A 144,179-nucleotide genomic window follows, 5' to 3' on the forward strand; every position below is an offset into this window, starting at 1 on the left:
AACCGATGACATGTGTTAACCTAGTCAGCGAGACTGACCACCCAATCCCGTTAGTCGTCTCTTACGACAAGCATGCAACTATATATATGAGCTGTCAGTCAAACACATGCAGGTGTTGTACAGTGCACACCCTTTATGTAGTTTATGTCACAATACACCCGTTGTCCAGTAGATCTGATTCGATGTCCTGACCACGACATCATCAAAGACGTTAAAATATGGTACCCAAAGCAGCTGTCAGTAGTATGTGTACAAACAAGATACGTGGATATCATCGTTTGATAACTGGGAAATGACACATAGGTACTACTGTTTGCTGTCAGTTTTCGCTTTAAGAAGACACGACATGGTGCTGAGACAAGTAATATTGACGTGAAGCTTATTTAATAGAATCAAAATACAGGTCCATTAGTTGTAATTTCAGGATGTGCTCAAAACGAAATTTCAAAATTCATCCTTTCGCATGGCAGAAACAGATAACCGTGGACTCGAATCCAAGATTTGTCATCATAATGCTGAATATGTGGTCAGCACCACAACCAAAGTAATACTCGTCTTAGACCTAGAACACTTGGGGCTTTTCTTTAGGGCGGTAGGGTAACATGGTGATTAAAGCGTTGGGCCGTAACACTGAAGACCCGGGTTCTATTCTCCACATGGGCACAATGTGTCAAGCTCATTTCAAGTGTCTCCCGCCGTGAGATTGCTGGAATATTGCTAAAACAGGCCAAAAACCTCCCTGACTCACTTTGGGCTTTCTTCCAATATCAAGTCCGAATGGTCACTGAATTGCCGTTAAAAGGTGCGTCGAACCGTACTCACTTGCTGTGATACAATATGAACCGGTCATTCGTTTGGGCAATGAAGGGAACACAGCCTGGGATATAACGACATGACAAGGGAATGGAGTAAAACGCCACAAGTAGATACTGAATGCATGTTTATTCAGGCCAAAACCAGATGGAGGCCAAGTACCTTGAGAATCAGTACTTTTGATATCCAGTCAAGGTTTATGCCATTTGACAAGAGACAACTTTCGCAATATGCATACACATAGGAGCGTTCATTAAAGATTTCCCCTGACCCGCTCGCAGTGAACCTAGTGAAACGAAACTTTTCAGTCCTTCTCTACATAGCATCCACCAAGAGTTACACACTTCTCCCTTCGTCTTATGCAACTAGCATCATGGGCCAACTAACAAACAGTAAAATCCACATGACGGACAGTGCCTTACCAATGGATAAATGAGGTCGACAAGGAATAGGAACATTGTCCACAGATTTCGACCACATTTAAACTGGTAATGCCAGAGTTTAACTATGTCATACTATGGGGCATAAGTTGCATAAGTTGCTTTCGTTTCATCAAATGTCTGTTCTGGAGTGCGACTTTTCAAGTACAAAAACTTGATCACTGCTCGTTACTCAACTGTCTCCTTTGTCCCACCTTACTTCTATATAACGCTTGTCAAACAAAACGCTTTCATAGTTCAATGCTGAACATTACCTCATGACCCACAGACATATGCGTCATTACTCCCACGAAGTTTCAGCCACATGTGAAAATCAAAAGTGAGTCGGGGAAATAATTAATGAAGGCCCCTCGTATGTCCACAGTTGTGTGGATCGATGCTCATGCTGTTGATTACTGGATTGTCTATCCCAGACACGATCATTTACAGGCCGTTTGCTGAGAGCGGCGTAAAACCTAATTCACTCACTCTTCATCCACATTTCATCTTCATCTAGGATTGACTATATTCAACAGGGATTGATTTAAGACCATACTTACCCTACTTATACACTGTGTATTTTGAGCTTACCAGTTCCTCTTATCCCCCAGTATACAGGCATGGTAGCGGAATACTATGGAATCTCAGATGGGACATTTTCGTATTGTCCTCCTTTCAAAAACAAGCCAAACGTGGCAAAATTAGCCGAAACCGAAGTGCAACAATTTGACAATGCGACAATGCCAATTCTAGGATTTCACATAGTACTATCTTTTGAAGTCATTGCAAGAACACGTCGTGGGTGTTCGCTACGGCGGGTGCCACGTCTCTCTTGAAGTTCCCAAGTTGAAAGGAGTATGCGAACCCAGAATTCGTATTGATTCTACCTGTGAAATATGGGAAATAAGGACCATACAAGATCAATTGGGAAATCTACAAATTTTATTAAGAGAAGTAGTGCTTATTACACTAATCAACTTTGTACATTACATTACATTTTGAAGCAGTTTCAGATTTGTTTGAGTTGTACAGTTGATTTACGTGTCTGCCACTATTAGCTGCATATTTTCTGAAAACAGAGTCGGGGGTAATGGCATCATGGCAGTTAATATGTTACTGGTTACTGCCGCTGTGTTATCACAAAGGCCTTATCCAGAAACACGAACACACGGGGACCCGTGAAGGTCCCGGAGTGGAATAGACCTTCAGCAACCCATGTTTGCCATAAAAGGCGACTGTGCGACGACTGTCGGGATCGGGTGGTCAGACTCGCCGACTTGGCTGACACATGTCTAGGCGCCAGCTTGGTTACTGCCACTGTGATATCAAAGGTCTTATCCAGAGACACCAACACACAGGCACCGTCAAGGATCGAATAATGCCAGGGCAGCTCAAGGAGACCATTCTAGCAGATCATGATATGACCCGTACCGTGAGGCGTGAAGCCTTTGCCACGACCAATTGTTTGAAACACCTCTGGGTGCCCAACAGCCGTTTTTCAAAGAAGACCGTACGTAATCTTCTCAAGGATCTTGCTCTGAAGTTCCAAAAGGTCATCAGACTATGACTCAGGAACATCAAAAACAACGTCTGAAAGGATGTTCTGGAACCTTCATCCTATTGTGGAGCATGACATCAAGGCAAATGGCGGATACACGATATTCTGATGTCAAACCCTCAATAGTTTTCATAGGGCCTATAGCGCCCAGGACATCCGACATCTCATCACCTGTCGTTCCAAGACAGGTCTGCTTTTCAGGAAAGTCAACAGCGTTGACATTTCTTACGTACAGGACCTACAAAATAACACTTTACCTACATTTTGCACGTTTTTGTCAATTATTCAATTTTCCACCAAACAATAAAACATTACTGACTAACAAACACGACAAATCACTATCCTAAAACAAAGAGTGCTTAATTAGGTTGCATAATATAAAGTTTTCCACTCACATGAAACAGGAAACAGGATTCTTTGTATTCAGTATGTGTAAGAGTTACTACAAGGTAACAAATGGCTGAAATGTATCACAAGTTTATTTACAAATGGGACTGGGGCAGTTTGTACATCAGTTAGAGTGACAAGACAAAACGACTGCAGGTTGTAGGAGAAAGCAAACTGTTATCCCTGTAGCGTGTACTCTAACATCTGGAACATCTTTATTACATAGTGTATCTTCAGGTCAAACGACCTTTCCGACAGTCTCGACAACAGATCCATTGGTCTCCAATACCCACGGTGTTCTGTTATGATATTCTTTTGAAAAAATATGCAAGAAACGGTTACAGCTATGTTTTGCTTATGTACATTCAGTGTACTGAGACAATTTAGATAACATAATCTGCATCCTCGTATACTAAGTTAGTATGTTTCTGCGTTCCTATGACTCATATTCGAGCAATATCACATGCACGAAATGGGCATCAGACAGTGTTCCCATGAGTGGAATCGAACCCAGATCTTCAACGTAGCGAGCCCTCAGATACCGTACCTGTGGCATAACATATAACTTTTCTCCAAAGGAGTCTAACTTCCCGTCGGAAATACACATTACAAAAGCCGTATATGATCGGATTGGCGACACTGTTGATGAAATACGACCTCAAGAACAAACTGTACAGCATCCGCCCAACTCCTTGAATGCCTGCAAATGTTTCCTTAGAGGCATGTCTGGCCGCCATTAAACTCAGGTGAGGAAGAAAGCTGAGTACAAATACAAGGGTGATCAGAAACATCATAAACAGTGTCTTTTGTGACAGCTTGCTTCCTGACGAAGGATTTGTAATTGGCGTGCTAGCAGCATGTGTATCTGCTGGTGGGATCAAGACGGTAGAGGTGACTTTCGGGGAACTCATTTCTTCATCTGTTTCACAACCTCCTAGACCATGGCTACTCTGTTTGTCGGTTGATGGCCTCGTTTCTGATTCAGATGTTACACACGTGTTTTCAACATCATCAGACTGGACACTAAAAGACACAACAGGTTTGTGTATCTGCTGCTCTGGGTTCTGCCTGGCTCTGTTCTTGTTGAGGAATGTCTTACGTCTATCAACCTGCCTCCATATTAGACTATAGAGGACAACTAGGCACACCATTACAGCCACGAAAAGAAAGAACTGAGCACCAGTATAGATGCTAACATATGGCGTCCCTCTGTAGTCGTCTGCTATCGAACAATCTGAACCGTTGATGTTGATGTTGTCTGTTGCCACTGTCATTTCACCAAAGATAACGGCTGCCGGTAAGGCGACAATCAAGGACATGACTGAACACATAGTGATTGTGACTTTAGCATCTAACCATGTTGGCTGTCTTTGAAAAGGTCGACAAAGTTTCCTGTACCTGTCCACTGCTACAGCTAGGAGAATGGACCCAGAAGCATACGTTGTAAATGCCATGATTACTCGCATGACTTTGCACAGGCCGTAGCGTGCTAGTGTGTATTTATGTCTCATGTCAGCTATTTCATGAGGTATGCATATACCACAGTTGATAAGGTCAAATATTGCCAGGGCTATTATATATCTATTGGTGGTCCTTGGTTTGAACTTGGCACTGTACACATAACAGACAAGAGAATTCCCCAAGGAACCTAACAACATCAGAACAGCAAGAAACAAGATGGCGGGCAGAACCTGGAGGGCGTAACGATCATCATAATCATGAAGGAAAGTCTCAGTGTCGTTCTGGAAACTGATGTTCTCCATCATGTGCAGAGGCAGCTGGAACATCTAAATGATGGATGGGGAAACCGCTCTTCTCGACCTGAAAGTAAAGACTGTGCATGCATGAGTGTGTCACTATTTTGCTTTTAGATCTGAGTCAGGATTTACTTGGGATCCAAACGGAATACAGGAGACATTACCACTGAAACTCACAACCCTTTCTGTGAACTGAATGATGGCAGTTGAGACAGAAGTGTTACGACTACACACACCTGTTGCGACACAATACAGTTAACTCTGAAAATAATCCATACAGTCCACACAAAAAGAGAGAAGGCAAAAACAAAACAATAGTGTTCACAAAACCACTTGGTATGTCCTCATTTCAGAGAAACATAATGTATGTCTGAAAACGTCACCCCAAGCCCTTCCACTACGTTCAACATACAAGACATATACAACATTAATATTATGTTTTGCGGGCCCATTGACTTCTACTAGTGGAGCAGTCTGGTTCACCTGTAGAGGGGTGTACCCAAACCAGCGTAACCACATTTTCTCGTGTAATAAAATATGAGGCTCTGTTGTAACTGATACTGAAATCCCGCATTGACATTCTGGTGGCGTTTCAAATAAAATTGGGTTTTTGACCGCTAGGTATAATATATGGATTCATGGATTAGTTTGCCTGTGATTTAGATGGGTGTATCTGTTGTAACTACATTTGGGGATATCATGTACGTGATTTTGTCATGACAAAGCAGCGGAAGTTCAAATTACCAGATTTTACATCCTGCTCGCCACTGACTCATATCCTTTGCCCTTCCTGTAGTACCTCTCCGGAACGTTTTCTCTCAGGGTTCACTTTAGTTCTGTGACAGCTTTCACATATTATCCTTCTTAAAGAATTGTTTCAACATCTCGAGACAGAGTCAATGGATATCATTTGACGCCCCTTTTAGCAGCAACGTCATGGCGGGGGACACCACAAATGCGCATGTGCTCCATACATTGTACCAATGTTGGGAATCGAACCCGGACATTCAGCGTGAAGACCACTGTAACCATTAGGCTACATGATAAAGATAGTCTTTGTTTCATCTTCATTTAGCTAGGATGGCTTGAGAACGCAAAGGTCACTCATGGATTCATGAGCATTGATACTACCGTCCATTTACCTCTCTATCTGCTGGACATGATTCATTGCGAATGTGCTTCGTTTGTAGATTGCATGTGCAACAAGATATCTCTGGAAGATATCCTGTCTATGTTGATAGATACAAACAACATGTGTTTACTGTGTGTCCATTTCACACCCAGACTTCACATTTGCGAATTACTGTTCCTTCGCCACTTCTTCTAACTGACTTGGAGCACTGGAGCATTTTCAAAAGACAGAACTCGCTCGAGAACCACTTTAATTTTTGCATTGAGTGCAGGCACTCCAAGTCACTTCATATTTGTTTTTATATTTGTTGCTGGCTACATCTTTGTACATCCAGGGGGTTAAACACATTTCTGACATCGACTTGTTTGCTGACCTTGGGACTGGATTATTCTTGCTCATTTCTTTACGAGATATGAAGCGATCGACAATGAAAGTTGCTTGGACCAAGCTCTTTCATAGTCTTTGTTGATCAGGGGCGTTGATGGCCTCCCTTGTACTTTTCAGCGCAGTGAACAAAGTAGATCAGTTGGTGCTGGCATGAAGATTGGGTTGAATAGCACAGTTCAGCTGCTGTATTGCGTTACTTCCTTGCTAAAGGGGTCATTTACAATTATACCTTAAAAGTAAACGATGATGACACCATTTGATATTTCCGACCGACATTGAAATATTTAGGGTTTCGTAAAATATGGATGCTTTATCTTCATTTTACCCGTAGGGACAGGGGGTTGTTTGCTAAAAGATACATGCTTAGCAAACAATTTCAACTACAACTGACTTACAAAAGTAGTCAGTTGAAAGTTGTCATAAAATGTGATGGTATTTCAGTGAGTCTATACTTGTTCTAACTGGAGCCTCACAAATATCAGGGGTGTATATTGTTTCATTTTGTGTTAAGCAGATACCCCAAGCATGGGTTGCTGAAGGCCTTTTCTATCCCGAGACCTTCACGGGTGATATCATTTGAAGGGGCACAAACAGTGTTTTATATATTTGGATAAGTTGACGATGAGTGGTTATTAATCACTTTTTATGGGGAAAAGAAAATAAGAGATTGGGGTATTCACCCAGAAATATTTTGATAAAATAAATTTACTTTGTTCAACAAGTGATGGACATAGCAAAAAAAAATGGAATTCGGCATTTCAAACAGATTAAAAGTTCGGTTTTCTTTCAAAGTTAGCTAGCGCATTGTTTCTCATAGTAGGCTATGATTTGTTGTTCTAAATTTGGGTAGCGAGATTCTACTGTGAAAGGATACTCAGATAAGCTTCAGGAAGAAGTGCATTCTTATACGTTGAATACTAGATTCCTTCTGATGGATGGTTAATACTTGAATTCCAAACTTGTACAAAGTGGTCTAAAAGGATTCTTGAAGAGAGTAATGTTATTAGAATACTGAAAGGTCCATACACAAGTCATTCCATTTTCATCTAAATTAGTTTTAACATTATTTAACTAGAATTGTTGCTACTAAGTGTCAGATTCTACATAAGGTTGTAGATGATATGGAATAACCTCTGACTAAGTTGTACAAATTTATCCGAATAAGAAATCAAATTAACTAACTAATATTAATGAAGAGGGGAAAAGGCCCTGTATGCCAAGAACACGGTGAAAGGAGAAAGTGTGTATTGGTCTGCTTGGTCTGATATGAGAGTAAGGTATATAAATTATTGTTTTAAATAATAGTCACAAGCAAACATAGGTTGATGTACAAAAATATATGTTTATGAAATACAGTTAATATCTAGAGTTGTCTTTTTCTTTATGTGGCCACATATCATTATTATCACGGGTACAGCTTAATTAAGATTATGCACCCAACCGTAAAATGTGTTGATTTAAGGGGTTTGTCTTTTAGGAGGTCTGTCCTATGGGATGATACCGCTGGTTTGGGTGTCTCCGAACTAAGCCACTTAAAAGGCTTATGCTCCTCTAATATATAGTATCATGTATACTAAAGTAATATGTGTTTGTTAACAAAATCATTACTGCAGCTGCCGCGTCTAGTGCTTCCATGCCAAATTTAATATGTTTAAATCAAAACAGGAATGAAAATGAATGAAAACACTTCACATTTACCAGATTATATTTACTGGCTTAATGCTGAATGAGGAAGGTTCATATTTCCCAGACTATACTTACTGGCGTAATCCTATATGAGGAAGATTCATATTTACCAGACTATATTCGTTATATTTATTGACTTATTGGTGAATCAGGAAAGTTCATATTTACCAGATTATATCCAACGTCTCATTGCTGAATGAGGAAGGTTCGTGTTTACCAGAATACATTTAATTTTTTAGCGATTTATTGGTGAATGAGAAAAGTTCATATTTACCGTTAGATGACTTTGCAGGGTATCAGTTTAGTCCATATTTACAGCTGTGCACACAGTCGCTCTTCATTTAACCCAGAATATTCCGTCGTTAAAAGAAGGTGCAGGATACTTTCCTTAACTACTTTCAACCAATAGAGCCGTTTGTCTATATTAGATTGTAGATCATGACGGCTTTAACACCGTTGCTTGAGGATTGCGATCACTCCGTCAAGTGACTATACGTATTCAAGAGTGATTGGAAGGAATGGACTACAAACTGGGAAGTACTGACAAGTAAATGGGTTATGAACTTATATCATATCACCATGAACAGAAACTGGGTGTGCTTCCTTCTCTGCTGATCCGCTTCCTCATGTAAACGAGTCAGTGTTTATGAATATCGTTTTTTCAACCATGGTGTTCCTCATACGGAAATGTCTACAATAGCAGTGAAAGCGGCACAAAACCTTGTTCTAGATCTAAGATGTTTTGCAATGGAAACATTAATACATTAATTTCCCTACTTCCATGTGTGATACTTGACTCGATTTTAGAAAGTAATTGAGTGAGTGAGTGAGTTTAGTTTTACGCCGCTTTTTAGCAATATTCCAGCAATATCACGGCGGGGGACACCAGAAAATGGCCCTCACACATTGTACCCATGTGGGGAATCGAACCCGGGTCTTCGGCGTGACAAGCGAATGCTATAACCATTAGGCTACCCCACCGCCCCCTTTACAAAGTAAAGTATTCATACTGTAACTGGTTTTGACGAATGCGAGGGGAACTTTATTCATAGATCCTATGAGCATTTGCCACTACAGTGGCTATAGTTATGATAATGTGAGACTATTCAAGAACTGTAAACGATATGTAAGCAAGTGAAATCAGATATCGCCGTAACCTTGAACGACCTATGTGATATGGTGTACTTCCTCACAGATAGCGTTTTAAGGAAACTTGAATACAGTCTCGATAACAATTATGTGGCCCGATATTACAACAGTCCCACATTTGTGTCCATGTTTCAGAATTTGTAGGTCCAATCTGGGTTTCAAACATTAATCGAATAGTTATATTTCAAAACGTTTTTGGGTAGACTTGTGAGATATATTTACATACATTTACCTCTTCAACCGACAGCCTTGAACATCTGGTTTACAGTCTTCAGTAAACCATGTTTGGCGTAAAAGGGCGACTAAAGGGACTGGGTGGTCGGCTCTCTGAATTGCTTGACACATGTAACCGTACGGCGGGTGCCACGTCTCTCATGAAGCTGGCATGTCAACTCAGAATTCGATACGTATTGAACCTATTTGTGAAATATGTGAAATATGTGAAATATGTGAAATAAGGACCATAGAAGATCAGTTGGGAAATCTACAAATTTTATTTAGAGAAGTAGTACTTATTACACAAATCAACGTTCTAACCCACAGTATTCGAAATACGCAACCTCCCGCTGACGCAAGACAGGTACATTACATTTCGAAGCAGTGTCAAACTATCTTTCTCTTTAGTTGCATATTTGTTGAAAACAGAGGAAGAGTTTTAGTCAGGTCTAATGACAACGTGGCAGTTAATGTGTTTTAACAAAAACATGGGAAACTTTGGACACTTTAATTTATGCGTTTTAAAACCTAATTACGAGCTTCTACAACTACGTCTAATGTCTCAAATATAATAGACAATTCATGTATTTTTAATTTAATGCATGGACAAGACTTGACCCGGGTTAAAATTTGTCTTGAGCAGTAGCATAGATCGATGTTCATGCCGTTGATCACTAGATTGTCTGGTTCAGACTTGATTATTTACGTACTACTGCTATGTAGCTGGAATGGTGCTGAGGGCGACACTGAAACAAACAAAACATTGGGAATGAAAGGGCCAGATAGTGGTTAGATAGCTGCATGTCATTCAAGATCACTGGGCGTGAACTTTGTTACTGCCACTGTGTTATCAAAGGTCTTATCCAGAGACACCAACACACAGGCACCGTCTAGGATCGAACAAGTCCAGGGCAGCTCATGAAGACCACTCCAGCCGAAAATCATGACATGACCCGTACTCTGTGGCGTGAACCCATTGCCACGAGCAGTCGTTTGAAGCAACTCTGGGTGCTTAACAGCTGTTTCTCATTGACCGAGAGTAATCTTCTCAAGGTTTTTGTGGTTCCAAAGGGTCATCAGACGATGACTCAGGAACATCAAAAGCTACGCCTGAAAGGATATTCTGCTCGACACCGATGCAATCTTCGGATCTGGAGACGAAGTCACGGATCGGGGAAAGAAAGTTCCTGCTTCATGTTACGGATGGTTGTTGGAGAGCATTACCATGTGCTGAGGAACATTCATCCTATTGTGGAGCATGACATCCAGGAAAATGGCGGATACACGATATTCTGATGTCAAATACTTCAATAGATTTGAAACGGCCCATACCGCCCAAGACATCCGACACTATCTCATCATGTGTCGTACCAAGACAGTTTGTACTCAATGATCAGCTCTTCAACAAAATCAGCTGCGTTGACATTTGTTAAGTACAGGGTCTACAAAGTAACATATTACCTACATTGTGCACGTTTTTGTCAATTATCCAATTTTCCACCAAACAATAAAGTATTACTGACCAAGAATCGCTACAAATCGCTGTCCTAAAACAGGGAGGGCTTCCAAATACAAGGCAAATACAACAATAATATTATGTTATGCGGGTCCCTTGACTTCTACAAGTGGAGTACCCTGGTTCACCTGTAGAGGGGTGTACCCAAACCAGCGTAACCACATTTTCTGATACTGATACTGAATACACGCATTGACATTCTGATGGCGTTTTGAATAACAGGGTTTTCACCGCTAGGTATTTAGGACTTGTTTGCTGACCTCGGGATTGGATCATATTTGCTCTTTTCTTTACGAGATATGAAGCGATTGGTTATGAAAGTTGCTATGGTGGCACTGTTTCATGAGAAATTGCAAGTGGTAGCTCCGATTGTCTGAAATGTGAGTGTCAAACTGTTAGTACTTCTCTCACATTGGAATACCTTGTCTATTTGATTTTTCAAAACCCACCACGACAGCATTCAACTTAAGGCGAGATGAGTTTGCAAGTCCTCATTTTCAAATGCAGCCACCAGCTCTGGAGGGAGTCCCGTCATCAGCATCACCATAACTAGCTGTAGCTGGAGTAGGTCCAACGGTTGCACACGGAAGGGTCATTATGCTGGCTTCTATAGTTTGGCTCTCATGCCTAAGTGTGTTCTGGTTGGGGTCTGGAAGAGGTTCAATGGAAACATTATGTCCAACTGCTGATAAGAATGGTATCTATGGATGCCTCTCGCCTTCAACTGGTATGACTCTATGTACGTCATCTGGCTTGGACCAAGCTCTTTCATACGTCTTGTAAGTTGTCCAGTGTGAAAGAACATTAGGACGTATTACTGGGGGGTTGAACTCCTCCCTTGTTCTTTTCAGCGAAGTGAACAAAGTTGATCAGTTGGTACTACCATGAAAATTGGGTTGAATTGTACAGTTCAACTGCTGTATTGTGTTGCTTGCTTGCTAAAGGGGCCATTTCAACTGTATCTTAAAGGTAAATGATGATGACACCATTTGATATTTCTGACCGGAGCATTAAAATATTTGGTGTTTCGTAAAATATGGATGCTTTATCTTCATTTTTAGGCGTAGGGACAGGGGGTTGTTTGCTTACAAAAGTAGTCAGTTGAAAGTTGTCATAAAGCGTTGTGATGATATTTCACTGAGTCTATACTTGTTCGAATTGGAGCCTTACAAATATCTGGGATGTATTTTGTGTTAAGCAGATATCATTTTAAAACGCATAACTTATCTAAAATAATATTTTTTTACTGTTTGCCCTACGGAGTCTAGATATGCTCAGTTTGTCAGAATTAGAACGCGTTTCAGCAAAACTATACAAGAGTTTAGGATACAATAATGTACAAAATCAGTGGATCCTTTTTGCTCTTCGAAACTCACAGGGTGTATTCACATCTACCTCTGCTTGATGTGGGTAATGAATTACCCATGTATTACAGTCTGACGATACAAAAAATGCAGCCCGATCATTTCGTGTTGGAACACATAGAGAAAGGCGTAACCTGCTACTGGAGTAAGGGTGAAAAATTAACATTTTCTCCAAGACGCCATCGCATTGATACATTTACCGTGTGTTTTCCTTAACAGTAGTGGTAGGTCATCAATTCTGATCATGTAACTGCAGACGGTTACGCTAGCTTGGCTCAACCCCCAAAGCCGGACCTCCCTATAGACATAATAGATAAAATATACACACGATATCATTTGAGTGAGTGAGTTTAGTTTTATGCCACACTCTGCAGTATTCCTGCTATATGGTAACGGTCTGTAGACAATCGAGTCTTGACCACGTAATCCAGTGGTCAACAGCATGAACATCGATCTGCCCAAAAAATTGGGAACCAATGACATATGTCAACCAACTCAGCGAGCCTAACCACTCGATCCCGTTAGTTGCTTCTTACGACAAACATAGTCGCCTTTTATGGCAAGCATGGGTTGCTGAAGGCCTTTTCTGTCCCGAGACCTACACGGGTGATATCATTTGAAGGGGCACAGATAGTGTTTTATATATTTGGATAATTTGAGGATGGGTAGTTATTAATCACATTTCATGAGGAAAAGGAATGAACAGATTGGGGTACTCACCCAGAACTATTTTGATACAAATATTCTCGTTGTTCAACAAGTGATGGACATATTAGGAAAAATATGGAATTCGACACATTAAAAAGATTACTAAGTCGGTTTTCTTTCAAAGTATTTAGCCAACGACTTTTTCTCAATGTTGGCTATGATTTGTTGCTCTAAATTTTGTTATCGAAAGGGTACTCAGATTTATGAACTGAATACTAGATTGCTTCTGATGACTGAGTAATGCTTAATACTTTCAATTGGGCTTTTGTAAAAGAAACAAGAACCCTATAGAGAGGCCTATATAGTCATTCCATTTTCATCTAAATTAGCTTGAACATTATTTAACTAGAATTGTTGCTATATAAACACCCCTGTTTGCCAAGAACATGGTGAAAGGAGAAAGTGTGTATTAGAGATCTGCTTGATCTGATATGAGACCAAGGTATATACATTATTGTTTTAGATAATATTCACTAGAAAATATATGCTGATGTACATACAGTCTTAATTTACAAATCTTTATTCAATAAATGAATTAATGAAACCACAGTTAATACCTAATGTTGTCTTTTTTTATCTGGCAACATACCATTATTATCACGGGTACAGCTTAATTAAGCCTTATGCACCCAACCGTAAAATGTCTTGATTTAAGCGGTCTGTCTTTTAGGAGGTCTGTCTTATGGGATGATACCGCTGGTTTGGGTGTCTCCGAACTAAGCCACCTTAAAAGGCTTCTGCTGCTCCACTAAACAGTATCAAGTATACTAAAGTAATATGTGTTTGTTAATAAAACCATTACTGCAGCTGCCGCGTCTAGTGTTCCCATGCCTAATTTAATGTGTTTACATTACAACAGGAATGAAAATGAATGAAAACACTTCACATTTACCAGATTATATTGACTGGCCTATTGCTCCACTATACAGTATCAAGTATACTAAAGTAATGTGTTTGTTTCTTACTGCAGCTGCTGCGTCTAGTTTTTCCATGCCTAATTAATATGTTTACACTGAGTGTTCTTACTAGAGGAATTAGGACTGCATTTGTTATGGTTATTGGGATTTTCGCTGAATGAGAAAAGTTCACATTTACCAGATTATATTTACTGGCTTAACCCTGAAAGAGGAAAGTTCATATTTACCGTTTGATGACGGGGTATCAGTTTAGTCCATATGTATAGCTGTGCACACAAACTCTCTTCATTTTGCCCAGAATATTCAGCCGTTATGAGAAGGAGTAGGATACTTTCCTTAACTACTTTCAACGTGTGGCTGTATGTCACTGTAGAACATTACTTTTGGTTGAAAATGATATCATATCATCTTTAAAACACAATGGGTGTGCTTCCTTCCATGTTGATCGACTCTCATGCATTGATATGAATCGGGATTTATGAATATTGTATTCTCAAACTTGTTGTTGACCATGATGAAATGCCTTAATTTCCCCACTTCTTTGTGAGAATATGTGAAAAATCAAATCAGATATGTCCCGAACTTTAAGCAAACAAGGGGTATGATGTACTTTCTTACAGATAACATATGACTGAAAATAGAAGTCGGGTCGTACGCGTCTTCCTCGTAGTCATTTCCTCTGATCAGTTTCCTAGACGTGTGGCTTTAATCATGTGTTGATTATCGCTGATAAAACTCATCACCAGGGTGACTTCAAATTTCAGCAGTGTTTTCGTATTAGCATGGGCTCATATTTTTCAGAGCAAGATTACATGTTTGACAGATCAAACATCGGTGGTGAGTATAGAAATGAATATTGTGGGATAATGTATATTTCAATTTGTGATGCACTAGAGCATCGCTAGATACAGAGGTGACATAATGTAAACCCTTAATCAGTTGAGTTATGGGCATACGAAACTGGGCCCCATCCGTGCCCTGCTGTTATCATCAACTTGCTTCTACCGTGAAGACGATTTGTTGGCTGCATCAAGCTGCTCTGGTCTGCCGTGAAAATGTCTTTCTGATTGCATCAAGCTTCCCTAGTTTACTATGAAAATGTCTTTCTGATTGTATCAAGCCTCTTTGGTTTACTATAAAGATGTCTTTCTGATTGCATCAAGCTTCTCTAGCTATAGGCTGCCATGAAAATGTCTTTCTGATTGCATCAAGCGTCTCTGGTTTACTATGAAAATGTCTTTCTGACTGCATCAAGGTCGGATGTGAAAACTCCCATACTCATAAATATGGCATAGATGCACTTCAGGTTGATGCTTCCATATTTCGTCCACCGCCACCACCACTAAGTTCATTAAGTCTCTTGGAATGCTTGAAGTTCGAAAGCTCACCTTCTCCTTGTTGATTTAATGTATTGCTTGTAGTATGAATTTATGGACTACTTGTATGTCAGTGAGTTCTAGTGCCAAAGGTTGCTTATATTTGTACTTCAATCTTATGGAATACATGTATGTCAATATGACGACTCGTGTTGCTGCTTGGTCAATTCTGTGCTGACGAATGTGCCGAACACTCTGACAAGTCGAACTTGGTTTAGACGAATTCGACACAGTTTGACTGTACTAAGGGTATGTCACTATGATAGTATGCCTTAGTTGACTGTAGTATGAGTATGTCCCTGTGATAGGATCCCTTGGTTGACTGTAGTACGAGTATGTCACTGTGATAGGATCCCTTGGTTGACTGTAGTACGAGTATGTCACTGTGATAGGATCCCTTGGTTGACTGCAGTACGAGTATGTCACTGTGATAGGATCCCTTGGTTGACTATAATACGGGTATGTCACTGTGATAGGATCCCTTGGCTGACTGTAGTACGAGTATGTCACTGTGATCTTGGTTGACTGTACTACGGGTATGTCAATGTGAACTTTGTATTACGCTATTGTTATTGTGAGTGCACGGTGTTATCGAACACATAATATAATCGTAACTCCCATACTAAGGTAGACAAAAACGTTGTTGCCACACACGAAAATGTTGATTACCGCTCCCTGATACACGACTTTCAACAGCTGACTTTCCGAATCGCTAATTGCAGTTAAGTCGTTCGGCTTTAAAATATTGTTCCTATATGATTATATCTTAGCAATCTGACCTTGATCCCCCGTTGACATGAGTGAGTGAGTGAGTTTAGGTTTATGCCGCACTCTGCAATATTCCAGCTATATGGCGGCGGTCTGTAAATAATCGAGTCTGGACCAGACAATCTAGCAATTGGGAACCAATGACATATGTCAACCATGTCAACGAGCCTGACCGCCCGTTCCCGTTAGTCGCCTCTTACGACAAGCATAGTCGCCTTTTATGGCAAGCATGGGTTCCTGAGGGCCTATTCTACCCCGGGACCTTCACGGGTCCCCGCTGACATGAAACTTACATATATGAGTTGTCAGTCAAACAGTGCACACCTTTTATGTTGTTTATGTCACAACACATCCGTTGTCCAGTAGATCTGACTGCCCACAGGTCAGAAAGAGCAAGGATCCGATGTCCTGTCCACGGCATCATCAAAGACGTTATAATATGGTAGATCTACCATTTGTTTTGCGGGAGTTTTTAAGACGTCATTTCTACCCATGTCTAGTGGCCAAAAACGCAAATGTTGTGTTCACCGTAATAGTAATTGGTGTAGAACTATTCGAAATATGGCCACATAATACATATGCATAAGAATATCTGAATATTCAGTACTATCTGAAGCTTGCATTTGTGGCCTGAAAACAATCAGCTGCAATCCTTACCTGACCTAAAGCAGCTATCAGTAATATGTGTACAAACAGACTGAGTAGCCCAGTCATCGCTTGATACCTGGGAAATGACACATAGGCACTACTGTGTGCTGTCAGTTTAGGCAATAAGAAGCCACGACATGGTGCTGAGACAAGTAATATTGACCTGAGGCTTAATTAATGGCACCAAAAATTCACTAATCAGGTCCATCAGTTGTAATTTCAGGATGTACCCAAAATGAAATTTCAGATTCATTCTTTCGCATGCCAGAAACAGATAAACGTGGACTCAAATCCCAGGTTTCTCATCATAATGTTTAATATGTGGTCAGCACCACAAACAAAGGAATACTCTTCTTAGACCTAGAACACTTGGGGCTTTTCTTTAGGGCGGTAGGGTAACATGGTGATTAAAGCGTTGGTCGCAACAGTGAAGACCATGGCCCTCGCCGTGATATTGCTGGAATATTGCTAAAAGAGGCCTAAAACCTCTCTGACTCACTTTGAGCTTTTTTCCAATATCAAGTCCGAATGGTCACTGAATTGCCGTTTAAAGGTGCGTCGAACCATACTCTTGCTGTGATACAATATGAACCAGTCATTCGTTATGGCAGTTAAAGGAACACAGCCTAGGATATAACGACATGACAAGGGAATGTAGTAAAACGCCACAAGTAGATATTGAATGCATTTTTATTCAGGCCAAAATCAGATGGAGGCCAAATACCTGGAGAATCACTGTTTTTGATATCCAGTCAAAGGCTGATGTCATTTGACAAGAGACAACTTGCATTATGCATACACACCGATATTTTCTGTTCCACTGTAATATAGAAGAATACATACGCATAAGATAATGACGGCCGGTGGAAAAGCGTGATATATTGGTGACCTATTAATGTTACATGGCCACTTCTTTATACATAGGAGCGTTCATTAAAGATTTCCCCTGACCTGCTCGTAGTGGACTGAGTGAAACGAAACTTTTTAGTCCTTCTCTACATAGCATCCACCAAGAGTTACACACTTCTCCCTTCGTCTTATGCAACTAGCATCATGGGCCAACTAACAAACAGTAAAATCCACATGACGGACAGTGCCTTACCAATGGCTGAATGAGGTCGACAAGGAATAGGAACATTTTCCACAGATTTTCGATCACATTTAAACTGGTAATGCCAGAGTTTAACTAGGTCATACTATGGGGCATAAGTTGCATAAGTTGCTTTCATTTCATCAAATGTCTGTTTTGGTGTGCGACCTTTCCACAGTGAGATAGACATGATAAACTTGTGACCTATTCATGTTACATTTGTCCACAGTGAGATGGACATGAAATACTAGTGACCTATTCATGTTACATTTGTCCACAGTGAGATAGACATGACATACTAGTGACCTATTTATGTTACATTTGTCCACAGTGAGACAGACATGATAAACCTGTGACCGATTCATGTTACGTTTGTCCAATGTAAGATAGACATGATATACTAGTGACCTATTCATGTTACATTTGTCCACAGTGAGATAGACATGATATACTTGTGACCTATTCATGTTACATTTGTCCACAGTGAGACAGACATGATAAACTTGTGAACGATTCATGTTACGTTTGTCAAATATAAGATAGACATGATAAACTAGTGACCTATTCATGTTACATTTGTCCACAGTGAGATAGACATGATATACTAGTGACCTATTCATGCTATATTTGTCCACAGTGAGACAGACATAATAAACTTGTGAACGATTCATGTTACGTTTGTCCAATGTAAGATAGACATGATATACTAGTGACCTATTCATGTTACATTTGTCCACAGTGAGATAGACATGATATACTAGTGACCTATTCGTGTTCCATTTGTCCAGAGTGAGATAGACATGATATACTTGTGACCTATTCATGTTACATTTGTCCACAGTGAGATACACATGATATACTAGTGACCTATTCATGTTACATTTGTCCACAGTGAGATACACATGATATACTAGTGACCTATTCCAGCTTTATTAAAGTCATTGAAAACCTAACAGTTACAGAAGACAGTGTTAGCGTTTTCCGAGCTAGCAGCTGTGTGTCATTCTGAACTTTGTAATGGGTGGAGTTTCCTTCTCAAATCCAGAAGAGGAATGCTCTTTCAGTGTGTTTGATGCAATCTGCATGTTTCTGACTTCTAGCCACATCGATATGATGCACACATTACTTTTAGAATGGTTCCTGTTTGCTTGACGTTACCTAAATAAGCTTGAGTAAAACATATCAGGATCCTATCACATGAAGGCATAATGTTGTCGTTTTATCAGTACATCCGTGTCATTTCTAAGATTCAATATTGTTACATACATTCTAGTATTTTTGTTACTTTCATTATTGTATCGTGATTTTCAGTTTTTCCATTTCAGTATATTTTTAAAAAATTGTAACCTGCAAATTGTATTATCTACTTGAACTAATGACAAAATAACCGAATTATCAAGGAGCGTTCTAGAAAGTAGCTAAATTTGTCACAAAAGTAGTCACAAAAATATGTGACGAGAAAATAATCTAAAATTTCAAGTTTTTTTCTCAAGAAAGTTTACAAACAAGAATATATTCGAATAGTAAGATCAAAATTTTGAAAAATACATTAGAAAGTGAGAAAATAAAGGAAAGAAAACTCATAGAACCCAAATTCAAAATTTCGAGTTTTTGAACAAACAAAAACTACCCATCCACTCTCACCTTCACCGGGACTTCAGAAACGGGAGAACAGCACTATGTTTCAAGCATTACCTAATTAGGAGGTTCAAAGAAGGTGGTGATCTTCACTTCCTTGTTGGCATTTTGCCAGGTCTGGGTGAACCTTCGAAGTCCGTTCACCCACATGGATGCATCTGGAGACATCCGGGGATTCTTTATCACGAAAGTCATCACCAGCTGGGTGGAGTTCTGGTAGTTGGCGCCTGAAGGATCACGTGAAATAAGATCTGATAATGGGAAATTATCAGTTTATTCATAGTGGCACTTGGATTCGCTGTCCGTTGGCAAAGCGATTGTTCAAGGGTCATTGGTTCGAGTTTAATATCAGTTCTAGCTATGATCCTTGTTTTTTTGTGACAGTCACATGATATTTGGAATTTGGTAAACGTCAATGGCCAGCGTGTCTTTAGGCTTTGTTGCAACATCCGGTGCTGACGAAAACTTTCGCACACATTGAACATTGTAAGAGCAGGTGTTCAGTCAGGAGTATTTATATATTACTGGGCTATGGTTATTGTCTACATACTGCATATATTATGGGTACAGGCGCATCTGTGGGCATTAGGACATTTAACTGGGACAACTCACGTTTGCATAAAAGTTACATTACTTCATGTTTTCATATAGCCTGGTAAACATTAGAAATTGGGTGTTTTTTACCGATATAAATAGGTAAGTTGTGATGTGGGGACTGGAAGGTTGTGGATAGTGAAACACTGTCTGAACATTACAGCGTTACTGAAATGACAATCAAGAGTTATGGATTAGTATGGGCCATAACAACTATCAGCCCACTCACCCACCTTCCGTCCAAGAAATGCGAGATTTCAAGACACACGGCTTCACTGTAGATTATCCCGTGGATAATGTTCATTCTATATGCATAAGATGTACGATCCTGTATGGTTTTGAATCCACCAAACTACCTATCTGATTCCTGACCAGTCAAAACGTGTGCATAGATCCAAAAGACACAAAGGATACAGTGCTTCTCCACCTACCGTCATATCCACAGAATACCTGGAACGGTTGTACCACACCACCGTACTCCGATACACAGGACATGTTCAGGGGAGGGTCAAAGGATGTCTGGGGTCTCCTGGAGCAATATACGGGTGACTTAGAGTTAGTATAGTAAACTTACGCATCTTTCTTCATGAACTAATACCATGGCACTCTACCCATGAATGGGTGGATGGATGGATGAATAAATGAACTGATCGATGGATGAATTGATGGATGCAGGAATTGATGGATGGATGAATGAATTGATGGATGGATGACATACAATCATTATGACGCCCACGCCCGACCCCTACCCCCTACACCCACACAACCACCCCACCCCACTCCCTTCAACACCCCTCACACACTCGCACACTTACCAAACCAAGCAATCAATCAATTCAGTTCAGTCATTTCTGATACTGACCTGAAGCACTGGAGGAGATGATCCAGGTAGTCAGCCATTACGAAAAATCCAGATCGGTCCATCACTTTCTTGTCAACGTTTCGTTTGCTGTTTTGAAAGTACTGAAGGACACTAGCAATAGTGCAGTGTTTGGAGACGCTGTCGTGCAGACAAATGTTGTCCAGGGTAACACTGGTGGAGGACATGGTGAAGCTCAAACTTTGTATCTTACTCTGCAAATCGAGTATCTGCAAAATGGACAGGACCGTGACACAACAAGCACTGACTATCATAATGGGCATGGCAAAAGTTGATCTTGAGTATTCATCTGACCTGGTGCAAGAAGGTTTTCTCGAAGACCGATTGGAACATGATGCTCTGCAGACTCGGGGGAGGGTAGAGATGCTTTATCCTTGAGTGGTTGCCCAGCCTCTGGATCAACAGGTGCAGACTCACATACCCCGGACTGCAGTTATAAGGGCAAAAAGTCAAAACGTTTACGATTATGGGATTTGAAATGATTGGCTGGATGAACACATCGATTCTCGAGAAACGTTACAAGCAGAGCAGGACTTAAGGTGCTTCACTGTAGTTGCGGCTGAATATAGCTTGTCCTTACGTCTCCGTTGCCATACATATTATCCATTTTTCTCAAACCCTCTATACATGCCCTCGTGTCTTATGCCTCTCCGTATCCCCTCTTGCCTTCCCCTCTTTCCCTACCCCTATGCACGACCAATGTTGTCCTCATCCCCTTAATCTCCATGTCCAGTCTTGCCCTACCCTTCACCCCGTTTAGTTTTGTCCTACCCCTCTCCCCGTCCAGTCCTGTCTTACCCATCTCCACGTCCACCCATGCCCTACCCCTCTCCTCGTCTAGTCTTCTCTTTCCCATCACCCCGTCCAGTCCTACCCTACCCCTTTCCCGGTCCACTCTTGCCCTTCGCCTCTCCCCATCCAGTATCTTCCCTCCCCTCTCAACGTCCAGTCTAGTCCTTCCCATCTCCCCGTCCAATCGTATTCTTCCCCGCTCCCCGTTCCCTGTCCCTCAACGCTTCATCCATCCTGTCTTGCCTTGTACTTCTCATGTCGTCTGTCGTCCTATGCCTCCCCCTCCTCGCTTGCACCCCCGCTCGATCCGTCCCCCGTTGTGCTACGCCTTTCCGCGTTACGTCTTTTTTACCCCTCTCCACGTACCCTCTAGTCCTACAACCTTCTGGACCATCTCCCGATCCCTCTTGCCCAAACCCTTTTTTTCCTACCTCTCTCCTCATCTCCTCTTGCACAACCCCTCACCCATCCGGTCTTGCCCTACCCATCTCCACATCCTTTATAATGGTATTTGATCTTTATCGACGAAACGTACACATTTTGAATACCATTTGTTTGGCTGTTTGTACAGGGGTTAGCTGGAATCGGGGTTGTGGGGGGACATGGAACAGCCCCGCAGTCACGACAGGAGCATCTGCTTTTGTTGCCGACAGGGGAGGAACATGGAATAGTTGTTGCGTTCATAGGGTACAGGGTTTCTCCACTCGGCAACGCCTCCGGAGAGTCAGTCACACTGAACTTGATCGAGAAAGCTGATTGACCATTTCGTATGTTGCCGAGATTATGAAGTAGCCTTTTAGGGGAGCATTCATCTGCGGGCCAACCACACAAAATACTAATAGCATTATCACCGGAAGATGGCATAGTGACGTCCTTGCACGAGTCGTACATGCCGTCGGCGAAAGTCGTAGTGACGTCGTATTTTATGGCCGTGACAGACTGAGAGGAAGTACCTGTGACGGCGATAAAGTCACTCTGTTTGGGACTACACACCATGTTGCAGAAGACGTTCCTGAAATTGTACTGGCATGCTGGACAGGGCCCCAATATCTGATCCGGCACTGCCAGCAAGGCCTGGAGCCACGACAGCTGATGAGAGTCACAGCATGTGTTTGTTTCTGGAATACAGGAAAGAGTATTTGACATATACATCACAAGAACACAGTTGCTGATCGAGGTACAGGAAAGCAAAGAGTGTTTGGCAGATTATTACTGCAACTCAACTTTTGGTCGAGGTAGTGCACGAGGGGATGGGGAGACGGGTAGGAAAAAAAGGGTTTGGGTGATGGGTTGTGCTAAAAGGGATGGGGAGAGGGGACGCGGAGAGGCTTAGGCCCAGAGGGGACGTGGAGTGGGGTAGGAAAACACGTAGGACAGCAGGGAACGAAGTATGAGGGAAGGGGAGAGTCTTAGGGCGAGAGGGGACGTGAGAGGTATAGGACAAGAGATGATGGATGAGGCGTTGAGAGACAGGGGGGCGAAGAGGCTGGACAAGACTGGACGGGGAGACGGAAAGGACAAGACTGGACGTGAGAGAGGAGGGACAAGACCTGACGTGGGGGCAGGTAAGGACAAGAGTTGACGGGGATAGGGGAGGGACAAGACTGTATGTGGAGACGGGAGGGACAAGATTGGATCAAATTACAGGAAATCAAAAGTGTTTGACAAATATATCACTGCAAGTCAACTGTTGGTCGACATACAGGAAAGCATGGGTTATTTGACAGATACAACAACATCGCGTCGGGGGACTCCAGAGCCTCAAGAACGGTTTCCATGTGGGGAATCGAACCTAATCCTTCAGCGTGACGGGCAGACGCATTACCATTAGGCTACCCACTAACCACGTCTTAGATTTGTTGAGTGAGTGAGTTTAGCTTTACGTCGCACTCAGCAATGCCCCTGCTATATGACAGGGGTCTGTAAATAATCGAGTCTGGACCTTACAATCCAGTGGTGAACAGTATGAGCATCGATCCAACCAAATGGGAACCGTAGACAGGCCAGCGACCCTTACCACCCGATCCTGTTACGCTCCTTATGCCAATCTAACCCGGATCTTCACGGGACTCGGAAAAGGGGTGAAAACCAGAATAACATATACACATGACGTAAAACTAGAATATATACAAGATGAATACAGTAACATGTGTTATATTTGGGGCTGCACTTTCTAGTACAGATTCTAGTACTTATACTGGATTGAGTCCCATGCGAGTCAATCACCGTGAGTACTGACCATGAGAAAAGTCCGGACACCATTCTTCCAAAACGCGCCTTGCAGTGGGGTCAGTGAGTGGTTTGGGGGGACCTGTGTATGTACAGGGCACGCGCTTTCCATTAATTGGGTTCACCCCACACATCCCATACATCACACACTGGCCATGTCCGGGTGTTGCCTGAGAAAATAGAACAGGAAAGAGTGAATTGTTTAGGTTTAACATCGCTTCAGCACAATACCAGCAATACTGCATCGAGGATACAGAACAGTAACTCGCCAGTTATATCAGTGTGGAGGCTAGATTCGGAACCCGGATTTCAGGCGTTACGAGCGAAATCTTTATCCACGTATTTACCAGGTTTCTATCTAATGCCATTGCCTTACGTCAGAGAGATCCCCTCCATGCAGTTTCAAAATTCCCATTTTCCCTTTTCTTAGCAAGGACATTACTTGCCATTCCCGTCTAATGACATCACTTACGGGTGTGAAACAAATATGCCCTGCCCATTCCAGGACAACTTTAAAGCAAACGTAAAAGACGACTGCCAACTTAGTCACCGTTTATGTCCACCACCGGTTGCAGCTAACGGTTTACAAAACAAACAAAACAAACAAAACAACTTGCATGTCCCATCCTAAGAATTCTATGAACCAGGTTCCTGTTTCTTGTTATCATGACCACTGCATACTTCCTCGACATCCACTATCACGTAAACGCCGCTGTTTTTTTTTAAATAAGCGTACTTCACAAAGCCTATGTATGGTAAATAAGACACTACAGTAGAAGCTGTCCTAACCGGCGTCTGTTGTATCAGGAAAGCTGTCAACACCGGCATAAGATATGAGTCCTGTTTGTGGCTTGTATATTTATCAAGAGCTCTACAATCAGACGTGTGCGTGCGTGCGTGCGTGCGTGCGTGCGTGCGTGCGTGCGTGCGTGCGTGCGTGCGTGCGTGCGTGCGTGCGTGCGTGCGTGCGTGCGTGCGTGCGTGCGTGCGTGCGTGCGTGCGTGCGTGCGTGTGAAGTTTCACTCGGTTCATTTCACCAGTAATTTTTCATCCCAATTCCAATCTAGGTCAGCTCATCCCATATTAGGGGTTGTTTCACCCTTAACCAAGAGTTGTTTCCTCCAACTAATTGAGTGTAAAATGCAAATATTATGGATGTGCAGGGTGCGCAGTGCACATAAACATGGACACCAACTTTTATGAGATTTCAGTTTCTCGAAACGTGCGTCTTTTGCTATTCAGTAAAATATAAAACGCTTACATCGAACAATGTACAAGGGTGTTTTATATATGTTAGAGATTTCGGACATATTTATCATTTTAGATTAGCTTTGACAAACATATCTGCAGACATTATTTAAATCATTACTACTCTTTGAATTCATTAGCTGTCTACATTTGTGAATATTAACACTGTGGCGATATATACATTGTAGATAATGCTGTCTTAAATTCCTATAGTAGTTACCTATAAGAATAAAATGCTGCTCAATGATACCCCAGTGTTATACAGTATACAATTGACATAATACATTTCCTACGGTAACTTTTAATTTCAAAATGCCATATCTAGGCATTACCATTATATTTCGTTGTTTTTATTTGTTAATAGAGTGAAATACTATTCTGGTTCTAGTAGGCTTTTATTGCCGACACAAATTATATGGAGATTAGGTGCCTGACTCCGGGGGTGCGGGTTCGAATCCCGGATGGGACTCAACCAAAACAGTACTAGAATTTGTATTTTACTAAGAAAGTGAAATCTCAAATATGATATATGTTGAGAATTTTGTTGTAGAATATCACCAGATGACTGCAAACACATACTAACTGCAACAAGACAGTAATGATACCATGTGTCCGCGAGACATATTAGCAAGACAGATCACGAGTGGCGCCCTTGGGGATGCATCGTTTCTGCTGCAAAATGTCTTATGCCAAAATGTTACATAGAGGTTGCCAGTGAGGAAGCTCGGGATTATTTACTGGTTAAGCCTCGGTTGGCCTTAGTTTTGTTATTGACAATCTAGGAGAACGTCTAAAAACATGTTAACGTGTCTATCGTCACTACGTTTTGTATCACAAAAAAACGTGTGTCTATGAATTAGTTTTCTTGGCGTTTGTCATGTGGGATTAGTAGGGTATAAAGATGAAAAATCATTTTTGACAGATTTGAAACCGTTCTGTTGTGTTCTTGTATAAACGTCAAGCACTGGTCTTTGAGAATCCACATGGGAACAATTCCACTTCAAGTCTTTGAATGTCATTTAGAAGTGAAAATACATCACCTGATGAAGGAGTAAGCATTAACTCCGAAACGTTGTGTTCTCTCATAAAGAAGTTGATATCCATAAAAATCTTCATTCTTATACAATTCCACTTGTCTTCATATTTTTTAGACAGGAATGTGGAGCTTTTGAATCCAGCACAAACGGCGAGCTGACACATCTTCAAATTAAAGTGAAGCCAAAGGTTTATAGTACGGGTCTTTTACTTTCTAGTATGTGATAGTACGACATATATTCTTTGATACATACAGTTAATTTATGTGATGGTAAGATACATATGAAATTATGACAGGGACATTGTCGCGTTGTCGTGTTGACGCTCTCACAAAACAACACCCCTCAAAAAAGGAAAGCAATAAACACAAGCAAAATAAAAAATATAAAAAATAAAATAATAATAATAAATAAATAAATAAAAAATAAACAAGGGGAAGGAGTTATTGAGCATCTTGTGGAAGATCAGGCATACACCTATCTTGGATTGCAAGTTCAAGACAAGCTCCAGAATGCCCAGATTCAAGAAAAACTTCGGGCCGAGTATAAATCTCGTTTAAAGAAAATCTGGAGTTCAGAGTTAAATGCTCGAAACAAAGTCAAAGCCACCAATACTTTTGCTGTGCCAGTCCTCTCCTATTCCTTTGGAGTAGTTGATTGGACAAAACAAGACATCCAGAGTCTTGACCGCCTGACCAGAAGGATCATGTCTGATAACAGAGCACACCACCCTCGTTCTTCTCTTAATCGTTTATATATGCCAATCAATTCAGGAGGACGGGGTTTGATTAATGTGGAAGCTCTTCATGATAGCATTCTATTGTGCACATATATATTTATCGGATGATCCTCTGGAGATGCACGTCAAGACTCATGATGAAAGCAAGGAATTCCACAGCTACTTTAAGCGTGCCAAGGTTATTGGACACAATTTGAAATTTGCCGTTGATTTTGTTCATGGCGATGTACTGCTGGACGGTACAGAGATGGGAGTAAACCAGGTGAAGTCTTTCACCAAGTCTGCCCAGAGTCGGTCCTTTGTGGAGAAGCTGTCTGAGAAGCCACTGCATCGTGTGTATATGCAGTGTGTGGAACAGAACAGCAATCCAACCGACTCCTTCGCCTGGATGAAGTCGGCTGGTCTCAAATGTGAAACTGAGGGCTTCCTTTTTGCTGCTCAGGACCAGTCACTTCCCACTCGCAATCGCCAGAATGTGATTCTTAAAGAAAATATCAATATGAAATGTCGTCTTTGCAATGAATTCACAGAGACTGTCCAACACCTTGTCAGTGGATGCCCTTCCTTGGCACAAACAGCATATCTTAAAAGACATGATGGCATGGCTCGCTGCTTTTATTATCGTCTCCGCCATGCCTGTGGCTTTGACCCCGAGGTCCATCCATGGTACGACCCTGAACATGTCCAGGGCGTCCTGGAAAATGATGCTTTTAAGCTTCTTTTGAATAGGCCAATATACAGCCTGAGACGAATTCCAGCCAACAAACCTGATCTTGTCCTTTTTGATAAAACCAATGAAATTATTTATATCATTGAATTGTCTGTCCCTTTTGACAGCAATGTGATTGGCAAGATTCAGGAAAAGCATGATAAATATGCGGACCTCGCCTTTGAAATGTCTCGCTTGCATCCCAAGTACACTGTCGTCAGGCTCTCCATTGTTCTCGGTGCCCTTGGTTTGGTACCTCCTGATCTCTTGGCGCAGATCAGGAGAGTGCCCGGGTTCTCCACCGGGAGCACAGTCCTTCTGACAATCTGGGTAATGCAGAAGGCTGCAGTGTTGGGGAGCCTTCATATTCTCCGGAAAGTTCTTGGTGGGTTCGACTAGGCAGTGTTTCCTGGGAGAAGTCCCATTCGCTGTCTGGGCTGCGTGTAGAGGGGGCGAGGGCCCTGAGCTGATGATGAGCTTGACCAGCCTGACTGTGCCAGGATCACCCGAACCCTCTCTGCTGCATTTCAATTTTTAATCTGTATATATAAACCAACCAACCAACCAAACAACAAGCAAATAGTGTCAAAATAATCCAAAGGGTGAAAGTGTGACAGTGCGACAAAGCGACACCTTGGTCATGTGTCGCTGTGTTGCTATGTGACTTTTAATATTATTTATATTCTCCCAAAGTGCGGTATAGCCACATTATATGTTGTTCACTGGTCGCGGGGTGAACATTATACGTTGTTCACTGGTCACGAGGTGAACATTATAAGTTGTTCACTGGTCACGAGATGAACGTTGTAAGTTGTTCACTGGTCACGAGGAGCCCACAGGTTGACGTTCCCTCGATGTTTGTTTATGTTCCCTAACCAACACGGAAGTCAGATCTTTGATCTTCTTCCTGGTTGATTTAGACTGTTGTTCACGTGGCTCGGATACTCCCTGTTATCCCCTCTTCGGACAGTATTGTGATAATTCTAATCTAATTTTTGAACTTGGGTTTGTGGATCACACTAGAAGTGCAGGACCTCCATTAGGCTTGGCAGAATAAACAGCTGATAACTCACCTCCCAAATCCCGTCCCACCCCACACCACGCAAATGACTATGCGAAGATCGTTGACAATCTTCCAAGTGAACATGCATCAAACCGGGTGGACAAGTACATGTCCATCATGGTGAGGTATGGTCACTCTTCCCCATCAGAGATGGACGTCCTTCAATTAATACTCTATGCCAGCGAGCCGGATGACCTGGTTTGTAGACTGGTGAATTATAATGGCGAAGTTATGCTCAAATCGGATCTCTATTTTAAGCAACATCTACCAGTGTTGATGAAATAGTAACTCTGTGGAGTATAGTCCATCAAGAAATGCCATACTGGCGTCAGTTCCTACCTGTCGGTGATCTTTGCAGACAGATTCTGTAACATACAGCAGCAGAAAACAAAAGACGCAGCGAGTAGCCAAACAGTTAAAATCGGCAGTCATTTTGGCTAAACACTTGACAGTCACATCGTGTCGCCTGTGAGCATTCTTTAACCCTTTGGCTCAAATTTAAATTACACGTGTACATTCCTTAACCGCATAGCAGTCACACTGTAATCACCTGTGCGATTGCTTCAAGATCTGGCTACCGTCTCTAAATAATTCTGTTCTGGCTTCAGCGTAATGTTAATGTGTACGTCTCGTCAAGGTGTGAACAATATACAGTGAGTGTATACATTGTTTTAACGTTGGCAGCCGATGGGTTAATTGCAGCTAAGGAGACTTTAACAGATGTTGTAGATTATCCCTGTTACAGTTTTCTACATCTCGTGATCAGAGATAAGAAATCAGGTTAGCTTTCACTACACCATGGCATTGTCAACGGACTGCTGAGGTGTAGGGTCAGACACTGGAATCAGGCACTTTAGTGCAAGGACTGGATGTATAGACTAGCCACAAAGAAACTAGGCAATGTTAAAGTTCCTTCTTAGTTTGAAATATTATAATCAAAGTTTCATAAATTATGTGTAACCATTAATAGGAGTATGGTGACATCAAAAGAACACACTATCTTTACACTGACGTTATGAGTCCAAATGCGGGTCAGGGGTCAGGGGTCAGGAATCAAATTTACACACTTAGTAATTATCGGATGTGCGCTTACGTGTGATATGGCGTACTATTGTTTGTGATGTTAGTGAAACGTCCAGCTGGCAGACGTTATACGTACGTACGTACGTACTACTGTAGGTGGAGTTGGTGTGACGTACTATGCATGTGGAGTTGATGTTGGGTGCGCACTACTGCATGTGGAGTTGATGGGGGGTGCGCACTACTGCATGTGGAGATGATGCGGGATACGTACTTCTGCATGTGGAGTTGATGCGGGATACGTACTACTGCATGTGGAGTTGATGCGGGATACGTACTACTACTGCATGTGGAGATGATGCGGGATACGTACTACTGCATGTGGAGATGATGCGGGATACGTACTACTACTGCGTGTGGAGTTGATGCGGGACACGTACTACTGCATGTGGAGTTGATGCGGGATACGTACTGCTGCACGTGGAGTTGATGCAGGATACGTACTTCTGCATGTGGAGTTGATGCGGAATACGTACTACTGAATGTGGAGTTGATGCGGGATACGTACTATATGTGGAGTTGAAACGGGATACGTACTATTGCATGTGGAGTTGATGCGGGATACGTACTTCTGCATGTGGAGTTGATGCGGAATACGTACTATTGCATCTGGAGTTGATGCGGGATACGTACTACTGCATGTGGAGTTGATGCGGGTTACGTACTACTACTGCATGTGGAGATGATGCGGGATACGTACTGCTGCATGTGGAGTTGATGCGGGATACGTACTGCTGCATGTAGAGTTGATGCGGGATACGTACTACTGCATGTGGAGTTGATGTGGAATACGTACTACTGCATGTGGATTTGAAACGGGATACATACTACTGCATGTAGAGTTGATGCGGGATACGTACTACTGCATGTGGAGTTGATGCGGAATACGTACTACTGCATGTGGAGTTGATGCGGGATACGTACTACTGCATGTGGATTTGAAACGGGATACATACTACTGCATGTGGAGTTGATGCGGGATACGTACTACTGCATGTGGAGTTGATGCGGGATACGTACTACTGCATGTGGAGTTGATGCGGGATACGTACTGCTGCATGTGGAGTTGATGCGGGATACGTACTACTGCATGTGGAGTTGATGCGGGATACGTACTACTACTGCATGTGGAGATGATGCGGGATACGTACTACTGTATGTGGAGTTGATGCGGGATACGTACTATTGCATGTGGAGTTGATGTGGAATACGTACTACTGCATGTGGAGTTGATGCGGGATACGTACTACTGCATGTGGAGAAGATGCGGGGTACGTACTACTACTGCGTGTGGAGTTGATGCGGGATACGTACTACTGCATGTGGAGTTGATGCGGGATACGTACTACTGCATGTGGAGTTGATGCGGGATACGCTCTACTGCATGTGGAGAAGATGCGGGATACGTACTACTACTGCGTGTGGAGTTGATGTGGGATACGTACTACTGCATGTGGAGTTGATGCGGGATACGTACTATTGCATGTGGAGTTGATGCGGGATACGTACTATTGCATGTGGAGTTGATGCGGAATACGTACTACTACTGCATGTGGAGATGATGCGGGATACGTACTACTACTGCATGTGGAGATGATGCGGGATACGTACTACTACTGCGTGTAGAGATGATGCGGGGTACGTACTACTACTGCGTGTGGAGTTGATGCGGGATACGTACTGCTGCATGTGGAGATGATGCGGGATACGTACTACTGCATGTGGAGTTGATGCGGGATACGTACTATTGCATGTGGAGTTGATGCGGGATACGTACTACTACTGCATGTGGAGATGATGCGGGATACGTACTACTGCATGTGGAGTTGATGCGGGATACGTACTTCTGCATGTTGAGTTGATGCGGGATACGCTGTACTGCATGTGGAGATGATGCGGGGTACGTACTACTACTGCGTGTGGAGTTGATGCGGGATACGTACTACTGCATGTGGAGTTGATGCGGGATACGTACTGCTGCATGTGGAGTTGATGCGGGATACGTACTTCTGCATGTGGAGTTGATGCGGAATACGTACTACTGCATGTGGAGTTGATGCGGGATACGTACTACTGCATGTGGAGTTGAAACGGGATACGTACTACTGCATGTGGAGTTGATGCAGGATACGTACTACTGCACGTGGAGATGATGCGGGATACGTACTACTGCATGTTGAGTTGATGCGGGATACGTACTACTACTGCATGTGGAGATGATGCGGGATACGTACTACTGCATGTGGAGTTGATGCGGGATACGTACTATTGCGTGTGGAGTTGATGTGGGATACGTACTACTGCATGTGGAGTTGATGCGGGATACGTACTACTGCATGTGGAGTTGATGCGGGATACGTACTACTACTGCGTGTGGAGTTGATGCGGGACACGTACTACTGCATGTGGAGTTGATGCGGGATACGTACTGCTGCACGTGGAGTTGATGCGGGATACGTACTTCTGCATGTGGAGTTGATGCGGGGTACGTACTGCTGCATGTGGAGTTTGCGTGACGCCCAACGTTCGAAATAACCACTAGTCCGGTAGTCCGATGCTAGGTAAAACTTTCCCGAGCTAATAAAAAAAGAGTGACGAAAGCCCGGTTTGCTACAGTACCAGGGGTACGTGCTACTGCATGTCGAGTTTGTGTGACGTGCGTGCTACTTCTTGTGGTGTTAGTGTGACGTGTTACTGCATGTCGAGTTTGTGTGACGTACGTGCTATTTCTTGTGGTGTTAGTGTGACTGTGTTACTGCATGTCGAGTTTGTGTGACGTACGTGCTACTTCTCGTGGTGTTAGTGTGACGTGTTACTGCATGTCGAGTTTGTGTGACGTACGTGCTATTTCTTGTGGTGTTAGTGTGACTGTGTTACTGCATGTCGAGTTTGTGTGACGTAAGTGCTACTTCTTGTGGTGTTAGTGTGACGTGTTGCTGCATGTCGAGTTTGTGTGACGTACGTGCTATTTCTTGTGGTGTTAGTGTGACTGTGTTACTGCATGTCGAGTTTGTGTGACGTACGTGCTACTTCTCGAGGTGTTAGTGTGACGTGTTACTGCATGTCGAGTTTGTGTGACGTACGTGCTATTTCTTGTGGTGTTAGTGTGACTGTGTTACTGCATGTCGGGTTTGTGTGACGTAAGTGCTACTTCTTGTTGTGTTAGTGTGACGTGTTACTGCATGTCGAGTATGTATGACGTACGTGCTACTTCTTGTGGTGTTAGTGTGACGTGTTGCTGCATGTCGAGTTTGTGTGACGTACGTGCTATTTCTTGTGGTGTTAGTGTGACGTGTTACTGCATGTGGAGTTTGTGTGACGTACGTGCTACGTCTTGTGGTGTTAGTGTGACGTGTTACTGCATGTCGAGTTTGTGTGACGTACGTGCTACTTCTCGTGGTGTTAGTGTGACGTGTTACTGCATGTCGAGTTTGTGTGACGTACGTGCTATTTCTGGTGGTGTTAGTGTGACTGTGTTACTGCACGTCGAGTTAGTTTTCCTGTGAGTGGATAACTTACGATAAATGTTGTTTTGTGGTGTATTTCTGCATGTAGTGTCCTGTGTGACGTATTACTGAGTGATGTCTTATGTATTCCGTTTTGTAGTGTGGATCGATGACCTGCATGCAGTGTTGACATGACGTGTTGCTGTGGCGTAGAGTAGCATAGCATGTTGTGTTGGTACGACGTACTTCTCTGTGTAGTACGGTACTTCAACAAAGGTGTTTGTGAGATATATTTCCGCTAGTAACCACTCCATGACGTAATATGAGATCCCCACAATGTATCTTTACATGCGGTGTTGGTGTGAGATTTTTCTGCATGCCGTGTAGGGTAACGTAATCTCGACATGATGTAGCATGTATTACTGCATGCGGTGTTGGTGTAAGGATGTATTTCTGAATGCAGTGTTAGAGATAGGTACTTCTACAGCATCGAAGATGTGCTGATATCGGAAACCAACATTCTTGATAGAATTCCTAGGTATTCCGTTTAGACCTTTCCAGTTCCTTTAAGAAATACAACGTTTTAAAAAATCTCGGATGTCGACAATATAGTTTACAGATTGGAACTTTGCAGGCTATGTTGTATTAATCACAATGTGGTAGAAAGGAAAACTGAATCCCGAGTTGGGAGATTGTGTCCCATGTGCATCATTCCAGCACACGAAACAGACTGTGATTTTTGCCTTGAATGTTCTTTCTTTAGTGATTTGAGGAGTCAATAGTACCGAAATTCTTCACGTTTTCCTTCTTATTATTATGGTAAATTAATGACTAGCTCTAGTCCAAATGTAAATTAAGGCACAGCCAAGTTTGTGTTTGGGGCATTAAAGAAAAGGCACGAATTCCTGTGAATTAAATATTGTACCATGTCAGTTCATATATTCCACTCTGAACTGAGTTGAACATTGTACATCTTTTGTGACCAAAACAGAAATTATCCTTAATATCATCATCTAAAATAGTAATGTATTACAGCGGAATCTGTCATATCCGGACTCTATGTTATCCGTTTTCTTTTTAATCTGGGCTACTCTGTGGGTCCCCGCAAGATTGTTCTTAATTTATCCTTAGAGTGTGCTTTATAATCCCGACTCTCTCAGTTACGGATTAAAGACTAAAATCAACTTGTTCCGAGAACAATGCTTTCTAATCCGGTTGAAGCTGACTAAAATAACAACCCGTTGAATAAACCTTCTCTGTTACTTCTGCTCACAATGGTTAATGACGGAAAAAAATGTATTTCATGGAAAGTTACAGAGGCACAAGAAATTAGTGTTAACAGACGTTTTCCAGTGAAATTATAAATAATATACAGTTTATAAGTAAAAAACAAAAACAAACAAACAAAAAAAAACAGGAAAGAGCGACTCGAGTTGTTGGGTGTCCTTAACAAAGGGAGGTAAGTCATGGGGGCAGTGAACACAGTAATGGATAAAAGATTTATAATCTGGACTGCTTTCCAGTCCGGACAAATGAGTCGGTCACAGGCCAATAATAGACAGATGCTACTGTATTATATTAGGTTTATGGTCCACTGAATGTTAACTTTGTATCATAAGACAACGTGGAGGACTCTGCCTGATGTACATTCTGTTCATGATATGACACTCCATTGCTGTGATTGATGTCGTTATGTAAATGTGAAGTGTATAATGTATAATGAGTCGGTGGACCCTTTACGGAGTAAAAAATACAATTAACACCAAACATGGAATACGGTACAAATATTTAATAGTTGGTGGAAGTAAAATTGTACACAGAGAAACAAAGAGTTGAGTACAAAAATAGAGGTTTGGCGTATGTAACACAACTAAAACGACAACCGAAACGTCAATATTAACTGTATACTTAACTGAGATCATGGAACTATACCTGGATTCTTGAGGGAAATCGTTATCATCTATAAACGCTGTTATCACTTTAAGCTTACATAAACGTCTAGCTCTTACAATGTGCAAAAAAGTGGATGATATTCTATTTTGGGAGCTTACCACCAGTCAGTGTCAATTAATATGACAAAAGGTGATATATATGCATTCATTTCCAAAGTAATGGAATAACTTGTCACATTTCCTCTTAATTTCTTTTCACCACCTGTTTCCTCCTTGGCTTTATCAATAGCATGTTATCAAGTTTATAAATCCAACATACCCTACTTCTTTGAATGGTATAATAAAAACTCTTTTCACACATTTCTATATGTACAAGCCTTTCAACGTCAACAGAGACGAAATTCTACTTCAATGTGTCCGAAAATGAGCGCATCTGAGCAATATGAAGTGATCGGTTCCAGTTCCTTCCTATGCCGTTGATGTTAAACTTACACCTGGCATTAAGGGCAGAAATACAGATTCGTGCCACTTATATTCACTTGACGTAATTTCCATAGACTCACGTGTTATTTCAGGGCAGCATATATAATTTTCATGGAGTGAGTTCAGGATGGATCTCTGTAAAATATGACATGCAAATGTGAAATCATCTCTGGTCTGTGCACACAATTTCGATTTTCAGACCACTGTTTAATAAATGACATCACATTTATCAACTCACAATGCACATTACCATGGGCCGCCATTTTAATACGTTCACGGCACTCTACACGTGTTATGTACGTACATAATGTGATTAAATATTACTGTCATTCGATTATTAAGCAACGGAATATCAAACAGAAATGATACCATCGTTGGTATGTCGATTCCTCACAAACGTGCATATTTTGACTTGCATCTTAAGAAAATTAAATTTAAGAAATGTATTTATGTTACACTGGATTAACACATGCGTCTATGAAAATATCGTCAGGTGTAAGATAATAACTGGCACGGGTCTGTCAGTGCGTTTGGCATCACACGGAGAGTAACATGCAAGTTAGCGATGAGATTATTTGTAAAGATTACGTAACTTACGAATGACGCCATGCAGGTAAAGTAACGAGGCTACGAAACATGTCACCAAGAGCTAAATAACAAGTAGGATGTACACCAATACAATAGTGTCCTAGTTGAAAAATAGCGGTTGCAAATGTGTTCAGATGTTCACAAGTTTTCAATTTCTCAACCTATTCACATTGCAAGAATTCCTGGAGTCCAAAACATAACATTGGAATAACATTGTTTTATACATGTAAACAGCAAAGTAGTATCAAAGAACAGCAAAGCAGTATATCAAAGAGACATGTTTTCCGCTTCTTTCCCCTCAGTCAAGTACACGGGAGATAACTCTGTGAAGCATACTTGCTTCTACACAACCTCATTACCACGGCGTCAAGAAGAGACAAAAGTCTCGCTTGTAACAATTGATGTAATACCAAAAGAATCAATCCTATAAATAGAAAAAAAATCATGTGTACGTTTTACATGTGACAGTATTCATACACAGTATTTACAACTATGTGCACTATTGGAGTTGTGCAAGGAATTGCTCTCTATATGTACATGAACGACTTATATACACTATACACAACAACGGGAAGTGATGGAAGGACCGTGTGCAAAAGTCAAGTATATAGATGTCCGTCTTCGATTTATGTTGATCTTTGGGGACAGCTTCGCACCAAGACAAATTGGCACATCATGGGATGACTAGCATATATATAATAACTATATATACTCTACAGCTGAAGCAAAAAATAATCATGCAAACTTGACGCCACAGCTGAGTGTTAATAAGAAAGCTCGACCAGGTCGTCATTACATCATATCAGAGACCTGATCGTGTACGTTCATGATACTGAATTGTTTACAGTCTACAGTCCGTCCTAACGACTACAGTGACAAGGAAACTAGGTATGCAACGATAGAATATACACTAACCACGTTTGAGATTAATTTGGACATTAATCTGATTTAATAAACTGCTAACAAGTATAATTATTTACTATATAAGTGTAACAGTTGAGCGGTATATGAGTAAAGGTTCATAAAATAACTGCCTAACTGTGTATCGTGGCGCCTTTCCTACATCATGTTGAACATATAACATGGTGGATATGTGAGTTATCACGGTGACTTAATGACGGTCCCACTAACTGACGTGGGAGATTCCTACTAACTGACGTGGAAGATTCACTGAGCGCTTCCAGCGGATCCTGAGGCAGGGCTCTGTCCTTTCCCAAATTCATTGGCTCCACATGAAAACATTTTTCAAAACAAATGCTTGGCAGACAAGTGATAGATAAATATTAGATACAAAATGGAAAGGGACGTGAGTGAGTTTAATTTTACGCCGCACTCAGCAATATTCCAGCTATAAAGCGGCGGAAATGGAAAGGGAATTTACAACCAACGCCTTGCATGGGAGATAAATTTTCGAGAATACCGTTACTTCATCAGGTGATCTCTTTCCTCTATTTAAGCTCCTCATAGAAGCTGATTAGCTGTATCTATTTTTATAATCATTATTGGATATTTATATAGTGCACATATCTACGCACTTGCGCATGCTCAGAGCGGTATTTACACATACAGTGAGTTTAGGTTTCTGAAAGCTTTTAGCAATATTCCAACAATATGCCGTCGAGTGACACGAGAAACGAACTTCTACACAGTGTACCCATTTGGGGGTCCTGTCTTCGTCCTGACGAGCGAACGCTTTAACCACTAGACTACCGCCTTATTTGTCTATATTAAAGACAACGGTGATTACTGTGTACAAAATGAGCAAGATGGAAGAATAATGTTGGCGGATAAATAAAATCTCACGCTCATATCACATTAGTGTGAGAACGCTCTTCTATAGAAGTCCATGGTTACAGTGACTGGTTTTGACGTCTATGTACTTGACATCAAAATACTCCAATGACATCCTCTGTGTATCAGTGGAGATACTTATACAGGCATACGATGATTGAACAAATGTACGACTGGTTGAGGTTGCTTAAAAACCTCATTATAGTCATAACTGACAGAGTAAATCGGCCACTGGGCATCGTATCATATTCGGCGACGGACAGTGTTGCGGTTGAATGGTGGACATCGACTAAACGGAATGGTGAAACCGGAGGGAGATTAAACAATTTGTACATGTGAGTGAATGAGAGCAGTTGTACGCCGCGTTCAGTATTCAGCTGGCAATATCAGGGTGGTGGACACTAGAAATGGGGAACACACACTGTACCTGAGTCGGGAACCCAACCCGTGTAACGAGCGGACGATGTAACCACTTTCTGTGGAGAGAGGGACGTTCTAAGTTAGTTCCATAAGCGAGTGAGAGGGTTTTAAAGCCTGTTTGTATTTCTCTCATACGATGTGTGAGTGTGTGAGTATGGCTTTACGATGCTTTCAGCACTGTTCCATCAAGGCATGGCTGCCGACACCAGATATGGGCTTCGCACATTGTACTCATGGGAGTCGAACTCGGGTCATGGAAGTAACAAGCGAACGTTCTAACCACTAGGCTATCCCATGACTACCTGAGGTATTAATAAACCAGTAAGAGCTGTATACTAACGTCAGAATGGGTAGAGAAATGCCGCCACGGCGATTGGCTACAAATCCCGAAGCAATCGAATCAATTTCAACTTACCAGTCAGGTCAGGGGAATAAGGCAAGCAGCGTTTACCCGTGGGGTGTAGTATCGCGTCTTTAATTTGATTTTACTCAGAGGAAACTGAAATATTCATTTCGCTGCTGATCATTACAGAGGACAACGTGTCTGGTACCGCTTGGACATTCTGTTTGAACTTGATTCCTTGGGAAGTAAAACTTTCACTTTTGTCTCCAGTGGCTGCTCAGATGTGTACGTCTACGATCACAGAGCAAAGACTGCGGCTTCACAAGGAGTACTTGGTGGAATTTTCACCGACAACTGAAACTCGGTCGCTCACTCTAACTGGATTACAGTTTTGTGAGGCATGCGATTCCAATTGAAAGATTCTGAATGCATTTTTTTCAATTTTGGTATCGTTTGAACTTTGAACTGTAGAATTTCAATGAGAACAATGAGACTGAGGTGTAGGAAGTAAGGATAAATCACCACATCTATTGCAGTTTAGGTATAACGAAAGAGTGAGAGTGTTTAGTTTCATGCCGCGCAGTTAAATGGTGCAAGACAGGGCGTTTTTTTGTTATTTGCAAAAGAAACAAATCTGGTCTACTGGAGCTCACTAGTCGTAATTACACGTGAAGATATTACAAAAATTATGTCAAATATTAGAAAATGTGATCATTATGACAGAACCGATGTCCTGTTTTCCGCCTTGGGTTCAATGTTTGGCTTCAGCAGGACAAGTAATGCAAACCCGCCATCTTGAAAGGGTCCATCGTCAGATATGATCTAAACTACCGTATACTTCTCCAGACACATCACTGATCACATTTGACTGCCTTCTTGTTTAGTGTAAGGTATCTCCATAGTCCTAAAACTCCAAGGAGTTGCTTAGTCTTTACTGTTGGGAGTAGGAACAGTCACGAGATTCTCACAGACGTGGTGCTTCATGGTATTAAAACAAGTCATGGATTTCATGAAATGAACACATTTATCCGATGAATTCATCCATAGCCCTAGCTCCTTGGAATTATAGATGCTATAGACTGGTCCACACTGTGTTACATCCTGTCCCAACTTAACACCTGTGCAAGGTCCACTTTGTGAATGTTTCGAGACACATACACTTTGGGTTTTAGGAGACACTTAACATGAACCCTCCATGGATTTCACGATGACGTCAGAAAGGTTTCATCACAAACGTCATGTCCGACTGGGAAATCTGTAAGAAGGGGGAATAATCACGTCTTGTGTATTGACTCTTCGGTACTGGAGGTATTCCCTGCGGATCTGCTTCCGGTACAAGCAGACGACCACAAGCGACGCAATGAGCATGATGAAGAGTACCCCCATTATGAGCACGTACAGTTTTAATATTAACGTGTAGGCGAAGCTGTCTGATTTGTGCTCTGAAACAACAAACACACAAAAATCAGAAAATGTTAATAGTACTATTAGTTCACAGGTGATGCAATGACCCCATAACTACACTAGGTCGCAACTATAGATTGTAGTTAGTATTCCAGTGTAAGTTACTGCATATTTCAGTGACTGAGTATGGTTTTAGGCCGCTTTCAGCATTATCGCGGAAGGGGATGTCTGTCGAACTACACTTACTGTCATCCCTTAAGAGCATTAAATAAACAAACACATAAATAAATAAATAAATAAATAAATAAATAAATAAATAAATAAATAAATAAATAAATAAATAAATAAATAAATAAATAAATAAATAAATAGTTGCCGCATTGAAAACGGGTTCATTCTCAGGAAGAAAACAATTCCGTACTGCCCATAATCCATCTGTAAATCCAGTCTCGCTTTTAACATTTTTAACAGATAACTGAGGCTGTATTTTAAGGACCACAAAAATAGTGTTCTCTTGATATAATAAGATCAATTATTTTGTTCAAATAAAGAATGAATACAGAGGTGAGAATACTGGTGCTCTTATTGCCATTCAGCAATTTTACACAGTGGCCTGCAAAACTTTGCCAATAAACCCTTGGCTGGGCGCCCCATTGCTAATATCGCAGGTACGTGGGTCAATCGCAGTTATTTAGCACCATGGGTCTGTTTCCCATCTGGATCGTAGGACTACGAATGTCGCAACAATTATTTGACACAGGTATTCGGCATTCCTAGAGCTACAATCGTTCAGTGAGACGGGACCTAGATCTATGCTGAACTATGTTCTCATGACCAACAAGAGGAAGGGGAACCCAGCCCATCTTACTGGATACTGTTCATGATTATATGTCATACATACAACTAAACGTTTGCTAACCAAGCGCATCACTTTTCAGCAAATGTCTAGTTCAGTGCAACAGCTACATAAATTTCTCTAAACATTAATACTTCATTATAATACGAATAGAACATTACCAATGCAGTTAGGCATTGTCTCTGTGATGTCCCAGTGGCACCCGTATTCATGTCCATCACAATGCCTGAGGATGAGGTTAACCACATGGCTATTCTTGACATCATCATTGAGTAAAACATTGGTTCTCGATGTCATCAGATACTTCTTGGTCAGCACATTTTTCAGCTTATACTTCGATGAATAGTTGGCCACCGAGGGCTCAATGGTAAACGTTTGCGTGTTTCTGTCCTGGGGTCTCAGGGCATGGCTACACAACAGCACCTCGTCGTCTTCGGCTCCAGCAGCATTGCGGTCGTCCAACTCGTCCTGGATATATTTTAGGAAAGACCTATCAAAACCTACATAACACTCATTTTTCCCGCGGATGAAATAACCAAGTTTTCCAAAGGGAAGAGCTGATTCAAACGTCCACGTGGCAAGATTATCATCAACGTCCTTCCTTCTGGCACACTTCACTGCGGTGCCCTTCACTTCAGCTGATGCCAGATCCACTGTCCCTTGTGGGCTGGATAACGTTTGTGACTCAATATTGTACAATATTTCATTTGTCAGTGGTTTCGACATGTACAGATCTTTGGCAACCTTTTTATGGAACAAAGCTGTCATCAACATCGGGGAACACATCTTCAGGTGATTGTTCTGAGCAAGAAGATCCCGTTCCATTATGACAATCCTTTGTCTGCACCGTATGTCCTCTGTGGCACACGTCATGTCGTACAGAAGAGCGCCTCGGACCTGAAGCTTCATCAATTGGCTCAAAAACGACACAGAGTCATTCACTGCTTGATTCAGACTAATAGGACTTTCTGAAGTTGACGTCATGTCCGCAAGTTTCTTTGTTACATACTTTCTCAAGAGACTGTCATCCTCGGGGTCGTCTGTACCTCGAATTTGGGAATCGATAAGAACAAACAAGGCTGGTAGGTTCTTGTGAGCACTATCGAACAGAGATTTCATTTGTCCTGCTGCAGATTTTCTCATTTTCTCAATAGGCAGGGTTCCATTGACGCTAGTGTCATACACTTTTTGAAGTATATACAGTATTGCCTTCCATCTGTCTAAATATTCATCCATGTCATAAACAGTTTTCAAAACTTTCGAGGCATTGGCGCCTAACTCCTGGAAATGTTGTATAAGACTACTTGAATCAGCGTTCAGTTTTTCAAACTCCTCCTCAATATGGCGAAAGGCATCGGGATTCCTATTGCCGACAAAGGCATCAACGCTCAGCTTGTTGTTAAGCGATGGGTACTCTTTGCCATATTTGGACACATACGACTTCCAGTCACCCTCGTCATCCTCGAAGGCGTTGCCTTGGCAGTGTCCACATGGCAACAACACACCTGCAAGTAAATAGAAAACAGCTTTACATATCTGATTGCTGTATGTCGTCTAGGTGGACACGGATACTCTGACCAGGAACGTTGATACGAAGCAAGTTAACATGAAGGACAAGCTTTGACATGGCATTCAGTACGCACAAATGAAGAGAACGGACGCAGCAGACCTAAAATACTGCGTATAGAGAGACGAATAAAAAACAACCGAGTGGGCACTAAGGGTTGTCTTTGGTATTTCAACCATAAGTTATGACTACCGTCTACATGACCACTGGTTCATTCCAAGTTCTAAAGTATTTAACTGAATATACACTACACCATTTCAATAATTTTCAGGACACTCATATTATCTACATGGACAAGTACAATATTCGTAAGGGTTCAATGAACCCATACTTTAACACTTCAAGGTAAAACCACGTGAAAGATTCATCCAAGCTTAATCCTCTCTGTCCCAAGTACACAGTGTGTGTTCCAAAGATGTCTACAGAAATGGACCACAATATATGCAAGATCTACATTATGAACATCAGTGTTAAGCACCCCTATGTAACCCACTGTAAATGCTTCCTAGGTTAGGTTGGGCCAAACTCGTGTACCCTATTTAGGTCTTGATCACCCCAAACCACACACGTCCTCTTTGTCTTTACTTTCCATCACAATCGAAGACCGGCTGTACCGTAAGATCCCAAATACATGCCATTAACCCCGCCATCCCGAAATACTGTACAACACAATAGCTAATCACAACGACAGCCCATATAATACACAGTTTGGTTAACGAATGCATATGCTTCATCAAACGTCTCTAAACACATATAATAAAACACTTGAGCAAAGCATCAGTATCTGTGTCGGATCTAAGCTCAGAACTTGATTTACCAGTTAGCAGTATATAATGAATCTGGTCCCTTGATACCCGCGTGTGCTCTTTAAATTGCCGTAGTTAGTCTGGAGCGTATTCCTATGGGATTCAGTGATAATGCATTTATATCGCTTGGACTGCTATCATAGTAGTTGAGTCAATTATCTGAATAACTGTTCCAGCATTGATATTGCTAATTTATCTCCTTCGTCCACACCAAGCGTCCAGGCAAGAAATGAACATTAAATTGACCAGCAATAATGCTAATGACGGACAGATAATTCTGCTGTAAATCTTGTAATAGATGGCGTGTAGATTGTTATATATGCTGATAACAGCAGAATTGAGACCAGCCTTAGAAATATAGCTCTTGAGCGCCCATTTGATCGATATCTGGAAGCTCGGTTTCTTCAAGCAAGGTTATGGCTCACGTCTATTGCATCAGCGTCGATGCCCTGAGATTAAGTTATGTTATCATGATGAGGAACAGCATGAAAGAGGATGTCAACACTGCCGAGTCTTCCACATTAATGTCTTTTTAAAATGGCCATCATATGTTTGTCTCTCTTATCTTCCATTTTTAATGGTGTTTTATTATATATATATTGTTGTTTTTGTTTGTTTGCCTGTTGTTTTTTTTTTGTTGTTTTTTTTGTTGTTTTTTTGTTTTTTGGTGTGTTTTTTTTTGTTTTGTTTTTTGTTTTGTTTTGTTTGTTTTTTTTGGGGGGGGGGGGTCATCTTCTCACTAGCGCACACGAACAAGTCTGAATCAGCAAGCATCAGCTGTATTTTTGTATAACCTTATGAACTACTATCAAGAGGAGATTATCTATCTGGCTATGTCGACCCATCCTTAAAAAGCGTCCTTGCTCCATAGTCTTCCATTATTTCCTGGACAAAGTGGTGATGTGTGATCCTGTGCATGAGCCCAGGTCATTAATCAGTTGACGTTTCAACAAAACTGGACGCTGAGAGTTCTTGAGTCGGTGATCATGTTTGGGAGGTTTATTTCATGCATTTTAACGAAGAATGTAAGACACGTGATCTCATCTTGGGCAAGTGACACTGTTCTGAATAACAAGTTGAACGGTGAATGGGTAACTATTGGGATGCGCTGTTCATATGAAGGTCAACTTTCTCGTGGTTCACAGGCAAGTTGGGTCATAGTGCACACTCATCCATTGAACTGGGGTAATAATGTAACCACATCAAGCCTAAACTGTGTGTATGGACGTTAACGTAATATAAATACACATTTTTAGAGTAAATCGCTAATATCCCCGATGGCAAAGCCGACTATCAGTCTACAGCGTATAGGCTCTGAACAGAAGTCAAGGTAAGTCATCCACTGATCGTACCGTTATGTATGTCAGGTGTTCGTCTTCGAATATTGCTGAATGCGGCGTAAAACTAAACTCACTCATTCTTCGCCATTTGATTCGCAAAGAGCCGTACAACAACCCGGATCGCCACCATAACCTCAAACAGGGCTGATTGTTATTACACAAGGCTTGTGCAGTTAGCATCTGTATGAGTTCAGTTCACCAGTACTTCTTTCATTAAAACTTTTTGTTTCAGTGAGGATGTGATTGATATTTGCACATCGTTTACACGCACAGGCGGATGCATTAGAGATCGTACTTAGCGGTCAGTATTCAAATCAGGAGCGTTACGTTTGAACGTTCTCGCTGGTCTGCAATATCCACTTATGTCCTCAAAGAGTACTCATTTTCCGTCACTGTCTAGACACTGACGTAAGTGTCAAACGCAGTTCTGAGACAGACTTGATAAATACAGTCCTCGTGAAGAGAGTAGATTTAAAAGATTATACATTTGTCCTGGTGTTACGTGACACCAAGAATTCCGTATGTCGAGTCTAACACAATTCTCACAAACGCCTGCATGAATCTGTAAATTTAAGGTTAATTGTATGCAGAGGTCTGTTTATATTATGAGATCCTTGGAATCTATCAATCGATGTTAACCAAGACTGTGATCGCACTAAATCACACCTCAAAAGTTGTCAGAAAGTCTTATGAAACCTCCAGATGGATAAATGGAGCAAAGTGTTACCAACGTTACCGTTTATTGAACGTAGATACAAAACACAAAATGTTCATAGAACAGCCCAAACACTGAAATGGCGTATCAAAACTACTCTTAAGGGCATTTTTCAGTCCAAGCGTACATAGAGATACTTAAGGCGCCAAGGGCTGCGATGAAATGAATCGTCAAAAGCGTTTGGCTGTGAAAACATCATCGATAGCGAATTTCCACACTCCAATCAATACATCAAGGCAATTTCAAAGGACGGGAGTTATGTAATGTCTCGTCGAAAGACAATTTACAACGCCACTTCGTATGTTCACGGAAGCATGCTTAAGTCAAAATCCGTGTCAAAGGCATTTGGGTTTCCATTTGAATACAAACAGAAATTGAAAAATGACTGAAGCCAGTATAGGTACGTCCCAATGGACATAGATCACGCTCCACATCAATTGTGTACCAGTGGCATATTTCCTGTACACGCGTTCCTGGATTTCGTTCCATCATCATGATCACTATGCTATATTTAGTATTGGTTGGTCTGTAATTCAATTGTCGACGACAGCAACGGCCCGTGTTCATGTCAGGCTTACTAAAAGGATTACGCCCAGGCGCTTTTCAACTTCAGTACCCAAAACTGATTCTGCAAATCTGTGGGTTCCATTGATTTACCCACGCTCTCAAATCAGTTCGTTTCATCTAAGATGGAAGGAGGGAAGTCATTGAAGCAACCCAAAGCAAATACCATATCTATGATTGGTGTTCACCGAATTTGAAGAATGGGGACTAAACTGCTTCATGGGCGTTCTCGAGTGCTGTTCACGGCAACCGATGGTCTCGACATGATACAACATTCGCACTATCAAGACAGAATCACCCAACAGGGCCTCGGAGTCGATTTGGCATCCCGTGAGTGGAATTAAAGACTAGATGCGTGTGTTGTTTCCTTAGAGGACCTGGAAACCATGCCAGTAGCGATATCGACCTTGACGATCGAATCGTTCGCCTGGTGGTCATCTTGAGGGTCAGTCTGGAGTACAGCTTGGCCTATATTGATGCTGCAAGCAAATACAGCATTTGGGAACCCAGCCAACTTCAGAATGTGATATACTGCAGCTAAGTCAAGAATTCATTGCCTCTTGGCCAGAGGGGAGCAATACTTCAGCATCATTTCGATATTCTGGGATCAATGTCTCTCTCTCTACGTCAGCAGGGTAATGAGAAATATTTTGTACATTTCGCGTTATTAACACACTGAGTTGTAAATAACGACTGGGTCTTTGAGGAATCAATAATCACGAACGTATTTTTGGTTTTATAACAAAACGCGTCCCATATGTCTATTCAATTTCACAGTCTGAGAAACCTTAATTCAAAACCATTGGTCACACCGTAGAAAGGCCGTAACATATTGGATTGGTTGTTATCATACAGAGTCGCAACTGAATCCATTCCTTTAGGGGTACATAACCTAGAATTAAGTGCATAGCAAGCTAAATCTTACATTCCTTGCCTGCACTGAGATACTAAGAGGGCATAGTTACAGGGGAAAAACCTTATCAACGGGCCTACTTTACGCCAAAGGCTATGTTTGTTGGGATTGGACACACGTGTGAAGCGTATTGATTTGACAAGAACCTGGTCTTAAGTCTGAGCTCTGTACATGAGATCACTAAATAGCCGAGGATAAGACGTAATTAAATCGACGCAACGCACAGCATATGTTGAGAGCTGGTCTATGACGACACAACCTGCAGTGTTCTCCTGTCGGGCAGTGTATTGACACAGGCTCTGTTCCTGAGAAAGCGCTGTTGTCGGATTCGTCTAGAACACATGCTGTATAAACATAATACATGTCGAATGTTTTTGTGTTGGCGGAGCACTGCAAATAGTTCCCGATCACATTGACAACGGCCATTACAGCAATGGAAACGAGCTGAAACGAGTGTCTAAGACAATGCATGTGTGGCAACCAGCTGAATTTATCTAAGCCAAATCGACTAACCTGCTTGGGAATGGTTTAATGGATATTTGGCTACCGAACGTAACATCAGATGTACCTGAGAGTAAACAATGTACGTCAACCAGTACAGATATAGGACGGGCACCTGCAACAGTATGCTGCTGACTCCCTCCATTGATGACTATGTCTGCTCTGTACTCCAGACTGACCAGACTCAGTAGTGTAATACCATTTCACAAACAATTCATCAGACAACGAATTAATTTTGAACACATACGTTTAGCTCTTAAACGCCGCTTTGAACAAAGTTGCAGTTATTTTAGGGTGTCAATTTGACAAAACTGTTGTGAAGCAACTCACGGAAACTGGTTTTGTTCTGATCATGATCTCATATCCAAGCCAGAGATCAGCAAATTCTGTATTGGTCATAATAATAAATTCAATCTTAATCCAAACCCGCGATCGGGAGATCATGGCACAGCTAGAGTTATAACTACATAGTGAGGCATATATCAATATTCTTCAGGCATTTCAATAAATTTATCCCGTTAAACAAGGGCATTTTAAACGCTTTTTATGCAACAGCGGCAATATCCGTGCAATGGCGTTTTGTACACAGTGTGCGAAATAGGTTCCAAATTTTAGTCGGGCTCGCTATGCCTCAAAGTTACTAGCCCGTAATCTGAATGAAGACACGAATTTTATCAATAAATTGCTAAAATGATAAACATTTTAACCCGGCCAAAATCGTGCATGATTTAAAAGTGCACTGTAACCTAAGAAGCCGGAGAGAGTGATATATTTACAAAATGACTCCATGACAATTCACCAGCCTGTCGGACCAGTAACGGTGGAGATTTACTGGCCGTACTGGATTTTACTAGCCGCACACCATAATACATGATCGAGTATGGACGAGTCAAGCCAGAGTTTACCACTGAATGACACTGACTCCATAAGGTCACCGATTCTGATCACCCGATCCAAAATCGTCACTTCTTACGATCAGCATTTCGATCTGGGGGCCGGTTCCTAATTTCCTACATGAAACACTTGTGTAGGTGGACTATTCATCAGAATTAGCCAAAAAATAGCCTTCCATATATATAAAAAAACTAAGAAACGCAACGTGGGCTAAATGTACAGTTAAAAAGCACCTAATTGCTCAATACATTATTCATAATTATACAGCAACAGCGACGCAACTCTGGCTTTTTGTCAAGTTTTTAAAAAGAAGACATAAACTGGAACGCCTACTTTTTAAGAGTTTTTTTTTTTCGAAAGTAGAGTTTCTTTTGCTGCTCAGTATATTATGTAGGACCGAACAACACACATGCCTTTTAGAACGCGTCATCGGTAACTTCAGCTACAGACTGGATTCTAATTAGGCTTCTTTTCAAAACGCTTCATCGGTAACTTCAGCTACAGACTGGGTTGTAATTAGCCTTCATTCAATAAAACCCGTAAGAACTTTCTCGTTATTTCATGCAATACGTACAGTTAGTCCGTTGTAGCCGGTCGATGGGAACTATGAGTTAATTTGGATCTGTCAGGCGATTCAAGTCGCCTACAGCAGGAGCAACACTGGCGACATTACAGACAATGTCATAAACTCCGTCATCCAAACAGCACGTAATGGCCATGTCAGCAGAAATGACAGGCTTTGGGGCAGTTTTCCAGTACATGTAATTAAGTTTCTTCAACGAAAGACCAGGCATGTTTAGAATGTGTTTTGTTGTCACAAGGTGACATTCCCGTCCCGATGTAGGGGGGCTGGTAGGCCACAGGCGTGGGTGACGGTTCATTTTACTTATGACACACATACCACACATGCCCCGCCCTACCCTTACGCAATCAACGAGAGATTTTCGACAGTCTCGTAATGTCATGCGAGAAAAATGCCCAACAAGTTATCAGTCATACTTCACACAGTGTGTGCTCATTTTCCACTGAAACTATAAATCGACATTTACAGCCTACTTCAATATTTGAAGCATTCATCTACAATGTCACCAACTGGGCATCAGCAGTCTCGAGACCTCTGGGGACACGGTGATATCATACTGGTATCCCTCACATAGTTACCCTATGCCTTCAAAGGAAAACTAACAACTATACATAAACTACCTTTCGATTGAATATGCATGCCTCCGTTACAATAAGGTTTGAGCTGTGGATTCAAAGACTATTACGGTTACTGCTGACAAGGTCTTATCTTGACCTACATAAGCAAGATAACTTAAGGACATCTAAGTACAAAGTACCGTGATAAGCATTATATCAGTTGTTGACATTCTACCTTGTACACATACGGTCCTACATACTTATGACGACAAGGTAAAGCCACAGTTTGTCCCTCCTATCAACAGCGATTAGCATTACCTCGCGGAGAGAACAACAAGGCATCATACCGGGTTCTAAATATTGCACAGTTGTATTGAGTGTTTGGGGCTTGGAGTGGGGACAGGATACCATATTATTTTGAGTCACAGTTTTTTCACCGTTAAACACTTCATCCTGTATCCCCCATGCCGTGATACGAGTAAGTATGGTCTAACGTCGCTTTTAGCAGTATTCCAGCAATACCACGGCGGTTGGACACCACAAATAGTCTTCACACAGAGCGTCCACATTGGGAACTGGTCACTGGATATGACGAGCCGACACTTTAACCACTAGGCTACCCATCGCGGATCGCCCCTACATGACTGATTCAACTGAAAATCAAAATATGAAATTCGAACAATCGGCTCTCTGTGGCTGTGGGGCCTATCATTTGAAGGCAAATATTTATTAATACTAAAATCCTTTCCGATTACAATACATTCAATAAACCAGGAGTTCCGGTTTGCAATATGAGTTAACTGTCAATAAAAACAGACATTCATGACGTTGAACATATGACGAAATCTGCCCCAAACCTCCGGTGTCCCAATCCATAAAACGCGATCACAATCGGTTCCAGTCCTAATAATGATTTACCATGCAAACACGGCACACAAATGATAGCACGCCAAGCATGTGCCGACTGTAGTTGCTGCTCCCCTTTGCTATGTTTTTCTATAGCTCCTGCAATAACCCGCGTTTAACAACTATCTGTCGCGGTTCATCACAAAACGTGGTAATACTGAAGATAATTTCAGGACAGTCACCATCACAGCAGTCACCAACCTGATCCGACCCGCCGTTTATGTCCGGCCTATCGCGTGAGACTTATGTAACCTGGACGATTTCAATGACATTATGTTCCTTATCTTTGGAGATAAATGTTAGCAGCTGCCTCAGCTGTGCACCAAGAACGGGGTGGAGGTGGGTGTTCGATGGCAGTGGTGGTGTCATTCTAATTCTAAACAAACTGTCATGAATCAATACTGTCTCGAATATTATAACATAATGACGCCATGTGAAATGGCTGATTAAATTAAAACGGGGGTAGGCACTGTCCTGTATTGCAGATTAAGTCACACCAGCGTTATTGGAGGGCAGTGGAATGTTTTAATGCCACGAACAAGTTATCCTTACTAATAGCCAGTTTGTGACATGTTTTATGCCGCACTCCGCAACATTCCAGCTATATGGCGGTGGTGGGTAATAATGTCTGGACTACACAATCCAGAGATCAATATCATGAGCATCGCTATACGCATCTGGGACGCAATCTATATTACTAGTGGTACCTGCTTTACAAGGAATGATAAGTACATGACTTTGTACATTATCTGCATTTCATATTTACCAGAGTTCTCAATATATGGGGTTTTGTTTGTTTGTTAAATATGACGACGGTCATAATTGAGGCGTAATCAAGATATCCGATATCTAGAGAGACCACCACTGCTAAATACTTTTGCTAAAAATTAACTCTGGTTCATTAATTCAAAATATGAATGTCCAGGTTAGAATTGATCTTCACTAACCCATGGTTGTCGTAAGGGGCGACTAATGCGATCGGGTGATCAGGCTCGCTGACTTGGTTACCAAGACAACATGTCATCGTATCCTATTTGTGTAGATCGATGCTCACATTGTTGATCACTGGATTGTCTGGTCTAGACTCGATTATTTACAGATGGCTTTGATATTGTGGAGTGCAACGCCATAGACTATCAAACTTAACTCACTCACTCACTCACTCCCTCACAAAGATAACAGAAAGCTTCCGCTTTTCTGAAATAGTCCTCTGTGTTGAAAAGAATGCACGAAAGCTTGCAAATGTCGTGCTAATGTCGTTCAGTTCAGACTCTCTACTTAACCAACGTTCCGTGGCCACGCAGTCAGTTACGAAATGACCTCAACTCTATTTTTTTCCTTTTGAACAAAGCGTTGACAACACGTATGTCTGCTATACAAAGATAACTACACTACCCAGTCTACAGGTAAACGTTGCTCCAGTTGTCACGCAGAGGGTTACAGCTCTATACACATGGGGCTGCCACACCTTGCCATACACTACTGCAACCACACGCAACCGAACCTGCTTTTACTTGTTTAATCCCTACAACGCCTTGTGCCACACACAGTCACAATTAGTCAGGCCTGTGGGCACATTGTTGCAATGATAATAATAAAAAAAACCCACGAGGCTAAAATTGTACAGTGATCCAGTCTGTTGTGTTTACTTCACTCAGCCAAGGTTATGAAATCAATTTAAGAAATATTAAGCCCCTACCTATAGAATATACTTAAGATTTACTTATATATGACGCATAAGGTATTTTGATATTTCAAAGCTTATGGAAATGTGCTCTCATGCAGGTTAAAAAGAGAAATGCTACATTTAAAACTACATGTATTAAGAGCAGTTATGCACTGAAACAATAGGCTCACACTACGAATAACAGCTTACGTTGATCATTTATGCGTAGATGACTACAGTTCATGAACGTATTTGCAGATGAATGTAAATTAACGCGGTTGTGTAAAAAAGCATACTTTCTTATACTTATGGTGCTGACTGACCCCTTGCCCACACATATGTACAGGTGAAGGTTTCGTGGTTTGAGATGCATACAGATGTACAATGTGAAACTCAAATACCACGAGTTCAGTTACAAGGGGGGGGGGGGGGGGAAATGTTGTCTCGAAGTCAAACCTTAATTGTTTTATCAATCTTTTAAATCCAAGATCCCCTAACTTTCCACTGTGTATAAATAACAGGGCATCAAGTATTTTTATTGGTCATGGAACGCCGACAATTCTTGAAGTCGATCCCTTTCGTGAATGTTTGTGTTTACACACATTACAGAACAGTCCTAAGATTATCACTGATATCAATTCATATCGGCCATTTCATGCAAAAACAATACGGTGAGATCAAATAAAATGTATTCTGTGGACGCGAGCAGCTGTCGTAATGTAAAACATCAGAAACTGCTTATTCAAACATTACAGAAAAAATGAAGCACAGGTAAGATCTAAATGTACATGATCTTCGAGTTCGTAAAGCTTAATTCACAACAACAAAGCCTTGCAAATGGACGATAACATCTCAAGCTCGGATCAAGGACACATGAGACAGCTTTCCGATGTCCGCTCTAGATTACACGTCTGGCAGTCAGTGTACATTTACATGTCTGCGTGTGGTATTTTGCAGGATATACGAGTTGTATACTGTCTGGCTTGTGCGGCAATGAGGTGCGTTAGGCTAATGGACAAATCATGGCCTTGTCATGTACAGGCAATCGTATTATGGCCGGGTTCGATTTAAGATAAATGCCTCTGACACAAGGTACAAGGAAACGCAATAATTTATCACCATGAGTGTTGGGCGAGCTCGAGCTGTTCCGTCGTACAGTGTAGGCAAGACTTACACTGTAATACTATACAACAGAGTAGGAGTATCATGAGCAACAACAGCAATGTCTCAGTACCTAGACACGGTGAGCTTAAGGGTAGCTAACCACTAGAATACATGTAAATAGTACAACGACTTGCCCTCATTTGGTCTTACAGTGGTGCAGCTAGTGTTGTGGTACTGCGAAAGTATGACAGCTAAAATTAACAATTATTTCGGCTCTACATGCCGACTCTAATGAGTCCATTGGTATTTTAATCAGAAAAGAACAAGACTGACAAACAAAGGCTAAATGGGTTAATTACTGCCGCTCCATAATCTGGTATAGGCGTCCAATATTTACTATGCGCATCAGGTTATTTAGGAATGTATCTGCATATATTCCGATATAGATTACGTTCACGGTTTCTGAATGCTTATTTAAGTGCACTTGGGGCAAACTGAGTGAGTACGTACTTGAATGGGTGACTATGGCTTCACGCTGCTTTTAGCAATATTCAATCGGTACCAGGGTGGGGAACACCAGAAAATGAATGGGCTTCGCGAATGACTTAACCACTAGGCTACCACACAGTCCACTACGTATTTGAAGTAACGAACCTCTAACGAAAGTAGCAATATGAACTTACTTCGTCTACCCGATCAACATACACAAGCAATGGATTGATGGATTCCATCACCTGTCAAGCCCCTGAAGTACACTGTCAATCATTTTATATTTGTGCAGGGGCCTTGGATTAAAATTAAACCCCAATAAATGTTGGACAAAATACTAAACAAAACTCCATTGGTTTGGCAAAACCATTCTTGTCCATTTGACTGTCTAGCTCCAGTTTCGTCTGTCTACAAGAGAATTACATGCTTCGATCAACGGCTATACCTACTCTCAACTCGACCATTTACAGTTTCTGAGGACAAACACAAATTTCCGCTCGATGAGAAGACGGCTGTTGGTTTGTAGTTTGCCTAAAATAAGGAAATATAGATTCAGAGACGTTTCGAAATATTTTGGTCACACACATTCCGTTTCACAAGTGTTTCCGGGGCCGCCATTTCTATTTATTCTTATCTCCTAAGGGTCGTATGTAACAGTGAAGATCTTATTTGATGGACTGTATAGCCTGGAGCGTTGATTTCCAACGATGACTGCAAGGACCAAAGGCACTATCTAGGTACAAAAGGTACAAAATAATTACAGGATACTACTAGATCGTATGAAGCCTAGGCAGGACAAAGTTGGAGAACACAATACGCGGTCTGACCGAAGTAATCACAATAATAAATCACAAATAGGTCGCCTTCCTTATCTCGAGATCAGTGGGCCGTGGCTCTGCATTAGTGGCAAAAACGTCCATGAAAGAAGCAGTTCGTATTTTGAAAATGCCATTTGTGCACGAGTGAACGCAATATTGTACGGGTGACCGACCGTTTGATCTGATAGTGAATTCAGGTACAGCTTATTTCAGCTGATGTTTCGTCCTGACAGGCCATAGTACGTTTTGATGTCTCGATAAACGGAACAAACACATGTATAAGAATGTGCCACTGCCCGGCGTATGGTTAAATCTAAACACGTATAACACTTTATGTTTTTCTGTTTAGAACATTATCCAGCGTAACGAATGAGTTCAATTAACTGTCAGACAAGTGTGAAATAAACTATGTAGTTCAAAGGCCTCTTTGTACAAAACAACCCACGGTGACACAAACAGGTTGCTTGTTATCTGGTAACAAGAAAGGTTATTTACTATATTAAGCTTTTGTGGTGTTGGAAAATGGTATATGTCATCAAATTAGCTGATGTAGGAATCAACATTACCTCATCAGCATTGCCCTACTATGTTCCAAGAGATGTTCAGTGTACGCTGAACGTGTGTATATCTTTTTTTCCCATATTTCCTTGTTGTACAAAGTAGATATTCTTTCAAGACACGTGGATTGATTATTATTATTAATAATATTGCACGCTTTCTCGACACTCAAAAGGGATTTTACGTGGCACACAAACATTGCAGTAAACAGGACTTTAACCTCTGGCTTATCTTCCTAAATCGGTGGTTCGTTCGATTCAGAGTTTTAATAAGGAACACAAAATACTTCTATCTTTTGGGTGGAACTGCCGCACATGCAGCCTCCTTTCACTGACGATGTGGCAGATTCATCAGATAATGGTATGTTCTTGTCGAATTGTAAAACACAGTTAGCACTGGGTCATACAGACAGTGTATTAATTACCCATCTAGAGGATGAAATGAAGTATCCATACCATTGAACATAATGAACATACTACTACGAGTGTTACGCAAGATTAACATACTGGACAGCAACAGAAAAGCAAGTTTCGAGACAATGAAATCTCATAGAAGTAACCGTTCAGGTTTATGTCTTCTTTTTAAAAACTTGAAAACAAAAACTGAGTTGCGTTTCTTTTGCTGTTCAGTATACTTCACATCTAGAAAATAGTTACCAAAAGACCTAGAAGAAAGGCAATAAGACATTTTATCTAAACAGCACGACATGGCTACGGAAAGGGCACGAACCGTGACTCAAGTCTGGTTATTGATTACATCTATAGAGACATGAAGACTTCAAGCATGTGCCAAGGTCCAATACTTTGTGTAACCTGTGTTGGGCTGAATCACATCTGTGTCCAAGTACACAATCGAACTTTGACATATGAATAGAACCAAGGCTTAAGACAACCTGCACACATAAACGACTATTTGAGATGTCAATACAATGGGGAAATGTAAGCTAATTACTAGACGAGCCTAGCTTGCAAAGCATTGCAGGAATCGGTTAGTGCAAAAGATTTCATCGTATCTATGAATATACTATCATGTCATTTTCATCATAAGTACATACTTGGACCGAAAACGTTTTTCTGTCAATCCTCCCATCGTCCGTGTGCTAAATTTACGCTGGCCCTCAGGTCCCTGACTCATAAAGATTCACCAGGACCACTCAGCTATATGTTAGCAGTGGTCCTGGTGGCTAGGGAATGTTTTCCCAGTCTGAACAATGTGAACTGTCTTTTAATTAAACAGTGAGGTCGCATGTTTTTTCGAGGATTGAAATAAAGTATTTTCCAAGTTGGAGCGCATGGGAAAACAGGAACCACTTTTACATTCGCAGTCACTCCAGTGGACCAGTGAAGAGACAGAACTTAGTCTACTAATTGTGGTCCACTCACTGGTACTGTGGTCTAGTTCGACATTTTGAAAGGTATTTTAACACTGGACACCCCGTTCGAATCTCTACTTGCAACTATTGTAATGATCGACAATGCATTTATTCGATTTTCTCAAGGTAGAGACGGTAACCATCGCCTTTATCGTGTCATAATTACTGCTGCAGGTAGGTCAATATATTGCTGTCAAATAAGCACGTGTATCTAGTTCTCTCTTACCACACCTGTACAATATAATCAATTAAAAGGACGCGAACCCCACAAAAGAATTAGAAGGCTGCCTTGATTCATTGCGAGATATGACAGCTCTTGACCCGCAGTGCTTGCAGATCAAGTGTCCTGTGAAACAATAACCTTCTACGGTCAATACAGTTCCATTGTCCATTCAAAGCTGACCTGTCAATAACGTCTTATTAATCAGTGATAAGTACCAGGTGCGTCGAATACATGTGCCTTGTGGAATATAATTCCCAGGACAAAATACCCCAAGGCAATTGTCTCACCTTGAAACTATCGGTGTTCTTATCACAATGTTACGATTGTGGATTAAGGTGATCTGGGATTAGAGTCAATGAAGGGCTATCTTGACAATCTTACCAACTTATAGACTTCATTTGTTGGGGACGTTTTGTTTGGAATCACAGAGCGAATCTAACGGCGGAATTGACACGAATGCTTTGATGAAATCTGAAGAGGTGAGTTTCGTAGACGCCGTTATTACTGACATATATCACATTTGCCAATAATAGTATTAACGGTGATTAATTAGGTGTTTATGGCAGTTTATGACTGCCCATATACAGGAACACAGCGAACAAGAAACCACAATACATGCGTTCATTACTGGATTGTGAAATCCTGACTGTATGTTATTCGGTTTTCCCCATAATCCGGACTACACTCTGAGTCCAGGCAAAATTAATCTTGATTTATTACTAAAGCGTGCTTTACAATCAAGACTCAATTACGGATAACAGACTAAAATAACAGTCCCCATAATGAACTTGCTGTAGGAACAATGCTTTGTAATCCGGTCGCAGCTGACTAAAATAACAGTCCCGACAATCAACTAGCTCTGAGAACAATGTTCCGTAATCCGGACGTAGCTGACTGTTCAGAATGTCAGAATTGTCAAACACTGAAAACACCGTATTACGCTGGCATTTTCAGACAGAGGTAATTCATGTTCACGGACTTTTTACAATGGCTTTATAAACATTTATTGTCCTTAACAAAGGGAACACGTTAACGGGCAAAGGTTGTCTATAATTCGGACTGCTGTTCAATCTTGACAAAGGCCAATCCGTAATAGACAGATTCCACTGTATATGATATACCATCATATATGATATGCCCTATTTCGCGAGCATAAATCTGAACACATTAGGAAGCTGAACACATTTAGAAGCTGATCACAGGAGTCAGTGAGAGAGGAAGTATGGCTTTACACTGTCTTTAGCACCCGTATCACTGGAAATATGTTTCACACACTGAACCCATATGGGGAATCGAAACAAGATCGTCGGCGTGACGAGCGAACGTTTGAACTACTAGGCTAACCCACCCTCTCTTACCCACAAAGCCATGTTGAATAAAAGTTACATATGAGATTTAGAAAGTATACTAATGCGCGTGAAAGGGCATGCCACAAGATTGAAAGCCGGCTATGGATGACATCTTGTGACATAAAAGGTTGAAGCATCTTGCAAGGATCAATACATCGTGCAACCTGCGATAAGATGAATCACACCTGTGCCCTCGTTTGTGTGCAATTTGTTTAAAATAGTTCGACTGTTCAGACAAATAAAACCCACACAAGACAACCAGAACATACAAATGACATTTTGATATGTAAAAATCCCGAAAAAATCGATGATTTATATTTACTGGACATGTTGAAATAGTGTGCATGAACCATCACTAACCAACATTGTATTGTATATACACTGGAATTGAATGCCTCATAACTAAGCCATTAACTGATTCGTCACCTGTCAGCGTCCTAGCATAGAAAAAAAATGGGAAGAGTTATTGAGAACGGTCAACAATGACATAAACTCGTGTTATTGACAAGGTGAGTGACAGCCCCGCAGCAAACTGCCCTGACCTGTCAAGCTGACATAAAGCACGAACAGTCTGGCCAGGTACTAATGAAATTGATTCATCAATACGAGACATGATGAACCAACAGCTGTCGGGTAATGTACATTTCACGAACCAATTCCTACTGGACCAGCCGACATTGTTTCCAGCATAAAATATTTCATGACCGTGACGACAAGACACGCTCTGCTGCACTGTGACGTTTAATAAAGAAACTGAATATTGCGAATACAGTCAATGATTATGGGAATAATGTATATACACAAGGTCTAGAGCGGCAGCTGTGACATAGGTATGTATGCGGAGTATGCCCTTGTGTTGTGTGTGAGAGGGAGGGAGGGACAGAGGGAAAAGAGAATAAAGGAGAGAAATAGAGTGTCAAACAGTAAGTTATAGGCAATGAGAGAGTAGTGTTGCAATGCGGATCGCTATTGTCCAGCGACACATTGCCTGGTTTGCTTGTTGCTTAACGCCGCACCTGGCAATATTCAAGCGGCTTGTAAATATACGACTCTGGACAAAACAATCCAGTGAGCAATATCACGAACATCCATGTACGCAACTGGGATACGATGACACGGTCAACCAAGCCAATGGGTCTGACCACCCGATCCCGTTAGTTGCCCTGTAGGACTAGACCATTTCTAACGTGGATCTTGGCGGCTTCTCAAGTCAAGTTAGAATGGGTAATAGATCTGCCTAATCACCCCAGTCTCGTACGATTGTGTCCATTTTGAGAGGGGCGGTGGGGTAGCTTTGTGGTGAATGCGTTTGCTCGTCCCGCCGAAGACCCGGGTTTTAATCCTGGATACAATGTGTGAAACGCAGAGACGAACCAGGGACCCAGAGTCGTAGTAGTAACCACTGGTTTATTCTAAAACACAAAAAGCTGACGGGCTATGCACGCGTTATGCTGAGAGAAGGTTACATCTTACCAGCTGTGCTAAAGGTTCATTGTTTCATGGAGTGGGGTACCTATAGGTGTCAAATTAGCTGGTTTCACCAAAATGGCCATTTAGTTCGAACTGCAACACCCCTCCATCACCCACTAAGACGCTGTGACGCGATCAACATAAACGTTACATTCATATTCAGACATGACTATCTCAAAACACAAAATCGAAATAGAGCTAGTTTTACTGTTCACTTGCTGTCGGAAAACTGATTTCAACACCCACACTCAAATGCAAAATATATATTCCCTCATAAATAACGCAAACTGCCTTCCTCACGCACACACAATGGAAATGCTACACAGAGTACTATATCAACATATATGCATTATTCACGCAAGTACGCGCGACCTACTCAGACTACACGTGATTGGAAATCGTCATGCATTCACGTCCAATCTCCACGCACACTCATTTTCTGGCATCAAAGGTCCGCAGTGTAAGTTACTGTCCATTGTATGTATATACGCGCATGCTTCAGAGAATAACATGGTCGCTCAGTTCTGCTGTATATACAGAAATCAGTACTAACCAATCCGGTCGTGGGTTCAAAATTGGTTAGAAATATTCACAGACTGCGAGGGTTACGTGTAATCCGGTCACACACATGGTAGGGGGCACACAAAAGCACCGGAATGAAATTTGAGCAAAATGGCAGTCGGCATGCGAAGTGTTATTGAATCTGACTCCAGCGGAAATAGATTCAGTCCTAAAGAACTTCAGCCATTTTGAGGCACGTTAATAGAGCACATGTGATTTGATCAAATCATAACTTCAATCACTCTTTTTCGAATGTTATTTTTTCTCACTTTTTGTGAAAAGGCTTTCCCTTTAGTAAAGCACAGCCGGTAGAGAAAAATCTGTATGACCTGAAGTAAAAGTGCTAAATGTATTGAAAATAGCCAGGAACAAACGGGTTAGGCAGTCCTCGTGCAATAAAAGGAACGGAGAATAAAAAAATACCTGCAGAGTGCAGCTGATGATTGCTAATCACCACCACTTTTCACATAGCGCAGTAACTTCCCAACACCGGATGCAGATGTGAGATATCACTTCCGTTTCCGGAATTTCATCAACTCTGATGGAGAAGAATGACCAAAAAAGTACAGTTATATACTGATGTCATGATTTCAATTAATAATGTAGATGCATAAGCGGAACAAATAGAAACATCAGAAAAAGATGAACCAAAGGATGTAACTATGACAAAGGTCAGACGAAGGGGTCTAATTTACAGTACTCTCGTATCTTGAGAATGTGGGTGACAGTTGTGTAAGGCTACGTCATGAACAGCGCTGTAACGGCGGAATGGACTGCACATGCAGCATCTAACTACAGCAGAAACACTGGTATACACCAGACTAGCGTACCAACTGCTCATCTTGCAAACCACTGATGTAGGCTAAGAATTGTTAAGATTGTTGCCTTTGCATTCAGTCATATTCGACCCGTGAAGGTCCCGGGGTAGAATAGGCCTTCAGGAACTCATGTTTGCCATAAAAGGCGACTCTGTTGGTCGTACGTGGTCAGGCTTGCTGACTTGGGTGACACATGTCATCGGTTCCCAATTGCGCAGATCGATGCTTATGTTGTTGGTCACTGGATTGTCTGGTCCAGTCTCGATTATTTACAGACCGCCGCCATATAACTGGAATATTGCTGAATGCGGCGTAAAACTAAACTCACGCACTCAGCCATATTGCAGCTGTATGGCTATAAATAACTGAGTCTGGACCAGATATCCCAGTGATCAACACCATGAGCATCATACTACGCAATTGGGATATGATGACATGTGTCAACTAAGCAAGCAAGCCTGACCACCCGATCCCGTTAGTCTCTTCTCACGACAAGTGTGGGATACTGAAAACCAAATCTAAACCGGACCTTCTTGAGTACAAACGTAGAAAAAGGCAGAAGTGCCAGTGACATTCACTTTGTGTGCGATTATTAAAAAGAGTTCCCATGAGTTTTCATATCTGTATTTATTATTAAGACTTGCAACGTTGGGTGTCAGGCGCGAGGACTGCGGAATTACCTTTCACGTTCATAGGTCTTCATGAAAGTACCCTTCAAAGGAAACAAGAAGCTTGTAAGTAACCATCATACAGAATAGACTCATATCCGAGTCAACATTGATACAAATAAATCATTGTTCTCTTAATAACCCGAGCCGATGAACGACATGGACATATTTAGGATCATCACAATGACATGCCAGGGGACACACTACCGACTGTGAATGCCGGATACAAAAGTACTGCCCACTAATCAAACAAGTCTCATGGCTTATTCGAGCCCGTATTACAATGGATCATATTGAAATAACTAGAACATCTGAGTGCATCAAGCCTGCGGGCACATCGACTCAACACGCTGACACAGGCACACACACAGACACGCGGACACACAGACACGTGCGTCTTTCCTCCAGGCACGATACTACCTTATGACAAATACCAAGCATACATATTTTCATTGACAGAATATAGAATTTACCGTTAGAACTCGATAGCCAATGTTGAACATACTATAATAGTCACTGGTTGATCGTGATGCTAGTAATTTGCACTTAGAGCTTGTGTTTACAATGAGACGTGTGTGGACACAGGGGATGTCAGCAAACCAAGATGTTGGGTACACAATAGGTGACATCGAACTGCATTATATATATATGTGTGTGTGTGTGTGTGTGTGTGTGTGGACACAGGGGATGTCAGCAAACCAAGATGTTGGGTACACAATAGGTAACATCGAACTGCATTAAGGGTATATATGTGTGTGTATATGTGTGTGTGTGTGTGTGTGTGTGTGTGTGTGTGTGTGTGTGTGTGTGTGTATGGCAGACAATTGAAATAATGCGCAGTTGTTGAAAAACTGATAAGCAGTTTACCCATATCACGTGACGGACAATGCGTTGTCTGTCCCTACCAAACGCGCGAAGATACTCATCGCTTCAACGTTACGCAAAACAGCTGATTATCTCTTAACAGTTGTTGCCACTGCAACTCACGCATGCGAAATAAAATGTTCAACCAGGAAAGGTATATAATGTTTCCTTCGACATTATGTAAAATGTACAGACAGCTGCGCAGCGATTGCATACTATGTGTCTGGTAGAGATAGAGTTTAACCCCGTTTGTCTGGAAAACCCCTCCCCGGGGGACGTTGTGGTAGACGTGAGGTTCTACGACATATCCTGCTGTTTTCACTCCAAAAATTGCTAAGAAAACTCACGATCAATGTTTATTGCCCGTAATGATTTCCTTGCAGTCGCCTACACCCTTTGTCCGCATATTAACAGGGATAACGCAACGTAGTTCGACCCTATATAATGTATGTCAAATTAATTTTGCGACTTTTGTTAGAGTTCTGTACTATTGTCTTTAAAGCATATAATACAGGGACATTACTCTCAACACATACTTTACATTATGAATCGTCCGGATTAATGTTGTTTTTCTGTATAAACACACACGTCCCTTGTCTGAAGTGACGGTGTTGTTGCATAAGTAACGATTACGCAACCGTCTCCAGGTCGTGTCAGTTGGCTGCATTTCTACTGCTATCATTACAATGATCGACTCGCCTTCCTGTAACACGCACAGTCATTAAATGTTTCTTTGTGTGAAATTGTCGATGGAACGACGCCTTTGAATTGTGACGTCACACTCCACGAGGATGGTAAGAGTAAACATTGCAGGCGACATTTTCAGATAATTAATTATTTGAAAAATATCGCAACCGCGGAATACTTAAGCGTGTTATTGTATTCCTCACGTAGGTAAGAAAATGTTAGATAATCGTTTAATAAAAAAATAAAAAAGGCTATTCATATATTCGTGATTGCTTGCCCTCAGAGATATAGACTAACACATATATTTTTAATCATCCTAAAACCCATTTTGCCCGTTCATCAGAGTGATAATTCCATTCAACGAATACTCTTAAATGTGTCAACACCGAATATAGAATTTATCCGATATAGTTTAGCGTTCCGGCCATGTTCACGTTAGTATCTCAATGGTTTTTGTAAATGAATGTATGTAATTTTTCATGAATGGGCTAGATCGAGTTTCCAATACGAAGAGCAATGGCAGATGTGGTGATTCATAATCATGAGTGCTATAAAAAGTAGGATAGTATCACATTTAGTCATCTTATTAGTGGGAGACTGCCGATATGTGCGGCATTTCGACGAGGCATATCATGGACAGTAAACTACTTAACAGCCATATCGAATGCCTACGTTTTGTTTAAGAGACTGCCTATCCATCAACGTTCCTGTGTCGATATTGATGTTGAAATACATTGTTATTAGCACAGACACATGGAGGCATAATCATTAGTCATAGGGGCATGACACCCCACAACTTCGCACAGAAGTCGAATTGTTTTAGCCTGCGTGGGTTTTACAGGAGGGGTCTGTCGAAAGCGAAAGCGTTATAGCGAGGTCAGGGACCACGAATTACCTTCCCTGAATTTACGAGCATAAAATCAATAAATGAGGATCGCCGGGGAGAAGTGTAGGGTCAATGAAAAGTATTTCTCCTAAATAGGAGTAGACATAAGAAAACAGACACTCACACGCTTTCAGCAATCAGGTTTTAAACCCCTTGACGTCACAGATGTTCAGCTTCAATTGCGTGTAATCAAATCAATGCCCATTGACCCACTCATATACTTGCCAGACATCGGAGAGCCAAACTGTCTTTGAAACCATGTAAACCCATTCTGGTTCCAAATGTTCACATATTTCTTCCTAAAAGGAATTATATTGTACAATTTAGTCCTACATTGACATCCTTAGGTCTCGGGCCTAAAACATGCTGCGTGGGCATATTATTGAGTATTTGGCAAATCAATTAACCTCTCATTTTCAATGCAATACTACTTACTAGTCCTCCTGAAACTTATTAACATGTCCTACACTTTGCAAAAGCCGACTTGGGTATACCGGAGAGTATTCAACGAGGCACAGTTTCCCCGAACGATGATTACTCCGCGTTATAACGCCACTGCTCCACACCAACGTAACTTACTTGCGATATATATGAAAATCCAGAATAACTGGCGGTAAAATGGGTCCTTTAGGTCCATCATGGCGTCTTTCTCCCTCTGTATCCCTGATCCCTGTTGTGGACAAACATGCGGCCTGACACTGGCTTTAGAAGATGTCTTCTATTGCAGCCGAACAGGTGTGCTGTACCGGGGCTTTGTCAACACGCCTTGCACGTTTATTGAGCTGACTCTCCCAGCAAAAAGCAAACTCCGCTTACTGAAGGGTACTATAATCATATCCAACACAAGAACATTATCTTCGTGTGTATATCGAACTGAACAGATTCCTTCAAACACACATGCGGTGTCCCCGTCGTGCTCTCGCCTCTTCCAATTGTTTACTATGGGGCTGTGCAGTGTCGTCTGTCTTCTGTCGCGTGGATAGGTTCATCGCTATTTTTAGAACACCGACATCGGCAAAATGGGATTAGCCCAAACTCGTAATGTCAACGATTGTTTGGTCTATGAAACCAAACCGTAAATATTTATGAGCGTTCGGTCTAAATGTGCATAATGTAATATCGGGGGTTACTTTGTCGAGCAGTTCTCTAACTATCATAAATTATTCGAAACAGAAAGGGCTGGAGAAGTAACCGGGTCGAGCCAGTGACATTTCCTTGTTCGCCGGGGGCTATCATTGCTGATACACTGCACTCATTGGCGTAAAACATATTGGCTTATCATCCTAAGTTTTTGCTCATCATCACGCTCAGAGGACTCGTGCCTTCAAGGGCAAATCCTGGGACATTTTTATCGATGACTTTTTATTCGCGAAGAAAAGTCGTGGATGAAAGCGCAGCCATAACCTAATTCTTAATGTAGTTCCCTATAGGACAATTAGGTCATATCGTGCACTTAATTCACGTGCGTAACTGAAGACTGGCTCGGTGTCCCAGTTATCTCACGAGCTGAGCTGTACGCTTTGCACAGCTGCATCTTTCAGACTTGCCAGGTCATTCGCATGACCGAGGGGTCGAATCCAAGACTTACCATGATCGCGATCCCTCCTCTGTCAACCCTACTCGTATTGTTGTGAATGTTTTATCAAATTATCTCAGGACCTATGTTATGTCATTTAGATACACCACTCTTTGACAATGCACCACCAACTCGATATATATGATGTATGGGTTTCTGATGGCGACATGTTTATCGGACGACGTGGATGCGTGTGCATGTGTGGCTACTTGTACTAGCACAGACTTCAGCTGGTTTTAGAATCCTAGCTCCCTGAGACACCATGCCGCAGTTAAGCGTGGATGCCCCTCTCAGACACATTATACTGACTCCGAGCTGATCAGTCCTTGTAATGACGAGTGCCAGGCAGGGACAACAAGTACCATATGTTTTGGTCAGACGGTCCGGGGATCGAACCGGCCTTTCGGGCGGACGCTTTAACCACTGCACCACGGAGGCGGTTTTCGCCATGCTGTCGGCCCTTTTCACATGTATACTTATGCTTGTATGTGTATCGGAAAACCTGAACGAATTATGTACAGACCCATGTTGTATCATGTCTATTTCGTCAATCAGTGTTTACCGGTATTTGGAGACATTCCCATTCTTACTGCATGGGTGCTATGCAATTCTTGGAAGAAGACTGACACTGTTGGCGAGACTCCCAAATCTCCCGATTTTGTAACCGATGCTGGATTCAACCGTAAGTTTTTGATGGTATGGACTATCGCCCCCAAACATCAAATAAACAGACAAAAATTATGATCTGATAGAGTTTAAATGATTTCCGTTAAAACTAGATGGATTGACGTTTCTGGAGTATAAAATAATTCAAAGTGTCGATAAAACACGACAGCAGTATAATTTAGCAGCCTTCAGGTTTGTGAGGCAGCTTTTAAGATCTTTTTCAAAATCATTCCAAAAAGTCCTTCGCAAGAAGCCCCCGGCCAAAGCAAATAGCTGATTGATGTTCTGATAAAAGGGTTACTGACGCGTTAGCGTTCGTTTCTGTAGCGTCGATAGTATTTGCCGATACTTTATTGATCTGACGGTAATATTCAGGTTTGCACTTTGGTTAATTTAATTTTGGTTTACGGACATCAGTACGTCAGTCTCATACAGAATATCGTATATCTTGTGGTATATTCAGTTATTTACCTCACGTGCCACATCAATCTAGATGCCAGGAGCATCGTCTCGTAACACTTTGATGTTTACGAAGGTCTGGCGAACTGGTCTGAATCTATCATAGTCCACATCATCCTGCCAATTTCTTTCAATTCAATTTCATCTGAAATAAAGACCTATTAAACTATGTTTTAAATGGGATGGATATCCACGTCCAGCAATAGACTGTGATTGGACACACCATTCCAGAGCTGGAGTACGATAACTCCCGTTGGCTTCAGCCTATTACCAACACAGAATGCTGTAATTTTGGGTAATTGCATTTCAGGTTCAAAATAGTCTGCCTCGCAGACCCAAGAGAGTAAATTAAAAAGGAGTCCAAGCCAAGTCTAGAATGATTGGGCGAGTCCATATTGCCACAGCTTCTGACATTAACGACTTTTTGCCATTTTATTATACTTTGATGTGTCCCCTTGAATGAAACAACTAAATATCTTGTCTAAATGTCACTCTGTACCCAACATATACAATTTGATGAGAGCTGTAAAAAGAAATGGGAAAACATCATCTTGTGCAAGCGAAGACATTTTTCACACCCACATAACTCACATCCAGATGACACATTAGCTTGAAATCAATAGGCGTGAATACCAGCAATTGTTGTTGATTGTACAGATCTGCATACAGACGCGATTGTAGTACTGACGGTGTCGCCGGTATAGCTATAGGTGTTCCAGAAGCAACGTCTACTGGAATAACACAGGTATATATCGTATATAAGTTGGTGTGATTGATGTAGTGATAGGATTCCGTCAGCTTTGTCAGCTTCCCATTCTTGTAAATCTATAAATTATATGATTCTGTGGTTGCTTGAAAAATGGATAAAATAATGGTTTGGGTTTTGGAGTTTTGTGTGTGTTTGTTTAGGGGAGAAAGGGGGAAGAGATGGAAGGAGCGTGGATCGTGCACAGAACTCAAAGATATAGAAGAGCAAATGATGGTAGATAGTGCAATAGGGTAAATATACCTTCACGTATTGTGAACTCCGCATGCTAGCGCCATGTCTGTATGTTTTAGGTGTAAGTTAGCTAGGAGATAAACATCATGTGTTGGCCAATTTCCGGGTGCTATTGAGTATTTGAAGCACGGGAATGCATTTGGAACCGACGGCGACAATTGTTTACGAGTAAATACGCAGTGAATAGTCTTGCAGTTTCCGGGAATCTAATACCATTTGATCATGTTTTTCAACCAATCAGATTACAGAACACAGTGACTTTTGGTTTACAATTTAGTTTAATGTCGCTTTTAGAAATAATCCCGCATTATCACGGCGGTTGACAATAGGAATGTGCTTCACATAATGTACCCATATAATGAACGGGAACCAGTCTTCGGCTTGAAGGGCAAACGTTTTAACCACTATCCTGTCCCATCGCCCCTTGTAGACCTTTCATTGCAGTAGGTATATATTGCAGGTGACGCCATGCAATGCCCGTGTGTAGCTGCACAGTGAAGGAAGTTTGCTGCGCATGTGTACGTGTGGTGCCCCGGGGTTTTGACTGACGGTAACGGAACCCCGTGAATGAATCTTTCAACAGTTGACATCATGGAGTTATGTACAGATCACAACGCACCTGCCCACTGTCCGATCATCGCACACAAACCACGACAAATATGGCTTTGACCTACACTGGGCTGGACAAATAGGACGTTATTGTCGTGACTGAATATGATTTTGCACTACTTTTAGCAATATTCCAGCAGTATAACGACAGGGGACACCAGAAATGGGCTTCGCACATTGCAACCATGTGGAGAATCGAACCCGGGTCATCGGCGAAACAAGCAGACGTTTTAATCACTAGGCTACCCAACGGCCTTGATTTTGTATCAGTGAGTTAGATGTACATCTTTGATCTGTATTTTCAAGAAACCGAATCATGGACTGGAAGAATGGTAGACAAGTATTTGATGACAATTCCCATGTATTTAATTTGATGTATTTAACTGATGGTATGTGCTGACCAGGAAAATATGTGATATGCTGACCAAATGTCTTCACCGTCCTGGAATGAGTGAGTCTCATGGGCTTCACAAATCGTACCCACTTTGGGAGTCGAACCCGAGTCTTCGGCGTGATGAGGGAATGATTGAACAACCGGGCTGCCCCACCGCTCTCACCACCCTGAAAGAGATGACAGTACTGGCCCATGTAGACTGAAATTTAAACCTATAAATAAGGTGATATAATTTTATATACTGAGGGAAACAAATAAGGGAAAGCCACTTCATGGCAGTGTTCCTTTTTATTTTCGGAATTCCTTCCGCAGCACAGTTCAAAGCTGTTGATGAAAAGCAGAGAATATTAAAGGAACGCTTAAAATTTCCCGTGTTCCCTTATTTGGTCCTCACACAAACACACGCACGCACGCACACGCACGCGCGCACACACACATACACACACGCACACACTCAAAAATTAATATCAAAATGGTGCCAAAACAACCCTTAATTTCACGATTAGAACTGTCAGAATCTAGACTGACAAAATCATTCCAGACTTGAGTTGGGGTTCTATTTGACTTATACTCTAGGGTTTGGGAGACAGACTGTTATTTGTGAAAACATGTTAGTTGTGTTGATCTACTTGTTACGAGTGTGTTGTCCCAGGCCAAGGCATGGGTCATGCGCTGACATTACGTGCAGTCTGTATTCCTGTTGCAGTTAGTAACACACCGGACATGCACCGAACTATACAGTGCTATTGTTTCATGGCGTGCTGGCATTTCCGTGCCATACACAGCCGTCACGAGGAAGTTGGGATCAGTTGCTGCCATCACTTTTGCTACAGATTATATGCTTTGAGGTTACACACAGCGCCCCCACCCCACCCTCAAATCCCCTCACCTTAATGTTCCCATACATTAGAAACATGATGGTTTTGAGACACGCCCCATCAAACGCCGACGATCATTCAAAATTGATTAAAACATTAAGCGTGCGTCTTGATGCAGTTTGAGGTATTGATTTCTGCGCACATTCCGAGTGTCTTGTTTTGAAACGTGAAAAATACACACAAACACAAAAAAACGAATTGAGCATGGTCCATTGAAGCATAGCAAATGTAGATGTCATAGTGTAGAGGCTGAATCCGGTGTGGTGAAAATGTCTTTGAGTGCCAAATACAATATAGATCTTGCTTCTGTATATGCATGTATGTATGCTGGATATGATGTCTTGTGTACTATAAACAACATTGCTTTCAAGTTGTTGAGCTAGATACAGCTCTTGCACACTTATTGCACGCTGAATACAGCTCTTGTATCTGCCTTGTGTGCTAAATACAGCTTTTGCATAATTTGTGCATTGTATTTTACAGCTCTTATATGTGCATTTTATACTAGATGCAGCTCTTGTGAGTGCCTTGTGTACTGCATACTGCTCTCGTAGTATTTCTTGCTTGAGTGCCAAATACAATATACACCTTGCTTCTTTACACACCTGTATGCATGCTGGATATGTATGTCTTGTGTATTGTAAACACCATTACTTTCATGTCGTTGTTCTTGATACAACTCTTGCACGCGTATTGTACGCTACAGTTTTTGTATGACTTATAGTCTCCGGTTCTTATATGTGCATTGTGTACTAGATGCATCTTTTGCCTTGGAAACTAAATACAGTTCTTGTATGTGTATGGTGTACTAAATACAGCTCGTGTATGTGTTCTATACTTAATGCAGCTCTTGTATGTAGTTGTTTTGTATACAGCTGTTGTAAGTGTATTGCATGCTAAATACAGCTCTTTTATGCGTATTGTATACTAAATACAGCTCTTGTATGTGTTATAAGGTTTAAATACGACTCTTGTATGTGTAATTATACCAAATACAGCTCTTGTATATGCATTGCCACATATATAATCTATAAGAATGATCTAGACTATCTGTAAATACGACTTTTGTATGATTAGTGTATACTAAAGATAGCTCCTGTATGTGTATTTTGTCCTAAATACAGCTCGTGTATGCGTATTGTACACTGACCATAGCTTGTGTATAAATCTTATAATGGTATGCTGACTACAGCTCTTTTATAAGCCTTGTATGCTTTATACAAACATTTTCAAATAGTGATTCTTATTTTTATTGTATGCCCTATACCGCTTTAGGGTAAATGTTCGTAGTGTATTCTGCATGTTGCATTATATGTTTTGTATATTCTTTATATGTCCTCGTATGGTATACAAACTCTCGTGGATGTATGAAACATGTCTATATTGGCTTTTTCCTCTTCAACTATCCAGCAAAAGAAATATACACAGTCATCCATTTTTGACATTGGCTATATATGAACAAATACTGGCATGGTTATTCATTGGCGATGCATTTGATAAGAGACTCAGTACAATAGTCGATACTAATCCTTACTTTGGGAGTGTGCAGGCAGTGTCTCTTTGAGTCTGGCAACGTCTGATAATGTTTTAACTTTTCGGGTCAAATTCAATTTTCAAGATTACTTGTTTCTTTTCCCCCAGTACTTTATGATTGATAATCAATACATGTATACATTTTACAAGGTTTGTTTTTTATGCTTGCTCGTTTCAGAGAGGCGGCTTGCATTCAGAGTGGCATAACAGCAACTGTATGTTAATATATCGTGTGGTGGTCAGAATATTTGAAAGAAGCCATTTTGTTTGCGACCGTAAATCACATTTGTGTCTTTCTGAATTCATGCACGATTGTAAGGCTACTATTGAAGCAACAGCTGGCGTCTTTGATCAGTCAACCTTGGTCCTTCACTGATAAATCTCACGGTATCACTTGCCCAAATAAATAGACTTTTTAATGAATAGGAGCTTTGCAGGTTAAATACTATTCCTGGGAAATGCTACGTGTCTCTTTAAAAATCAAATTCATATATCTGTGTTATTTTCGGAAGAAGGACAGTAGAAATGATCCTGAAATATCCACGACAGACAACAGCATTGAAGTAATCAATATTCTGCAATAACGGTGAAATGAAAACAAGCGAGATGGACTCAGCAGTTGATGTCATAAGAAACCAGTAACGCATTAAGTGCCATAAGAAGTGATTTCTTATTTACTTACGCCGCCTGTAGCGTTGTTCTAACAAGAATTCGATGGGATTTTAACGCAAAACATCAAGCATGTAGCATCAAGGGTAGACTAATGTAACTCTTAGCATCTGAATTATGTATAATCCTGGTAGTACAATTCATCAAATTGATAACAAGCCCAGTGCGATGGGAAATTCAGAACCTGAGGAAATCTAAACTAGCTTCATTTAGGGCTTCAGCATTGCAGGGAGGACTAGGCAGTATGGAAAATTATGTGATTCGGGGACTGTGAGACAGGCTACATTGCAGGGAGGGCTAGACAGTTGAGAAAATTATGTGGTTCAGGGACCTACATCTAGGTATATGCACCCTGTGTACTTATGGACTTTTTGCGGTATTTTGGGCATTACGGTGAATGAATTTACTTTTGCGCTACACCCAGTGATATTCCATGGCGGAATTAAGTGGCGGTGGTCTGTAAATGAATCAGACATTCCAGTGATCAACAGCATGAACATCGATTTATCAAAATTGGATACGATGACATAGGTCAACCAAGTGAGTGAGTCTGACCACCCTATTCCGTTAGTCGCCTCGCACGACAAGCATGGGTTGCTGAAGACCAAATGTGGCCCGGAACTACAACCAACCCTTGTGACGTGGTACAGCTATAGGTAGTAATTCACTGAACCTTGCTTTACATTATGTTAAACGAGGTTTTCCCCTAGTGTTTGGATAGCGTTCTTTATGTCATATTAACCATATGATCCACATTTTAGTCGCCCACAACTACGGATTTGGGGGCTGTACATTTCCCCGACTATGTCTGCATAATGGTTGATCTCACATCGCCGACGCTTCACCCACACGTTACGCCTGAAAGGTCACGAGGACCTCCTGTGACGTGGGTCAGGTTGGTCTTATCACGACATCAGCCACTGGACCGTGTCACGTGGCACCTTTTATCATACACCCATCCCTTTAGGTCCCGTGTATGCTTCACATCCGCCCACCTGAATGAAGACGTTCCCGCGTGTTGTTGAGCAATTACTCGTCACAATCCACTCTTTATATGTGACAGGTGAAGTCTTTGCGTTACGTTATATCTGCCCCGACGGGTTTTGGGAGGAACGCGCAATCAGCAGTATTTATCTACCGTAACATTGCAAGAGCTGATGCATTTTTAAAGAGTTAAATAGATATGGGTTGCGCGTTCCATGATAAAAAAAGACAACAGAGCAAACAAGTAGGACAGTCTTACGAGGGTTCGTTGATACGTTCTAAGCTCAAGTGTGTTCTGAAGAGATACTCAGGTGAAATTAAGTAACCAGAATGAGTTTATACCAGATATACATACGCCTTAAGAAAGCAGACTGAAGGTGTGGAAAAGCTCCCATATTAAGAACATCTGGACATACCAGCTGTGTTTTAATTCAGAATTGTTTCATATGATTCTACTTTTAAACATTCTATTTTATTTTTTTAAATGTGCGACTCCGTAAAAAATCCCGTCATTCCGAAAATGAAGGCGATGTCAGTTTTGGTTTTATTATATCGAAGATGATAAACATTATTTTATGATGTCCATTTTATTATGGCCTCCGTGTAGCTGAATGACAAAATACTTTGAAATTGGTTTAATGAGCATTGAACGGTTCTCTCGTGGTAACTGGCTGACAGTCTGAGGATTTGTATATCACACGTAACATTTCAAGATTTGACTCATTGTGACATATTGGTACATACCTGTGTAAAGGTATATCACAGTGTTTGGCTTTGAAGCTGAAATCTAATTGTATCCGTGACAGTACATTAAACAAAACATCATCCATTGCTTGTATTCATTTACCTCGGTGCTGGGATACAACAGATAGTTGGTCTGGATTTAGGTGGATGCGTTTTTCAACAAAGATATTATATCTTGTGCCGTTTTATCATGCGTCTGCACGTAGGATCTGTATGTAAATTATATGTTAATATTTTCTTAAACTCAATGAAAAGACATCAAACGAAGGGCTTGAATTGAGAATCAAGTTACTTCACTTGTCATGTTGGATCCCCGACTTCCGGGGCTCTTTTTTAGCCTCGTATTTATCTTTTAATTTTTATATCGGTTATGGTATTGACACAGCGTTATCGCGTTCAGTTCAGGACATGACGAGGAAATTTCAGGAAAGTAATACAGTCATAAAACCAACTCGATATTCAAACATTAATCATATTCAAATAAACCTCGTTGTCAGTTTAATGCACTTCAGTTTTTTCATTGCATGTAAGGTAACTGACCCAAAGGCATTACATGGTACCAAAACATATATTATTTTATTTTGGGCATCAATTCTTTTTTCAACAAAATGATTGATATATAGGAAGGGCTTGTCGGTGTCGTTTCGAAGGTTCCTTGCAGGAGAGCCGGGAAGATCCGGGGTAGGACTGGTCTTCAACAACCAATGTTTGACAAACGGGATCAGATGACTGGATTGTTGCGTTCAACAACGAACAAGCCAAAATCCTTACAGAACAGTGAGAAAGAGAGTATTCTGACTCTGACACGAGATAGGGCCAATGTGGAAAATACTTGTTTCATTGCTTGTCGAACATATATCAACTAAAGATAAAATGAAATAATTATTCATTTTCTATATCGCCAGAGTCTTCATGCTTTTTTCACCATAGATAAATATTTCCTTCCATAATCTAAAAATATACATATCGTATCTGATAGCCTGTCTTTAAAAACAGAGGCATTCGGAGTAACGGATTCTCTGTTAGGATGTTTCTATACACGTACATTTAAGATTAAACTAACATATCTATAACCAATCCTTTCACACTAAAAATTGGGAACATCCAATGTGGAAATCCACGTGACATGAACTCACTCACCCGTCAGTAGTTTGCTAATAGTATGCAACAAGGCCCATAGTCTAGTGGTTAAAGCGTTCGTTCGTCACGCCAAAGATAGGGGTTCGATTTCCCACATGGGTACATTGTGTGAAGCCATTTTCGGGTGTCCCTCGGCGTGATAACGGTGGAATATTAGTAAAAGTAACACTAAACTCATTCTCTCTCACTCACTCACTCCTATACAACAATGGGGTCTACGGTTATCCGGACATCTGAGACGATATTATTCGCAATAACTAGAGTTGCGCCCACGGTCGTATTTCTCATTTCCAATTCGCACTGATTACCTTGCGAGCGTATAAGCTGTGAAATTAATAAAGTACCGATCAAAAAGAAATATGTTTTACATCCAACCCCAGGCCCGGACCTAGACAGCAGATGACCGAGTTAGTAATCTACACTTGGCATAATGGATGATGGAATGTAAAAAAATCATGTTTGCTTAATTGCAGACATCATGAAAACATTGCTTGCAATCTAGGTTCGACCGCACCAAGTCCTCTTAGATAGGAATGTCAGTGCTGAGATCGAACCTTTCAAACTTTGACATAGCCAACTATAGTCTTGGATCTTGGTTCAAAGGAGCCTTAAAATGTCGTTCGAAACCTGGCGTATCCAGACAAAGTTAATTAATTTTCATTTCACCAGTTAGATGGGGCAAGGTAAATGAATTCCCATGATGTACAGAAATGGTTAATTCTTTCCATTTTTCATGACAAAATGTGAAATGATGGCAATAAACCTAACATCAGTAAAACAATCGGAAAGCCAGCAACATTGTTATGCTGTTATGTTAAAATGCTTATGTCGAAGTCGAACTAGGATATACTGTATTACCACCTACACGTATGTTTCCTTGTGGACAGCTGAAAACATATACGAACACACACACACACACACACACACACACACACACACACACACACACACACACACACACACACACACACACACACACACACACACACACACACACACGTGCGCGTGCGTGCGTGCGTGCGTGCGTGCGTGCGTGTGTGTGTGTGTGTGTGTGTGAGCTTGACATTTTAGCGATCTAAACTAACTGCAGAATACGGTCACAATTACATTGAAATGTTGAGCACTTTTCCTGGCTGCAGAAAAAATATCATATTCACTACACCGATAAATGCATGTGAATACAACCTAGCAAACGCCCATTGCCGTTAGTGTTCCCGACAACCAGTTCATCCGACCTTTCTACTGCAGATAAAACATTCATTCACACTACATGTACTAGCATAATACTTTCAGTTCCACGTCAGTTGTATTCTCGAAAAATCTGCCTCACTCCCGAGGATTATTGCGAATAAAAGCTCACCAGACATGGCGTGGATTTTGTTGTGCATGCTGATACCTTTGGGACACATGTCGTAAATATTTTACGTGGGTAGCTGTTAAAACTGACATTGTTAAAATATCACTGTGAAATCTTGCATGTCAGGTAGACTACGATCACAACGACCTGGCAGATATAACGAGTTGATCTGTTTTAGTGCCTGACGGACTGCTCTATATTTAGTTTACGGAACTGCTGTTATGCCGAAGTGACGGATATAACGACCTGATTTGTTTTAGTGCCTGACGGACTGCTTTATATTTAGTTTACGGAACTGCTGTTATGCCGAAGTGACGGATATAACGACCTGATTTGTTTTAGTGCCTGACGGACTGCTCTATATTTAGTTTACGGAACTGCTGTTATGCCGAAGTGACGGATATAACGACCTGATTTGTTTTAGTGCCTGACGGACTGCTCTATATTTAGTTTACGGAACTGCTGTTATGCCGAAGTGACGGATATAACGACCTGATTTGTTTTAGTGCCTGACGGACTGCTCTATATTTAGTTTACGGAACTGCTGTTATGCTGAAGTGACGGTTATAACGACCTTATTTGCTTTAGTGTCTAACCGATTGCTGTATGTTTAGTTTATGGAACTGCAGTTATGCCGACCTAGAATTACTTGAGTTCGGCATAACCGTAGTTTATGCATTTGTGTCGAAGTCAAGATAGACATGCAAGCCGTGAATGAGTAATACTATGTCCACTTTCTAATCATCCTGAATCCAACCCAATACACAATTAAACCGGTTGTAAGCAGACACGTGAGCTGGGATTATTCCAGAACAACCTTCCTTTTGGGATGAGTGAGTGAGTTTAGCAATGTTACTCCAGCAATTTCAGGACGCTGGACACCAGAAATGAGCCAAAAATCACTGTATCCATGCGGGGAATCGAACCCTGATTTTCGGCGGCGGGCGAACGCTTTAACCACCAAGCAACCCCACTGCCCCTCGGTCCTTCCTTTTGAATAAAATATCATGCTATCAACCTGTGATTTGTTTGGAGCGTCCCGTCCCACATGCTGATAGACGTCAGGTCATGACCACAGCCATGTTTGAATGTGTCCACATATGAGCAAACACAAAGTGGTTACTCCATCACGATGTATTGTTCATGGTTGTGTTTCGGCGAGTGTTTTCAGCCAAGCAACGTCCTGATAACGAGGGTTCTTTGGTCACATTGAATTTTAAGCGTATGCTTTGTTTTCACCGTCATTATAGTAGTTTATCGCCGCTGAGATGAGCACGTCATGACAAACTGCTTCTCATTTATAAACTATCAGGAAACCGGGGTGTTTACGAAACCGACAAACCTAGTGGGTACAATTTCCTTGTTTGACACTGTTAACTGAACATGTCACAATGATCTACAACCAAACACGCTCCGTCGCCATTCGTTATGTGAATCTAATTTGAAGGCTGAGACGTTTAATCGATAGGGATGAGGATGCCCCAGCTCAAGGCCTTTAAACCTTCGTCAACGTTTACGACGACCACAGGAGGGCAAGCAGCCTTTCTCCAAGGCCGTACTGAGTGCTGAGGCCATAGATGTATTGAAATCCTAACATTATAGAGACGACTCTAGATAAGCGAACAGTAAAGTCTAAGGAGAATGTGTTCTCTTTATTGATGTTTTGTAGAAATCATCATTTAAACTGTTATTTAATGCTTTATAGACTTGTGCAAGTCTACGACTGGAAGGCCTGGCGCATTTTTTACATGTGGATAAACCCTTCTAGCAAGTCGCGGGCATCATGCTTGCAATATTCAGACATCGTAGTCGCCAGGTTGTAACATCATAGCATCAGGGTTCTGATAGGAAATGCAAATATGATTGATTATAACAACCTTCTAGTTCTCATTCCTCGTACATTTACGTGCGGTTGAACAACAATCGATACTACACGACATGTGAAATAAAAACTAAACGATAAATGAAACGGCTGTGGTTAAAATACGGTCGCTTGATATGTATGCTTTCAATCTCCAGCCGGATGTAAATAGAGGTGCAATTTCAAAGCATCTAAATACGTACGAGGAAATTGAAAACATTCAGCATCCCCATTTTCCGTATAAAACATTGCATAAACAAGAAAACGACAATGCGTTGGTTATCGATAAGTTTCGGCTAACGTTTCGTTTAAATATTGATTTCATCCGCTGTAAAAAGCATATCTCGTTGAGGTGCGTTTAACGTCTCATGGGGGGATTACCTCTACAAAATGGAAAACGAAATCATTAGTTGTCTCTAAATGGACGTTAGTTGTTCACACTTGTACAAACATGCTCTTGGGGCGTCTGGTTTTACAATTCTCCTCTCATCGTTTGAGTAGTTGGTCGTACGATGACATAACATAGTGGTATTTACTTTAGATATCGTTATTACTGTGTGTCATGTACTCTCAGTGTTCCCATGATATTATATTCGATCCCATGGTATCAACATTAACTGCACTATTATCATTCCAAGTACCAACATCGGCATTGCTCAAACTAACTCTTCCCCAACCCCCACCCCATACCACCCCACTCAAACAACTTCACTCCTCTCAACAGCTACCATCCCAATGCCACCACCACCAACCCAACCCAAAACTCATAACCCGCCACGCGCACATGACAATGTGCACGCACGCACGCACGCACGCACGCACGCACCACAACGCGACGTTCAGTGCCACCAGCTCATCATCATTAAAACCACTTCCATTAAAATACCACTATTGTACTACCACTCTTTAAACTACGACAACCGCCACCAACTACTACTGCCACAAGGGGCGGTGGGGTAGCCTAATGGTTAAAGCGTCCGCCCCTCACTTTGAAGACCCGGGTTCGATTCCCCACATGAGAACAATGTGTGAAGCCTATTTCTGGTGCCCTCGCCGTGATATTGCTGGAACATTCCTAAAAACGTCTTTAAACCATACTCACTCACAAGCTACTGCCACAACCAACCCTCTTCCCCACTTATTCCAAAGAAAACCCACACACGGACACACACTCTCGAACACGCAAACACACACACGCAAACACACACACGCAAACACACACACACACCACACACACACACACACACACACACCACACCACACACACACATACACACACACACTCTCTCTCTCACACACACACACATATACATACATATATGTGTGTGTTTGCGTGCGTGCGTGCGTGCGTGCGTGCGTGCGTGCGTGCGTGTGTGTGTGTGTGTGTGTGTGTGTGTGTGAGAGAGAGCTTGACATTTTAGCGATCTAAACTAACTGCAGAATACGGTCACAATTACATTGAAATGTTGAGCACTTTTCCTGGCTGCAGAAAAAATATCATATTCACTACACCGATAAATGCATGTGAATACAACCTAGCAAACGCCCATTGCCGTTAGTGTTCCCGACAACCAGTTCATCCGACCTTTCTACTGCAGATAAAACATTCATTCACACTACATGTACTAGCATAATACCTTCAGTTCCACGTCAGTTGTATTCTCGAAAAATCTGCCTCACTCCCGAGGATTATTGCGAATAAAAGCTCACCAGACATGGCGTGGATTTTGTTGTGCATGCTGATACCTTTGGGACACATGTCGTAAATATTTTACGTGGGTAGCTGTTAAAACTGACATTGTTAAAATATCACTGTGAAATCTTGCATGTCAGGTAGACTACGATCACAACGACCTGGCAGATATAACGAGTTGATCTGTTTTAGTGCCTGACGGACTGCTCTATATTTAGTTTACGGAACTGCTGTTATGCCGAAGTGACGGATATAACGACCTGATTTGTTTTAGTGCCTGACGGACTGCTCTATATTTAGTTTACGGAACTGCTGTTATGCCGAAGTATAGGAGAAAAAACGCCTCCTCAGTTTTGGTAGAGAATGTAAACCTGAGGGGTAGGGAAATCCCGAGGGGCGTAGCCCCGAGGGATTTCCCGACCCCCGAAGGTTTACATTCTCTACCAAAACTGAGGAGAAGTTTTTTCTCTTGCTTATAAACCGTCATTTTAAATATTGCGTTATAAGGAATTAGGACCTCACTATACCGCGAACATTCGGAATGACAGCAATGTCGCAACTCTAATGCACAAGTTAGAAAACGCACGGGATTTTCACGCAGTGCACGTGTTTTTTGTGAGTGAGTCAGTTATATACCACGTGGTTACTTGAATCCGCTCATTGCTAACCATGGCAAACCAGAGCGAAGACGAAATGTTTTTAACACAGTCGCAGTTTAAGAAAGATGATGACAATGCTGCTGCTGCTGCTGCTGCTGCTGATGATGATGATGATTTTCTGTTCCGTTTCGCGGCACCTTTGACTGAGGAAGATATTGAAAGGAAATTATCTCGATGTGTTCCAAGAACGACAAGGTACAAAAATGATTGGGCGAAAGGAGTATTCAGGCGATGGCAAGAAGAGCGTCGGACGAGGTCAATGGATGCAAACATCGCGCTGTCGTCGTCCGTCTTGACTGAAGACTTGCTGGATATGACTGCTAAAGATATAAATACAGCCCTAAAGTATTTCCTATTCGAGGCGAGGAAAGTGGACGGGACTTGCTACCCAGCTGTTACTGTGTATGGGCTATTCACGGCAATAGCGTCACACTTGAAAGCTAACAAATCTCCTTACAATCTGATGGAAGGCGAAGAGTTCCAGGACAGCAGACAGGCACTGGACGCATGCATGCGTGAGAGGTCCACAGCTGGTCTTGGAGCAGACGTGAGAAAACCTACAGAGGTGATAACTCGAGACGAGGAGAACACTCTGTGGGAGAAGGGGGCTCTTGGAGAAGGCACGCCGCAAAAACTCCTGGACACAGTCCTCTACTTAACTGGTGAGTTGCATTTTGCATTTGATTTCCCTGTCGAAAAGTCGGATATTAGCAATTTTGGCATTTACAATCAAACCTTCACATCGAAAATAAATGTGATTAACTGGAACAAAATGCCCGACTTCACTTTGAGGCAAACCAAACCAAACAAAGTTTGGATGGATATTTTGAATCCCGTGTTAAGACCAAAATAGATAAACATTATATAATTGTGTACGGAATTTTATTTTCCAGGACTTAACTTCGCCTTGAGAGGTGGAAAGGAACATCGGAGTTTAAGACTACACCAACAACCTCAGATTACAGGCCCACATACAGACCAGAACGGCCGCAGGTACCTGCAGTATGTGGAAGACGTCTCTAAGACAAATGCCGGGGGAGTGAAAGACAGGAAACTGCAGAAGAAAAAGGTGCGAGCGTATGAAAATACCAAGAACCCGGAACGATGTTATGTGCGCCTTTTCATGAAGTACAAGTCACTTTGGTATGTATTAGATGTTTTCTGATACATTTCTGATACATGTTATACATTCTTTAGATATACCACTCATTTAATCACATCATGCGGGTGACTTGACCCATACTGCATGTAAATTGTCTTATAATTTTACTCCCTGATGATGATTGCACGCATTGGTTTAGGGGCATATAAATGACAAATGCAAACATTTCATACTTAATTGATTCTATGTCAACACAATTTAACTTTCCAGCCTACCATCTTCAACTCGAGCAAATGCGTTTTACTTCACCCCGATGAAGAAACCTAAGGATGGAAAATGGTACCTAGAGTCGCCCATGGGCCACAACACAATCCAGACAACGGTGAAGAGAATATGTGCTGAAGCCGGAATTGAAGGAAGGAAAACGAACCACTCGCTCAGATGCACTGCTGCTACCCGTCTCTACGAGGCAAACATAAGCGAGCAACAGATTTGTGAACAAACTGGTATGTAACTCAATGAATATCTGCAAAACACGAATGAAACTTGAAGTGACTGGGCCAAATTGCAATTTGGCGATTTTAAATGCTAGAACTTGTGATGTCAACATGTGTTATGGTTAACATGCCAAGATCCGGGTTCGAATCCCAATGATGGCCCCAAGCAAAGCGATTACAATATCATATAAATTGCTTTTCAAACGGTTATGTACAATTTGAAATGACTTATCAAGATGAATTCATTTATTGTAGGTCACAAAAGCGAGGCAGTGAGGGTTTACAAGAGAACCAGTGATCAACAACAAGCAATGGCGTCAGATGTTCTCTCATGTTCAGCTCCAAAGAAAACTCAGACGTCTGCGACAGTGTCGGTTCCTACTTCAGAGGGAGATTCCGGTACAACACAAACTGTCGCTCACGGAAGTGTTACAATGACGTTCAATTTCAATTAAAACACTGTTGTCAGAGTTTTTGTTTTTCCTTTCCTGTGAATGCAGATTTCGGTGGCTGATCGCTCCAAACCGGTACTTTCGGGACGAGGGTTTACTCCTAGTAAAACCTGGGAATAGGTTTTACTTAAATCTAGTTAAACCTATTCCCAGGTTTTACATTGGGAGTAAAACCTCTTACCGGGTATTGGTGCAAGTAGAAAGGATAATGACCATTAAAGGCAGTGATCAGAATTAGGTTTATAAGTGACGGATATAACGACCTGATTTGTTTTAGTGCCTGACGGACTGCTCTATATTTAGTTTACGGAACTGCTGTTATGCCGAAGTGACGGATATAACGACCTGATTTGTTTTAGTGCCTGACGGACTGCTCTATATTTAGTTTACGGAACTGCTGTTATGCCGAAGTGACGGATATAACGACCTGATTTGTTTTAGTGCCTGACGGACTGCTCTATATTTAGTTTACGGAACTGCTGTTATGCTGAAGTGACGGTTATAACGACCTTATTTGCTTTAGTGTCTAACCGATTGCTGTATGTTTAGTTTATGGAACTGCAGTTATGCCGACCTAGAATTACTTGAGTTCGGCATAACCGTAGTTTATGCATTTGTGTCGAAGTCAAGATAGACATGCAAGCCGTGAATGAGTAATACTATGTCCACTTTCTAATCATCCTGAATCCAACCCAATACACAATTAAACCGGTTGTAAGCAGACACGTGAGCTGGGATTATTCCAGAACAACCTTCCTTTTGGGATGAGTGAGTGAGTTTAGCAATGTTACTCCAGCAATTTCAGGACGCTGGACACCAGAAATGAGCCAAAAATCACTGTATCCATGCGGGGAATCGAACCCTGATTTTCGGCGGCGGGCGAACGCTTTAACCACCAAGCAACCCCACTGCCCCTCGGTCCTTCCTTTTGAATAAAATATGCTATCAACCTGTGATTTGTTTGGAGCGTCCCGTCCCACATGCTGATAGACGTCAGGTCATGACCACAGCCATGTTTGAATGTGTCCACATATGAGCAAACACAAAGTGGTTACTCCATCACGATGTATTGTTCATGGTTGTGTTTCGGCGAGTGTTTTCAGCCAAGCAACGTCCTGATAACGAGGGTTCTTTGGTCACATTGAATTTTAAGCGTATGCTTTGTTTTCACCGTCATTATAGTAGTTTATCGCCGCTGAGATGAGCACGTCATGACAAACTGCTTCTCATTTATAAACTATCAGGAAACCGGGGTGTTTACGAAACCGACAAACCTAGTGGGTACAATTTCCTTGTTTGACACTGTTAACTGAACATGTCAAAGTGATCTACAACCAAACACGCTCCGTCGCCATTCGTTATGTGAATCTAATTTGAAGGCTGAGACGTTTAATCGATAGGGATGAGGATGCCCCAGCTCAAGGCCTTTAAACCTTCGTCAACGTTTACGACGACCACAGGAGGGCAAGCAGCCTTTCTCCAAGGCCGTACTGAGTGCTGAGGCCATAGATGTATTGAAATCCTAACATTATAGAGACGACTCTAGATAAGCGAACAGTAAAGTCTAAGGAGAATGTGTTCTCTTTATTGATGTTTTGTAGAAATCATCATTTAAACTGTTATTTAATGCTTTATAGACTTGTGCAAGTCTACGACTGGAAGGCCTGGCGCATTTTTTACATGTGGATAAACCCTTCTAGCAAGTCGCGGGCATCATGCTTGCAATATTCAGACATCGTAGTCGCCAGGTTGTAACATCATAGCATCAGGGTTCTGATAGGAAATGCAAATATGATTGATTATAACAACCTTCTAGTTCTCATTCCTCGTACATTTACGTGCGGTTGAACAACAATCGATACTACACGACATGTGAAATAAAAACTAAACGATAAATGAAACGGCTGTGGTTAAAATACGGTCGCTTGATATGTATGCTTTCAATCTCCAGCCGGATGTAAATAGAGGTGCAATTTCAAAGCATCTAAATACGTACGAGGAAATTGAAAACATTCAGCATCCCCATTTTCCGTATAAAACATTGCATAAACAAGAAAACGACAATGCGTTGGTTATCGATAAGTTTCGGCTAACGTTTCGTTTAAATATTGATTTCATCCGCTGTAAAAAGCATATCTCGTTGAGGTGCGTTTAACGTCTCATGGGGGGATTACCTCTACAAAATGGAAAACGAAATCATTAGTTGTCTCTAAATGGACGTTAGTTGTTCACACTTGTACAAACATGCTCTTGGGGCGTCTGGTTTTACAATTCTCCTCTCATCGTTTGAGTAGTTGGTCGTACGATGACATAACATAGTGGTATTTACTTTAGATATCGTTATTACTGTGTGTCATGTACTCTCAGTGTTCCCATGATATTATATTCGATCCCATGGTATCAACATTAACTGCACTATTATCATTCCAAGTACCAACATCGGCATTGCTCAAACTAACTCTTCCCCAACCCCCACCCCATACCACCCCACTCAAACAACTTCACTCCTCTCAACAGCTACCATCCCAATGCCACCACCACCAACCCAACCCAAAACTCATAACCCGCCACGCGCACATGACAATGTGCACGCACGCACGCACGCACGCACCACAACGCGACGTACAGTGCCACCAGCTCATCATCATTAAAACCACTTCCATTAAAATACCACTATTGTACTACCACTCTTTAAACTACGACAACCGCCACCAACTACTACTGCCACAAGGGGCGGTGGGGTAGCCTAATGGTTAAAGCGTCCGCCCCTCACTTTGAAGACCCGGGTTCGATTCCCCACATGAGAACAATGTGTGAAGCCTATTTCTGGTGCCCTCGCCGTGATATTGCTGGAACATTCCTAAAAACGTCTTTAAACCATACTCACTCACAAGCTACTGCCACAACCAACCCTCTTCCCCACTTATTCCAAAGAAAACCCACACACGGACACACACTCTCGAACACGCAAACACACACACGCAAACACACACACGCAAACACACACACACACCACACACACACACACACACACACCACACCACACACACACATACACACACACACTCTCTCTCTCACACACACACACACATATACATACATATATGTGTGTGTTTGCGTGCGTGCGTGCGTGCGTGCGTGCGTGCGTGTGTGTGTGTGTGTGTGTGTGTGTGAGAGAGCTTGACATTTTAGCGATCTAAACTAACTGCAGAATACGGTCACAATTACATTGAAATGTTGAGCACTTTTCCTGGCTGCAGAAAAAATATCATATTCACTACACCGATAAATGCATGTGAATACAACCTAGCAAACGCCCATTGCCGTTAGTGTTCCCGACAACCAGTTCATCCGACCTTTCTACTGCAGATAAAACATTCATTCACACTACATGTACTAGCATAATACCTTCAGTTCCACGTCAGTTGTATTCTCGAAAAATCTGCCTCACTCCCGAGGATTATTGCGAATAAAAGCTCACCAGACATGGCGTGGATTTTGTTGTGCATGCTGATACCTTTGGGACACATGTCGTAAATATTTTACGTGGGTAGCTGTTAAAACTGACAGTGTTAAAATATCACTGTGAAATCTTGCATGTCAGGTAGACTACGATCACAACGACCTGGCAGATATAACGAGCTGATCTGTTTTAGTGCCTGACGGACTGCTCTATATTTAGTTTACGGAACTGCTGTTATGCCGAAGTGACGGTTATAACGACCTTATTTGCTTTAGTGTCTAACCGATTGCTGTATGTTTAGTTTACGGAACTGCAGTTATGCCGACCTAGAATTACTTGAGTTCGGCATAACCGTAGTTTATGCATTTGTGTCGAAGTCAAGATAGACATGCAAGCCGTGAATGAGTAATACTATGTCCACTTTCTAATCATCCTGAATCCAACCCAATACACAATTAAACCGGTTGTAAGCAGACACGTGAGCTGGGATTATTCCAGAATAAGCTTGAACAACCTTCCTTTTGGGATGAGTGAGTGAGTTTAGCAATGTTACTCCAGCAATTTCAGGACGCTGGACACCAGAAATGAGCCAAAAATCACCGTATCCATGCGGGGAATCGAACCCTGATTTTCGGCGTCGGGCGAACGCTTTAACCACCAAGCAACCCCACTGCCCCTCGGTCCTTCCTTTTGAATAAAATATCATGCTATCAACCTGTGATTTGTTTGGAGCGTCCCGTCCCACATGCTGATAGACGTCAGGTCATGACCATAGCCATGTTTGAATGTGTCCACATATGAGCAAACACAAAGTGGTTACTCCATCACGATGTATTGTTCATGGTTGTGTTTCGGCGAGTGTTTTCAGCCAAGCAACGTTCTGATAACGAAGGTTCTTTGGTCACATTGAATTTTAAGCGTATGCTTTGTTTTCACCGTCATTATAGTAGTTTATCGCCGCTGAGATGAGCACGTCATGACAAACTGCTTCTCATTTGTAAACTATTAGGAAACCGGGGTGTTTACGAAACCGACAAACCTAGTGGGTACAATTTCCTTGTTTGACACTGTTAACTGAACATGTCAAAGTGATCTACAACCAAACACGCTCCGTCGCCATTCGTTATGTGAATCTAATTTGAAGGCTGAGACGTTTAATCGATAGGGATGAGGATGCCCCAGCTCAAGGCCTTTAAACCTTCGTCAACGTTTACGACGACCACAGGAGGGCAAGCAGCCTTTCTCCAAGGCCGTACTGAGTGCTGAGGCCATAGATGTATTGAAATCCTAACATTATAGAGACGACTCTAGATAAGCGAACAGTAAAGTCTAAGGAGAATGTGTTCTCTTTATTGATGTTTTGTAGAAATCATCATTTAAACTGTTATTTAATGCTTTATAGACTTGTGCAAGTCTACGACTGGAAGGCCTGGCGCATTTTTTACATGTGGATAAACCCTTCTAGCAAGTCGCGGGCATCATGCTTGCAATATTCAGACATCGTAGTCGCCAGGTTGTAACATCATAGCATCAGGGTTCTGATAGGAAATGCAAATATGATTGATTATAACAACCTTCTAGTTCTCATTCCTCGTACATTTACGTGCGGTTGAACAACAATCGATACTACACGACATGTGAAATAAAAACTAAACGATAAATGAAACGGCTGTGGTTAAAATACGGTCGCTTGATATGTATGCTTTCAGTCTCCAGCCGGATGTAAATAGAGGTGCAATTTCAAAGCATCTAAATACGTACGAGGAAATTGAAAACATTCAGCATCCCCATTTTCCGTATAAAACATTGCATAAACAAGAAAACGACAATGCGTTGGTTATCGATAGGTTTCGGCTAACATTTCGTTTAAATATTGATTTCATCCGCTGTAAAAAGCATATCTCGTTGAGGTGCGTTTAACGTCTCATGGGGGGATTACCTCTACAAAATGGAAAACGAAATCATTTGTTGTCTCTAAATGGACGTTAGTTGTTCACACTTGTACAAACATGCTCTTGGGGCGTCTGGTTTTACAATTCTCCTCTCATCGTTTGAGTAGTTGGTCGTACGATGACATAACATAGTGGTATTTACTTTAGATATCGTTATTACTGTGTGTCATGTACTCTCAGTTTTCCCATGACATTATATTCGATCCCATGGTATCAACATTAACTGCACTATCGTCATTCCAAGTACCAACCTCAGTATTGCTCAAACTAGCTCTTCCCCAACCCCCACCCCACACCACCCCACTCAAACAACTTCACTCCTCTCAACAACTACCATCCCAATGCCACCACCACCAACCCCAAACCCATAACCCGCCACGCGCACATGACAATGTGCACGCACGCACGCACACACCACAACGCGACGTTCAGTGCCACCAGCTCATCATAATTAAAACCACTTCCATTAAAATACCACTACTGTACTACCACACTTTAAACTACGACAACCGCCACCAACTACTACTGCCACAAGGGGCGGGGGGTAGCCTAATGGTTAAAGCGTCCGCCCCTCACTTTGAAGACCCGGGTTCGATTCCCTACATGAGAACAATGTGTGCCCTCGCCGTGATATTGCTGGAATATTCCTAAAAACGTCTTTAAACCATACTCACTCACAAGCTACTGCCACAACCAGCCCTCTTCCCCACTTATTCCAAAGAAAACCCACACACGGACACACACTCTCGAACACGCAAACACACACACGCAAACACACACACGCAAACACACACACACACCACACACACCACACACACCACACACACACACACACACACGCACACACACACACACACACACACACACACACACACACACACACTCACGCCACCACTACTACTACTGCCAGCACCGCAACCGCTAGCACCACTTGATCCCCACTAGAACCACCGTTACTACCACCACCACTAATAATACCACCTATATACACCCTATTGTTCTGGTAGATAGAAAGTAACCCATCATAGGTTACCATAACACCGATTATATTTGAAAAAGTAGACACTGATATATTGTTTACCAAACACAACAAAGGCCTATTCTGTGAGCCCGACGTTGACATTCCTGCCTCGGGGGTTTCTGAATATTTCATGACGAGAGGGCTGAGTGACAGCTGATGTCTGTGAGGGACATGAAATCTACACCACAGGCCCTGTATTGAGTGAGTGTTGTCGGTTTCCATCCGCCTGTGTTGTGATAGGGATTTCAATATAACTACAATAAACATAATCAACCACACAGTGTTATCATTGTGTTGGATATTGTAATTGGGCACCATTCGTGATTGATTCTGGCCCACTTGTAGGAAAACATTTATTTTTATTATATCGAACTTAAGAGTTATTGTAAATTACACACTTACAAAATATAATTCGAATTCCATTCTCAACTATAAACTGTCACATTTTAAGCAATATAATAATTATCTACCGTCAACAAGTGTACGTCCGTTGATATTTTCAGGATATTAACGCAAAACATTTCAGTAGTCATATTACCCCAAAAACGCATTTGAAACTGGTCACGTGCGATTTCATCGTAAACGTCATGTTAACAAAGCATATTGAAAAGACCGAGATCTGAAAATACTATTCATGCTTGACACTTCAATAGCATTGACTGAATTAACCGGACATGTCGGTCAGTGCAACCTGGCGTAACCTTATTGACTGCAAGACCCGAATCACCTGCATTAAACCCCCCATGAAAATGCCTCGACAAAGTCCACATTTAACTCGTCCATTGGCACCTGCCTACCGTTAGGCTCATAGACAATAATTGGGCAATTTTAAGTGAAGTCGAAAGTTCAAGCGAACAAAAGTCCCCCGTAATGCGATACAGTCTCATTGTAAAACGTAGTTTAATTTCAGTCACACGAAGCCCTATTGTAAACCGCCATCTATCAGGTGGGAGATGGGTTGCCATGGTAAATAGGATTTGATACTGCGGATAAAACAGGTCAGACACTCTTGTATCTTTTCATTACCTTCAACAGTGTCAAGACACAACAAACCTGGTTTGTTTACACTGACAGGGATTCAACAGTATACCCACATGTTCACTGTGCCACCTTTCCTGAGCAAATTTGGCGAGTGGTCTTTGCCACCGGCAGCGCAGGACATGCTTATCTTTTAATGAGTGAGTGAGTGGGTTTAGTTTTAGCCATTTTTAGCAATATCCCAGCAATATCACGATGGACTCAAGAAACAGGCTTCATACATTGTTCCCGTTTGGGAAATCGAACCCGGTTCTCAGAGTCAACAGCGAACGCTTAACCACTGGGAACGAACACCAGGTGTTCGGGTATATATTCATATAACTGCCACAGCTATTTTCGCTTAGCAGCAAAGGAGTAATTCTTTTTGAGGATAATCTTGGTATTCCTATACATTGACGTTATATGCTTATGGGGAACCAGTCTATAACGCGTGATATTTTTTTCATATATTCGGCGGTGGGGTAGTTGAAGAACCGGGTTCAGTTAACCAAATGGGTTGTGTGTGAAGCCCATTTTTGGTGTCCCCCACCTTCACTTTGCTGGAATATTGCTAAAAGCGGTCTAAATCCACACTCAGTCTCTTTTCACATATGCATCATGGACAAACTCACAACGCTCCATGTTCAGATGAATGTTCGCGCTGCTTCCATGAAATCGCCCTGTCCATGGGCCAGTGTGCATTTTAATATTAACCTCATTCTCAGCTCTTCGGGAGTGTCTCATCCCATCGGGTACCCATTCACGTTTAGATCAAGAGATTTATTCATCGGCCAAGATCAGTTGCCAAAGGCGACACTGCATCTGACATCTGACACATCACTGTGAGACAGGAACGAAGTACCGGAGCCAAAAGGCCGAACACCCACCCATCCAACTACCCCCCGCCACCAGTCTCTCCCCACCTCATCTGCTGTTGTTCTTAATTTACATGGGGTCACACGCCGCCACATGTTACAGCTTCCTGATATATATTATCATAACACATTACAAATGTATGTTTCTGTTTGCTCCCCTGATCCAGTATGATACATATAATTTCATTTTCAGTGGTCTCATTCACGATAATCTCGACGCGTTTCCTTACTCACTAAACCCGAATGCTGTTTGCACGCACAGGAGTAGATAGTCGACAGTATGTAAAACATACCTGCTTTCCTTGTCCACACATTCTATTTATCGTATTAGAAAACTAACCAATGTAACTGCTTGCGAGTAAAACATTCAGAAATTATTATTGATAATTATACAACTGGCCCGTGATGATGATTGTTAGAAGTGCCCCTGGGCTATCCACGCTTGTTGATAAAGACGACTAACGGGTGGTCGGGCTCTCTGACTTGACTGACACATGTTATCGTAGCTTAGCTGCGTAGATTGATGTACATGCTGTTGATCACTGGTTTGTCTCGTCTAGAAGCGACTATTTACCCATAACTGGATTATTTGTGCGTGCGGCGTCAATCGCCTAAAAGGGAATTTAAGGAATTTGGCATTTAGAAAAACAATGATTCAATTGATTTGAAAGCCTCTTTATTATTTGAACAGCACGGACACAGGTTAGATGCACACCGGGTTTGCATTATAATTTATGCACACATTGATATTCTGCGCAGGTATATGTTTGAAACTAGGAAACTATGTCGCAAAATCTACAAACTATAAAAACGTCGACGCTTTGTCAACAGTCGCGGCAAGAATGTCGACAATTTTCTACATATTATTAATAATACATTAATAATACCGTGCAATTCTTTATGGATCACTTCTTTGTTATATGATGCGACGTTTCGATATGGATTCCTATACCGTTGTCAAGATTCTTAAACCGTTGTCAAGATTCTTATACCGTTGTCAAGATTCTTACACCGTTGTCTAGATTCTTAAACCGTTGTCAAGCCAGTCAAACAGATACTATTAATTCACCATGGCCGCTATAACACGACGTTAACAACGTCATTTCGATCATGATAGCGCTTTTAACTTGATCAACCTTTTCCCATAAGCGTAATAAATTCGGACCCTGTTGATCTGCAACAATTAGGGACATTGTACGAGCGCTTCTTTTACCTCGTCCTCTGTAAGTTCTGTGTGTTTCCAGTGTGAAATCAAGACACCAAGTATCTCAAATAGCTCATGCTATTAAAAGGTGCAGACAACAATTACTCCTTCGTGGAATAGAACGAGATTTCTTATATGTTTTAATGTGTTTCTCAGCTCAACCTTGAAGCGAGAGGGCGCGCTGAAAAATATAGAAAAAAGCATATGAGTTAAAGAATATTTTTTTCTCGAATTATGAGTGAGTTTAGTTTTACGCCGCACTCAGCAATATTCCAGCTGTATGGCGGCGGTCTGTAAATAATCGAGTCTGGACTAGACAATCCAGTGATCAACAACATGAGCATCGATTTGCGCAATTGGGAATCGATGACATGTGCAAACCAAGTCAGCGAGTCTGACCACCCAATCCCGTTAGTCGCCTCTTACGACAAGCATAATTGCCTTTTTTGGCAAGCATGGGTTGCTGAAGGCCTATTCTACCCCGGACCTTCACGGGTCAATCCAGTAGTACCACTGCAGGGGGACACCAGTATGGTGGAGATAGAAGGCTGGCATCACTTACTTTAATACAACGGAGTTCATGTTACTGTTACTGTCTTCATTTAGTATTGTTATGCGTCAAGTTTTACCCTGAAAGTCAGCTTGTAAATGACCAATGATCTCAAAATAGCCAGCCAGGCCAAGACTGACCAAGACTGGCCCAGTTGTGATGATATCTCTCTAATAGGGGCGGTGGGGTAGCCTAGTGGGTAAAGCGTTCGCACGTTACCCCGGGGACCCGGAATCGATTCTTCATATGGTTACAATGTGTGAGGCTCACTTCTGGTCAAGCTATGAAACTGGTGTCTTAATGCACCCAACGATGACATACCTGACTGCAAGTCACCTCACCATGACTGCAAACAAGAAGAAGTTTATTCTCATAAATTATATGTATACAGATTATTTACAGTGTGAAGAGTCTGAATTTATACAAGAGGACAATTAGAAAAAACACATTTACAAGTATGCATATGATAAACCTTCCTTGGTGTATTTGGCTAATTTCACAGTGAGCGGTTTATAATTGAATTTCATAACTGAGATGAATTTATCAATCGAAGGATTATTACAAAAACACTTAGCCAGATATTCATCGCCCTCGGCAACATTACGTAGAGTACATACGATTTGCCTTTTGTAATCGCAGAGATAAGATATTGATAAGAGACTGACGAAGCGTAAATGTATAGCAAGCGGTGTCTATTGAGGCCAGTTACTGTGTTGACATGACCTCTGTTAATCCACCAGTTAATGGACACCCAACTGGGGGGATGGTGGCTTTAACAGAAAGCTTTAACAGAAAGTAAGATACTTATCAGAAAGCTGAGATTTTATTCGACTTAAACAGGTGGGTAACCAGATGGTTAAACCGTTCGCTCGCTCATGCCGAAGATCCGGGTTCGATTCCCCTCATGGGTACAATGTGTGAAGCTCATTTCTGGTGTCCCCCGCCGTGATATCACTGGAATATTGCTAAAAGCGCCGAAACGCACAACTCCTTCACTCACTCGAGTTAAAACAGTTATTTATTTGTTTTGTTTATTCAAACAAATGCTTAAAGGCCATTATCATGCTGCAAGACAAAGGTAATATGAATGAGCAATAGGGTAATATGAATGACTACTCTCTCAAAAATCATACGCATTTCTACTAACTTTACAGTGAGATAACACGTAACACTGGATCAGCAGCAGTCAAATTTCACAGTATAAAAAATCAAACGTCTGGTACCATGAATAGCTTCCATATACAAAGCTGAATAATTGAAAGCGCCAGTTCCCAATTGGCCATTGTCTTCAACATATGTTGTAGCCATCATGCACACCCCAAACCGTCTCAGAATGGACTGAATAAATATTTGGATTCGACTTTGTGGAGTTCTGGTTCCGTCCTCTTGGCCTAACGCATGGGGTGCCGGTTGACGTACATAAATCCACTGAGGTTCTCCGACAATGCTCGATGGGGTTGAAGTCGGGCGATTTGGAAGGCAGTGGGAACACTGCAATGTACTCATTCTGAACATACTGAATATAGTGGCATGTGCTCTCTTGCAAACGTGAAGTCTGGTATTATGTTGCTGGAACAACTCCGCCATAGTGGTCAGTGATCGGAACCACGTGAATGCTAAAGAGTTCGTCTGTGCATCTAATAGCAGTTTTGTGTTTACGACATGGACCCCCACATCATGACACTGTCTATTCGCAACCTGGTCGACACTTTCGAACGTAAACGTGCATTAAAGTTTCAGAAGATGCGCTTTTGAACTGTGCATTCGTTCCATGTACACAAACCAGTATTTTTTAAAAAAATAGCATTATACCGGAGAAATCATAACAGTTAAAAACTAATTTTGAAAAATATTTGAAATTGTATATACCAATACGCGTTTCTTTTGTTTGGAGAGTATATTATTATTCCCATTTCAGTATTGAACCGAATAGATTTAAATTGAATTGACTTTCAACATCGATATGCTTTAAATATAGACAGTTTTCGCACCCTGTCTTTATCCAACTTCGGTTAACTCGACGTCATGCATATGGTTCCGATGGTTTCTAATAAAGAATCCTTTAACTGTAAATGTGTAACTTTAAATAGGTCAGTTTCAAAATGAAATGGTAGTTGAAACTACCGTAAGACGTCCATGATATCATTTTGCAAAAGGCAAAGTAAAAACAGCTTTGTTCATGAAAGTGAGCATACATCAATTTTTTTATATTTAATATGTTTAGTATCTATGCATGTTGTTTGTATTACACAAAATGTCACCAGTGACAACAGTCATGGTTCTTGCACACTGACTAAACAGTCATGTCTTGACGATTACTGTATGCACGGCTAGGCGTGCGTTAATTATGCACGTGTCGACATGAGGTACGCGGTAAAATGTATGCATTGCTATGAGTCGGAATATGAATTACCTCGATATACAACAGGGATTTATTCGGTCGGGCAGGTTGTCGCTTACTATACAAAATGTGAGTAACTTAAATTCACAGATTTGTGTCAAGGTATGTGTTATACAGTTGATACCATGTCGTTATTCAAGTCATATCTCAACTTTGTAGCTTAATATGTAGACACCAAAGTGATTGCTACATTGATTCATTGGTTGCACTGACTGCATTGATTATGCAGCATACACGGGTGGTCTGACTGTATAATTTGCTGAGGTCACATTGACCCCATTGACATAAAGCAGTGATCACCGATACAATGAACGCACTGGTTACTCACTTTACGTTGGTTGTTCTCTTTAAACTGGTTGCTCAGTTTACACTGGCTGTTCAATCTACACAGGTGGTTTAGTTTCATCTCTTTCATCTGAATGCTATGCTTATGCAGTTGCCACTGACTGCACTGGTGGTGTAGTCTACACTGGTTGCACTGACTGCATGGTGGTGTAGTCCACACTGGTTGCACTGACTGCTCTGGTGGTGTAGTCTACACTGGTTGCACTGACTGCTCTGGTGGTGTAGTCTACACTGGTTGCACCGACTGCTCTGGTGGTGTAATCTACACTGGTTGCACTGACTGCTCTGGTGGTGTAGTCCACACTGGTTGCACCGACTGCTCTGGTGGTGTAGTCCACACTGGTTGCACTGACTGCTCTGGTTGTGTAGTCTACACTGGTTGCCACTGACTGCTCTGGTGGTGTAGTCTACACTGGTTGCACTGACTGCTCTGGTGGTGTAGTCTACACTTGTTGAACTGACTGCTCTGGTGGTGTAGTCTACACTGGTTGCACTGACTGCTCTGGTGGTGTAGTCTACACTTGTTGAACTGACTGCTCTGGTGGTGTAGTCTACACTGGTTGCACCGACTGCTCTGGTGGTGTAGTCTACACTTGTTGAACTGACTGCTCTGGTGGTGTAGTCTACACTGGTTGCACCGACTGCTCTGGTGGTGTAGTCTACACTGGTTGCACCGACTGCTCTGGTGGTGTAGTCTACACTTGTTGAACTGAATCCCCTGGTTGTGTAGCCGACACTGGTTGAACTGAATGCTCTGATTGTGTAGCCGACACTTGTTGCACTGAACGTTCTGGTTGTGTAGGTGACACTGGTTGCACTGACTGTCTGGTTGTTTGCACTAGATGTACTTGACGGAGAGTAACAATGTTTTGAGATGTGTCCCACCTGGACTGTGGGTTCATGTGTGTTGCCTGGAGTAGGTCATTTTATAGGGCGGTATCCGAAAGCGCCCAAACATTTCCACGCGTCCTGTGAGGAAAACGTGAGTAGATTACCTCTCACAGTTGTAGCTGCACGCCGATTAAAGCATTATTTTTATAAATATGGCTTCAATACACATGCGTGCGCAGGGGCGAATACAGCTATTTGTGAAAGGGGGAGTGTGTGTGTGTGTGTGTGTGTGTGTGTGCGCGCAATGGTCATTCCACCACCCGGTGGAGGGGTTCTGAAGTACGAAGTCAGTATTCATCGAATTCGCTGACGTAGCAAAGGGTTAGGGGCAAACTATGTGTTTTCTGATAGGGATGGGGATGCGGTGGGGATGCGGGTTGGGGTGGGGTTGAGTTTAGCGAAGTATAGGGTGATATGTATGTCGGGGTGAGGGTGGGGGCGGGGGTGGGTGATAGAGCAGGCTGCGCTGTGGCGAGTGATGTGTTTTATGGAGACAAGACATTTTATCATCTTTAAGTGCGAAACAGAATACGTAATAGACACAAATGTGTTAAAGTCATCCTGCAGGAATATATTAGGATCCAAAAATATTTTTACCACCAGTGCTTCCAATATATACGTAATTACATATTTTATCATTATTTACCACGCTGCCTATTCACCTCGCTTTACACAGCCTTCAATAAAGCATCACATTGTATGAGCTGAATATAAATAATAGCAATTATAAACCCATAGTCATTTATATGCGTATACCACTGTATACTATAGAATGTATCACATTTCTCCACAGAAGAACAGCTGTTGATCAGTAACCGGGTTTCTCTCAAATCAGGATTAGCTGTTACAGCGGACGAGAACGAAGACCTACGTGGTATTCTTCCCATGAGGTAAACCTAGCCAGTCAGCTGATCCATTTAGGTTTGGCTTGTGCTTATTCTGTAATGTTTCATAAGTAATTAAGCACAGTTTTTGAACCCAGACGATTTCCTGAAGGGGATGCCCTTCACGTTCATGAGGTAATCGGACAGGAGTTTCTAGTCTACAACACATGTCAAATGGGTGTGCAATATGGTTGTCAAGTATTACCGGTTCATCCGAGTTTTTTCGCAAGATTTGGCTCATGAGGACGGACGTTCTGACCTCTAGCCCTGTGTTTGAAGTGTCTTTGACAGCTGGACAGCGCCAGTCATTCCCGTGTTTTCGTGTGATGAGTCTCCCGTGCAACGGGCCGGGATATCACGTGGACAGGATGATGCAGTGTTATGGATTTGGAGTTACATGTGTGACGGGGCAACAGTAACCGTTAACCGCAGTGAACCGTTATAACCACCAACAGGCACAAGAGTGAACGTTATATCCGCCAACAGATACAACACTTAAAACCAGTCATAAGGATTATCATCGCCAACAGCAAAACGTTATAACCGCCAACAGGCACAAAAGTAAACGTTATATCCGCCAACAGATACAACACTTATAACCAGTTATGAGGATTATCAACGAATCCGGCTAAAGACACGGCAGTGAAGCGCTATATGGTTAACAGATACAACAGAGAACAGTTATAGCTGTCAACAGATACAAAGAGCAGGGGACCGTTATTACGTCAACAGATATAACAAGGACAGTTATAACATTGAACGTTCATTACAAAGTACATGTCATAGTGACAGTGTCGGTTATAAAAATTTGATAGTTGTACGAATGATCGGTCATTTTCCGTCTTTTCTATCACTCCGAAAAGCTTACACAGGAAATGTCCTTTTATGTGAATAAATATAACAAGGAAAAGCTATTACGGCGAACAACTACAGATAACAACCAGTATCCTCAGCTGTTACAACAGCAAAGATATAAAATAATGGGTGACTAATGCAGAGAGCTATTACAGCAGTTAATAGCAATCAGAATCAACTGCCATGACAGTAAATAACAAACAGCTACTAGGGTGAAGAACTACTATGTAAACACTGAACAACCACCACGGTGAAGACCTACTATGTAACCACTGAACACCCACTACTGTGAAGACCTACTATGTAAACACTGCACAACCACCACGGTGAAGACCTACTATGTAAACACTGAACAACCACCACGGTGAAGACCTACTATGTAAACACTGCACAACCACCACGGTGAAGACCTACTATGTAAACACTGAACAACCACCACGGTGAAGGTCTACTGCATAAACACTGAACATCCACTACGCTGAACGCCTACTGCATAAACACTGAACACCCACCACGGTGAAGGTCTACTATGTAACCACTGAACATCCACTACGCTGAACGCCTACTGCATAAACACTGAACACCCACCACGGTGAAGGTCTACTGCATAACCACTGAACACCCACTACGCTGAACGCCTACTGCATAAACACTGAACACCCACCACGGTGAAGGTCTACTGCATAACCACTGAACACCCACTACGCGGAACGCCTACTGCATAAACACTGAACACCCACCACGGTGAAGGTCTACTATGTAACCACTGAACATCCACTACGCTGAACGCCTACTGCATAAACACTGAACACCCACCACGGTGAAGGCCTACTGCATAACCACTGAACACCCACTACGCTGAACGCCTACTGCATAAACACTGAACACCCACCACGGTGAAGACCTACTAAGCAAACGCTAAACACCCACCACGGTGAAGAGCTACTGCGCGTACGCTAAACAGCCACTAGGGTGAAGAGCTACTACGTATTTGCTGAACAAGCACGACGACGAGGAGCTACGAGCCTGAACAGTCACTTTGGTAAAGTACTATACGAGCTACTAATTTGAACAGCCACTACGGAGAGGAGCTACTACATATACGCTGAACAGATACCACGGTGAAGAGCTAAACCGTGCACGCTGAAAAAAACAGCGCGGTTAACAGGATGTACGCTGAACAGCCACTACGGTGAAGAACTACTTCGCTAAACAGCCAATACGGAAAGGAGCTACTACGGTGGAAACCAATACAGTGAAGAGCTACTACGGTGGAAGCCAATACGGTGAAGAGCTACTATGGTGGAGGCCAATACGGTGAAGAGCTACGACGGTGGAAGCCAATACGGTGAAGAGCTACTACGGTGAAAAGTTACTACGCTGAACAGACACTACGGTGAGGAGCTACTAGAGAGAGCGATCATATCGTCGTCAGCAGCTGTAACAGTGAACAGCGATTACACCGAAAAAGTGTTACTGTTCACAAGTGAACAGGTATCATGTTTTAAGACTTCACTAGCGTTTATCTGTGAAGATGTATTCGCACTGAGGTATGTGTCCAGCATATGTTTCCATCTATCCGAGCTGTCTCCTTATGTACTAATATATGAATAATTACTCCACTTCCATTTGCACAAGAGGGCGGTGGGGTAGCCGCGTGGATAAAGAGTTCACTCGTCACACCGAAGGCCGGGGTTCGATTCCCCATATAGGCACAATGTGTGAAAGTCATTTCTGATGTACCCCGTCCTGATATTGCTGGAATATTGCTTAAAGCGGCGTGAAACGAAACTCACTTCTAAAATGACCGTGGCGATGTCTTAAATAATGTCCATTACAGTCACCATATTGAATACACTGAATCAAATTTTCCCGAGTGTGTTTAAATGAGGACTTATTTGCATTTATGACAATGCATAACATTCTCCGTCTATTTCACCAGGGGTAACTGGAAAGGCTGTGAGGCAGAATGGATTTTGACATGTTTTCGGGGGCGCTGTTTCCTGGGTTCTTTCCAGTCACGTCATCGACAAATCTAAACTTTCAAGGTACAGTACTCAGATTGTCCGCCTTTCAGATGTACCCAACATTACCGTTGGAATAAATACGGTAATATACACTGACGACAGACACATGTAATATTAATTATTAGCTTTTTATAGTGTATCCGATCGTAAATAGACACACAAATATATAATGAGTCTATGACAATTGAACACTCGCTATTGTTAATTCGCGGATATTAAATTTTCTTCAAAATTGTATTTTTAATGTTCAATTTCAAGCAAACAGCTACATGAATATAGTATTCGAGGATGTTCGTTACATTTTTCAATCCAGTGGTCATACATGGTGTGTTTATGTAAATTAACTCCCCGAAGTAACTTCAAAGTTTTGAAAACTCAAGTGGGCTGCCCATTTATATTATAGTGTCTCTTGAACCACCAACAAACATGAAACTAGATTTGCTTAGAGCCATGGTTACGGAATTAAGTACAGTGCAGAAAGAAAACAAGATCCTGAGAGGGAACATTGGCGTCTTTATCGTGATGCCAACTTTATCAGATTGCTTTGCGGCTTTGACAACGTTAGAAATTCTGCTAAACTGAAGTATGTGATATAGGGATGTCTGGGTCGTGTTCTTTAAGCGACTTTAGAGTGCGTGCTTGTTGGGCTGCTACTAGTTACCAGTCTGGGCCACGTTCCTCAAAGCGATCGTAGACTATTTTAACTTGTCATGGGTTACGAAAGTCGCAGCGCTAACTTCGCTTTGTTGTACATGACCCTGTACTGTACCTTAAACATCCGGAGTGAGTGGGTGAATATTTTTACGCCGCTTTGAGCAATATTCCAGCAATATCACCGCGGGGAACACCAGAGATGGGTTTGACACCAAACATACGGAACAATGAATGGACAGGACATACTATTCTATGAAAACGATGCCATGTTATGCCTTTGGCTGCAGGTCACATCGACGCACATGTGATATATGTGGTCTCACCTTGGCAAGTGAATTTGCTGTTCACCCTACAGAAAATGGGTGCCCGGTGGGATAAGTCAATAGTTGTAATCTTCTAGAGCCTCACCCGGTTATCCGGGCAATAATGAAGAGGCTGCGCTTGATGTTGGTGTGGATGTGCTGCAATATACATGGACTAATTATTATAAATATCAGGATAATAAATTCATAAATGAAGTATTTCATAGTTAATTACACCTGTCGCAATACAACTTTAAATGACCGCGGCTTGACATAAAAATTGGTCATCTTACGTCTTAAAGGTCCGGTAAGTTTGATGTTTTCTCGAAGTGTGAGTTAATATGAACTATTCAAGTTAACATGATGGTATTCCTGAAAGATACTTTCTATCGTACAAAAACGAAAACTGAAAACCAAAGACAACGTGACCATATCCAAAGTAAGACTCCGTACTATCCCCCAGCAGGCATGTACAAAGACAACTGTGCACAACCACGCCATTGACCCAGAAATGACATAGCGACGAAACGTAATTGAGACATTGTCTGTCTTTCAGTGAGGACGGCAACGATATCTCACCACCCCCGTCGACGTCTCCCACTGATCCTGTTTGTCCTTGCATTTGGCGTTGTCTGTCTATTCTGTGAGATACTCAGGGCCTATATTATTTCCCAGGCACTTCCCATAGAACAACACTTCAATACCCATCTCATCGTCTTTGAGGACATTGGCTATCTTACTACCATATTGTTTATTGGAGTCTATGGTTGCGCTGGAATTTCAAATATTCCACGTTTCATAGGAACAAGTGTTGTCATGTACGCTAGCTTTGGGTCATTTTTCGGTGTGTTTTACTTATTCCTCCCTGTTATTGGCGACGACGTCGGCCACGACACGACATTTCACAATGCGAGCATATGTTTGCCTGACCAGCCTAACAACACAACGTGTAATCAAGATGGCCGCCTGCCCGGAACCGGAAGTAGTGTGTGGGTCATTGTCGTCTTCGCCGTGATGATGATGGTACAGGGTGCATTTCAGCCGGTTAGGTATATTCTCGGTTGCCCTTTCATTGAAAATGATGTACCAAACAAGATCCACGGCAATCTCTATAACGGTAAGGACCGTCACAGCATACGTATTGTGACTGTATTAATCGTTGTTTACCAGCACACACCCAACATTATTCATCGCTTCTTGTATATAGAACCGTCATAGCATATACATGTATATATAATCCCTTAATGACGAAGTTAATATTGGGTTTTGACAATCGCGTCTAGTTGAACCTTGTTGATAATGCACAATATTCGTAATAAAAGACGCCGTGTAACAGCTTGTAATCTAATTTATGATTTGGTGCAATGGCATGGAATGTTTGCCAATTAATTTTTTTTTCCAAGTGTTGGAATTTGACGATTTAAAATGAAATTGTAGCATGACCTTTCGCTTACTCTCTGTAATAGATGTATACTTGACAAAAATAGTCAGGGATATATGTAAATTTTGAAATCATTAATAGTGATATATTTATTTATTGATACACTGAGAGGATATCAATCATAAAAATACCAATATCCCTGACTTATTTTGTCCAGTATATTCCTGTACAGGCAGGTAACCGTTATTGTTCGTGTGTGGGAGTATTCTCAACATTAATTGTCCTTTGTAGGGCTAATACTTATGGTGAATTTCTTTGGGCGTCCATTGGCCTATGTCTGTGCAGTACTCTACAGCACTGCGTCGATGGACAACGCAGGTACGCATAGAGAATGTTGAGCCAATTAGAACTAGGAATTATCTATACCTCATATGACCTAGATCAGTAGGTTAACTCCAACATGATAATTACTGATGAACTTTCGGGCATTGGGTAGCATTGTTGAAACAATTCCGCTTCGTATCTTACCACTTCGATTTTTACCACAGCGCGTAACTCAAATACTTCAAGAATACACCGTCTCCTTTTCCCTGTCGATGTTGCGAGTCTCAGAAACATTAGGATGCTTAAATGTCGATACTGACAGTCAATCGGAACTTCATCTCATTTTCGATATTGATAGCGCCGTACAATCGGAACTTCATTTCATTTTCGATATTGATAGCACCGTACATTCGGAACTTCATTTCATTTTCGAGATACAGAAATGAGGTATGCATATTTCCTCGCGGCTGAGTAGCTTTTAGAATATTCATCTCATACAATCTTCAGTGGAGGTGCCCACCAATCTACTCAGAGAGACGTCATGTGTCAGAATAATTGGTTTCATTTTAATGAGATTCGGGGCTTGAATACCACAATGAAAAACAAACATATCTGTGAAACGTTTTTCTGCATTTATTAGCAGCAGAATCGCTCCCGTTTCCAATTGCACATGTGTTTTGTCATTTTACCATAACAGGTAAAAGCACTATCGTTTCACTGGGTTGTCTGGTCCATCGATGAGTCGGTTAGTTTTCATGTCGTCGACATATGGCAGGACAGTTGTTATTTTACGTAAGGTCAAGAATAATTACTTTTTTTATACAACCTAAGTGAGTGAGTGATAGCAGAATGGGCTTCGCACGTAGTACCGATATATGGATCTTCGGCGTGACGAGCGAACGTTTTAACCTCTCGGCTACCCCACAAACTGTAAGAATGTCTGGTGCTAATGATAGTGGTTAGCATGCTTACCAACGAGCACAACTTGTGGCATCAGTTACTTTGATATTTCTTCTGATATTCAGATTATGAAATCGACCTGATGACTTGTTATTTTCTTGCATTGGCGTTTCTGTTTACGATAAATGCTCATATATCAGTTTCTGATATAAAATATTTGTCATATTTCATTTTCACAGCCCACAAGTCAACCCAAACGAACGTTTAAACTATCGTGACTCTCATATATGTTTCTTTGATGTTCCGCCGTTTTTCCTGCAGAGGAACCCAAACGTCTTGCCGACCCGTCGTGGGTAGGAGCATGGTGGATTGGGACACTAACGGTAGCATCAGCCGCACCCCTTTGCATCAGCACCTGGGGCAGGAAGCCGCTGCCGGGGCACCCCTGTACGGCAGGACTGACACTTTGGGAAAAGCTCAAAGGTGAGGGAATTACAGAGATCTATTGGAGATACCATAGATCCTGGAAGGGACCTTTTGCCCTAGGTGATGAAGTCAAACGAAAACCAATCGCGACTATTGTACAAATGATCACAAAGTTGCATTACTGCAGTTGTAAGGTGAGTAAATTTTGGCACTTATCTGCGTGTATGTGGGACATGTCCATCCCAGGATGCCATTGAAAATAGATGAAAACAAAATTTGTATCATTTTAGTAAGCAGGTTATGAATTATTGTAAAATGAAAGGAATTGTGTCCTATAAAACGAATACATTTGCCCCATTAGTCGGTTTTCCCATGCCCCTAAACCCCAGTTTATATCTGTCCCCTGTACTCACTGCCTATCTATGACTCTTCTCTACCCCTGGCTATTGATCTCCGCATCTTCCATGCACTCTCTACCTACCCCTGACTCTACTCTACCCCTGGCTATTGATCTCTGTATCTTCCTTGTACTCTCTACCTATCTATGACTCTTCTTTACCCCTGCCTATTGATCTCTGTGTTTTCCTTGTACTCTCTACCAACCTCTGACTCTTCTCTAACCCTGCCTATTGATCTCCGTATCTTCCTTGTACTCTCTACCTAACTCTGACTCTTCTCTACCCCTGCCTATTGATCTCTGCATCTACCTTGTACTCTCTACCTACCACTGTCTCTGGACGTAAGCAGTGTGATAGGGTTCTTTCGGTTGACAGATCTCCCCAGATGCGTCTGTCTGTTGCTAAGCAACTGTGTCTTTGTGACCATGCTTATTGGCATCAGTTGTGGTGCCATGTTCCTGATGCGGTCTATGGACTATGAAGCTCAGTACATTGATGCCCAGTTTCATGTGTCGGCACGCCCGGCCTATCTCATCACAGGTGAGCACCACATTTAGTTTATAGCTTTCTTCTGAAAAGTGAAGAGGCGTCTTGGAATCTTCTTGAGAGTTCGAATCCCAGATGCCCGGTGCCATTCTCGATCTATGTGCTATGTTATTTTGTTGATATGTTTATATAAGTTCCTTGTCTTTATTATACATTCAGTGCAACCTAGAAAACTGGATGTTCTTCTGTTCAGATATGCTCTGCCAAAAAGTGGAAATGCAAAAGTGTAATTTTCAGATGCATGCTTCATGTATCATAATGAACTGTTCAATTAGGCACAAATCATTATCATTGTCATTGATCTGGGGTTAGCTTGGCGCAAATGAAACAATCGAATGTCCAAGTGAAGATCATCTGCCCTCAATATCTTGTATGGCCTTCATGAAATTCAGAACTGCTCGTTATCTTCGCCTCATGAAACCAATCATAATACGAATTGTGGTCTGGGGAATGTTCACCCACTCCTCTTTTTGTGCTTGGAACCGTCGGAGGTTCTGTGGCTGTCGCTGACGTAAAATATTCGATTGAGGCTGCCATGGCAGTACATAGGTGTCGTGGTCCCTCAAAAGACTGCTGTAGGCCACGTGTTAGGGTGAGCCTTACGTTGAAAAAGACGGTATGGGAGAATACAGACCACATCATTACGCTTTCAACCACAAATCCATCCTCTTCTTGTATGCAGCTTACGTGCAGTCGCAACTTCCTGTGTGCGACTAACGGGATCGTGTGGTCAGACTCGCTGACTTAGTTAATGCAGTGTAGCCCAGTTTCCTAAATCGATGCTCATGCTATAAATCACAGGGTTGTCTGGTCCAGACCAGATTATTAACAAATAATATATAGCTTGAACATATAGCTCAGTGTAGCGTTAGGTTGGTTGGTTGTTCAACGCAGCACTCATCAATATTCCAGCTATGTGAGATCGTTTTGTAAATAATCGGGTCAGAGTCGGCAATCCAGTGATCAACAACATGAGCGTCGATCTATACAACTGGGCATCATTAGACAACAAACACAGGTATACATTCCAACTGACTAGGTTGTTGAACTTAAGGTGAATCATTTTAATTCCCTTTCCAGCGGTCAAGTTCCTGTTTGTATTGATAGTGGGTGCAATAGGCGGCGCTGTAATCCCAGCATATCTCAGACTGAACAACAAGGGCTGTCTGAAGTTTGCAACTGTCGCTATGACAACAGCACTGTTAACATTCGCGCTTCAGCTATTACTTAGATGCAACAACCCGGATATCGGGGGACTTGGTGAGCCGAGGTAACGATCCCAAAATACATTTAGACGCGACAATGAATTTATTATGGACTTGTCAACGTACTTCATTTACGTTGAGATCTGTCAAACAACACACGACAGAATGTCACTGCTACGTGTACTCTGTAAGGTCATAAAACAGCCTGTTACGAATCGCACATATGTGAGAGAGATATTTTCAGACCAATTTTCAAATTGAATAAACGTTACGGCTGTTCTGTAACACTGGACAATCTTCTGGTATGAAAATGTTTCCAGTAATTCTACTTTGATGCAGCCATGGTTAAGATGGTAGCTCCTGTCTGTGTAGGGCCATCTTACTAGATGAGATGTTACTTATTAATACAACGGACCAACACAGCAGAAATTGATGAAATCTCGAACGAGTTACACACCCAGATTCGAATTGCTCTTCAGCAGCCCAGCGACTAAAGGGAGCGGAAGGCCAGGCTTGTTGACTTCTTTGACGCGTAATCTCAGTTGCGTTGATCAAAGCTCATGCTGTTGATCATTGGGTTATCTGCCCAGACGCGATTGTTTACAGACCGCCGCCATATAGCTGTAATACTGCTAGGGCTGCATTAATCAACAACCAACACAATCAGTCACTAAATAAAATCATAGTCGGTTGACTAAAAGCTTAAATCATTCTTTGATAATATTGAGTGTGTGATCCAATAGCCTATCTCTGTGCAACACGATAACTTAAAGCCCCTTCGGATATTTTGTAGTTGTTGATGATTTGTATCATCATAGGCTCCGAAGCTCTTCCGCCGATTGTACGTGTGACGTCACTGAATATTCTCCCCTGTGTGGCGAGGATGGTCAAAGCTACATCTCCCCTTGTTATGCAGGCTGCACCGATCAAACAGGCACAGTATGTACATATGTTCATGTACTGTTATCTCCTGCTCGTTGTATATACGGTCTGACAGTACACTTTCATTTTCAACATTAGCCAGGCTGTTAATTATACCTGCAGTTACCATGATTGGACACACACACACAATCACGCACGCACGCACGCACACAAAAGCTTAATGTCTGTCATCACCTACCGACTAGGGTGTAGTTGTACAAAGCGGTTTTAGACCTAAGGAGATAGTAACATCCATACCTTAACATGGACTTAGTGCTAAGGTTGTTTATGCACCCTGCGTTTGTTTCTCTTTAATGGGAGAATTGTATGGAAACTCATCAGTGCCACAATCAAAAACATATCACGATGATACTAACATTTGCATTGCTTATACTTTCGACTATCATACATGCAAATGAAAAGTTACTTTTGTGAATGTTCATATAGTACCTCAATAAATCAAGGATGAAAGTTAAATCAGGGGCCATTATTTATTAAACCAGAGGAAATGTGAAACAGAAGTATCAGATTATGTTTTCTACTTCGAAGATCATAACATCATAAACATAACCTTAATTTTGAGATCTTTGTTATTTTGGTGACAGTATCTCCTGTATGCATGTAAATAGAAGATGAAATTAATTCTTTTTACTGTGGCACTGATATAGTTCCATAGAATTTTATAATCAGTCGTTATGACATCAGTATATTATCTGTCTATCTATCTATCTATCTATCTATCTATCCACTTACCTCCCTCCCTCCCTCCCTCCCTCCCTCCCTCCCTCCCTACCTACCTACCTACCTACCTACCTACCTCCCTACCTACCTACCTACCTACCTACCTTCCTATCATTCAGGTGATGATACACGTACATTATATTTTTCTAAAGACTTACAGGAAGGACGTTTTGTTTTGTTGACAATTTTATCAGTAACGCAAGTTTTGATTAATTTCAACACTGTCTTCCACTTGCCATTCTGTTTGTCTTGTCGGGTTTGAGATATTAAATTTTAATATATCAGTTTAGTGACATGTATTCTCTTCTCAGGCGTACACTGGATGTGTTGGTATCCCTGGGGGTGAAGGCGTGGCTGGTCTCTGCCCCAGAGAGTGTCCCTACCTGTGGCACTATATAGCAGCGGATATCGTGTCCGGCCTTTGTGCAATGGCGTCCTGTGTTGCAGTCGTACTGACGATAATAAGGTGAGAGAAAGTCAATAAAGCAAATAAAAAACAAAACAAAGTAGAAGATGCACATATTTTCATAGAAAGGTGAGAAATTGTTAACTTGTTTGGGGTTTTGTTTTGAAATATCTCAGACATACCAGATAATTCGAAAATATTCGAGTCAAACCAAAGTTTGATGTCATTAGCATCGTTAGTACGCTGACCTGGAAGTTACGAACACCTGGTGCATGCGCTGGATACCTTAAACATACAGAGAAATGAAGAATACCGAAAATATGGCACTGTGAATCATTTGAAACTTGCATTCATCACCGAGAGTGAACACTCGACCAATCTTGCATGGCGATCAGAAACATTAACAACGACAAAGTACTGACCTGGAATTTAGACGCGTGACACAAATTTTTCACCCTTTACTTGCCATATGTATATTGAAGGTGCGTGACAAACTGTCCTTGTCCCTTTTGTTTCCATCCTACAATACTAAATGCGGCGTTAAACTAAACCCACTCACTCACTCAATCCGTACATTTCAGGAGTGTGACTGCAACAAGGAGAACAATGGCCCTAGCTCTAACGGGCTTTTCTTGTGGGCTAGGCGGTAGGTTCTTGGTGATGCAATTTATTTGACTTCACTTTAAAAAGCTGACATCACTGAACAGAAATACATTTATCATTCTTATAAGGTATTTTGCAAATACGAACGTGACGAAGTAAGGAATAATATTCTCGTCATCATTTATCAATTAGCTGAATTTTATGTATATGTATATTTTTACATATTTTGTATGTATTCATACCTTTCTTTTCAAATTCCAGCATGGCTTTCATCTGCAGTCGCTTACAGATCAGTGGTTGACAGCTCCTGTAGAATCAGGAGTAGAGATCGGTCATGCGGTCAAACTGGCGCATGCGCATTGTATGACCTGCCCTCACTAAGGACCAGTGAAAAAGGATTAGGCCTCTGTATGCAAGGCTGCACCCTGTTCATGTTTACCATCGCCTTTCTGCTGCACAGGTCAGCTGCTGACCATAGTCCAGAAAAAGACCCAAGGGATGAGGACCCGAATGTTGAACCAGTTGACCTTTGAAGTCTATCATATGACGTTCATCGCGCATGCTTGATACACTTTAATGTGACCATAAAGATGATTGGCTGAAGCGGCCATGACCTAATGTGACTGATCTTCTGTGTGTACCATGACTCCTTCGGCGTTTGGAAATACGCAAAGTGTTGTCATATGGATACTTTGGACGAAATGTAATTTGAACGTACACGCTTGTGGGTGTATCTGACTACCAGGGACACAGTATTTGCTATGGTTGAAAGACCAACTTTTGCGATTATCGATGTTAATTTAACCCACGTTGGTTGGTTTTGCATATTGCGACTATATCGAAACGATATTTACTGTTACCCAACGTATCCTCCACCTCAACAACAACAATCCCACACACATTAGTTTTTACACATCACATATACACCAGAGTGCTATAACTATGTTTGAGTGCCACATGAATGAGCTTGCAAAATATCTATTTAAATGTTTAAAGAGTAGACATATTTGCCTGAACGATCCTCCTTCTTTCCACTTGCCTTTATTTGTCAGTGCGCTTCTTTATGTTACATTTCACTCGCGTTGTTTATATATATATTTTACGGGCTCTTTGGTCATCGAGCGACAAGAGTTATGCCCCTTTGACTGACTGGGAAGCATATTTTTACCTGTTGCCATTTCATGTTCCCGTTACGTGAAACGAAATTGTTTTTATGTTATTGTTGTATGTTAGGTTATTACTTTGTTATATGCAGGAGGCGTTCTACTACCCTACTACATTATTCATATTCAAATTATCCAGATTCTTAAGATTATTATTCCGGGTTAATCATATATGCAGAAGACTGTACGTGTCATTCATGTCCACATACTGAAGGAATAAAGAATATATGTACAGTAGCAATGTGTCACACTGACCCACATCCCACTCCTTGTTGTCATCGCTGCTTGAGAAGTAGTATATATATATATATATATATAATATATATATATATATAATATATATATATATTGTAGTTCCCCAAATTAATGTTCGAGTGACACAAAGAAACCACCCTTAGACTAACAGCTAGTCTCTGAAATGAACATATTTTACTGAAAAAATGTTCATAGTGAAAATAAATAATATAATGAAATGGAGCCCTGAGACTTTCTTCATTTTCAGCCTGAAGCTATGGAAATCTAGACTTGCCACATTTTCTAGACTTGCGTGGGCTTTCCTGGATATATATACTTCAGGGTCTGTACGATATACTAGATCACCCTAACAGTTAAGTGGAACGGGCCTCTCACGGTTAACAGACGCCATGTCAACACCAGGACCGTAGAGTTTGGGTCTGTAAAATACAAAAAGTTAATTACAACGATGCATGTTTGCAGACTGATCTGTAGTTATGGTCGTCTTGGGGTGAGTGAGTGAATATTGTTTTACATCGCTTTTGGCAATATTCCAACAAAAACACTGCGGGGGATATCAGAAATGGGCTTCGCACATTGTACCCACGTGGAGATTCGGACTCGAGCGAACGCTTTAACCACTAGGGAGCCATGTGGTAGCTTTAGCGGTTAAAGCGTTTGCTCTTCACGCCGCAGACCCAGGTTCGATTCCCCACATTGGTGCAATGTGTGAAGCCCATTTCTGATATCCCCCTTAGTGATATTGCGGGAATACTGCCAAGAGCCTGCGTAAAAACATACTCACTCATTCATGCGCATTCTGTTTTATTGCCACAATCTGGAATGACATCAAACGCCATCGCACCAGACCATCACCTTCATTTCATCATCAACAGCATGGGACTCGGGTTCTCGCCGTCAATACAAGTGTGTGGTGGAAAATCAAATTTCAAATAATTTATCTTGAGTGTCACTGCGAAAAAAACCCCAGCATTATTCAGCAGGATAGTCCAAATATCAAACACAATACATACTCCTGGAAACAATTAGGGGAATACATGAAAGTACCAGAGGGTTCCTGTATTTATTCCCACATTTCTTAATAAGGTATGCATTGCACTGTGGTGAAAGGTTGGAAATGAATAGAGAAACGCCACTTATATATTTTTATTTTGTGATACCTTCTGAAAGGTTTTGCCTTATAGTTACATGACCTGGCAGTGTTGGCAGCTTTACCTGACATTTGCAGCTCAAATTACGAAATTCGAAAATCTACTGTGAGGGGAAAATATATCTACAGTGGCAACCGTACACTTTGGAGACTGTACTGACTCCGATCATCTGTCACTGGAACTGACCTGTAAATTACCAAACATAAACAACCAAATGATAGGCCAACATTTAGTCGTTTTAAAGAAAAAACAAACGGTTTAGAATTTTATCCCTTTGTGATTTAGGCTGGTGTTTTCAAATCAGCAAATATTGAGTAAGCTGAGGTTTAACACTGATGGGGCTTTAAGTGATTTCACCCGGGTTATCCTAGATTCTGTCGATTACATGAAGAAAAGAACTACATGTATACTTAATCATCATACTAAAGCGTCACTAAGTGACGAATGTGAGGTGGCTAGACGAGACACTCGCAAGGCGCTGAGAACAGTCAGACGTCGTCGTACGGGCTCTGATATCATCAATCTGCTGAACAAGGAGAAATCAGTTTTATACAAATCCCCTTGTCGGTAATATATATCTGACAGATGCAAAATTTTGCTAAATCTCTTAACGCTGCTATTCATTCTTTCTCTGATATTCGACATGTTTTCTCCTCGTGTTGTGCTGACCCTGGCGAACATACTCTGAAAACACTCACATCCCAAGATGAAATTCTGGACTACATGATGCACGTAAAAGGTGGAAAAGTCAGACCATACCTTAACATTATTTGCAATAATACAAAATTCCTATCACGTCGTAAACGCAAAGTGTATGTAGCGTTTTTCGATTTAGCTAAGAAAATAACTTTCACTCCGTTGATCGCTGTAATCTATGGCAGTGTTTAAGGACTGTTAATCTAGAGGGGGAAATGTACTCTATGTCGAAGCAATGTACTCAGATATTATATAGTGTGAACGTTGTAGTGATGATGTAACCGATTTCCTTGACTGCCCAGTTGGCTAAGGCAAGGGTGTTTCCTATACCCAGTATTTTCTTCTGTATAATGGTATTATGGAAGTATGGCTAACGGTAAACATGGTGTTATTATGTTCCCAGATGTAAAAATCTTGATGCTCCTTTTTCGCTTTTCGTGGTGTGATCTTACTATCAGATTCTGTCGCTGGACAGAAACAAAGAATATATTACATTACATCCTGGTGTACTTTTTACCAGTAGAACGTAAAAAAGTGCGTCGTAATTAACGTCCCATGGAAAAAACCCTCAATTTATCCACCAAAAGGTGGAAGCTTTCACATCAAATATATTGTCATAAATGTTTGACGCCTAAATGCAACCAATCCTGCTATATGTATCAGAAGTATGGGGATTTGAAGATGTCTGAAAGGTAATCTCTTAGCGTGTGAAACATTCCTAACCCCTGGTCCATCAACACCCAACTGCATGGTCTATATCGGATTTGGCCTAAACCCATTATATATATCAGCTCCCAAATTAGACGCTTGAAATACTGATCAAACATTATGGGAATGTATCATCGCCTAATAACCAAACTTGTTTAAATTACTATATAACATTGGTAAAGTTACATGGGCATCTTGGTTTTCTAATGGATTCGGCTTTGCATGGTTAAATCAAACAGTCGGCGCTGTTTAACGCTTTTTGAAACAATTTCGTGCGCGATCTACAAATATGTTTTGTCAAGAATAGCATTCCATTCTAGAAAATACTGTTAATGTTTGTCAATATTTACATGAAAATCCATTTCAACAGTTTACCCTTGGAATGCTAGATCTCATGATAAATGAAGGAACAGATATCCACTAAAGGATTGAAGAGTTTAGGCCCATTATGTCACCCTACAGTCGACGCCTGTAGGTACATGGAGTTGGGTAAGGTAGAACTGGGTATAGCCACGAGTGGTGGAAGGAGAAGACTTCTATCTTTACTGTCGCCATCAATCCCGGGTGTGTGTGCGGTGTGTGTATGTGTGTGTGTCTGTGGGGGGTGGGGGTGGGGGTGTTGGGGAGGTGTTGTACAGGGTGGGGCTAGATTCCTTTCTAAAGTTGTTGTAGCAACCGAGGTTAGCATAACAGTTCGGGTGGATGGCTAGAGGTGAATTTTTATGAGATTTAGTCACTTGAATGCCTTCCACGAGTGTATTTCAACATTAAACCAGCACCAATAGCGTCTGTCGTAGCGTAATGCTAATGAAAAAGGGATAGTAAAGGAGAATTCGACATAACGGTCCGGCGTGACCTAGTCGAGCCCCGGCAACCAGGAGAGTTCTCAAGGAGGTCATGACACCTCGCTTCCGTATTCTGACAATATCTAACGTATGATAGTGATATATGAACTGTAAGAGACAGGGATTACACAGAGAAGGTGTGACAATCCTTTGTCAACATCATCGTCCATGCCAGGTGAGACAGGAACACTCGTGCGTTGTCGTCTATCCCAGAAGGATCCAGGGGTTTCAGAGGAGATCGTACATTCGGATGTGTTTTTACTTATATATTATTTCACTGAATGAAAGGAAATGTTCAAGATATTTACTATATACAGATTGAGATTTGGAACAAATGGGCTTTATAAACATGTGCACAGAAAAGGTTTGTACTGTATAATACGTCAGCGCCTTTTTAGTTTTAGGTTTTCTGCGGGTAGAGGGTGTCGTGAAGGACGAAACTGAACAACTTCAAGGTGGTTCGTTCAATGGCGTGAGGTGGGGTGGCGTGAGGTGAGGTGAGGTGAGACGGCGGTATTTGAGGACGGAACTGAATAACTTCAGGGTGAGGGTGAGGTTCGACGGTGGTATTTGATGACGGAGTTGAACAACTTTAAGGTGAGGTGAGGTGAGGTGAGGTGAGGTGAGGTGAGGTGAGGTGAGGTGAGGTGAAATTAAATTCTAGGTCAGAACTGAGAGAGAACTGAACAACCCACGGTGGTAGGGTGTTACGAGATGGGGGTGAGGTGAGGTGTGATAAGGTGAGGTGAAATTGGATTCGACGTCGATATCTTAGGTAGGGGAACTGAATAACTGAGGGTGGTCGGATGAAGTGGGTTGAGGGTGAGGACGAGGTGAAATGAGTTTCCATCGAAGTCGTGTTTAACATGACTACACTTACATAATGTCATCAATGCACGTGTTTGTGTGAATGAGTGCATAAGGCAGGACCAAACGGAACTCCCCCAACCTGTTGAAAAATACTGTGCAGGGAGTAGAGGTGTTTGTGACAATAGTGACAATACTAATGGCTCAGTTGACGAACTCCCTGAAGTGTCCAAACCAAAGATAACCCCAAACCAAGGGCACTAGGGATTTATTTATTTTATCTATTTATTTATTTATTTATTTATTTATTTATTTATTTATTTATTTATTTATTTATTTATTTATTTATTTATTTATTTATTTATTTATTTATTTATTTATTTATTTATTTATTTATTTATTTATTTATCTATCTATTTCCAGAATTTTATTTACAGTGCATGTATGGTCTCCTGACGACGACTATTTTAAGAAACGCTTGCTTCCTAAACCATCCTGTCTCTGGCAGTTATGTTTCCTACTATGATCATCATAACATTGATAATTTATTTATTTATTTGTTTGTTTGTTTGTTTGTTTGTTTGTTTGTTTGCTTGCTTGCTTGTTTGTTTGTTTGTTTGTTTGTTTGTTTGTTTGTTTGTTTGTTTGTTTATTTATTTATTTATTTCCAGAATTTTATTTACAGTGCAATACATTCCTTTTAAAGAAACCTGGAAAAGAGTAAAGGAATACTTGTACTTTCATTTGTCCCTTCCTTCGTTTCCATGAGTTTATACTGTAACTGGATAAAGTGTGAGTGTGTAGCTTCTCTGGCTGTTTGTCACTGTCACTGGCTACGAATATGAAGAGGAGATGAAAATATCATCATGGTTTGAGAGAAACACGTTTTGGACTTTCAAGCATTTGTCCACATATCAACCGTATTCCCACAATCAATCTCACTACCTGTTTTGTAAATATACTGAGAAGGAAAAGAAAGTATACATTTCCCCTAATTTGATTGAATGCTTGATGCTCTTATGTTAGCGAGCTTGTAATGTAGCGATATTTATGTCCAGATTATGAACTAGTGATCGATTAGCCAGAACTATATACTAGAACGCCCATGCAAGGGCGTTTCTGGTAAAGTATAACGTTATTGAGAACTTTTGATTGAAAAAAGGAAAGCGCATGATACACAACGGCTGGTGAGTATCTTGGAATGTTATCTGTAGAAATCCTCAGAGGAGACGTTTACTTTCAAATATATCGGCGGTCACGGGTCAGCAAATTCATTTTGATCAAAAGATTTCGAAGATATTCCCCAACAGCATATCACAGCACTCATTTACATGAATATAAACAATGTATATTCCAACCTAAGACTCGTATTTTAGGAATCCTAGAAAAGACATTGTCACGTTTTCTCCCTGAAGCGATAATGCGTCACAATGATCCAAAATTGGACAATATAACAATGTCCCTTCTGGGATTCCATACGTGTTATTGTACCTTTTATTTACGATTCAACATGTTTGAGAACACCACAAAGAATATACCACCAGACAACATCAACCAATCGATGAATTATTCACAGTCATGTATATTTGTATCTCCTTTAGTTAAAATATATCCCAAGAAATCAAACACCTTCGTGATAGGTCTACGACAAGAGACAAATGCACTGGATATCACCATTCACCCATCATAAATATTAACCATGCGCCCCCTGGCGTGCGGGATATGAACTGCAGGTTTACTTGAACCATTGGTCAACACAGCTTAAAATGGCGGCTAATCTCGGGCCATCTTGACGGGGATTTATGGCATTATTTAAGGCCGAGTGCTCCCCATAATATCAAGTCGAAATGCTCTCGTGTATTGGGTTAATCTACTGCTGACCATGCTAGTGCCCTGTTTGTGGATGTCACGCCTGGGCTTTCAGCGCTCTGAACAATGCGTTCAATCGAATTCTCCACATACCTAGTTGAGCCTGTCGATTTATTTTGTCGAATGTTTTAGAATGCCGCCATGCGAAGACTACGATACTCGAATATGGTGTACTTAAAGTGCGATATCTCTAAAATGTGGATTGTGTGGTCATTTTGTTGAGGCAACTAGACAGTTTGCGGTATCACACACCGAAAGTCCCTGAAATGGGTATCAGGCAGTCGTATTGTGTCTGAATGCTTCTTGAATGGTCATTTGGCAATGATGTCGATCACTGGATTGTCTGGCTCAGACTCGATCATTTACAGACCGTTGCTATGTAGCTGGAGTATTGCTGAGTGCGGCGTAAAGTATCAACGGACAAAGCAACGACAAAAATGGTCAAAAATGATGCATCTATCACACGCTTCCCTTTCTCTGAAAGGGTGGAGAGGTATTCTTGTGTTGTTCAAGCGGGCACTCGTCACGCCCGGGTTCGATTCCTTAAATGGGTTCAATGTGTGAAGCCCATGTCTGGTGTCGTGCCGTGTTATTGCTGGAATATTATTTAAAGAGTCGTAAAACTCACACACTCATGCCTCTGAAATGGGAGTAGGGTAGAACTCCGGCTTTACATGACTATTTCTTGGATGACTGACAGCACGAAAAGGCTACGAAACACATGATCCATCTATCACACACTTTCACGTCACTGTCAGCGTCATGTGACTATTACAAGGGATGATCATCTCTAAGGTGTAACCTGTTACATTCCTAGCGGTCAAAACATGCTACAAGCCTGTAATCCAGGCTGTAATGAGTGCAACGCGATGTACCTGTAAACAGCGGCGCTAAACACCATTCCCTCAAGGTGATGCAGACAAGGTGGAGAGTGTGGAGGATGATATTGCGCAAGATTTGTGATGCTTGGCAGACTCGGAGCTCTGATACATGATAGTTACGTTACATAACGGGACATGATAAGTAATTGCTGCCATCGCGACGTAGCGAGGTTGTACTAGGGTGGCCCGTGCATAGGTAAGAGTGCAATGAGATGCCAACAGTTGTAGTGAAGACTTGGTGCTGTAGGACGGGATAGGTGTTGTAGGAACTTCATAGAGCTGTAGAACATTGCTAAATGCTGTAGAACATGTAAGGTGATGTGGGCACGTGCTTTACTTAGTTTTATTGAAAATCTTGGGAAAAGTCTTATACAAGAAATGCTTAAGTTGTTGGAATGTCTGGTGTTGCAAGATGTACTAATTGTTGCAAGTGGTTTACATAACAATAAAATCCTGACCTTGTAGGAAATGTGTGTTTTGTCAGGGAAATACAGAGTGTTGAGACAAGTGCTGTTAGTTTTTTAGTGGTACTGAAGGAAATATCAGGCATATATAGATATATAGAACGTTTAGTTTTAGTTTCAAGAACTGTTAAGTGAAGACCGATATGCAGAAAATATATATTAGAACATTTAGTGTTACAGGAACTGCTCGCTTTTGTGGGAATGCCTATTTTGTAAATGCATGGTGTTGAAGGAACTGTTATAGGAATGTCTGCTGTTTGGAAACTGATTAGTGTTGTAGGAACTGTGGTATTGTATGAATGTCTGCTGTTTGGAAACTGATTAGTGTTGTAGGAGCAGATTGGTGTTATAGGAATCTGCTATTATATAAATGCATGGTGTAGGAACTGGTCTGGTGTTATAGGAATGTCTGCTATTTGGAAAATGTTTAGTGATGTACAAATTACTAAATGGGTGACATACTTTTGTTACAGGAATTGTTCATTATTTTGTGAAATGTGAATCACTATTGTCGCAGCAGCTGGTGATGTAGAAAGTTTTTAACGTTGTAGCACATGTTGGAGATGTAGAAAGTCTTTAACGTTATAGCATATACTGGTGATGTAGAAAGCCCTTAGCGTTGTAGCACATGCTGGTGATGTAGAAAGTTCTTAACGTTGTAGCACATGCTTGTGATGTAGAAAGTTCTTAACATTGTAGCACATGCTGGTGATGTAGAACGTTCTTAACGTTGTAGCACATGTTGGTGATGTAGAACGTCTTTAACGTTGTAGCACATGCAGGTGATGTAGAACGTTCTTAACATTGTAGCACATACTGGTGATGTAGAACGTTCTTTACATTGTAGCACATGCAGGTGATGTAGAACGTCTTTAACGTTGTAGCACATGCAGGTGATGTAGAAAGTTCTTAACATTGTAGCACATGCTGGTGATGTAGAACGTTCTTTACATTGTAGCACATGTTGGTGATGTAGAACGTCTTTAACGTTGTAGCACATGTTGGTGATGTAGAACGTCTTTAACGTTGTAGCACATGCAGGTGATGTAGAACGTTCTTAACATTGTAGCACATGCTGGTGATGTAGAACGTTCTTTACATTGTAGCACATGTTGGTGATGTAGAACGTCTTTAACGTTGTAGCACATGCAGGTGATGTAGAACGTCTTTAACGTTGTAGCACATGCAGGTGATGTAGAAAGTTCTTAACATTGTAGCACATGCTGGTGATGTAGAACGTTCTTTACATTGTAGCACATGTTGGTGATGTAGAACGTCTTTAACGTTGTAGCACATGCAGGGGATGTAGAACGTCTTTAACGTTGTAGCACATACTGGTGATGTAGAAAGCCCTTAGCGTTGTAGCACATGCTTGTGATGTAGAACGTTCTTAACGTTGTAGCACATGCTTGGTAATCTAGAACGTACCTTGTAGGACATGCTGGTACTATAGAAAGTTTTTAACTTTGTAGAACATGATGGTGATGTAGATTGTTTTTATTGTACCCCATGCTGGCGATCTAGAAAGTGCATGTTGTTGAACGAATTGCTAGATGTTGTATTATGAGCTTAACATGGGCAGAAATGTTATGTGTGTGATATGCTATATACAACACGAGGTTAGATAGTGCAGTCTGCGGTCAGTCTCTATCACTTGCATCTACAGTTAACGGAAGGGATCTTTGTATACAAGCCCAGGAATAGGAACGACAGGTGATAATTCCTCAACATCAGTTCCACTGAGACGGTAAGTGATGTGAACGCGCAGGTAACCATGTCAGCAGCATGTTAATATGCCTCCCAGATATGTCAAAACATTGGAAACATTCCATTATTTTAATACTTTTAATGTACATACTGAATATAACGTTATTGAAATACGAAAATTAACTAACATACATAGCCAGTACATGTAATCCAGATACTTTCAGTTGTATTTATTGGGACAGTAAATGTACAAGTTTTATTCGACTCGAAATTGATTTGCGACTTTACTATAGCTACGTCTTGCATAGCTACGACCCGCAGGAGAACTGCTCGGAGCCCTTGGCTTAAAATAACCACTCCCCTGATAAGCGAACACAAACATTTGAATTAATTACATATCTAATGCTTGAATATCACCCTATCAGTTATAAGCAACTGTGTCTCGAGCAAGAGTTCGCTCAATTTGTTCAACTTGATAAACACGTCGTAATAAATATCCGACGAAATCGACAAAATACCACCTTCGAGGTTCGGTAATTGTTGCATAATAATACAAGTCGGCGCTTTGATAAGGTTATTTGAACACTGATAAAGTTCTCACGAATAATTTGGTTTTATCAATCTTGTGCATGATAAATAGCTTCAGGTGCAAATATCGGTCCCTATTGCTGACAATGACGAGGCTGCTGTGTAAATGTCTTGTAGTTTGCAATGAGCATATGTAGATTTCAATACATGTTAGTGTACGGTTTTCCATTAAGATTAAGACTTAAAGCTTTTGGGGAGATTTGAGTATTGAAACAGATTTACAGTTGATATTCCTGTTAAACCATCTACTCAAGTTTTAATTTTGGAAGTTGTTGTGAACAAAGTTAAATTGCACCTCGTTGTAACTAGGACCGATATAGAGGTGACAGTTATCACTTTCAAATACAAACTCATTCATACATTTATCATTAATGGCCAGTTTCAAGGTATACGGAGTATTTGGACTATTATCAAATTACGAATGTGACGGTATGCTGTAACGATATTTCTAAAATTATATAAAAATATAATTGTGTCATTTCAAACCGGTTATAGTTAACATGAGGGCAGTCAAGACATTATTGGTGCATAATGTTGTTGTAAACATCTCACTAACATATGGAGTGAAGAATCAAATCAAATGGAGAAATGTCCATATAAATTCTTCATCAAGGCAAAATTTGTGTTTACTACAGTAACTATTCTTTAACTACTTCATTATCAATTATTGATATAGATTATTGATTATCGATATGCCATGTATTCTACACTTTATCACCGACGTACGGCACAAAGCTATCATATGTTCTCGTTGACACGATAGTCTTTTTGAAGACCAGTTATGTAAATACACATGTTTGTTGTCTGTCGTAAACGTTAACCTGACAAGACCATTTCCTAACCCAGGTGACTCTCCATTTGGTTTATTATCTGTTTACTCAATAAACATTGGGCCTGAACACTCAGAAATAACCAGGCCCTAAACTACGATCCTTTAATTTGTCCCTAGTTGCTAATGTATGAGTGAGAGAGCGTAAATCAAACAGCATAGGTGAAATCGGTGTCTATAACCAGTGACATCGTGACAGACAGGTGTACATTTCAAGTATCGGTCTTATCACGAACCCATTGTTATGTGGCGTGAAGATGGACCCTTTAGAAGTGACTTCGGTTCTGTTTATCACCATATTGCTTATTTCATATACAGCATGGTACTGACATCGATATGACGGTACATACGTCAATCAACCGTAAAACTGACAAGGGGGCGTGGCCCCTTCACGTGGACGACGCTGAAATTTACAAGGCTACTCTGTCAAATAAATCTCGCCTACCTATTCCATGCTATCGGCAGCTTTTAACCAACAAAGGGAAGTTCTTTCACTTTTCAAACTCATTGGGGCTTGATTAATGAGCCCGATAAGATTATATTCAGTCAAAATAAAAGATTTGACCTCGATCACTTGTGGCCCAGTGGCGACGGCAACAATGACCTTTAAATCAGGCCGCCAGTTGCAGTCCCTGTGGGGCGTGTGTTTACTGAATGGAATGGCCAGGTTACTGCCTTATACATAAACAACGTAGAAAAGGGATTCTGATATATTTCCTTTTCCAAGAAAACGAAAGGGCAGATGTGACGAGACTGAGATGGATAGTTATCAAGAAATTCTCTTGCTTATTTTTAATGGCTGAACTTTGCGACTGTACATAATGGCTAGCTGATACCCTGCTGGGCTGAAGGCAAGAATTATTTATAGGAGACACGTGTGGCAAAGGGTCCCGTTACACAAGGCGATCTTTACGCTGAGATGATCCAATCACACACAGATTTACGACAATCGTCGTGCTTTCCAATACTTTAACCTAGACTTACGATAGTTATTGCGCTTTTCTACACTATAGAATAGACTTACGACAATTGTCATGCTTCCCATTCTTTACCACAGACCTACGACAGTTGTAGCACTTTTCTGCAATATAGAATAGACTTACGACAATTGCCATGCTTCCCATCCTTTACCACAGACCTACGACAGTTGTAGCACTTCTCTACACTATAACATAGACTTACGACAATTGTCATGCTTCCCATCCTTTACCACAGACCTACGACAGTTGTAGCACTTTTCTACACTATAACATAGACTTACAACAATTGCCATGCTTCCCATCCTTTACCACAGACCTACGACAGTTGTAGCAATTTTCTACACAATAACATAGACTTACGACAATTGTCATGCTTCCCATCCTTTACCACAGACCTACGACAGTTGGAGCACTTTTCTACACTATAACATAGACTTACGACAATTGCCATGCTTCCCATCCTTTACCACAGACCTACGACAGTTGTAGCACTTTTCTACAACAACATAGACTTACGACAATTGCCATGCTTCCCTTCCTTTAACATGGACCTATAACAGTTGTAGCACTTTTCTACACTATAACATAGACTTACAACAATTGCCATGCTTCCCATCCTTTACCACAGACCTACGACAGTTGTAGCACTTTTCTGCAATACAGAATAGGCTTACGACAATTGTCATGCTTCCCATCCTTTACCACAGACCTACGACAGTTGGAGTACTTTTCTACAATATAGAATAGACTTACGACAATTGTCATGCTTCCCATCCTTTACCACAGACCTACGACAGTTGTAGCACTTTTTTACACAATAACATAAACTTTCGACAATTGCCATGCTTTCCATCCTTTACCACAGACCTACGACAGTTGGAGCTCTTTTCTACACTATAACATAGACTTACGACAATTGTCATGCTTCCCATCCTTTACCACAGACCTACGACAGTTGTAGCACTTTTCTGCAATATAGAATAGACCTATGACAATTGTCATGCTTCCCATCCTTTAACATGGACCTACGACAGTTGTAGCACTTTTCCACAATAACATAGACTTACGACAATTGGCATGCTTCCCATCCTTTACCACAGACCTACGAAAGTTGTAGCACTTTTCTGCAATATAGAATAGACTTACGAAAATTGTCATGCTTCCCATCCTTTAACATGGACCTACGACAGTTGTAGCACTTTTCCACAATAACATGGACTTACGACAATGGCCATGCTTCCCATCCTTTACCACGGACCAACGACAGTTGTAGCAATTTTCTACACTATAACATAGACTTACGACAATTGTCATGCTTCCCATCCTTTACCACAGACCTACGACACTTGGAGCACTTTTCTACACTATAACATAGACTTACAACAATTGCCATGCTTCCCATCCTTTACCACAGACCTACGTAAGTTGTAGCACTTTTCTACACTATAACATAGACTTACGACAATTGTCATGTTTCCCATCCTTTACCACAGACCTACGACAGTTGGAGCACGTTTCTACACTATAACATAGACTTACGACAATTGTCATGCTTCCCATCCTTTACCACAGACCTACGACACTTGGAGCACTTTTCTACACTATAACATAAACTTACGACAATTGTCATGCTTCCCATCCTTTACCACAGACCTACGACAGTTGTAGCACTTTTCTGCACTATAACATAAACTTACGACAATTGCCATGCTTCCCATCCTTTACCACAGACCTACGACAGTTGTAGCACTTTTCTGCAATATAGAATAGACTTACGACAATTGTCGTGCTTCCCATCCTTTAACATGGACCTACGACAGTTGGAGCACTTTTCTAGACAATAACATAGACCTACAACAATTGTCATGCTTCCCACCCTATTACCTAGACATAGGACATTTATAACCGTTCTTTAATATAGACTTTCAGCAATAATGGTATTTAGATACCCTTGTGGTACGGGGCCCTGGTCTTGTTCTATGAGATTTCGATGGATCATATGTCTATGTTAAAGAATGGGAGTTGCGATCACCTCAGCGCCAAGCTCTCTCTGTGGACCAGGGCACGGTGGTTCTGTATCTCTCTGTAACTCTAGCACAGGTGATCACGGGATCAAATCCCAAATTCCACTTGAAATGTGATGTTTGGTCTGTCAGCACCATACATGGCTCTGTGATTTCTCTTCAGCGGCGACTGTTGTTTCCTCCCATATTGAGTCTGGGTACCTCCCACGTGAACATGACATGCCGTGGTGTAAGTGAAAACACTGTTCACAGCGTTAAGTGTTCGTCAACTCATCGGAGCATTTCAGTGGCTGCCAACATAAGTACCTACAATGTGCCAATACCATTTGAGACCTCTTGCTGGTGCGAAGAAGTACTTTTTGTGTGAGACTGTCAAAGAATGCATCTGCAAATGTGTCTTAGAGACTTGCCAAAGTCGAAGTTGTCGTCATCATAATGTTGCACTGGAGGCATACGACATTCCTTGAACGCTGGTTGCATCTATTTCCATGCTCAGCCTACACTTGCTATTTCGCTAGGATCCAACAGTTGCATTAGTCATGAAGCTGTCGCCTCTACTCATGAAGAGGGGAAGGTGTAGCTTTGAATGACATATCCGATAAAGGGGCAAGGTGTAGCTTTGAATAACTAACGCGATGGAGGGAAAGAGGTAGCTTTGAATGACAAACCCGATAAAGGGGAAGACGTAGCTTTGAATGACATACCCGATGGAGGGGAAGAGGTAGCTTTGAATGACATACCAGATGGAGGGGAAGAGGTAGCTTTGAATGACTAATGCGATGGGGGGTGGGGTGTGGGGGGTGTGGGGGGGAAGAGGTAGCTTTGAATGACATACCCGATGGAAGGGAAGAGGTAGCTTTGAATGACATACCCGATGGAAGGGAAGAGGTAGCTTTGAATGACATACCCGATAAAGGGGCAAGGTGTAGCTTTGAATGACATACCCGATGGAGGGAAAGAGGTAGCTTTGAATGACAAACCCGATAAAGGGGAAGAGGTAGCTTTGAATGACATACCCGATGAAGGGGCAAGGTGTAGCTTTGAATGTCATACCCGATGGAGGGGAAGAGGTATCTTTGAATGACATACCCGATGGAGGGAAAGAGGTAGCTTTGAATGACATACCCGATGGAAGGGAAGAGGTAGCTTTGAATGACATACCCGATGGAAGGGAAGAGGTAGCTTTGAATGACATACCCGATAAAGGGGCAAGGTGTAGCTTTGAATGACATACCCGATGGAGGGGAAGAGGTATCTTTGAATGACATACCCGATGGAGGGAAAGAGGTATCTTTGAATGACATACCCGATGGAAGGGAAGAGGTAGCTTTGAATGACATACCCGATAAAGGGGCAAGGTGTAGCTTTGAATGACATACCCGATGGAGGGAAAGAGGTAGCTTTGAATGACAAACCCGATAAAGGGGAAGAGGTAGCTTTGAATGACATACCCGATGAAGGGGCAAGGTGTAGCTTTGAATGACATACCCGATGGAGGGGAAGAGGTATCTTTGAATGACATACCCGATGGAGGGAAAGAGGTAGCTTTGAATGACATACCCGATGAAGGGGTAAGATGTATCCCTACATGACACACTCGATGAAGGGGGAAGAGGTAGCTTTGAATGACATACCCAATGGAGGGGAAAAGGTGGCCCTTAATGAGCCCGATGAAAGGGAAAGAGGTAGCCCCGAATGACACACCTGGCGAAGGTGAAAGAGATAACCCTGAATGACACCCTTGATGAAAGGGAAAGAAATAGCCAGTATTTGTGGTGCTTACATAATCAAGAAGAACCATGGGTTGAAATTTATGATCAAAGATATTGTCTACATCATGTATATCTTGTCTCCTTGATGTTGGTAACCACAAGCAGCGCAATCCTCCAAAGCGCACGACTTGGCCATCTGACAAGGTACCTGCCTGACAGTGAGAAAAATGTTCCTTATGAACGTACGGTCTCACTTTTTGGTCACAGTTAAAGGTTACGGGATAGCTAGGTCCTGACAAGCTTTTGCTATACACATAGCACGTCTACAGAGACTGGTTTTTTATGCCATAAAACGTCACTCATCTGCCGGATGTGACAAAATAACAATACCTCGAGACATTCGTTCTAAAGGAGCAGTTTTTTATAAAAGCGACAAATTTCTTTCCCCAATCATAAAAAGCACTCGTCTAAAAGTAGTCTTTTGAACGTCCCTGATTCTGTCATAAGTATGTGTTAATGTATTGCCATACTGATCACAAATAATGATGATACCACACCATGGCATGTACTTGACAGTCATAACGTTAGGGAACATTACACATATGAACGCGGACACGTAACCACTTAGAATCGACAGTGGAGTCATCACTCACAAAAACACAGTCACGAACACAGGACGTGAAGCATAACTATTGTGAAAAACCTGATAGCTGATTGTGCCAAATGTGTTTTACATCTGCACAGCGCAGCAATGTTAACACTACAGGTGACAATAGACAGTCTGGAAAACCTAGCAACAACGCAACGGTTTGGGTGCATCCTTACAGTGAAGTAATACGTTGTCCTTAGAGTAACGTCATTTGTCTTCATCATCGTTACCGTAGCGTCTTTTCTTATTGTTAAGTATCACATAACAAACATTTATGGAACTCGATACCATTTGCTATCTTTGAAATAACATCAATGTGTTTCGTTAAACATAAGGCATTTGTTGTGATTAAAATGACATCCTTGTGCTAACGTCAAATACACGTCGACATCATTCACACCACGATAACGGCATGTTTTCGTCTACCCGTGAAGGTCCCGGAGTAGAATAGGCCTTCAGTAACCCATGCTTGCCATGAAAAGCGAGTGTGCTTGTCGTAAGAGGCGACTAACGGGATCGGGTGGTCAGGCTCGCTGACTTGGTTGACACGGTTCCCAATCGGTTCCCAATTCCGCAGATCGGTGCTCATGTTGTTGATCACTGGATTGTCTGGTCCAGACTCGATTATTTACAGACCGCCGCTATATAGCTGTAATATTGCTGAGTGCGGCGTAAAACTAAACTCACTCACTCACTCACTCTCGTACTTTACAAGTCTGTACATGTCTTTAAGTCCTAATCGTATGGAATCTTTGCCACTCAACCCTTAACTAGTCTGTATGCTCATAAAGACAACTCTCCCGCCCTCACTCACGCACACTCGGCGATTTAAACAGTTTTCAAATGTTAAACAGTTGTATCCTTTCCATTCCTGAACTGTCCACACCAGTCCAACCAGTGCGGCGTAAAACTAAACTCACTCACTCATGTTTTCGTCCGATAAGAAATATGGTTATAGATTTCAAGTAACGTTACTTACAAATGTTACTTTAACATTAGCTACGAACGTTAGCATGACAATCGAGGACGATGGGGCACCATGAACGCCAAACACCACGTGACGTAAACTTACGAAAAATTGTTCCCTCAATAGAACCGACCACGTTATTTTAACGATTACAGATTCCCTGTCGCGTAATATGTCTAGTCGGTTCGCTAGACCATAGAGTACATATAAAAAAGGGTTCTCTAACCTGGAATATTGAGTTAGTTTAAACTTGTCTCAACCAAAATATAGTTCAGGACAGTGGTAATAATCGGGGACATACCTACTGATCCCTACTGATGTGATCATCATCTGGATCTACAGAGTTCTAAAGATTGATCTGACGACATTGTCACCGAAGATGTCCGGGGTCAAACCGGAAATGTTCATTTTTCAAATATTATCAAGGTAAACCCACTTCAGTCAGTGAGGGGCATGCTTCGGATAAGTCGACTCATGGCATGTGGGTGAATTTTGACGTTGACGTACACGTCTGTCGATGACGTCCCTAACGGTGAAAGATCAGCACTGGCAGTGGCATGATATTTATCATGTTTTGGTGTTGGGTCACACTCCTGACGCGTGCATTACCATCTTCAAGATGAAATGTTGTTCAACAAGTTGTGCAAATGCCACCACCGGCAGCGTTATAATGTTCTCACGGTAGTATCAGCCTGTGACTGTATCAAGCGCAGTTGGAGCAGTCATTGGGACAACCCTAAACTTTATGGACAAATCCCACAATTAGTGTGCTCAGCAATGTTAATGACAGTTAAGATTCATTGGTAGGTCTCGAAACTCGATTCCTTTGGCTATGGAAGTCGACAGTGAACCCCGATTCCTTAGAAAACATGACATGCATCCATTATTCCAGAGCTGACATTCCTCTGATACAATGACGTGTAGTTGTTGGATGACATGAGAATGTTTTGCACACAAACGCTATCAGTGCAGATAATATTTGCACCATCTGGCCATATACTTTTTCACCATTCACCTATTGCAATTGGTGCTTCATCAGTGTGGCAGTTAGAATCAGTTTCTTAATGTCATCGTTCTGTCCAACATGTCTCGGACAGCGTCTATCATCGACGTTGCGTTTATGTTGGTATTCGTCCAAATACTCTGTGGATGACAGATTGAGAAACATGCCGCGTTTATGCCACAATGTTTTGACATGCGCCCACCTGCAAAATGCCGGGGATGTACTGACGTACATCATTTTGCAAAAGTTAAAAGATCAATAATGTTACTTGCCCAATAGTTAGCTGACTGTGTTTAATAAATTGTCGTTTACTTTGCTGAATCTGGCAGGCTATCACTGCCCACGCTGTGTGGGGTCGTGTTCTCCATGAATGTCACAATATTGTGTTTAGGACTTCTCCTTGATGTTCGTAGAACATAAAAACTTACTTTCTGCCACACATTTTTGTGTTTTGTAACCCCCAAAACTGTATCCAATTCGCTTTACATTACATTACATTACATTACATTACATTACATTACATTACATTACATTACATTACATTACTCGTTGTTCTAAGCCACTGGTTGGACTGGTGTGGACAGTTCTCGGAATGGAAAGGATACAACTGTTTAACATTTGAAAACTGTTTAAATCGCCGAGTCTGAGTGAGTGAGGGAGGGAGGGAGAGTTGTCTTTATGAGCATACAGACTAGTTAAGGGTAGAGTGGCAAAGATTCCTTACGATTAGCACTTAAAGACAAGTACACACTTGTAAAGTACGAGACCTCTGGTTGAAGGATTCATTGAGTCTGAAGTCAGCAAGGTAACTTCACATGACACCAACGACCATCATGATTAAACTTAGGATTAGATGTGTGTACTTGGGGGTAATTTACATTTTTATAAGAAAATAATTAGAAAGAGTATACACGTTTAACATAAACAATACGTTCGCAAAACCCTGATAGCTTCAACAGAAGGGGATCACCCATCATAAACAATAAAAACATGTAAAATGTTGTCAACAATTTGTCTTAGCTGGCGCACTGGATTGGGCACGTATTGTAAGCTATTGTATGACAAACATATTGCGGCATACTTTCCATGGCAATTGCTTTTTTTTTGATACATGACTTTTCTGCGCATATTCCTAATGTGATTACAAAACATTCCACTTTGACGTCAGTACCCGAATGCCAGGCCCGGTGTCACAGCTCGGTAACGGTGGTATCACATGACCATTCTCTCTGTAAAATATATATGATAAAGAAGAAATCTACATGCCTGTCACAGAATTATGTGTCTCGCAAAGAGAAATCCACACCATTCTGCGATTTTTTGGCCCGATGTTTTCGAACAAGCAGGTGCAGTGTTATTTGTTTCTCGTCACGTGATGCAAGAAGGGTTTCATTAGTGATAATGAACATGAAGGATAGAAGGCCTGAGCTCTTTCACAAGCGGCAGCAACATCTATGGTGTGAAATATGATAATTAGACAAGGAAAAAGCACCGTCGTCTTGTTAGATGAACATTTATAGCAAGACGGGAAGACGATGGGTGGTGTTACTGGTGGCTCATCACATGGGTATCTTGCTGTGTACAGGGCAGATGCTTAACATGGTGAAAGACAATTTGCAAATCAATAGTAGCCATTTGCAATAGTAAAAGCATAGTCAACATGCATCTACGAGGAACAACATTTTTAGAATTAAGATATAAAACATATATGCAATAAATGACACCAATATAGAGACGGTGAGAGAGAGAGGGGGGGGGAAGAGAGAGAGAGAGAGAAGGGAGGGTTAGGAGATGGGTGGGTTGGTTATATTGGGTGTGGGTCGGAAATCCCTGGTATCGCTAAAGTTGACAATTTCTCATGTGCTGCACCTCGTTGACCCCTCTGAACAAAACTAACGCCCACGAACCATCATCGCGTTTGACAAAAGCATGACCCACTACCTTAACACATTCTTGAAGACGCGGTTCACAGCCAGCCACAGGTTTCTTGTGTCCACCACATCCATCAAGGTCATCACTAAAGTAGAAGTCGCACGTTCGTCCATAACTACTTGTCCATAACTACTTGTCCACGAACCACATTTGACGTGTCTCACAACAACACTAACGATGTCCTCATCCTTGTGCCCCGATGCAAGTAACTAACGTGATTTATGTAGACTATAAGTCTGAATGACAACACTGATCATTACACACATAACACAACCGTATTCTATTGCATGAGAAGCGTAAGCGTCACGCCTACTATGTCGTACAGCAAAGCAATGACAGGGTTCTTATACACGTTTGGCACGACATTCTTGCAACAGTGTTGGTGTGTGGGATAAAACCCTATTACACATGGACCTGTGTCGCCTGGGAAACGAGCGGATGACACGATGGAATCCAGAAACTCTAGGCCTGGGACACATTGATACAACAACGATGATGCGCCAACGGCAGTCGTGTTATGGCGTTAGACGTGAGTAGAAGACATGGCCGACCTCGTCACATAACAGAAACTGTGCGAAACAAGAACTGTGAATAGTCATCATGATAGCATTGGCTACTTTGAACGGTGAAGAGTATTTTATCAATATCAGAACCGTAGTTTCTAAAATTTTGAAAATGATGTTTAAGATAATCATTGCTATTTCTGTTTATCGCGTTTTCAGAGACTATGTTCCAAGTGGTATAAGTATCAGGTACAGGTACGTCTGGTTCTTTAACAGTTATTAAATGTCAAGGTCAGAGAATAAAGTATCTCAATCATAACAGATTTCATTGCGCGTAAAAGAGAAATGGTTAAAAGAAGTAGAAAATTACATCAATGACTCCTGATAATCATTTAAGACAAAACGTGTTCGAAAACATTTCAACATGTCTTCTATGCTTATAACAAAAGTCACGCACAAAATTCAAAACTTACTAACTTTACTTTTTGTTACTGTTTGAATATCTTTCATTTCACCCTATGTCAATATTCTATCCAAAATTTGTGAAAAATATAATATTATTATCTTTATTTCGCTGACCACTGCGTGATTACAAGTATGCGAACAAAGTATCTTAAGAAAGAGACACATTTATAGTGCTGCTGGAAGACAACCCACGTGTTTATGCAATGAAGGGGTTTTATTGTATCCTAGCGACATACAGGTATACCAATCACATGTCGTCAAGGTTACATGTGTGGTAGAGGAAAAGTGCTGACGAGGCATAAAACAGAATTCGTACTTGACCTATTTTTTCAGCCCATCTTTGGTTACCTACGTGTAAACAAATGCAAATATATATAGAAGACGGGGTCTGTTTGCCTATATTGAAAAAATATGCTTAAAAACAATAAGACAATTCTTCTACTAAAACCATATGAAGTTGATGAGGAAACGTGTCATATTCCTTCACGTGCTCTTTAAAGGAAAAATATTCAGCGCCAGTCAGGTAAAGGAGATTGTCGTGTGTGGCACTTTTTAAATTACAAAGCTTCTTACCAGAAAAAGGTTTTTAAATATAAGCATGTCAAGGTCAAAAGACGAAATACAAGAAAACGTTTTTAAATATCTTCGTATTCAATTCGCTCACAAAAGCCATTAAGGCTATAAAGGCATTTTTTAAACCTTTCCTACACAATACGACGAGACAAAGGGAACACCGTTTAACTTTTTACATCATTCAAGTACGTTTGTATGAAGGTTCTGACAGCTGTGCGTGTGAGCGTACAAGGCGGATGGACATGTATTTCTTGTTGACAATGAGCCACTACAAAAGCAATGTACCATGTATTTCTTATTGACAATGAAACACTACAAGTGCAGTGTACCCTGATGTTCGTTGATGACCAAGTGATGGAAACTGGAAAATGTTCGTAAGGGAAGAGACATGGACCGGCGTTTACGTCAACACTTGTCAGATACAGGTTACATGCTCTTTCACAGCCCACCAACGGACGCGGTTATTTTTCTTAACACTCAGTTTGTTTTCCCCTTCGGCACCGAGGATTCCCCAAATTGCCCATCACAGCCAATAAAACATGCTGGCATTGTAATATAAATACACCACAATGTCCCTACTCTTGGGTCGACAACAAAGAAAGATCCCAAAATAAGATTCTTTTCCTGGATGTGACCTGTGGTACGAAGTTCCGTATGTGCCATCATGCTATTATTAATATTACACACGTGTATGTGCGCATGGAAGGTCGTTTGCATGATGGACAACAATCACATTAGTAACAAAAAGACGTCATATCAATATTCTTTTGATGCACATGTGCATTCGTAAATATAAAATCGTTTGAGTTTTTTGTAGGGAGGAATTGCTACAAGTTCAATTGTGTAAGTTAAATAACAAAAACAATGTCAAAATTGTGTCGTAAAACGGTTGTATACTCAGGAAACGAAACTTGTCAAATGCTCACAAGGGTAAATTTACTTTGAAAAATAAGTAATTGTGAAACATGCGTTTTTATTGAACTTGCATTCCAAGTTCAGAACCGGACTCGTAAACAGAAAAAAATGTCTGTATAATTATTAACCGTTTATTATCATTAATTTAAAATGTCATATTCGGAAACCGAATTCACCGTCATCTTTGGTTTAAATGTTTTGCATTGACGACTCAGAGAAAACAATGAGTGCGCTCGCATGGCACATTTGTGATTCCGTACTTTTTCTACATTATCTGTGTCGTCTGCCCAAGAGAAGACAATGTCAGCCATCTTGAAAGAATGCAGCGCCACCTGGGACAGATCAAGTCAAGTAACGCCATCTAGTGGTATTTGACGAGGGCTCACACATACAGATATAGCATTCAAGATGCCAGGCTCGGGGAAGGTGTTCTCAATTGGCGCAGGAAGATAGAGTTTCAAAGAATGCCCGTGTTCAAGATGTCCCTGCTCTGATAAAACGCGTGCCTTTTCCTGAAATGTCAGACGTCGCTCACCTTCCTGAATGTCAGAGTTCAATAAAAGCTTGTATGTATCTCATCTCGATCCCCTTTGACCCCTCTCCTCGTTGTGTTGCTGAAGAAGTTGCGTGCTCGGTTCAATGTGCAAGACGTCTTGCAGTCTAAACAAAGCGATGCCAACTGCTGCTAAAAGGCACATTGAAAGACGATGCCTGCAAGGTGTGCTGTAGTACTATCATACAAGATGTGTCTTTATAAAAAGCAACATTAAATGATTATAATTTTTTTACTACGTTTCAGAAAAAAGCAAGACGCTCGCGGCTCTTACAGGTGCTTGGAGGAGTGGGTGTATGCTATGATGACCCCCATCTGGTGTTTTCGTCATCCGAGACGGCTGTGGCCACCTCTACGAAAACCTGAAGGAAACTGCGAAATACTGAATGTGTTCATGTGTGTGAACAGTTTTTATGCACATCCTGGAAAAGGACAGACACATACTCCATGAGAAGTTCATCTTCGTCGTAATTACTCCATGGAGTTACATGTTTTTTTCCTGTGATGCAGTTATATTTACTTGAAATCTATTGTTTCGTCACAACTTTAATTGGCAGCCTAAAAGTTTCCAGTTTGGCTTTGGCGGCTTGTAGCACTAGTACCTCCGCACTGTATGGCCACCGAGAACACATAGGCACCATCGACGCGATGAGCGAGCATATCACAACATTATCAGAAGCAACACCACATATTTTTGCCTGTTGTAAGAATTATAGCAATACATAGTAGAACACGTTATAAAGTATTGATAAATTCAGACGGTGTTGCGTATTAGGCCATTTAGGGCAATAGACAGGCGCATGTTCAGTTATTGCAATCCTTGTGTCAAACTGGACGGTCGTTGCCATTCATTGATTCCACTGTGCGCATGTAGAGAATGGGATGCCAAACATGGCAGGTGCACGTCCAGATATATTTGTAAGTTCATTGTTAAGAAAATTAGACTTAAAGCTCAGTGTACTACAGTTATGTCACGCCATGTCAGATTCGTGTGCAAGGCGAGTGAGTATGGTTTTACGCCGCTTTTAGCAAAATTACAGCAATATCACGGCGGGGGGACACCAGAAATGGACTTCACACATTGTACCCATGTCGAGAATCGAACATGGATCTTCGGCATGACGAGCGAACGCTTTAACCGCTTGGCTATCCCGCCGTCCATGATGTGGACAGACACCTCATCCCCCTACCTCCATCGTTATGGCTACACATTTGAAATCTTCTAATGTGTCTGAAATATCATTTAGAAAGTAACTGTTCCTCAAATAAAAATAATCTCTCCCGATTACCACACATAGCATCCTGAAGACCATTCCAGTGGAAGCAGCGATATCGGTCTCTTCAGAAGGTCAACATGTCTGTATCGCGGAACCAGGTTATGACGTCACTAAGATGTCGGTTATAATCGGCGTGCTATTCCCCAACCAACAACCTTCAGGCGGACGACATTTAAATGTTATCTGTAAGTTATTCTTTCAGGAAACACATTTCTTGGATATCCTGCCGGTAGAATATTTGTTTTTGATCTTTCAAACATTTCGATGACAGACGTAACCTTTCATTAAATGTCAGCTGATAGTGTTCGACGTCAAAGCTTCGAGCAGCTGTAAGTATGCGCGATGATCTTCCGTTTGTAAACTTGCCGTTTTTAATATCCTGACAGAAAGATCCCGCCACGCTATACCGACCAGAACAACATCACGCTAACCTGAAACCAATCTCGGTGCGTTTGATTTTGTCTATCACCGTGTGTAGAATGCATGTAATGCGCGTAACTGATAAAAAATGTCAGTGTAAAAACGTTAATTACGCCATACGGGCTGGGACTGGGTCCTGTCTCTAGCTATATAATGTGTAATTGATGGGCAGAAACAGTATTTCGCGGGTTGTTTTCATCTATTTCCAGATATGCATGATCATTCATCATCTTTGCTTCTAATATCATACACAGAGGGCCCCCCTTAATAAATGGCTGGATTACGCTGGTTACATGGAATATCCCCAAACACGGCATCAAACGACGATCAGAAGAATGTATATATTTGTGTTCATAAGGCATCGTCCCATGATGACAATAATGAAAGTTTTTTTTTTCCGTACCGTCCAAATTATCGAGGCTTTACTATACACAATACAACCGGTTCTTGTGAAAATGTGATCGGAGACCTGATGGAAGCAATAAACAACATCTCTTCTTATGTAGGGTGCGTCCCTTGGGCATGCTAGGATCCGATGAACAAATACCTGATTTGGCATGATTGTCATCGTTTCTCGGGACTATATTCCCGTTCGTTGGAATAAATCGGTTCCTACTTACTACCTACAACTGTGGTGATTCTTAGTAACGGGAACCAGCAAAAGACAGCAAAAACACAGCTCTAGTGAGTAGTACGTATTGTCTTACCCATGAGTTAACAGTGGAACAACATGTCGCTTGGGGGATGGAGAGGTAGGGTAGGGGGACGTTCACGGCGAGTGGATGGGTAGTGGAGATGAGGTTATATCCTCGCAGTTGTCACAAACCAGGCCATGTATTGTGATGTTAATCGAGGGGTTGAGAACGATCGCCGGTCGGCCATGTTAGTCAGCTGGACTCTGGATTCAGAGCTTCGGCCCTGTTCCATGGATAAGCACAATCTACGAGCGGTGTCTCCTTAGCCCAGGGAAGACTTAGTTCAAACATCCGATGGAGAATGTTGCCTGGTCCAGACTTGGTTATTTACAGACCACCGCCACATAGCTGGAATATAGCCAAGTACGACGTGGAACAACAAACCATCCACCCAGCTAGTGGACAACCCAGGTGACTTTGCATGCATTTGGGTGACACGATGTGTGGCACACCTGTGAATGAGATAACGTCAGTTTAAGTATGTGGGAGATATTGATGTGGAAACGGGGAATCACTATATTCCCAGACACCACACCTAGTGACAGTTAATTGTATTTTTAAATTTCAACGTTTCAGCTTATCACACGATTGACACGTATACTAGTTGCTATAGAACGAGGTAACAGATCTATAGCTTTCTGATTAATTTCAAAAGGGTTAAGTATATACAACATAAACACGTTTTCGAATCTATAGGACAGCATATGTGACCCTTTAACGTCATCAATACCAGATCACACCACACAAACACGCAACCCCAATCACTGCTCTGACAAATACCCTTTGATAACTACTTGAAAAGGGTTACAACTGCATAATAGGGAGTGTTTGCACACTCGGTGATCTCTTTTTATCCCCTACTGATAATGTGAATGTACCTTTTGTGGTCGAACCTTTAGCTCTATGAGATGGGGATACCCGGGGTGAAATTGGTCGTGTAAACGCTTGGCCCGGGTGGGAGCGAATTACATGGAACAAGCCAGAGTTGACCCAATAAAATGGACTCTTTCAACAGAAGGTCAGGGTTGATGAATGACCTTGAACCTGCAGCTAACTCATCACGCAAGAACTCTGACCAAACATGACACGTGACAGATATTTTACACCCGGGGTAGATATCAACAAAAGATCTTTTCTGGGTGGGGCTTGGCAGAGGGGAAGGGGTTGGGGGCTTTGCCCCCCGGCAGGGGAGTATATAGCGATCCGCCGTGGGATAGTTTAACAACTGTAACGGTTTTGTTTCCACGCTATGACATCGTCAACTAGGATCTACAGTTGTGCGATGGCATTGTTAGCTGTGATGGACAGACTTAAGAAAGATAAGATATACAACAGCATCGCGAGGGTAGGGAATTTCACACCCGACTGGTGAAGTAGTCCCAGACAAAGGAGAAGGGTAGTGTTACTTTATCTCCTAACTGTAAACCTGGCATGATGGACTGCGATGAACCCCCATTAATGTAACAGCAACGTGGATTACTGCAAGGTTTGGTTCTACATTGTCGTGTATTCAACTTATAGTCTTGTATTACATGGCAGTGTAGTTCTTGCTGTTGGTGATTATGATTTCTGAGCTGTAACTATAAGTCTTAATTCAGACTGCAATAACGACTCGCACACATGGTTTAAAGAACTATTGTTCACGTATAAGACAAAACCGATGTTTCTAACACCGGTGATAAGTTTGGGAGATATCTGTGCTTTAATTTTGAGGAGTGTTTCATTAGGATTATTGTCTTATGAAGCTTATTCAGTAATCTTTGAACAGATCATTGGATACACGCAACATACGTTTTCTTTATTAGCAACTTCAACCACACAAGTAATTTAGGCTAAGTGTGGATTCGTCCTAGTCTGTCTCACAGTGCCTGAGCCATATTATATTTCCTGCCCTCCCAGCAATGCTAAATCATTGAAGCAAGTCTAGATTTCTCCAGGTTCTAAATCGGGTCTCTCTGGGGCTCCTTTTCAATCTAAATGCATTAATTTTATATCTAAATGTAGTTGTTTGTACCAATCAAAATTATAAATTAAATATATTCAAAGACTAAGCGTTAGTCTAGATTCGTTCTTAAGCAGAGTTCTGCATAATTACCATATCGCTTTTATTGTAAATGCGGGAAGAACTGAGGATATTCCTGAATGAATGTAGAAGGGTTCTGTGTGTGTCCGCGCATGCGTGTGTGCGTTTGTGTACTGAAAGAGGAATTGAGAAGTAATATGTACAGAATTTTATTCGCTCACTGCTTGACTGCAAATACTTCAGTTTATTGATCCACTCGCGTTTTTATTTATTTTCACTAAGAAAAACCACCGAAGATAAAACAGAATATCAAACGGTCAACAACAGCCTTCTTTAAATTCCATGGCCTTGATCAATCGGCGTCTCAGAAAAATCTCATTCTCATCACAAAGACTGAAAGGTCCCAGCTATGCCATCAAACACTCGTCCCACAAGCCAACAGAAAGAACAGTCGATACAAGGTCCTGTTTCATGTTATTTGCTAGAGGGGGTACGTTCCCACATCAAACGTTCATCGTTCTTTCATTCAATGACGTAAGATACAACATGCATTGTTATTTGCTATTATTCTCTTTGTGCCAAGATTCGGTGCCTTTGGTCACTGATACCTACCAACAGCACATGTCGCGGCTGGCAGACTGCCACGAAAATCTCGTGCATGGTGTGCCACCAATGGCGGTAGAGTGAGCGTCACGTGCTAGCCACCTTTGTATTCTGCGCAGCGTGAATGGCGCATGACGGTGAACCTCATAGCCGTCGTGCGACGTTGCTTCTATTTCACGCGCTGCCTATATCTCAGATATTTCTGTCATCTTCAGCGACAATGGCATTCGACTGGAAGTCAGTCGCCTTTCCTCGTCACCACAACACTCTGTTAACAGATTGTACTATTGTACTATTGAGGTCTGGTTCACGAATGTCTTGTAAACAGTATGAACGCTAGCTTTTTGCGTTATATTGAGTATAGTTTACGCCGCTCTTAGCAAATATTCCAGCAATATCACAGCTGAGGACACCAGGAATGGGTTGCACGCATTGTACCCATGTGGGGAATCGAACCCGAGTCTGCAGCGAACACGTTAACCAGCAGGCTACCCAACCATCTTCTTTGCGTTATAATAACGTCAGTTTATCAAGATTTGTCTTGTAATGACTACTGTTCTTAATATGATATATTTAAACAAATATGTCAACACAAGAACATGGTTGTTACACATGTTATATTTGGCATTACAATTTCTCACCAAAATACAAGTACTTTTGTTGGGCGGATTCTGTAAATCTTTACTTCATTGAGAAAGTGTAATCCCACATACAGCAAGTTACATTTGACCACTGTTCAAATGACATTGTGTATTCAAGAACCTGTTGTATTTCATGCATATAATGGCATTTCGGCATGGAGTTTACCACAGACATGAACCACTGACATAGATCTGTAAACTTCACATCATGAACAGTGCTATTCTGGGATTTGTTATAAAGCATTAATCTGCTTCCATTCTTCACGAACAGACACAAAGACGTCGCAACAGAGCCACCCACTAATGATAAATGGCCCATCACATATTAACGAACATATACCCTGATTTAGTTACGTCAAAGGGAAGTTCTGAGACAGGGACGGTGGGTTAGCCTTGAGGTTAAGGCACTCACCCTTTATACCGGAACGAAGGTTCAATTTCCCACATGGGTACAATGTCAGAATCCCATTTCTGATGTCCCCCACCATGACATTAGTTGCTGAAATACTAGTATTGCTAAAAAGCAGCGTAAAGCTAAATTCTAAGTCACTCACTCTGGGGCGGTTTGGAATCCTAGATTAGCTCAAAATATTTATATGGGAACAAACCCAGACTCAAAACCTTAACCGCAATAGTGTGTAAAGTGGGGTTAATCCAGAGCAAACAATAAGTCTGAAGGTACCCTCAAATTGCTCGGACGTTGTTCCCCTAGTTATACAATTCCATCACAACACTGATGCCAGAAATAGATGTTGGTTTCAGATCATCACACAACTACTGGCGGTGTTTCTCAAGCAATTATCAATCCAGTGTTTGACCGACGCAGTTGTTGAACAAAGTAAAACAGGCTCTAACTATGTTAGTCTGAGCAGTTCCACGGTGATTTAATAAGCCAGGACGGAATGGTTTTGTTTAGACGTTGGATCATCTGCTTCTCAGTTTTTGTTGATTAAATGCTGTATGGAAAAAGAAAGACGTTTGGTTTTGTTCCCCATGATCAAAAGCAAACCGTGATTTTTATCGTTAACATGTTCAGTAAAACCTGGTTGAACATTCAAATAATGATTTTGAAAATTCCAACGTAAACTGAATTTATTGCCTTTAGTACACATATAGATTTCTCATCTAAACATAGCATTTTGAAGTAGGCGGTTTGTATACGACCTAGACAACTTCAGCAGCATCCAGAGTTTTTCCAACTCCCACCGGTCAGATAAAACGGATGTTCTATTTACATTTAATTGTTCAGTTCCCAAAATATACATAAGCAAGTCTAATCATGAACTAAAACGACCAAGTACAATGTGTGATTGGGTGGCATGTTATTACATACAGGTAGGCAGAAAGAAATTAGCAGGATAGTTGCACTGCTGCAACTGTGTTTTACACAGACCGGGACATGTGTACAAAGCCTCCGTCAGTTGGTGTGGGTCCGGTTACATTCACAAGCCGAGTCCACAACAACTGCTGACGTCACGAGAACAGGTGTACATGATTATGGTGCGTAATGGCGTCAAAACGAATACAGATCGCTTCCAAACGAAACAAAGCTCGTTCAGTAGAACCAGGACGGGAACAAATATATCATAGCCCCAGGTTTGCAGAGGTCTTCTGTCAACACCGAACGCGCAACACTCGCGTGAAAATCCGTTGCAGGAATGGGGAGTAAGATCGGAGGGGCAACAAAACCTGTTCGTTGACAGTGCGATCCCTCACTCAGCCGACATCAAGGCGGGAGAAGCGATGCCCATAACAAATAATGTCGTCATTTTCACATAGACCAATTTGTCAAATTGATTTAATCATTAAGAATAGACCGGTGAATACGTTCATAGTTTCCTGTAATATATGGTGTCATATAACAAATTATGTACCCTCGCTTTGTCCTCGCGAACACCGACGCATACTGACTTTCAGGCTTAGGTTACCATAGTCTGTCTCACAGTCCCTGAACCATATTAATTTCCCCACTGCCTCGACCTCTATGCAGTGTGGAAGCCCTAAAGGAAGCAAGTCTATATTTCCTTAGGTCCGAATCTCAGGTAACCCTTGGGCTTCTTTTCAATTTAAATGGACTTAACATAATTACGTTACATATTGTTATATTTGGAAATGCAGTTCAATTTAAATAGGTTTGTTCATTACTATCAAAGGGGTTAGTATAAGATTACCTCTGTGACGCAGTGGAGGATTGTATTTCAAGGGTGTATCGCCGCTTAATAATAAGAATTTGCCAATAATGGAACCGATACATTAAGTCATGGGGTGCATCTTTGTCCGACTGTGACGTCACCACACAGGACGGCATGTGCTTCAATAATGTCTACAATTCCAGGAGAATATATTGTGTAAACTACACACATTCCTGGTATGATGAAGAATGCCCAGTACAGAGCCCACGGGGCTTGCACCAACGTGTTTGGAAGCCAATTATACTGGGAATTAGGATGAGATATAAGGTCATTGGGAAGTGGAATGCCTTTTTCCGTCATACACAGACTGTTTTGATGTAAACAGCTATGAATTATCTTTTCATACATCAGCTCGACTGAGCTATTACGCTATAGGTGTAAAGTATTGTTTACTGCAAATCGCAAAGACCCGCCCCATTGTATATTGTTGTATGCATCTATATGTACAAGAGTTAGACATACTTGTGGAAAGTTTTAATGATCTGTAATACACACTAAATCATAGTGTGTAATCTTTGTTTAACCCTTTTCCCATCATGACGGCCAGTGTATGTACGCCGGCCTCGGTCATGATTCCTTTGTATTTGTCAACTGTCAACTGCTTTCTTACAACCAGATAACTTGCAGATGAAGTTCTTTGTTGGTACTCCGCGAGCAGCCATACAAAACACAGAACACGGTCCACAGGGACTAACCGGCAATACCCTGGGTGTGTCAACAGACTACGTGCACAAACCAGTCATATCCTTGTTAGCCAACAGATCATGTGCTCAAACCAGTGATGTTCTTGTTAGCCAACTGACTCAGTGCACAACTAGTGATAACCTAATTAGCCATTTGATCACATGGACTCATCAATGATAACCTAGCAGGCCATTTGATCACATGGACTCATCAATGATAACCTAGCAGGCCATTTGATCACATGGACTCATCAACGATAACCTAGCAGGCCATTTGATCACATGGACGTAAATGACATCCTTGTTACCCGACTGACCACATGCGATGTTTTTCACCTTACCATGGCAGCCCTATCCACAAACCAGAAATATGTTAGTGCATATGTACCAATAGCTTCAGTGGTACCACCCTGCCCGCGAGCTAAGCGCTAACATCTTCAATGTTCACCTCTTTACCTCACACGTTTCCCTCATCACAACTCTGCCCTTAGCACTATCACGGTTACACCATGACAACAAAAGGTTTCAGCAGCTCCTCGACCATAAGGCAAAAGGGTGCCACAACAGCTTCGACAAGGAAAGACAACTCTTGCATTAAAATCCGGACATCATTGACGTTCAGAGACGTGATATCCTTGTTAGCAAACTGACAAGATTTTACCTGATCCAACCATTAAGTTCTGATTGCTCTATAAATGACCCCTCCTCATGTCTTTACTGACAAGGTGAAGAGAAACAGTTTTAAGAGTTTACTTTGCCTTATACAAGTAATGATTCTGCTTTAAGATCGCCTTGCAGATAGCCCAAGACTCTCCCAAGCGCTGTTTATTCAGTAAGCATTGTGTGAAGGGACATGTTTGGGAGTTTCGAGTCCAAATCTTTATCTTGATCGGACCTTGCGTTCTACAACAATGTTACTTGGCGACGGCTGTGCGTGTAGTGATACGATTTGGAAACATGACTGGGAGGAACATACTGATGACACTATGATATCACCGTGAGACAGCGACACCTAGGGTCACGTGGGAGCCCTGTCACAGAGCAATATTGATGGTTCTCTTTACCTGTCGAGTGTAGCCTCCGTCAGAGGGGCTTACTTGACACGGAAAATCATTGGCTGGCTTCGTTTACGGATGTTTATCAGACTGCAGAGCAGCTACTCTCTTTACAACCGACACAAAGAATGGTCGATCTGGGACTGAACACGTAATATATGAAAAAAAACGCAGAATAGTGTGCTCTGTCAAGAATGCCTTTCAAATAGTGAAATTAATTCGGGGAAACTGACATTTATAAGTTTGATGTGTTCGTGGCTGCCTTTTTGACGCACAAATTCGAAAGTTTCCTTCGGATATATAACAACAGTTAATATCTGAATAAAGTTTCAAAATTATATATCATCGAATGAACGAAGACCAGCACGCAGTAGTTGCACATCTTCTATTGCTAGCACCATACTCGTGTTCGTGTGTGTCAGGTGCGATGAGGTAGCCTAGTGGTAAAAGGTCCGCTAGTCACGTTGAAGACCCAGGTTCGATTCCCTACACAGGTACAGTGTGCGAAGTCCATTTCTAGTGTACCCCGCCCTGATATGCACGGCTGGAATATTGCTAAATGCGGCGAAAAACCAGACTCTCTTACTTGTGGGTTTCAACAACGAATACTACGTATACATCAAGCTGAATGGTCGTGGTGTACGAATATACTCGAATACTGCTTGAACTGACATTAAACTCAACTCATTGTAAGACTTGTGGATTCGATGGTCCGGTTCGGTGATATCATTTGATTGTGTGAAAATGTGCAGCGGAATCCGTGATACAAAATTATATTTTGCGTAATACAGCAAGAATAGGAGGAGTTTCGTGAGAAACAATATTTTGGGGTTGCTTGGAATATCTGTGACCTTTTCGTCTTGTGGTGCGACAGATAAAAATCAAATGAAAACCCGGATAAACGCAGATGTTTGTGCCGTTTGGGAAAACAACGACCGTGATGATGTATCTGCAGATAATATCGTCACCATTTCATCGTTTGAAATCACCAATACATGTCATTACCTGTGAATATGCATTATTCTGCAAGATAATCATCACCATTATCATCATCGTTATCGTCATCATCATCGTCGACGCCATATCCCTTAGCTGCTAGAACACACTGATCTCTGGTTCAAATCCCAGACCACCATTCTTTATCTGTCAGCATCACACCCATCTCATTCTACTAACCAAAGCGAAATTAACATGCAATTTACAACCTACAATACTTTGTTCCCACATAAATAAGGCACACGGCGATAAACTAAAGTGCTTCTTTGGGTGGCGTTAACCCTCTTTACAACGTTACCTTCCTGAGCACAGACCTTTGAAGAGGGCACCTTACATAACGGAAGCCACATAAAAATTCAGGACAGCCAATAAATTCTCTTTTTGTGTGGCACCGTCTTTGAAATGGTCCTACGCAGAGCATCCCGTTACAAATCACACATACTTGAGACTTCCATACGGACGAGGCCACATCCCACAACCATAAGAAACATCGCAACACGGCTCTGGTTAATTCGTTCGGGGAACTCGGATCTGTTTTACGTTATCAGTCATCATGGCATACGACGTGTCGTATATTGTTTTAATTCGCCCAGGAGACAACTTGAAATCGTAAAAAGGGAACAATTTGTCAGTAAATTGTAAACGAACAACGAAATGGCTGACTGAAATGAACTAGTCAAGACAAGATTCTGACCACATACATCTCCCGGGGCGGGCCGGTGGTGTCTCATTTTGTTTTACAGTTCAAGACGTCAAGGAGAAAAACAGCCAAAACATACTCACAAAGTCAG

The 144,179-nt window shown here is 41.6% G+C and overlaps 5 protein-coding genes across 7 annotated transcripts; 2 read left to right on the top strand and 3 right to left on the bottom strand.

Moving 5' to 3' along the window:
- Positions 1-3,251: 3,251 nt before the first annotated feature.
- LOC137276834 (cholecystokinin receptor type A-like) lies at positions 3,252-14,364 on the bottom strand. The gene is made up of 2 exons (XM_067808479.1): positions 14,237-14,364; positions 3,252-4,998 (listed from the first exon to the last, which is right to left on the bottom strand). Exon 2 carries the CDS (start codon positions 4,962-4,964, stop codon positions 3,696-3,698), a length of 1,269 nt encoding a protein of 422 aa, XP_067664580.1. The 5' UTR covers positions 4,965-4,998; positions 14,237-14,364; the 3' UTR covers positions 3,252-3,695.
- A 3,113-nt stretch (positions 14,365-17,477) lies between these two features.
- Positions 17,478-29,334, bottom strand: LOC137278008 (NPC intracellular cholesterol transporter 1-like). Its single transcript, XM_067810040.1, has 8 exons — positions 29,157-29,334; positions 24,035-24,194; positions 22,331-22,913; positions 21,298-21,430; positions 20,986-21,212; positions 20,555-20,652; positions 19,587-19,756; positions 17,478-17,621 (listed from the first exon to the last, which is right to left on the bottom strand). Exons 1-7 carry the CDS (start codon positions 29,247-29,249, stop codon positions 19,587-19,589), a joined length of 1,464 nt encoding a protein of 487 aa, XP_067666141.1. The 5' UTR covers positions 29,250-29,334; the 3' UTR covers positions 17,478-17,621.
- Positions 29,335-35,117: 5,783 nt separating this feature from the next.
- LOC137278010 (uncharacterized) lies at positions 35,118-65,156 on the bottom strand. Its single transcript, XM_067810042.1, has 3 exons — positions 64,579-65,156; positions 41,282-42,625; positions 35,118-40,302 (listed from the first exon to the last, which is right to left on the bottom strand). Exons 1-3 carry the CDS (start codon positions 64,637-64,639, stop codon positions 40,097-40,099), a joined length of 1,611 nt encoding a protein of 536 aa, XP_067666143.1. The 5' UTR covers positions 64,640-65,156; the 3' UTR covers positions 35,118-40,096.
- A 15,071-nt stretch (positions 65,157-80,227) lies between these two features.
- LOC137276903 (zinc finger MYM-type protein 2-like) lies at positions 80,228-82,290 on the top strand. Its single transcript, XM_067808552.1, has 4 exons — positions 80,228-80,883; positions 81,115-81,364; positions 81,594-81,829; positions 82,076-82,290. Exons 1-4 carry the CDS (start codon positions 80,232-80,234, stop codon positions 82,273-82,275), a joined length of 1,338 nt encoding a protein of 445 aa, XP_067664653.1. The 5' UTR covers positions 80,228-80,231; the 3' UTR covers positions 82,276-82,290.
- A 12,476-nt stretch (positions 82,291-94,766) lies between these two features.
- Positions 94,767-109,964, top strand: LOC137276835 (solute carrier organic anion transporter family member 2A1-like). 3 transcript variants are annotated; one of them, XM_067808480.1, is made up of 12 exons: positions 94,767-94,824; positions 96,785-96,881; positions 99,673-99,778; positions 101,270-101,830; positions 102,386-102,472; positions 103,640-103,801; positions 104,518-104,682; positions 105,769-105,958; positions 106,712-106,832; positions 107,867-108,021; positions 108,543-108,607; positions 108,826-109,964. In XM_067808480.1, the coding sequence occupies exons 3-12, from the start codon at positions 99,700-99,702 to the stop codon at positions 109,095-109,097; spliced, it is 1,857 nt and encodes a 618-aa protein (XP_067664581.1). In that variant the 5' UTR covers positions 94,767-94,824; positions 96,785-96,881; positions 99,673-99,699; the 3' UTR covers positions 109,098-109,964. The 3 variants fall into 3 exon arrangements, with proteins under 3 accessions (XP_067664581.1, XP_067664582.1, XP_067664584.1); XM_067808481.1 differs by lacking the exon at positions 94,767-94,824 and adding an exon at positions 96,054-96,082; XM_067808483.1 differs by lacking the exons at positions 94,767-94,824; positions 96,785-96,881 and adding an exon at positions 98,859-99,126.
- Positions 109,965-144,179: the final 34,215 nt, after the last annotated feature.

This window comes from Haliotis asinina, chromosome 3 (genome assembly GCF_037392515.1).
Source record: "Haliotis asinina isolate JCU_RB_2024 chromosome 3, JCU_Hal_asi_v2, whole genome shotgun sequence".
NCBI classification, from domain to species: Eukaryota; Metazoa; Mollusca; class Gastropoda; order Lepetellida; family Haliotidae; genus Haliotis; species Haliotis asinina.

Coding starts and splice junctions, on each gene's coding strand:
- LOC137276834 (XM_067808479.1), bottom strand. CDS start 4,964: ATGTTCCAGCTGCCTCTGCACATGATGGAGAACATCAGTTTCCAGAAC.
- LOC137278008 (XM_067810040.1), bottom strand. CDS start 29,249: ATGACTGCCGATTTTAACTGTTTGGCTACTCGCTGCGTCTTTTGTTTT. Junction 22,914..24,034: donor GTGTCCGGACTTTTCTCATG/GTCAGTACTCAC, acceptor CCTGTATTCCAG/AAACAAACACATGCTGTGAC. Junction 19,757..20,554: donor GGTATTCTGTGGATATGACG/GTAGGTGGAGAA, acceptor GTGATCCTTCAG/GCGCCAACTACCAGAACTCC.
- LOC137278010 (XM_067810042.1), bottom strand. CDS start 64,639: ATGATGGACCTAAAGGACCCATTTTACCGCCAGTTATTCTGGATTTTC. Junction 42,626..64,578: donor GATTTTCATATATATCGCAA/GTAAGTTACGTT, acceptor ATTTACTTGCAG/GTGTGTTGTTGCCATGTGGA. Junction 40,303..41,281: donor GACAATGCCTAACTGCATTG/GTAATGTTCTAT, acceptor TTGTTGTTTCAG/AGCACAAATCAGACAGCTTC.
- LOC137276903 (XM_067808552.1), top strand. CDS start 80,232: ATGGCAAACCAGAGCGAAGACGAAATGTTTTTAACACAGTCGCAGTTT. Junction 81,365..81,593: donor ATGAAGTACAAGTCACTTTG/GTATGTATTAGA, acceptor TTAACTTTCCAG/CCTACCATCTTCAACTCGAG. Junction 81,830..82,075: donor ACAGATTTGTGAACAAACTG/GTATGTAACTCA, acceptor CATTTATTGTAG/GTCACAAAAGCGAGGCAGTG.
- LOC137276835 (XM_067808480.1), top strand. CDS start 99,700: ATGGATTTTGACATGTTTTCGGGGGCGCTGTTTCCTGGGTTCTTTCCA. Junction 105,959..106,711: donor GGGGGACTTGGTGAGCCGAG/GTAACGATCCCA, acceptor GTATCATCATAG/GCTCCGAAGCTCTTCCGCCG. Junction 108,608..108,825: donor CTTTTCTTGTGGGCTAGGCG/GTAGGTTCTTGG, acceptor TTCAAATTCCAG/CATGGCTTTCATCTGCAGTC.